Raw genomic sequence first — 124,132 nt, 5'->3', positions numbered from 1 at the left:
AAGACAAACACTAAGTAGACATGTTCTGTCTTCTCTCGGGCAGAGTCTGTAGTGATGCCTTTTCAAGTGAGGAGAGGGATTTAGGGGGAGCATACACTAGATTACTAAAATACTTAAAAGGTAACTATGAGTTTGAGGAAGGAGGTTAGTGAAGAAGGAAGGAGGAATGGATCCGAGTTGAGTAATTTGTTACGATGTCAGCAAAATATTATTCTTCCACAAATGCACATGTAATTACATATAGACTCCCAACACCACTCCTCTTATGATGGCAATAGGGAAGCCTAAATCTGATGTAAAGAATGATGGAGCACCACGGCAAACATTTAAACTTGAAAACGCACCACATGATAGCTTGTCTCGAGAGGCTAAGCTGGAAATGAAATGCCACAAAGTGTTTTTGCAAGTATCGAAATGCACGAGCGGCTAAAACATTAAACGCTTGAACCTCCAATACTTTGAATTCACTTCGGTTGAGAAGACTTTGCACAGCACATGCTCAGTTATGTGAACACGCACGCCCGTGCATTTCCTCCGTGGCGATTCTTAGGGAAGGGGTGAAAGCGGAAAACTGAGCGTTTATTAGACTTCACCCACCATCCCATACCCACAAACAGTTTTGTTTTTCCATAAAGCTGTTTTTCACAATTATAATCATTTATCTTTTATTTATCTTATACTAGCAGTATATATACTAGTAGTATATAGATAAAACTATCCCTTTATCATTGGCCAGTTTTTGATTCTAGGTGCACCACAAGGTTTTGTTGTTACATCCACCAGCGAATGTGGACAGAGGTTGTTATGTTCTCACTTCATTCTGTCTGTGAGCAGGATATCTAAAAAAAAGTTGTGGACGGATACAGCCGAAACTTTTTGGTGAAGATCTTGGTGAAGATCTGGATACTACAATTTATCAAGAGGTTCTTCACCATTGAGAGATAGGGCCAAAAATGATATGCAACATATCTTAAAAAGTTACGGACGGATTCAGACGAACTTGGTGGACAAGTTGGCAATGTGACAAGGAAGAATTGATACGATTTTAGTGAATATCAGAATCCGGATCCAAGAATTTTAAGTCATTTTTCACCATTGAGAGATTGGGCCAAAACTATATACAGTATATAGCATAATATCTCAAAAAGGTATGAACACATTAGGACGAAACTTTGTGGACAAGTTGGGTATGTGACAAGGATGTATTGATTCGATTTTGGTGAAGATCGGAATGCGGATGCGAATACGTGAATTTTTTAAGCGATTCTTCACCATTGAGAGATGAGGTCAAAATGATATATAAACAGGATATTATTATATGATAAATTATATATTATTATTATACGAGTTATGACAAAACTAGGTGGATGAGTTGGTTAGGTGATAAGACAAGCAGATTAGATTTTGGTTCGGGTCCGGATCCAGTTTTGTCCTATCAGTGGGATACAAAACGTAAACTGTTCAGCTGAGCAGAGAGAGGTATGTGCTCCACCGAGTTCCATTCTAGTTTTTACTTTATTTGTGCACAACTAACTACAAGTCACTGTTGAACCCTAAAGTATTTCCCGTAACATTTAAACTGCATTTGCACATGCACTCTTGAAATATTGCTTTCAAACACGTGCACAAAAAATGTGACTTTTTTTTTCAATGCCTCTCAATGCGTAAGATTTCAACAAATGTACACCACATTCATTTTATGTATGTCCCCCACTTAACAGCTGCTTATTTATCATGTGGAACTACAGTTTATTTCAATGCAGGGGTTTCAGCCTCACATCTATATTCGTAAACCGGCCTATTTTGATCCACTGCAATACGAAGGTGACTTGAGTTGAAGGGTGTTTGCCATACTCGCTAAGTTGAGTTTAGTGCAAGAGCAACAAAGTGAATCAAATGACCACCAGCCAGTGGAGAAACAAACTTTTAAGCAACTGAGCCACACACAATAACATTATTTGCATACATTTTGTACTTGTAAAAAGAGACTGTATTCAGGACAAATGCTATTCACCAATGATTGCTTTAATTGCTATCAAATGAACTGTACTGCTGTAGAGGTGTCGAGTCTGCCTTTGAGCCTTGAGGACAGCCATATTATAATTCCACTCCTCTCCTCCCTCTCCCCACGACGTTTGCATTAAAAAACAGCATTTCCTACAATTATGTACCTGTGATTTTGTTTGCTTATATCCATAAATCTGATGTCTCATACTCATATGCTCCTTAGCAACATGATCATTGCCCAATTATATTGTGCTATAAAGACTGTTCATAACTACAAGTTAGATTTTTAAGGAAATATGCTTGTTTCAGTGTCAGTAACAATAAATCAGCTCAATAGACAAAGAGAGCATTTTGTTATCAAGGCAAAATCATCAGACTATTATATATTTTTGGCAGCTCTACAGAAATTTGCACGAATAATCATGCCGAAGCAAGACATGGTTGAACAACCACAATAGGAAGGAAGATGTGAGAAAATTGGTCATTACAGTATCTAATGATAAATTTAAATAAAGCAAGGATAGAGTTTCTGCTACAAAGTCTCCTTGAGACAAACAGCCACTGAGCACTTCCTGAGGAACTAGGTAAGAGCGACACCACAGCAATGGCGCCACCTTTCTTACCGCACTCAGCGGTGAAATTTCCTCCTCCCCATGGAAAGGAACCTATACGGATTGTGCATGCTCTTGTCCTTTTAAATGGCAAGTGTAGTATGTAGTTTTAAGCTTTTGGTACGACTCGGCTGGGGTTTGAACTACCAACCTCCCAGACTCAGAGTGGATGCTCTAACCTTTTAGCAACCGAGTCTGGTAGTGGCAGACATATAAGGAAAAACAATTATAATGGAGTCAATAATCTTGCATACTGGATCATGAAGAAACAATAGGGGGATGGGGGAGACCAAGCTCCAAAGTATTAAGAAAAGTCAAGCAGTCTGAAATTAGTAAACCGAAAGAAAAATAATATAAAACAGTGCAAAAGTGCCAATATATATGGGAATAATTGGTGGAGGTTAAAGAGTCCACAGTGTCCCTTGCGAAGAGTATGCGGGCTATCGTCGGCACCATGGCCAAATTTCAAAATCCTGCCCTAACCTTCGTCGAATGTCAGGATTGGCCATCCGGTTCATTAAAGATTTGGGCAGGCTCCCGAAGGCCAATCCGACAAGAACATGGGAATAATTGTGGCCGTTGATGAAGAAGAACAGCAACAACAACAAGATGGAGAATTTCTTTGCAATACATGTCCCTACCGGTACCAATGAATATTATTTTTCCAAGCAAAAAGGGCACAACTCTGTGAAAAATTGGCGAAACAGCCCGAAACTTAATCGTGTTATGTACGTTATCATAACAAAGCCATTTTTGAAGTTTCAGTTGAATATGTTAAAGCGTATGGAAAAAAGTGCAGAAAAACACAGGTGGGACGGACAGATAGATGGAGAGCAAACCTATCGTCCTCTGTGGGTAGGGAACTAATAAGAGGAAGAAGAAGCATATGAAGTGCAAAAATGGAAACAATCTTTTTTTATTATAAAACAATTAATGTCAATGGATGAATGGTTTAATTGAAATTACACTTGGTAGCTGTTAGGCTAAAGTTACATGAAAAAACAGAATTACAGAATAAAAGAAAGGAGAAGCAAAACTAAACAGTAATAAACTAGAGCAAAGCGACTGTGTCGCCATTATGCCTCCGCATAGTCCCACAACGGGCAGATGCCTTCGTTCACTGTCCTAAAAATAAACAAGTTTGATTTAAATCCCTTCAGCTGTTTTCAAGTATCACATTTTCACCAGCCATGACCGGTTTCACATCGATCGGCGAAGCGGTTTCAGAGAAGGGATTTTTTTTTAAATATCGGCTTTCAAGCTAATATGGCTGCCATACAACATGACATGTGACCTTTAAAAATGTACATTCTGTATATGTACGTGTCGGAGATCACGTTTGTGAAGTTTTGTGTTGCTCGGATAAGGTTCGTTTTTCTATCCAATATGGCTGCCAAACCACGTGACCTACGACATCATCATTTTCAAACTATATGCGATAGTAGTGTTAGATGATATTTGTAAAATTTCGCATCGATAGGCTAAGCGGTTTCAGAGATATAATTATTTAATATATTCCTTCAATCCAATATGGCTGCCACACCATGTTACCAATTATGTTTTCGTGATCATATTTTAATCGCCAGACCTAGTCAATGACACACATAAAGTTTCGAGGCAATCGATTTGGTGGTTTGGGATAAGATGTTTCTTTTTTAGGTTAAATCCGATGTGGCTGCCAAGCCATGTGACCTATGATGTCATAAATTTAATATTTCAATACAAATGGGTTAGAGAACATGTGCATCCAATTTCAATTTTTTAGGATAAGGAATTTCATTATAACATGTTTGGCTGGTATACCACTTCACCTATGATGTCATCATTATCATGCTTTTGTTCTCCATTGCGAGTACTTGACAATGTGCCCCAAGTTTCAAAATTTTCCATTCAGCGGTTTCCGAGAAATATTTTTTTAATTATTTACGTTTAATCCAAGATGGCTGCCACACCACGTGACATATGACGTCTCAATTATCCTAAAAAAACATTCTGCATGGGTGTCTCAATTGAACATGTGGTTGCTGAGAAAAACGAGGTTTCGCCCTTACAGACGTACGGACGTACGGGATGTACAGACGGAAAATCCGAAAACATAATGCCTCCGGCCACCTTCATAAAAGAAAAATAGGAGGAGGAGGCATAAAAAGGAAGGACAGAAATGAACATGAAGCAGCAACATATACTGAAAGTTATTTTTGGTAGTTTTTTGGGGAGTGTTTTTGGTAGTTAATGCTGGAGGAAGAGCATGCATAAATATCACATTGGGATGGAGATTATGAGCATACCTTTCATGATTTACAAACGATTAGTAGAGAATGGACAAGTACTCGTATATATAATTTGAATCTCGGATAGTAAGCATCATGACCTATGCCCTCAGAGGAGAGCTTGGTCATTATATATTGCACAGATAACTTATCAGGTCTTTCATTGGAACAAGTCAGAAATGTATATAATGTGTCCAAGGTGAACCATTTATTGATAGGGATAGAATATGAAAGAATTGTTTTTACAGAGAATAAAAAAAGGGAACACCAGAAAGAGCACGAGATAAAATAGTGGAAGTAATACATTAAATAGCGCTTCAAATTTGTGAAAATTTGCCGAACAAACAGGTTGTCACGATGCTTATAATTTCACAATCGAGGTAGATCCAAATGAAAAAAAATGTAAAAAGAAACAAAATAATCGACTTTTTACACAAAGCATAGTTGTTTATTCCACTTTAGTAAGCCATTTTGTAATGGAAATCTTTACCACAAACCATACAGCTGCCATACTAGACCTACAACTTCTCAAAGTGAAACTGACACAACATCATGTGAAAAAATATAGCTTTTGGTCGTGACCAAGTAAGATATTTCTCATAATGCCAATGCTGTGCAGTAAAATCTCATATTGAGCAAATAGCTTTGAAGCCTTTGAAAACCTCTGACTTTAAAAAAGACTGACATTACTCTTTAATGATTTTACAGTAGTTCGGAAGTATTAATGAACGATTATCAGAACAAAAAAAGTTATAGGGGAAAGGGAAAGAACGTTTTGTTCTGAAACACATGTACATGTTTCCATGCTAAGTGCAAAATAACACAGACAAACATTTCGTAATCAATCACTGCAGTTTAAAGACATTCAATATTTATGAAGTGACACTGTTGGGGAACAAAGGCTCAAGAAAAAAAAAATACCAACCTTATTAACAGCGTTTATCCTCGATAGCTTCCTCGCACTATCTGGGAGGAAAAACACCCACTCCTCCAGTTTTTCTTCCATTGTGCTCCACCCACCTCCAACCCCACCCAAGTCCGCAAAAGTCACTTCCTAAAACAACCCTGCAACTAAGTGCAGCCTCAAACTTCTGCTTTGCATTAACGATCTTTACAACTAAAACTTCAATAGCATAGTCTGGTATAAAAAGTTTTTTTTCTGGTTCTTCTTGTTCGCAATTTATCTCAACATGTTAAAAAAAGTTGTCTTGTAAGTGAGGGGAATTGACAAGTGCACTAGGATCAGTACATGATATCAATAATATGTTGCCAATGTAAACAACCAAACAGCAGCACACAAAAATTGCATTGCAAACGTTCAAGACAAAAAAAATTGATTAACTGGTGATTAATATGTAGAATGTGATGAACACCATCTCCAAGCCCACTCGCACCACCGCAGACCACCTGCCTGCATGCTCCCAGTCTCCGTGTGACCCCAAACATTTATATCCAATTGTTTGTAAAAGCTTTTTCAGATCACTCTCTCACAATCTTGCAGTTGTAGAGGATTCTTGTCTTGTTATCTCTCGTCTCCAGTTGTACAGGCAACAGCAATTATATTGGTTTTCTCGTGTGCTTGGGTAGTGATCGATAGTAATGAGTATAAAACTCCTCCACCAATGCTTCGATGGGATAGGGGTAGAGAATGAGTTTCAAACAAAAAAGAAAGAAAAAGGAAAAAGTTGTAAACAAAATGTTTTTAAGAGTTCATATTTGCTTGAAGACTATACAATAGATGGACGGAAGGATGGAGGCATGCACACACAACTTAATCTGTTTTAATTTTCTAGAAAACGTAAAGGAAGGATATTTTTGCTTATTTATCCCAGCTGCACCCTTAGCTTCTGTTAACCACAAATGTGAGGAAGTCCTGAATTACCATGATGAAAAACGTTGTGCTGATTGAGGAATTTCAACAAAGTACAAGAGCAAACAAGAAAAAGAGCAATCAGAGATTGCAAACCCTCGCCAGGATGTGTTTGCAGTGCTTTTTAAGACGTTTGTGTTAAAACAAATATGGCGGCCGAACCATGTGACTGATGACGTCATCATTATTTTTTTCTCAATAAATTTATCAATTGGACCAAGAATTGCAGAGAATTTTTTTTTTAATACTGATCGAATCAAGCGTTGTACTTGTCGAATTATGACGTCATAATTAAAGTACCGATGACATCATCATTAACATATCTTATTCCCCAAGCGGAGTATTGAGCACTTTCGGAGATATAGAGGTGCAAAGCATTTAGGTTTTTCCAAGATGGCGGCCGAACCATGTGACTGATGACGTCATCATTTTTTTTTTTTCTCCACCAGTTTATGCCGACATGGCGCTCAAAAAATTTCATCTTCATAGGATGAAGTTTTGTACTTGTCGAATTATGATGTCATAATGGAGGCACCTATGACATCATCAATAACATATTTTATTCCCCATGGAGAGTTCTTTGAAATGAGCCATGTCTCAATTTTTTATATTCAGCGCTTTCAGGGATATAGAGGTTCAAAGTTTTTCGATTTATTCCAAGATGGCGGCCGAACCACGTGACCTATGACGTCATAATCATAAAAAAATTCTTCATGTAGAGTTGCATCTATGGTGAAAATTTCCTGTCAATCGGACCAACGGTTGCAGAGAAAATGATATTTATTCTGTGCGGACAAACAGACAAGCAAACAAATGAAAAATCACTCATAGAGTGACACTTGGCAAAAGAGAACAAAGCAGAATGGCACTCGATAGGGAATCCTTTTGACCTCACAAATAATTGGTGGTTGAATTCAGTTAGCCGATATGAAAATCCAATTCAAATTTCAAGTCAATCGGATGAAAATTGAGGCTTTTAGAAATTTCGAAAAAGTGGTTGACCTTTGGCCTATGCTGATCTCAAAATTAGTTGTTGGTTGAATTCAGTTAACTGATATGTAAATCCAATTCAAATTTCAAGTCAATCGGATGAAAATTGAGGCTTTTAGAAATTTCAAAAAAGTGGTTGACCTTTGGCCTATGTTAACCTTTTGGCCAAGGCTGATCTCAAAATTAGTTGTTGGTTGAATTCAGTTAACTGATATGTAAATCCAATTCAAATTTGTGTAATTTCAATTCAAACTGATATGTAAATCCAATTATAGTGCCTTTTTTCTACATTCCCTAAACTCTCCTGCACTCCATCCTCCATCCAGCGTCCTTAAACGTATTTTTGACTCGAAGGTCACAAGAAACTCATTTTGCAATAAATGTTCGTTTCCCATTAATCGTACACTTCCTAAAATCCAATCTCACCCCTCCCCTCCAAATCTTCCCCATAACCCCTCCCCTCCAAATCTTCCCCATCACCCCTCCCCTCCAAATCTTCCCCCTTTCCCCTCCCCTCCTAATCCTCCCCATCACCCATCCCTTTCAAATCTCCCCCCTTGCCCCCTCCCTCCTAAACTACCCCCTCACCCCTCCCCTCCAAGACTACCCCTCACCCCTCCCCTCCTAGACTCCTCCCTCACCCCTCCCCTCCAAATCTCCCCCATATCCCATCCCTTTCAAATCCCTCCCCTTGTCCCTTCCCTCCTAAACTCCCCCCTCGCCCCTCCCCTTCAAATCTCCCCACCCTCATTTCTTCTCAATTTCCCCCCTCTCACTCCCCCTCCTCAAAGCGTCCTCCCCGCTTCTTCCCCCTTCCAACTCTCACCTCCATCTCCCCCAACCTTCTGCCTCGCTCTTCCCCCTCCTCAAATAACACCTCATTGTGCCTCACCCAATCACCATCAAACCTTTTGTCCGCCCCATCCTTCCCTTTCTCCGAGCTATTCTGAAATCTCTGACACACCTTCAACAGCTCTCCCTACCTCTTCCACCTCTTCCACATCTTACCCTACCCCTCCTCCCCCCTGTTCTGTATCCGATGCTCCCCCTTCCTCTTCATTAACGGTATGGACCTCAAACATCCGGGGCCTTCGTTCAAACTTAACTGATCTCTCCATACAGGTTGCTTCTGTCAAACCAGACGTGATCTGCTTAACAGAAACTTTCCTCCTTCATGATGTCTCTGATTCCTTAGTATCTCTCCCGGGTTACTCCCTCCTCCGGTATGATAGACCTGAGCCTCGTCCTGGAGGTGGGGTTGCTATCTTTATCAAAAACTCTCTTCCTCACTCGCCCTGCACTGCACTCTCTCCACCTCACCCCCAGGAATACCTCTGGCTACGGCTTCCCCTTCGCTCCCACCTCTTGTTCATATGTGTGTTGTACCGTCAACCAAACAGTGATGACTCCATCTACATCTCGCTGTCTGATAATATGGACCAACTTCTATCTACTCATCCCATCTCTCTCTTCCTCATATGTGGTGATTTCAATTGTCACCATGCCAGTTGGCTGGGTGTGGATACCTCTCTCACCAGCCATGGCTCCTCAGCAAAGGACTTCTGCGACTCACTGGGACTGACACAATCTGTCAATTTCCCGACCCGGATCTCAGTCAACGGGGCATCTTCTCTTCTGGACTTGGTTATGACTAACTTCCCTGAAAATGTCTGCTGCTTTTCTTCTGCTCCAATCGGATCATCTGATCATGTGCTTGTTAAAGTGGACATCTCTCTGACCATTCTCAGGGAGCCTGCTCAGCGTCGACGAGTCTGGCATTTCACTCAGGCCAACTGGCACGGTCTTCAAGCAGCCATCAATCATCTGGACTGGTCTCCCATCTCTACCACCTCTGACATCAACTCATCCTGGGAATTCTTCCAAAGTAAATTGCTCTCTCTCATGCACAGATTTATCTCATCTCGTCTTCAGTTGTCATACCCTTCCTCCCGTCCATGGTACACGGAATCTTGTGGTGAGGCTGTTGCCCAGAAACAACTTGCCTTCGTCTCCTGGAAAGCAAATCCAACGGAAGGAAATCTCATTTCCTTTCACAAAGCCCGAAACAAGTGTGTGTCCACCCTCAGGAGAGCCAGGAAACAATATCTCTCCGTTCTCAAGACCGAACTCTCTTATCTGTCTCCCTCTTCCAAATCCTGGTGGCGTCTGGTCAAATCTGTTTCTGGTGTTTGTTCCCCCTCCATCCCCTCCCTTACCTCAAACGGCTACACAGCTGACTCCGCACATGAAAAAGCTGAATGCCTCAACTCTGTGTTTGCCTCTAAATCTTGTGTCCCAAACCTATCCCTCTCTGTACCCACCATACCCAGTCATACCCAGCTTCTCCTGGACTCCGTGTCCTTTCCTCCTGACAAGGTGGAAAAGTTTCTGTCAACCCTCGACTCTGATTCTGCAACTGGACCTGACGGCATCAGCCCACGGGTCATAAAATCCTGTTCTCCCGCTCTTTCACTCCCTCTCTCTGTTCTCTTCACCCTCTCTTTTGCTCAAGGTCAACTGCCATCTGCTTGGAAATCAGCCAACATCACCGCTTTGCACAAAAAAGGTGCAAAAACAGATCCTAGCAACTACAGACCAATCAGCCTTCTCCCAATTATCAGCAAAGTCATGGAATCCATCATTGCTTCGGATATGAAATCTTTCCTCTTCTCCAATGGCTTGATCTCTGATCATCAATTTTGTTTCAGACCAGGTCACTCTACTCTGGACATGCTGCTTCTGCTGTCTCAACAATGGATGGAGGTCCTCAATGCCAAACAGGAAGTTAGAGCTGTCTCCCTCGCCATATCTGGCGTCAGGAAGGGCATCCGGCCATAAAAAAAACATTGCCTCAAACAGGGAACCACGATTGTCATGGGGCCCGCAAGGCTAACCCCGACTCTAGCGGGGAAAAATGGCCTTAAAACGATCATTCATTTTTTTCATTATTCCCTCGCCATATCACGTGCCTTCGATACGGTCTGGCACCCCGCTCTGCTCACCAAACTCTCCTCCTTTGGTATAAATGGAAATCTCCACGCATGGCTGGCGGACTTCCTCTCTAGTCGTCGTCAACGTGTGGCCCTGAATGGGTTTCTCTCATCTCCTCTTCCTGTTCAGGCTGGAGTTCCCCAAGGCAGTGTTCTGGGCCCTGTGCTTTTTCTGGTCTACATCAATGATCTCTCTGACTCTCTTGAAAATCCTCTCTATCTCTTTGCTGTCTCCACTCTCTGCCGCTCCATTCCTCATCCCTCAGATTGGCAGTCTGCAGCCTCCTCACTCTCTGCAGACCTGGACAAAATCACAGACTGGGCAAACAAGTGGAACATGTCTTTCAATCCTGACAAATCTCACACTCTTACGATGTCTCTCCGAAAAGACCGACTGGACAACCCTCCCATCTACTTTCTGAATAATCCTCTCCAAGAAGTTCTGTCACTCAAGCTTTTGGGTCTCACTATCTGCCATGATCTTTCCTGGGAAAACCACATTTCCAAGCTGGCCTACAAAGCCAGTCGCCGACTGGGCATCCTCCGTCGTGTGAAGTCCTTCCTTGGCACACCTGAGCTCCTCACCACATACAAGGCTTTCATCCGCAGCTCAATGGAGTACTGCTCTCCCCTCTGGGCTGGTGCTCCTGCCTCACACCTAGCTCATCTTCACGCTGTTGAAACCAAAGCGTTCAGAATCATTGGAATCTCCCGCGATGACGCTATCTCCGAGGGCCTTTCACTTAATCACCGCAGGCAGGTTGGTGGTCTTTCCGTCTTCTACTGACTCCTCTCCGGCCTTGCTCCCCCAGCTCTCTCTGCGCTCTGTCCCCCAAATATTCCTGCAGGTCGCACAAGATCTGCCTGCAACCCTCTTATGGTTAAACTGCCAAAATCAAGACTTTCTGCTCACCTTCACTCCTTCATTCCTCTTTTCTTCCGCCTCTGGAACAAACTCCCTCACTCTCTTCAATCCCACTCCTCCATCCAGGTCTTTAAAACGGCTGTTCACCACCATCTCTTATCTTCCCCAATCCAAAACCTTGATCTTTTCTACCCCTGCTAATTTCACCCCAAATCCACTTTTTTGAGGTGACCTTTGACTTCTTTCCTGGAAGTCCTTGGTGTCCTTGCGTTTTATACCTATCCTGCCTCCCCCCAGGCCCTCTCCCTCCAAAAACATCTCCCGATGTCCCTGCTCTCAAATGTTGTGTTTGTGTGCTTCCTCCCCTTCTCTCCCCATCTTGTCGACCGCTCCCCTTTTTATATACTTTGTTTGCTTGTTTGTTTGATAAATGTTAGCTCTTTCACGAGGCTCGACTCTGTATACAAAAAAAAAAAAAAAAAAAAAAAATTCAAGTCAACCGGGTGAAAATTGAGGCTTTTAGAAATTTCAATAAAGTGGTTGACCTTTGGCCTATGTTAACCTTTTGGCCTATGCTGATCTCAAAATTAGTTGTTGGTTGAATTCAGTTAACTGATATGTAAATCCCATTCAAATTTCAAGTCAATCAGATGAAAATTGAGGGTTTTAGCAAATTGAAATTGTTCTTGACCTTTGGCCTATGTTGACCTTTTGGCCGATGCTGATCTCAAAAATAGTTGGTGGTTGAATTGAGTTTGCTGAAATGAAAATCCTATTCAAATTTCAAGTCAATCGGATTAATATTGAGGATTTTAGAAATTTGAAAAAAGTGGTTGACCTTTGGCCTATGTTGACCTTTTGGCCTACGCTGATCACAACAATTGTTCGTGGTTGAATTCAGTTAGCCGATATGAAAATCACATTCAAATTCAAAGGCAATCAGATGAAAATTGAGGATTTTAGAAATTTGAAATTGTTGTTGACCTTTGGCCCATGTTGACCTTTTGGTCGATGCTGATCTCAAAAATAGGTGGTGGTTGAAGTCAGTTAGCCGATATGTTAATCCTCTTCAAATTTCAAGTCAATCGGATGAAAATTGAGGATTTTAGAAATTTGAAAAAAAGTGGTTGACCTTAGGCCTATGTTGGTTGGTTGAAAAGTAGTTGATCTTTGAACAACATAGGCCAAAGGTGAACCACTTTTTTCAGATTTCTAAAATCCTCAATTTTAATCCGATTGACTTGAAATTTGAAAAGGATTTACATTTCGGCCAACTGAATTCAACCACGAACCTTTTGTCCTCCGCTGATTTCAAAAATAGTTTTTAGACCTTTTGACCTCAAAAATATATAGGATTTTGTCGGACCACGAACTCTACCATTTGGTGAAGTTTCGTGTAGATCGGTTTCCAATTTTGACCTGCAGGCAAGTATAAGTGAGCACACACACACACACACACACACACACACACACACACACACACACACACACACACACACACACACCCACACACACACACACACACACACACACACACACCGAAGTGATTAAGTAACAAACAGACAGACAGACAAACGGACTCAAATGCAATACCCTCTCCTCAGGCGAGGGTAACTAGAGCGAAGTCGATGGTGCACCATCGCAAATCCCCACACGTCCCACCTAAAGCATAGTTGAAAGATGGCAAAACGTTTCACTGGGAATGACCCGATATCAAATTGTGGAGTTAAAATTTTTCCTCCGTTTTTACATCTGTGAATGCAAGTCCCCACCCTCTGGGGCATGAACCCGGGGTGAAAAACAAACCGTTATGTGTTTCATACGTCTCCCAAGTTGATTGCATATACAAAATGTCATTTAAAAATGTTGAAATAATGTGCCCGTATTTGAATTTTTGGGGTTTTTGACCTTTCGACCTTGCCTTTGGGGGCCAATTTGTGAAGTTTTCTTGTTCTCAAAGTTTTGTTCCGGTGGCACTTTTAAGGATCATAACCGAACCTCAGACAGTTTCCAACTGCAGTTGGCTTGTTGTAATATTCCATGGGATGGTTTTTAAGATATCTGTAAGGTTCTTTCTTTATCATTCCCATGGCTCCAATTATCACTGGTACAATTTTGGAGCTCTTCAGCTTCCAGGACCTTTTCACTTCAGTTTTCAGATCTTGGCATTTGGTCATTTTCTTGATTTCTGCATTGCTTAGGCCAATATCACTGAGGACTGAGACCACAATGAGCAATGCCTTCTTTTTAGCCCCCATTGGACTTATATTAGTCCAAAACGGGGGCTTATGGATTGTGTCTCGTCTGTCCGTCCGCAACCATATCTTGGAGATGTATGGACCGATTTTGTTCATACTTGGCACGAAGGGATATACATTATGGTATACATATGCACATCATTTTGTTTCGCGATGCTATCAAAGATGGCTGACTGGCGACCATATTAGTTGTAAAAAAGAAAAAAAAAACCCCAGTATTGAACACGTCCTCAACCATTTCTCGGACATGCATTTACCGATCTTGTGCAAACTTGACACACAGATAATGAATGATGGCTTACACATGCACGTCATTTTCTTTCGAGATTAGATCCAAGATGACCAACTGGTTGCCATTTAATTACATACACATGTCCCCAACCATTTCTTGAACAAGCATGGATCGATTTTGTTCAACCTTGGCACAAGCACTGTACATGATGGCGTACACATGCCCCTCACTTTATCTTGCGATCTCATCAAAGATGGCCGACTGACCGTCTGGCGGCCATTTTAGTTGTAAAAAAAACCCGATATTGAAAATGTCCTCAACCATTTCTCAGACACGCATTTACCGATATTGTTCAAACTTGGCACAAAGACAATATATGAGAGTATACATATGCAGATTTTTCTTTGTAATCCGACCAAATATGGCCAATTGGTGGCATTTAACGATGTACAACAAAATTACTAAAACCACGGGGGGTGTGACATTTTTTTTTCTGCTTGTCTTTTTTGTACCGCAGCACTACATCTGGTCACAATGCTTTGTTTTCTATGTTCATGCTTGGTGGGATTATTAGGTCATATCTAAGCATTACTCCCTTGTTTTCAGTGATTGCTTTTGGTTCATGTTTCCACGAGTTTTCTAGAACTGGGATAGTGAGACTTTTGCAGACGTGCCAGTGGATTAATCGACATACTTTGTTGTGTCTTTGGGTGTACAGCTGCTCTGACATGAGCTTTTTTTACATCCCGATAGGAGGTGGCTGTTTCTACCTCACAAAACCTAAACCTGTCTGACAGATTGCCTCAGTCCCACCATTTTCTTAATTTTCCAGTTGTCAGTGTACATGTATATCTGTTTATATTATTTTCATGTTTTTCTTTTGTCTTTTTTGTAATTGCTGGGGCTGTTCTCATTGTTGTTTCAGTTTCTTGTGTGACGTCTTCCATTGGAAATTTTTGCTTGGTGGATTAGGGATACCCTTTTCTGGTTTGTTCTCTTCGTGTTTGTTTACGTAGTGCGAGTTAAATGTGCGGCAGTCTCCAACAAAACAAGGTTGCACAAGATTCGTCACCAATAATGTTGTTGTGTTGCATTGCATTGCTGATAATGATAATTAAACCTTCGTATTATAAATAATGATAATGTTGAACACCGGCTAATGTGTGGTGGCCATTAGATTAAGTTTCTTTCAAAATCTCACCATACAAACAACATAAACATTATATAATCAATTATTAGACCCATGATTATGCCAACACTCTTTGTGAAAGACACATATGGGCCAAAAATGACTTTTCATATTTATGGCACATATCTTTCATATACGCTAAGCACTCGTAGATTTATCATTCTCTGAAACAAAGTAAAGGCAAGTGTTATCTAATTTGTGTGCGGAATTTGTGTGACAGCTTTTCTATGAGCTTTCGATCCTGGAAAAACCCTGGTTTTGCATCTTAATTCTTTTTCAAACTTTCATTTTCATACTTTCAATTATTTTCAAAATAAAATTGAAAAGAAAAGAATAGTACCACAGCCAATTCAGTGTGATTCATAGAAAAACAATGTTGACGAGTACCACACAGCTGAATCCAAAGGAGCGACAACATGCGTTTAGTCAAAATGGGAAGAATAACAGTTACTCAATGGTGATGCATTATGGAGCATCCTGTCCTGATGTGATGTCAGGATCCATTATTAGACCCATGATTATGCCAACAATCTTACACCTGTCTGACACCCCTCCTCCAGTGTCCTCAAACGTATTTTTGACTCGAAGGTCTCAAACTCATTTTGCAAAAAATGTTCGTTTCCCATGAATCGTACACTTTTCAAAATCCAATCTCACCCCTCCCCTCCAAATCCTCCCCATCACCCATCCCTTTCAAATCTCCCCCCTTGCCCCTTCCCTCCCCTCCCTCCTAAACTCCCCCCACACCCCTCCCCTCCGAGACTCTCCCTCGCTCCTCCCCTCCTAGACTCCCCTCTCACCCCTCCTCCTCAAAGCATCCTCCCTGCTTCTTCCCCCTTCCAACTTTCACCTGCATCTCCCCAAACCTTCTGCCTCGCTCTTCCCCCTCCTCAAATAACACCTCACTGTGCCTCACCCAATCTCCATCAAACCTTTTGTCCGCCCAATTCTTCCCTTTCTCCAAGCTATTCTGAAATCTCTGAAATCTCTGACACACCTTCAACAGCTCTCCCTACCTCTTCCTCCTCTTCCACATCTTACCCTACCCCTCCCCCCCTGTTCTGGACCCGATGCTCCCCCTTCCTCTTCATTAACGGTATGGACCTCAAACATCCGGGGCCTTCGCTCAAACTTGACTGACCTCTCCATACAGGTTGCTTCTGACAAACCAGATGTGATCTGCTTAACAGAAACTTTCCTCCTTCATGATGTCTCTGATGCCTTGGTATCTCTCCCAGGTTACTCCCTCCTCCGGTATGATAGACCTGAGCCTCGTCCTGGAGGTGGGGTTGCTATCTTTATAAAAAACTCTCTTCCTCACTCGCCCTCCACTGCCCTCTCTCCACCTCACCCCCAGGAATACCTTTGGCTACGGCTTCCCCTTCGCTCCCACCTTTTGTTCATATGTGTGTTGTACCGTCCACCAAACAGCGATGACTCCATCTACATCTCACTGTCTGATAATATGGACCAACTTCTATCTACCCATCCTAACTCTCTCTTCCTCATATGTGGTGATTTCAATTGTCACCATGCCAGTTGGCTGGGTGTGGGTACCTCTCTCACCAGCCATGGCTCTTCAGCAAAGGACTTCTGCGACTCACTGGGACTGACACAATCTGTCAATTTCCCGACCCGGATCTCAGTCAACGGAGCATCTTCTCTTCTGGATTTGGTTATGACAAACTTCCCTGAAAATGTCTGCTGCTCTTCTTCTGCTCCAATCGGCTCATCTGATCATGTGCTTGTCAAAGTGGACATCACTCTGACCATTCTCAGAGAGCCTCCTCAGCGTCGACGAGTCTGGCATTTCACTCAGGCCAACTGGCACGGTCTTCAAGCAGCCATCAATCATCTGGACTGGTCTCCCATCTCTACCGCCTCTGACATCAACTCATCCTGGGAATTCTTTCAAAGTAAATTGCTCTCTCTCATGCACAGATTTATACCATCTCGTCTTCAGTTGTCATACCCTTCCTCCCGTCCATGGTACACGGAATCTTGTGGTGAGGCTGTTGCCCTGAAACAACTTGCTTTCGTCTCCTGGAAAGCAAATCCAACGGAAGGAAATCTCATTTCCTTTCACAAAGCCCGAAACAAGTGTGTGTCCACCCTCAGGAGAGCCAGGAAACAATATCTCACCATTCTCAAGACCGAACTCTCTTATCTGTCTCCCTCTTCCAAATCCTGGTGGCGTCTGGTCAAATCTGTTTCTGGTGTTTGTTCCCCCTCCATCCCCTCCCTCACCTCAAATGGCTTAACGGCTGACTCCGCACGTGAAAAAGCTGAATGCCTCAACTCTGTGTTTGCCTCTAAATCTTGTGTCCCAAACCCATCCCTCTCTGTACCCACCATACCCAGTCGTACCCAGCTGCTCCTGGACTCTGTGTCCTTTCCTCCTGACAAGGTGGAAAAGTTTCTGTCAACCCTCGACTCTGATTCTGCAACTGGTCCTGACGGCATCAGCCCACGGGTCCTAAAATCATGTTCTTCTGCTCTTTCACTCCCTCTTTCTGTTCTCTTCACCCTCTCTTTTGCTCAAGGTCATCTGCCATCTGCTTGGAAATCAGCCAACATCACCGGTTTGCACAAAAAAGGTGCAAAAACAGATCCCAGCAACTACAGACCAATCAGCCTTCTCCCAATTATCAGCAAAGTCATGGAATCCATCATTGCTTCAGATATTAAATCTTTCCTCTTCTCCAATGGCTTGATCTCTGATCATCAATTTGGTTTCAGACCTGGTCACTCTACTCTGGACATGCTGCTTCTGCTTTCTCAACAATGGATGGAGGTCCTCAACACCAAACAGGAAATTAGAGCTGTCTCCCTTGACATTTCACGTGCCTTCGATACGGTCTGGCACGCTGCTCTGCTCACCAAACTCTCCTCCTTTGGTATCCATGGAAATCTCCACGCATGGCTGGCGGACTTCCTCTCTGGTCGTAGTCAACGTGTGGCCCTGAATGGGTTTCTCTCATCTCCTCTTCCTGTTCAGGCTGGAGTTCCCCAAGGTAGTGTTCTGGGCCCTGTGCTTTTTCTGGTCTTCATCAATGATCTCTCTGACTCTCTTGAAAATCCTCTCTATCTCTTTGCTGACGACTCTACTCTCTGTCGCTCCATTCCTCATCCCTCAGATCGGCAGTCTGCAGCCTCCTCACTCTCTGCAGACCTGGACAAAATCACAGACTGGTCAAACAAGAGGAACATGTCTTTCAATCCTGACAAATCTCACACTCTTTCAATGTCTCTCCGAAAGGACCGACTGGACAACCCTCCCATCTACTTTCTCAACAATCCTCTCCAAGAAGTTCTGTCGCTCAAGCTTTTGGGTCTCACTATCTGCCATGATCTTTCTTGGGAAAACCACATTTCCAAGCTGGCCTCCAAAGCCAGTCGCCGACTGGGCATCCTCCGTCGTGCGAAGTCCTTCCTTGGCACACCTGAGCTCCTCACCACATACAAGGCTTTCATCCACAGCTCAATGGAATACTGTTCCCCCCTCTGGGCTGGTGCTCCTGCCTCACACCTTGCTCGGCTTCACGCTGTTGAGGCCAAAGCTTTCAGAATCATTGGAATCTCCTGCGATGTAGTCAACACCGAGGGCCTTTCACTCACTCACCACAGGCAGGTTGGTGGTCTTTCTGTCTTCTACCGACTCCTCTCCGGCCTTGCTCCCCCAGCTCTCTCTGTGCTCTGTCCCCCAATATTCCTTCAGGTCGCACAAGATCTGCCTGCAACCCTCTTATGGTTAAACTGCCAAAGTCTAGGCTCTCTGCTCACCTTCACTCTTTCATTCCCCTTTTCTCCCGCCTCTGGAACAAACTCCCCCACTCCCTTCAATCCCACTCCTCCCTCCAGGTCTTTAAAACAGCTGTTCACCACCATCTCTTATCTTCCCCCATCGAAAACCTTGATCTTTTCTACCCCCGGTAATTCACCCCAGAGTCCTTGCAGTGTTCATATGTTTTATTCCTCTCCCACCTCCCCCCAAGTCCTCCCGATGTCCCTGCTCTCAAATGTTGTGTTTGTGTCCTTCCCCCTCTTCCCCCTCTCTTTTGTGTCCTTCCCCCTCTCTCCCCATCTTGTCTGCCGCTCCCCTTGTTTTTTGTGTTTTGTGTGTCGGTTTGTCTTTTTGTGTGATTAATGTTAGCTCTTTCACGAGCCTCGATCTTGTATACAAAGAAAAAAAAAAAAAAAAAAAAAAAAAACACTCTGTGAAAGACACATATGGGCATCCTGTCCTGACGTGGTCAGTCTGAAGTCAGCAGGGCCTATCACTTTCACATCACAGAAAGCTTGGTGGTCTCTCCGTCTTCTACCTTTTTGGTTTTGTACCCTCCGCCCTCTCCGTGATCCTCTCCCCTCCCAGGTTTCTGCAGGTTGCAAACGGTCCACCATCAACCCCATTCCAGTAAAACTCCCAAAATCCAGAGTCACTGCTCACCTCCACTCATTTATTACCTTCGCAAAAGCGGAAGGTTATGTTTTGATCGCTGTGTATTTATTTGTATGTCTGTGTGTGTGTGTGTATGTTATTCGCATAACTCAAAAAGTATTCAACCGAATTGCATGAAATTTGGTGGGATGATTGGTTATTATACGGGACACATTTGATTAGATTTTGGGAGCAATCGGGTCAAAGGTCAAGGTCAAGGTCACGAAAAGGTCAAAATCGTATTTTTACCAAGTACAGAACAGTAGCTGCGGCGAAGGTATGCGCTCTACCGAGTGCCCGTTCTAGTTCCTCTTGTTCCCCATCTGTGGAACCAACTTCCACATTCTCTTCAATCTCATTCTTCCCTCCAGGTCTTAAAGACATCTATTCACCACCATCTCAGATATTTCATCCCCATCCAAAACCATCATCTTTTCTACCCCATTAATCTCCTACCCTCACCTCCAAGCACACATCCTTCCAAATTTCCAGTTTTTCCTTCCTAAGAGTTTCCTTCCTTATCCATCATGTCTACCCCATGCATTCTCCCATGCCCCTCATTCCTCCCCATACCCATTGCTTTTCCAAGTCTCCCTCTATTTTTTCTTTCAAGTCTGCTGTTGGCGATTCCCCCTCTCTCTGCTGTTCCTTTTGTTCTGTTGCATCCCGATTTGTTCAGTGTTTTAGCTCATAAAACGAGCCTTGACTCCATACAAAAAAAAAACTGTTCCTTTGAATTCATTGTGACCCAGGGCTCACCATCTCCTTTATCTGCTCGCCCGATGCCAGTTTTTAGCAGCTGCCATGTTGAATATATACTCTTAAGAAGAAGAAGAGGAAGAAGAAGAAAAAGAAAAAAAAGGTTCTCATTTCAGACATCTAGCGATCCCAAAAAGCCTATAGGATAATGAGACTGGTTCTCTCACCAATATGCATTCGTCTAGCATTCAATAGCAGTTTGGTAAGAAGAAAGGATGTCATTGGGAAAGCAAGAAAGGATGTCATGAGTGAAGAAGAAGAAGAATAAGAAAAAAAAGAAAAAAGGAAAGGTTGAAAAGTACATCCAAAAAAAGGAAAGGATGTCATTAGTGTGAGTGCTCATGGGCTAAGAGTCATAAAGACAATGCATTACTCCTCACCACACATTGAGACCAATGAAATTCATCCAAGAGAAGATATAATCTCCACCAATGATCATTCCCACATAGGTCACGAGCACATTCTGCAATACAAGGAATAACAACTGGGGAGATAGTCTCCACATCGTTCTCAAGCATCATTTACATGGAACTGCTTTCCTACCAACCACAAATATTGCAGACGCTGCCATTTTAAACGTCTCTCTCCAAATTCCCATATTTTCAAATGCTTCAACCATAGCCCTACAGTTTCTGCTATGATTGGTACCTTAAAGCAGCCGATAATGATAGTGGTGAGAGCAGAGTTCTGCTGTGTGCATGTGATGATAGCAGTAAGTAGTACGAAGCTGTGAAAGTAAGGTCAGGGCATATACAAAGGAAAACGGAGAAACACATTAGATAAAGAAAAACAAATGTGAATTGGGTAGCAAATAAAGAATCACGATTGGCCTTGCTGGCACAATGTGAATTTTACTTGCGATTACAACTTCTTTCAAAAAGTGGTGAATACAGTTCAATTTATGGAAGCTGTTGCATTTAAATAAAAAAAGGTGCAGCACACATTCAGCTTGTAATCGTGAACACAGTTGCCTTATGTAATACAGGCAGCTTTTCCTTGAACGAGGCTGCAATCAGCAATTCAGCAATTCAACCAACAGCAACAAATGAGGGGAAAAAGGTCAACAATTTATGGTAGGAATGAAATGAAAATCATTTAGGAGTTGTCAACAAGTTTACAGATGGTATCTTTGACTGCCCATTTATCCTCAAAAAGTGGTAAATTGTGATTCATTTTATAAAAACAATGTTCAAGTTTTAATCTTGTGCTCACAACACCTTTAAAAGTAAGTAATACATGATGAGAGGTAACAGCAACGTTCTCCATTTTTGCCCTCCTGCACTTGTAGATTGCAAACTTAGCTTGACCAATTATAAAATTTGCTAAAACTACTTTCTTAAAGGAAGTGGGGCCAGTAAGACCAAGGATAAAAAACATTGTCATTACCCAGAATGTCAAGTTTGCTAAAACTTTGTTGGAGGAGATGAAATAAGGTTTTCTGGCGTCTACATTCTCAATATATATATTGTTGCGGTTGTGCCATAAAGGCAAACTCCCTATAGTCAATTGCATGACAACATGTAGCCTGCAGTAGTCAGTTATGTCTTATTGAATGTAAAGATTAGCCCTTTCCCATTGAGTAGTAAAAAAATACCAAATATGTGTTGAGTTAGGCAGGATGTCAAACCTTAGTTGGTTAAGGGAAGCCATAACACCAGATGTGCAGAAAGGCGTGGCCAAAAGCACGGCCCACGTGACCAATGGCGAGCCGGGAACCCGTCGCCATGATGCGACAAGCCTCAGCCAATGGGAGGCTCTGGAACATTATGAAGGGCATGGCCAGTTCTGATAATAGCCCACGCACAGGCATTATCATCTCTCTTGCTTTTTGGGACTTCACGGAGGACACACCTGAGCAATTGCCCCTTTCGCCACGCCCATGACGAGGAGACCTCGCTTGCTTTTTCATATCTCCCACGACACGTGTTTGGCCTTTGTTCGACGCCCGACACCCATCGCGTCTGGGCCGATCTTTTGCACCATCCGGCTGACCCGCAAGCATTGGCATTTTCTACACGACTCACCTGCGCTGAAGTTCATCTACCTGTGCTAAGTTCGACCGTGCCAACTTCGAGGCGGCGGTTCGTCCGGCGGACCTGACCTCATCGAACTGCAAGCCGTGCACACCAGACCACATGGTCACCAGCGAGGAATCCCAGCACGTACATCGGTACGCCCTTTAACCAGAGTGTTATTCCCTGAGTGTGTGTCAGAGTGTGAAGGCGCCAGTGGGGTTTATTAGGATAGGTAAGAATGGTTAAGGCAAATCTTCGTCTCTGTTTCTCTGTGCCTTCCAAATAAAAGGCTGTACATTTTGTTCTTACTTCCAACCTGTTCGGTACGTCTTTTCTCCATTGGCCTAGCATCATCCGGGACCGAATTTGGCTAGACTCAGGTCCATAAATCTCATGGGGCTTTCCACACCATGCAAAACCGCTCGGCACGCAATTGAATAAGGAGTGTGAAAGTGAGGGTTTGATCGCCGTCTTCGGTGACGTGTGCACCTTGAAGGTATTCGTGATTTTCCGGTATTAACCGAGGGGAATCACGTAACAAAATTGTTGTGCAAGAAGGGGGTTTTGAACACAGCCCCCGCAACAATATATACATTGTCAACACATACATATACATATGTATATACATATACATATGTACATATGTATATTTTTCCCTCATCAATCTACACTCAATACCCCATAATGGCAAAGAGAAAACAGGATTTTAGAAAGTTTTGCAAATTTATTAAAAAGAAAAAATTGAAATATCACATTGACATAAGTATTCATACCCTTTGCTATGACACTTGAAATTTAGCTTAGGTGCCTCCCATTTCTCTTGATCATCTTTGAGTTGTTTCTACACCTTGTTTGGAGTCCACCTGTGGTAAATTCAATTGATTGGACATGATTTGGAGAGGCACACACCTGTCTATATAAGGTCTCACAGCTGACAATGCATATCAGAGCAAAAACCAAGCCATGAGGTCGAAGGAACTGCCTGCAGAGCTCAGAGACAGGATTGCATCGAGGCACAGATCTGGGGAAGCCTACAAAAAAAAATCTCTGCTGCATTGAAGGTTCCCAAGAGCACAGTGGCCTCCATAAGTCTTAAATGGAACAAGTTTGGAACAACCAGGACTCTTCATAAAGCTGGCCGCCCGGCCAAACTGAGCAATCGGGGGAGAAGGGCCTTGGTAAGAGAGGTGACCAAGAACCCGATGGTCACTCTGGTTGAGCTCCAGAGATCCTGTGTGGAGATGGGAGAAACTTCCAGAAGGACAACCATCACTGCAACACTCCACCGATCTGGGCTTTATGGCAGAGTGGCCAGACGGAAGCCAAACAGTTCAATCTTGGTTTCATCAGACCACATAATCTTGTTTCTCACAGTCTGAGAGTTTTTAGGTGCTTTTTTGCAAACTCCAAGCGGGCTTTCATGTGTCTTTCACTGAGGAGAGGCTTCCATCTGGCCACACCAAGCTTCACAATGCGTTTGAGTGCAATTATCCTCGTAGACCTGCCGTTGCCAAACATGGGCTGAAGCATGACCATGTTCCACTATGGGATAAATAAATAAAAAACCACCTGGAGGCCATTTTTCCCCGCAAGGCGGGGGTTGGCCTTTTTCGGGCACCGTGGTTGTTGTTTTTGTTGGTCCCCCTTTTTGAAGCAATGTTTTACGGCCGGATGCCCTTCCTGCCGCCAACCCTTTTTGCCACCTTTTACGACAAACAGGGAATTACCAGTGAACTGGTACTCAATTAGCCGACCTCGGAAGGATGACAGGCTGAGTCAACCCCCCTGGCGTTAATTCAGCGATCGACCAGGATTCGAACCCAGGATCCTAGGATCCTAAGCTAGCACCCTAGCCACTAGCGGGCGGCCGCTAACGGTCGCTAGCGGGTTATTTTCCACTATGGGATAGTGTCAGCATTTTAGGTGCAACCCCATGTGAAGCCAACGATATTGCATGATATCTCAAAAAGTTATGGACGGTTTCGGACGAAACTTAGTTGACAGGTTGTGTGTATAACAAGGACAAATTGATTCGATTTTGGTGAAGATTGAAATACGAGAATTTTAAATTTCTAAGCGATTCTTCACCATTGAACGATACGACCAAAAACGAGATATAGCATGATGTTTCAAAAGGTTGTGGATGAGTTATGATAAAAATTTGTTGGATGAATTGGTGACAAGGACAAGCCGATTAGATTTTTGTTCAGGTTCGGATCTGGCATATCAGTGGAATACAAAACGTAAACTGTTTGGCCTGGTGGAGGTATGCTCTCTACTGAGTGCGGTTCTAGTTTTTATTGTATCAAGCATCTTTAAAGGCTATCTATGTATCAAAAAAATGGTGCAATTTTTATACCATTTTGCTGATGCTCCTTCGGCAAACTCCTTTCTTCTCCCTTCAATTTGGAGTCCTTCCCATGCTTACTTAAAGGAGAACGGACACGACCAAAACAACTTTGCAGATTTCGAAACATAAACATATGTTAAACACTTCTATTGAGTTCATTTCACAAATATCTTCGCGGTGTTATTAGAATTTGTCATAATATCGCCGAACAAGCAAAATCAGTTTTGTCAAAACCGCAAACCGGAAATGACGTTTGCGAAGTAACCCAGTTTTTCGTTCTTAAAGCCTTGTTGGTTTCGTGACGATCAGAACATCGCTTTGTTTTCGTTACGATCAGTTGGAATCATGCCCAGTCGTTGTGTGGCTGCTGCTAGTGTGTGCCCGTACGTGTGGGGAGGTAAGTACGTGGACATACGTACGTTGACGTATGTACCAAAAATAAGGCCTCACTGTCCGGAAGTTCGCATATCGGAGTTACGATTAATCGCAAATTAGTTTTAATGGCCAAGTATTCAATTTTCAAACGGCGAGGCAGAAACAACAAACACACGCGGTTCCTTCGCTGTCGCTTGACCATACGTGCAAAGAAAAATTAAAACTTGCATCGTTCCTTCGGTCTTCGCTCTCGTCCTTCGCCGTTCCTTCGCTCTCGTCCTTCGCTGTTCCTTCGTTCACGTACAAAACGTATGTGTTTGCTAAATAAATGGCCATAACTTGGTAACCACTTGTCCGATTAATAGCAAACCTTGAAAAGGCACATCCCCAGGTCCCCAGCAATATACCTGGCAAGTTTCACTTAGATCGGACCAGTGGTTGTCGAGAAACAGCGGTCACAGACATACACACAGACAGACACACAGACACACAGAGATTGCTTGCATTATAGAGAGTGCTATAATGATACAATTACAACTGATACACCTGCAGTGCTGCACTAAGTCAATAAAGTCGTATTTCGTTTCTGTGTTTCTATCCATTTCTTGCCTTGCCTCAAAAAGAGAACCATGACAATTACAACTACATGTGGGCAGCGTACAGCCCGAAGTGGAGATCGGTTTCTGAGGTTTGGGTCATGGAATGTAGGGACAATGACAGGGAGATCAGGAGAAGTGGTGGAAATATTGGTCAGAAGAAGAGTGGACATATGTTGTGTGCAAGAGACGAGATGGAAGGGAAGTGGTGTGAGAATGGTGAAGGGTAGGCAGGGACAGAAATACAAGTTTGTGTGGCAAGGGTGCCTGGAGGGCGTGAATGGTGTTGGTGTCCTGTTTTCTGAGGAGTTTGTACACAGTGTGGTGAGTGTGACTAGAGTGAGTGATAGGTTGATGATGGTGAAAATGATGATTGGAAAGCTCTTGGTGAACGTCATCTCGGGATATGCTCTGCAGGTTGGTCGAAGCGATGAAGAGAAGGACAAGTTCTGGTGTGCGATAGAGAAGCTGATGGAAAACGTGAAAGATGAGGAAGTTGTTGTGGTGGGAGGAGACCGAAATGGACATGTGGGAAGGAGTATGGATGGTTTTGACGTTCATGGGGGTTACGGATATGGTGTGAGAAATGGAGAAGGTGAAAGGATTTTGGAGCTTGCTGATGGAGCTGATTTGTTGATTTGTAATACTCAGTTCCAGAAAGAGGATAATAAGCTTGTTACATACACGTCAGGTGGGTCGACGACAACCGTTGACTACCTGATGGTGCGTAGGCGAGATAGGGGGCACCTCCGGGACACAAAGGTGATCCCGGGGGAGGAGGCTGTTTCATAGCACCACTTGGTTGTCTGTGACGTAAGGGTGAAAGGTGCGAGGAGAGCTCGGCGGGTGAAGTACCAGCCGAGAATGAAGGTAGGGAGGCATTAAAAGAGAGGCTGAGTAGGGTCGAGGATGATGTGGTTGAGCTTGAAAGTGGTTGGATGTCAATGAAAGCTCGTCTGTTGGGAGCCGTTGGTGAGGTATGTGGATGGACAAAAGGACCTCCGAGGCACTCGGAAACATGGTGGTGGGATGATGAAGTTGGAAAGAGGATTGACGAGAAGAGGAAGAAGTTCAAGGAGTGGCAGAAGGCAAAGGGTACGGGAGCAGAAACAGCAGAGCATGAAAGTTATAAGGCAGCCAGGAAGGCTGCAAAGAAAGAGGTAGCAAAGGCGCAGGAGGCATGTAGGAAAATGTTCGGAGAACGCTTGGATTCGGAAGAGGGTCAGAAAGCAGTATTCAGGATTGCAAAGCAGATAGCGAAAGAGAGGTGTGATGTGATGGGGGTGAGTTGCTTGAAGGATGAAGTGGGACAAATCGTTGTCGACCCAGATGGAATTAAAGGAAGATGGAAAAGATATATGGAAATGCTGTTGAATACAGAGAATGAATGGGATGGCAACATAGAGAGTAACCCAGTTTTAGGACCGGCAGAGAAGATAACTGAGAAGGAAGTTGAGGAAGCGATAAAAGCAATGAAGGGTAGAAAAGCGGGAGGGCCGACGGGAGTTGTGGGAGATATGTTGAAGGCAGCAGGAAGTTGGGGTGTGAAGAGAATGACAGAGATCTGTAATCTGGTGGTGAAAGAAGGCCGCATTCCAGTGGATTGGGAACTGAGTACCCTCGTCCCTCTATACAAGGGGAAAGGTGACCCTCTGGAGTGTGGCTCGTACCGAGCGATAAAGTTATTGGAGCATGGAATGAAGGTATTGGAAAGGGTGTTGGAGAGGAGGATAAGGAAGAAAGTGAAGATCGACGAAATGCAGTTTGGATTCATGCCAGGAAGAGGAAAGACAGACGCGCTTTTCATTGTGAGGCAGTTGCAGGAGAAGTACATGGAGAAGAGGAAGAAGTTGTTTCTTGGGTTTGTTGATCTGGAGAAAGCATTCGATCGGATTCCACGCAAAGTATTGACATGGGCATTGAGGAAGTTAGGAGTGGAGGAATGGTTGATCAGAGTAGTGATGGCAATGTACAAAAGAGCGCGCACAGCTGTAAGGACGAAGGACGGGAACAGTGGTGAGTTTGAGGTGAAGGTGGGAGTGCATCAGGGGTCGGTACTAAGTCCACTACTATTTGTAGCTGTGATGGAGGTGCTGGCTCAGAACATAAAGGAGGGTTTACCGTGGGAGTTGTTGTATGCAGATGATCTGGTGTTGATTGCGGAAAGTATGGATGGACTGAAGGAAAAGATGAACACGTGGAAGGAATGTATGGAGACAAAAGGTCTGAAGGTGAATATCGGAAAGACGAAGGTGATGGCAAGTGGTAAAGCATGTGGCGAGGTGGAAAGAACTGGGAAGTGGCCCTGTGCTGTGTGTCGGAAGGGTGTCAGAGTGAACTCCATTCAGTGCACAATGTGCGCTGAGTGGGTTCACCAAAAATGTAGTGGTCTGAGAGGGTCATTAACCAGTGTGGCAGCTACATTCAAATGTAAGGTGTTCACAGAGGGAGCTGCAGATGGAGGAAATGTTGAGTTGGATCTTGGAGACGGCGTGAAGCTGGAAGGTGTGAAAACATTTTGCTACCTCGGAGACATGCTGAATGGAGAAGGTGGATCAGACTCGGCAACGGTTGCTCGAGTGAGATGTGCATGGAAGAAGTTTCGGGAATTGAGTGGCGTGCTGATGATGAGGGGAGTGTCGTTGAAGCTGAAGGGAAAGGTGTATGCTGCATGTGTGAGAAGTGTTATGATTTATGGGAGCGAGACATGGGTAATGAACGTAGAGCAGCAACGAAGGTTGGAAAGGGTGGAAATACGAATGGTTCGACGGATGTGCGGAGTATCGTTGAGAGAGAGGAAGACAAATGATGAATTGCGAAAGATGATGGGAATAGAGCCTGTGATTGATGCTGTGAAGAGAAACAGTTTGAGATGGTTTGGTCATGTGTTGAGGAAGGATGAAAGTGACTGGTTGAGAAGAGTGATGGAAATGAATGTAGAAGGAAGTAGAAGACGGGGAAGACCGAGAAAGACTTGGCTAAAGATGGTGGAAGAAGAAATGCGGGCAAGGGGGTTAAACAAGGAGAGATGCAGAAAATAGGGCAAAATGGAGAAGATTGTCATGGGGACCGCAAGGCTAACCCCCGCTCTAGCAGGGAAAATGGCCTTTAAAATGCATGTTGTTGTTGTGTATCCATTTCTTGCCTCACGGCACCGAACATTAATTAAATATTAGTTATGTATTCCATTGACCAGAAAAAGAAACTTTTTCAATTAAAAAAAGAGCCATAAAAATGAATACCATTCAGTATTTTGGAGGCGCCCGAGATCAAAATCGATCGCCATTGTGTCTGTGTCCGACGATTTCTCTTCTTCACTCTCTGGACGGTATGGTTCGAATCTGTATGGGAGAATCGAGTGAGATTCCCCAAGATTATTAACTTTCTCTTCATTTTCCGCATCAGATTGGTCAGAAATATCGCTGATATCCAGACTTACGCAACTATCGGAGTCGGTGTCTGCCATTGTTTACTATTGCGCAGTCACATCGGCTTCCTCCGATGACGTCACGATGATGATGATAGTCATCACCAGATGCTGGCCGGCGCGAGAGAAATCGTCTGCTATTGGCATTTTAAAACTCGGATACCTCACGATTCACGCATGCTAGAGGAACAATTTTTGCGCCAAACTTAATCTTTTTTGTTGCTACAATTAATTAATCTTAAGCATTTGATGTCTATACTCATGTCCGTTCCCCTTTAATACATAATAAATCCTTTTGATTTTACAGTTATTATAAAGATGACTTGCAGCAAAAACACTCACCCAGACATGCAGGAAGTGAAGAAGAGGAAAATGAATGAAGTATCCCTCCATCCTTCAAAATGTAGTGCCTGCAAAAAAAAAAAAAACAGAGGGAGAATTGTCATACAAGGATCATTCTTAACCAACATCCCATATGTTAAATGTGAAAAAACTTCGACTTAATAGCTTAGCAATATATATATATAATTATATATAAATAAATGAATGAATAAGAGACATAATATTATCATCTAACGATTTGAGAAACTTCAATCACAGATCTTCAGATTTGTAAAAATTGAAACATACATGCCATGTTCATTTTGTCCAAGTACAAGACTCCCAATAAGACGTTATTTACAGGCGGCAGGTGTTTGAGTTAAATGTTTTGATGCAACAAAGGTCATTCCTGCAGTATATCATCTATAGTCTAGTCTTGTGTAGGTTATTTTTTTCCTAAACTAGTCGAACCAAATAAATGACTGTAACTAACAAATACAGTCAGAACCCGACATTGGCTGAGGATACGTTTCTGGAAAATCCCACGAATGTCGAATCAGCGAATGTGGGGCATTGTTTGAATGGAAGAGAGGGAGGAGGGGGGGGGGGGGGAGGGGGGACATATTTTAATTTATTTTTTAACTGCATGGCCTAGGCTCGTAACAAATCGCTACGACACGTAGCTGCGACACGTAACAAATCAGGACACAACATAGCAAAGGGAACAGCAGGAAACAGGGGTAACGCCACCAGCAGGGCGGAGGGAGAAGATAGACGTAGACGGACAAACAAGGGATGCAGGCCACAATGAGGGGTAAGGGAGAATGCAAAGGGTGGACAAGATGGATACAAAAGCAACATTTTTGGGTGGGGTTACCAGGTGTAGAAAAGATCATGATTTTGGATGGGGGTTGACTTGAGATAGTGGTAAACAGCTGTGGACAAAGCACAGAGAGGGCAGAGGGTGCAAATCTTGACAAGGCACCACCAGGTTTTAGAAGAGGGAGACAAGTTTGAAAGCTCATTCTTGAGATTGGACAGATATTGTTTTCTGGCTCTCCATAGAGTAGACACACTTGTTGTCAGCTTTGTGGAATGATCTGAGATTGTCTTCAATTGAATTTGCCTTCCAGGAGGAGACTGCAATTTTTTTTTAAAGCAACTGCCTCAACACAGGATTCAGAGTACCAAGAGTGGGAGGATGGGTAAGATAATTGAAGAGATGGGATGAGTCTGTGCGCAAGAGACAGCAGGCTTCTGTGGAAGAGTTCCCAGGCTGAATTAATATCAGTGGTGGTGGATGTAGGAAAGCAGTCCTGATGTGTAAAGAAAGAAAGAAAAAAAATTAATATACTGTGTGTGTATACTACTGTGTTCAAAAAGTATCCGACCTTTATTTTTCGTGCGTAAAAAAAAAGAAGCTAGGGAGGCGTTGATTGGTGCACGTATGTAGGCGATCCTAATGCACATGCGTGAATTTTTTCACACCTGCAGAAGCTGTCATTCGACGGCAGACCGCCGATGAGTGAGGACATGTAAGCGAGCGCCGTCGGATTTTCGTTTTTGACAAAATGACGGAAAAACTTGAACAACGCTACTGCATCAAATTTTGTGTAAAGCTTGGCGATTCCCAAGTGGAAACGATCCGCAAGATTCAACACCGTTCATTCCATTATGAAGGAGGATTTGGGCTTCAGGAGAATCTCAGCGAAGTTCGTACCAAAGCTGCTAACGATTGAGCAGAAGCAACTCTGTTTGGAGATCGCACAGGACATGCTGGAGACTGTGAACAGCGATCCCAGCTTCCTCAACACAGTGATCACTGGCGATGAGTCCTGGGTTTATGGGTACGACCCAGAAACCAAGTTGCAGTTTTGATGCAAGTTTGATGAAACTCAAAATTTGATGCAGTAGCGTTGTTCAAGTTTTTCCATCATTTTGTCAAAAACGAAAATCCGACGGCGCTCGCTTACATGTCCTCACTCATCGGCGGTCTGCCGTCGAATGACAGCTTCTGCAGGTGTGAAAAAATTCACGCATGTGCATTAGGATCGCCTACATACGTGCACCAATCAACGCCTCCCTAGCTTCTTTTTTTTTACGCACAAAAAATAAAGGTCGGATACTTTTTGAACACACTACGTATATATTGTTGCAGATCTCGGTTTCGGCACTCCCTTTACCGAGGGGGGTTTAATCCCCTCGTCTTTTTCACTGGCCGTCCGAGTCCTAGAAGATATCGCGCTCCTTTGCGGGGTTGAGGTTGACCAGGGTGACTGGTCAATGGAGTCCCAGATACCTTCGCCAACCTCTCCGCAAAGCAGGACGATACTTCTGCTCGAACCGCGGATGTGATGGTAATTGCCGAGCGGTTTAGCAACCCACGATCCGAGCCGTTAGCAAATAGACAAACCCGATTCTGAGCGGTTCTAATCGTGCCACCGATATTCAATGGGGAAAAGACAAAGACGATCGGACGAGAGGAAGCAAAATAATGAGAAGGGTGAAGGAAGAACAAACAGATTTATTAACTATCTAAAAGAGGAAACGAAAGAAGGGAATATACAAGGAGAGGAAATAAAAGGACATAGGGCAACCTTATACACTCTTATATAACACGCCCCTGACAATACAAACAGACTCACACGAAAGGTAGCTGGTAGGGGAGGAAGGTCCAGGCGGAGGTTTCCAGGCGAGGGGATGGTCCAGGCTCCGTGTCCGCGGGTGAAGGACGGCTGGCAGCTTGACATCGTTGGCGTGCGACCAGACCTTACAAACGCGAGGGGCTGGGATGAATGCACGTATAGCATACCGAACGCTCTCAAAACCACGGCAGTTCGTATTGACAACGATCGTCCCAAACGATCGTCTGCGCAATGTTCTTAAGTTCGCCGCCTCTGCGCTATTCTCTCGCCTCTGCCGATCTCGTTCATCTCCCTCGGTCTCTGCTCTCTCCTCCTGTGAAAGCGCGTGTGCTCGCGCTTTTAATGGAAGCCTCGCGTATCAAGCCGCAACCGCTTTGCTCCGCCTACCCGTGAACACGCCTCGGCCCGGATTGGTCACAAGGGTTCATTCGTACCTCCCCTCGTGACGCGTCGATGGGGCCACGCCTACGTTCCTGGCCGCTCCTCCCTTTTTCTCCCACTCTGACCGTGTGCGTAATGGCGGCTTGGGGCCAGCAAACAAACCAAAAAGGCAGCGAACGCTGCAATACGGCTACTGGCACGTTGGAGAGAGAGAGAGATGATTGGGGATAATTGAAGGGGCCTATCTTATTTGATTAATACAATGCAGATTCAACTATTGGAAACAGATCCTTACCTGAAACACATACTAATGAAATAACTAAAGAAGATCCTATGGTACATGGCCTAACTAGGATGCAACCTTTACAAAGGGGGATATTTACAAGAATTATTATTTTACAAAGTGAAGGTTCTAAAAACCGTAACAATATATATATATATATATATATATATATATATATATATATATATATATATATATATATATATATAGTTACGTGAAAAAGTAAGTACACCCCATGTAAAGTTTTGACTTTTTTAACGTATTTCAACATACAGCTATTTGATCTTCATTTCAACAATATTGATAGATAAAGGTGATATAAAATAACAAATATCATGAAACATTTACATTTTGTAGACCATTGTATAATTTAAATAAACATAAATGCAAATTTCGCATGTGGAAAAAGTAAGTACACCCCTACATTTATCACTACTTCAAATACCTAAAATTAGAATCAGGTGCACCAGCTCAGGTGCAAATGGTTAGAACATCGTTAGAGAGGATCTTGGAGGAACCTGTCTTATTTAAACCTCAGACATTTAGTTTGGTTTGCTCTTTGTTGTTGAAGTGTGCGGCATCACCATGCCTAGTTCAAAAGAGCTCTCTGAGGCCTTCAGAAAGAAGGTTATAGATGCCTACGAGTCTGGGAAGGGATTTAAAAAGATCTCCAAACAATTTGAAATCAATCATTTGACTGTCCGGAAGATCATCTACAAGTGGAGAAGATTCTAAACAACTGCCAACTTGTTCAAGCCAGGCCACCCCAGCAAGTTCAGCCCGAGAGCAGACCGCAAGATGCTGAAAGAAGTCTCTAAGAACCCCAGAATGACATCACGGGACCTACAGGTAGCTCTTGCCACAGTTGATGTCAAAGTGCACGAGTCTACCATTAGAAAGAGGCTGCACAAATTTGATCTACATGGGAGGTGTGCCAGGAGGAAACCTTTGCTGTCCAGGAGGAACATCAGGGCAAGACTAAAGTTTGCCAATGTACACCTAGGCAAAGACCAGCACTTTTGGAACAATGTGCTCTGGACAGTTGAGTCACAGGTAGAGCTATTTGGCCACAGTTCCAGAAGACATGTTTGGTGAAAACCAAAGACAGCATTTGACCACAAGAACCTGATACCAACTGTAAAGCATGGTGGTGGAAAGATTATGGTTTGGGGCAGCTTTGCTGCATCAGGGCCTGGGAAGCTCACCATCATAGAATCCACTATGAATTCTTCATTGTACCAGAGGGTGCTTGAGGATAATGTGAGGCCATCTGTCGGAAAGGTGAAGCTCAACCGAAGGTGGACCTTGCAACATGACAATGACCCTAAACATACCAGTAAATCCACCAAGGAATGGCTGAAAAGAAAGAAATGGAGGGTTCTGGAATGGCCAAGTCAAAGCCCGGATGTAAATCCCATCGAGATGTTGTGGTGTGATTTGAAACGAGCTGTGCATGCAAGAAACCCCTCAAACATCGCACAGCTGAAAGAATTCTGCATGGAGGAGTGGGCAAAAATTTCTCCCAGTCGATGTCAGAGACTGGTAGACAGTTATAAGAAACGCCTACTTGAGGTTGTTTCTGCCAAAGGGGGCAATACCACCTATTAGAGCCAAGAGTGTACTTACTTTTTACACATGTGAAATTTGCATTTATGTTTATTTAAATTATACAATGGACTACAAAATGTAAATGTTTCATGATATTTGTTATATTATATCACCTTTATCTATCAATATTGTTGAAATGAAGATCAAATAGCTGTATATTGAAATATGTTGAAAAAGTAAAAACTTTACACAAGGTGTACTTACTTTTTCATGTGACTGTATACACAAAGTATATACAGACTTGGCATTTAATATGGAATATTTTTTTTTTCTTGACTTGGGTTTCCTTTCTGAGCTCAGTATATCAATCTGGTGAGTTTCTTTTACGCTTCGGTGATTTCTTTGTTAAAAGAACCATGTCACTGATTGTCTGTCGCAGCAAGAAGTCAATAACAGGATTATATCACAGGTGGTGTGACAAAATGTACGGACAGGTACATTTGACGATTGGCTTCACAATCGGGTATATAAGTGTTGTTGCGTTCTGTATTGGTGGAAAACAACTGCTGCACGTCTACAAAAATTATTGCCGCTTCCTCTGGAGATGGTCCGTCAACTCAACAATGCTGTTTGTCATGGAGTGGTGGCTTTATGAAATTCCGGCATGAAACAGCGTGCTATTGCTCGGTAGTATGGCATCACTCAAGGTCAGGTGTCAAAGATCCCGAAACGAAATGCTCAGAGGGGTGTCCCTACTCCAATATCGAGGCCAGGCCGTCCCCGCAAAACCACAAGGAGGAATGATCACCAGCTGCACCGGTTAGTCCGCAATGGCCGTACCAAGTCAGCAAATCGGCTTAGGGCTGAGTGGCAGCAACTGACAAATGTGCCTGTATCCAGAAGGCTAGTCAACCAACGACTGGTTCAAGCAGGCTATCGTGCCAGGCGTCCCCCGAGAAAGCCACGCCTGACCAGACAACACCGCCAGCGCCGATTGCAGTGGGCCAGAGAGCACCGTCAATGGCAGCCAGGACACTGGAATCACGTGATCTTCAGTGACGAGTCTAGATTTCTGGTCTATCGTCAAGATGGCCGCATCCGAGTGCGCAGACAAGTGCATGAAGCCCACAACAAAGATTGTATAGTGCCAAGAGTCCAAGCTGGAGGTGGTGGGGTGACCGTTTAGGCTGCTTTTCATGCAGGGGGCAAAACTGACCTGGTTGTTTTGAATGGAAACCTGAACCAGTTCAAGTACAGGGCCATTCTGGAAGAAACATTGCTTCCATTTGCTCGTGCAGCCTTTCGAGGAAACTTTGTCTTCTAAGATGACAATGCACGGCCTCATCATGCTCGCATGATCCAACACTTTCTTGCTGACCGTGGTGTCGAGCATATGGAGTGGCCTGCCATGTCCCCGGATATGAATCCGATAGAGAACTTGTGAGCAGAATTAACGCATCAAATCGACCACTTGGACCAGCAGCCGACCTCTGTGCGTGAATTGCAGCAGGCTATTGTCACTGCATGGCAAGCGATTCCTGTCCAAACCTTGGCAAATCTCGTGAACAGCATGCATCAACGTGTACCTGCTCTCCTGAATGCTCGTGGGGGTTACACGAAGTACTGAACTGTAATTTTACTGTCCGTAATCCCAGTGGTAATTTAACTTTTGTTTTTGTTAAAAAAGAATTTGGCTAATGTGCAAAATAAAGAGATACTTCTGGAAAACGTACAGAAGTTTAACACAGTACTGTCCATGAATTGAGTTCGATATCAGTTTCCATCACTTTCAAGGATCAATTTATTTGTTTCGAAATGTCAAATGTGGTTTTTGTTTCTTTTAAAGGTCACATTAACAAAATCTAGAATAATTTCAACATATTTCCAATGAATTTTTGGTTCTAAGACATCTTGAAAAGTAAGTTCACCCCCACAAAAAAAATATTCCATATTAAATGCCAAGTCTGTATATATATATATATATGTATATATATATATATATATATATATATATATATATATATATATATATATATATATATATATATATATATATGTACTATATATATATATATATATATATATATATATATATATATATATATATATATATATATATATTGTTACGGACCGGGGATTAGATGTTATTTTGACCGAGCGGTGGTGTAACCGCGGCCGTACAGTTATTCCATGACTAAAACCCGATTCAACCCAAACGTTGGCCGTATCGCGCCGCAGCTACTCAATCGGGAAAACTCTAAAGCGACCGAATGCAAAGAGGAAGAAGACGTACAGAAGAGTAACTGGGTTTATTATTATTTACACACATAAGCAAAAAGAAAGCAGTCACGTTTATTTACAGGGGACATGAGACGCAGGTGACACAGTGAAAATACTAGCTTATCTAACAGGCTTACTTACTACCCAGGACAGAACAAACAAAGACACTGACTCACGCGGGGAATTGCAGAGTGGATTGCTGGAAGGAGGTGTGTGGCTGGAGGGGGAGGACGGCACGGAGCTGGCTGGACCTCGACGGCCGCTGATGCCACCGAGCCTGTCGTGTGCGCGGAGTCACGGGTCGGAGCTGCTTGTCTCAGTAAAAGCGCATCTGCTCTGACGACCCAGCTCTTTCTTTGGACTCAGTAAAAGCGCAACTCTCTGACGACCCAGCTCTTTCTTTGGACTCAGTAAAGCGCAACTCTCTGACGACCCAGCTCTTTCTTTGGACTCAGTAAAGCGCAACTCTCTGATGACCCAGCTCTTTCTTTTGTACTCGTCTCTCCGTCTGTTTTAAAAGCTCATCTCCTTTGACCCAGCTCTTGTCTCCTCCCTCCTTGTCTCAACTGCTGGACTTATCTCTCGTCTCCTCCCTTGGTCTCAACTCCCTGGGGAACGCCCCGCCGGCGGGTTATATAGGCCCCGCCCCTCAACCTTTGCGAACCTCCCCGATCGCTCTTCCTCCGCCCTCTCTAACCAAACCACCCATTCATGGTTGGTCGAGTGGGGCCGGCTCACTCCTCCCCTCTATGACGAGGTGGAGACACGCCTTTCTTCTCCGACCCTGCCTCGTGGTCAATGGCGGCAATTGGAGGGGATGTAATTGCCAATCGACGAAAGGGGGAATGGAGGTTTTTGGGAATGGGAATTAAGGGAATCTATTTCTTTTTCACTCGGTGCAATGGAGTATTATTCTAATGGAAGACAAGGCCTTACTCTAAAACACATAATAAGATATAAGGTACTGAACAAGGGTTTTATCAGGTCCTGCAATGTGGTGTTTATGGAATTAACTACCGAGAAGCCCTTTTTATCTTTACACAACTCCGGAGGCAGGAGGGGCCATTATCCAAACAATGTTCATCACCATTTCCAATACAATACAATAAAAAAAATGCCATCCTCATATCCGCAACACTGCACCCTCCTCCTCTGAGGCACATCCCGGGCCTACAACTTTTATTTAGTGTGACACGTAGGTGTAGTTCCCTCTACTTTTAACCTGACCCTGAGTGCGACAGTTTTAAAACATAAATAAATGTGTCCCGCTGCTCCATTGCACCCTGCCTAACAGACTTACGCCCACAGTTAACGGAATTGCGGAATGGTCTTCAAACTATACATTGACGGTGGGGAGCATTATTTACAATTGACACTACTTTTATTTACAAGACTAACCCAGGACCTGTAATTCTTCTTTCTGGGGGGGGGGGGAGACAGTCTGCTCTGCATCGACGCACCATGAAAGCACCTATAACGCACCAAAACACCCTCAAGCACCAATCGGTGCAGTCACCACAGTTCATCAGTGTTCATGAATGTTCAATAATAAAAATAAATCAACAACCCCTAACCCTGCAGGTGATCTCTTGCTCTTCGGCTCCCTCTGCTGGCTATTATTATTTCTTCCAGTTGTTGTCTTTTCCTTCATTTTCTTACTGGCGGCCCATTTGCAATAAAGCTTGACCAAACGTGTCCATTTTATTTATCTTTATTTATGGCCCACAGGGCCGACTAGTGCGGTACACCTGTGGGGCATCGGTGCCCTGTGGCCAAGGCCCGCCAGCAAGATTTCGGGCCCTCATGGCCGGCTCCAGCAGAGGGGCCATGCCCCAACCCATGGGGTCCATAAGTGGTGCTCGGCCACAAACATGTGGTCCATAATGTGGTGCATCGATGCAGACAGCTGGTTCTGGGAATTTCGGGCGCACAATGGCCGACTCACGCACGCTCCCCTCGGCGCCCAATGGCGCACAGGTCATGTGGGAGACAAAAGGGGTAAGACAAATGAGCGAGGGGTAAGGTCACAAGGGTACACATCAATAAGGCAATGCAAGGCGAAATGCGTACGGAGGGCGAAGTGAGAAAGCTCGTCCCTACCGTACGTCACCCCCCCCCTGTCACCTACACTACCCTTGCCCTTACCCCATATGTACAAAAATCTACACATTTACCAATCCGTCGCTACCGTCACGTCTTCCCCATATTTCCCATACCAAATTCGTCACCACAATCCCTCTATCCAAAATTTGCCATCACCCAATTCATCATCAATCCTCATAAGGAGGAAGAGATGGAACACAAGCACAATGTCACACCCACGTCATGATGCGTCTCACAATCCAAACATTTGCACAAAAATAATAAAACATGGCATGGTGTGGAGTTACGTCACCTCAGGTGAGTGCATGTGGATGGTGCGAGGAGACTTCCTAATCCTAACTATCCTCTAAATGACTTTAACACACGTTACACTACCCGGGGTCTCTCCCTGCCAATCCATTGGCCAACTTACACTATGGGTTCTAAAAACCAATTCCCATTGACCAAACTGTGGTGCTTCTCAATTTGGGGTCTCACTCCCCCGATTCATCTCCCGGTGCCCTTGCACAATTTCTGGGCTGTGACGTGTAGCTCTCCCAGCAGGCCTACCCACCTGCACACCTCCACCACTGCACTGTAGTTGCCACCCGAGCTTACCTAGCTCCTCACCCTAACCTAACTAACTGGGGAAGGCCCCTCCTGGCTCTGTCACCCCTTGGTGCCCTCTGGCACTGGGCTACCCGGGTCCGTCCTCCGGATCCTCGGGCCCCATCCACAACTACCGGCTCCCAGAGCCCACCTGCGGCCTCACCTGGCCGACATCCTCACAGTGGTGGAGTGCCCAAACCAACTACACACACTAACAGGCTACACGCCCAGCCATTTCCACAACACTAATGCACCCATCCAAACATCATTCTTCCACCCGCACCACAGATGCCAATATCCAACCACAATTTACCTATACCCTCTACCTAACACTTACACTACCCGCCCCGGGCATTCGTGATGGGGGTCCACTCTTCCCCCATTCACACCTTCGCACCATCCACTCCACTCCATAGTTTCCACCATACTCACTCCACTACCATCCATTCCAATACTCCATATACTCCACACTACCATTTATTCCATACACCTGTTCCTCATACCTGTTGTTGCACACCTGTGCACTCACTCCTGGTGCCACCTGCACCCTCCTGCTCTTCCTGGACCAGTTGGTCAACACAATACACATCACTATCACTATCATTCTTACTCATACACTGCTCCACACACCTGTTCAGTTGCACACCTGTGCAATCACACCTGTTCAATCCTCAAACACACGGCATCATCTCAGCTAACTACTACCCTCTGAAACTTGCGCTTCCCAGTCGTCCCTTTAAACTATTGCGCTCCCACGTCATTATTATCCACACTAATCTACCTGCGTCCCCACTACAGGTATCATTGTCACTAACTAATCTTCACGTTACCTAATGTCATCTTCGCTAGATCCCTACACACGATATATCCTAACCCACCCAGGCTAGTTTTCACTGCCATCAACCCCATAAACTAGTGCTCCTTTGCCCCCCCCCCTTTGTGAGAGATGGCAAGGTTGCCATCCCACCACATCGGGGAGGTCCCACTATCAATTTTGCACACCAAATTTCAACCAATCAAAAATTTCCCAATTACTGCCAATTCTATTCACTATTCTAAATTTCGTATCAAATCACTACCATCATCATCACAGTCCGCTATATCCTAGCCTCGGTGCGTCATGACATCATTAAACTCGGCTTCGTAAAGCCGAGCAATGGATTCGGGTGGTTTGGTTGCCTGCAGGTTGAATCCGTCCGGCTTTTGGTTCAAGGGAGGTGGTTTGGTCGGGCCGAGATTCCACGCACCATCTCGGCGCGGTACCTTGCGGTCCCGGGCCCGATGGCTCAATCTCCCCCGGTCGGAACCCCGTCCCCGCGAGGGGGCACCGTTCCGCTTCCTCCCACTCGCCCTTGAACCGGACCGGTCGCCTCGCCCGCCAAGGCCCGGACTCGATCGTGCAGGGCGGGGCCAAGCCCGAATCGGCAACGACGCTTCGAGGAGAAGCGACGCAGCATCGATCCATGCCGGGCCTCGCACCCAACAAAGCACACCGCGCCCCGAGTGCTCGCATCGGCTATCCGTCGCCCTAACCGCTAACCCGGTTACCGTCGATGCTTCACCTGCATGCTCACACGCATACGCTACCCCTTTCACCCTCACCGAGCTCAGTGCTCCAACGCCGTCCGTACATTCCACCAACGCTCTCCCTGTTACACACCACACCTCTCGCGCACACTCTTGCGCACACTTCGGTCCACACCTCTCCTCCGTTACGTCCTCCGTAACACTCACCATGGGCGTGCACTCTTGCATCCACCCACTACCCCGCTCACATGGGCTCTCCCACACCCGCGCCATCACCAACTCAGGTGTGCTTCCTCGCACACGTTCCACCACCACCTTACTCTCCGTGTCACACTCCGTACACCCCGACGTGCATTCTCGCTCGCACTCGGTTTCACACTCGCACTCCGATGTGCCCTCTCGCACCTGCGCCATCACCAACTCACTCTCCGTGTCACACTCAGTACACCCCGACGTGCATTCTCGCTCGCACTCGGTTTCACTCCCACACGTTATAACACACCCACTCGCCGACGCACACTTTTTCCTCACACGCGTGCCATTTTTACTCACACGGGACCCTTCACCAACGCCCGGGTGCCATATCGATCCCAATCGCGCGACAATTCTTTTGTCGCGAAACATCCTTTTACAAAATCTCCCCGCACAATACACAGCACGTCTCACCTTCGGGGTTCTTCTTCCTCCCTGCACCAAAACCTGCAAACTTCCATTCGGGTTAAGCACAGCATCGTGATGTGAGCAGGGACTTTGCACATTTTCCATTTCTCCCTGCAATTCCCGGGCTACCTCCGTCATCTCTTCAATTTTAATTCCCAGCACTGCTTTGTCTTTGTTCCCCTCGACGACCATTGGCTTTAATAAAACACCCTCCTCTACCTCAGCGGTCGCCGGCTTTTCCAAACCCCGTGTTGCGATTTCTACCCCTGTCATTGTACCCGTGCTTTTCTCCGCTTCGCTCAACCAGCGCTTCTCGACCCGCGTTACCTCCTCGTGCACCCTTGGGACCCTTTCGCCCACCATGCGATCCATGGTCTCCCCACATTTTTGCATGCGGTCACCCATTCTGTTGGTTATTGCTTCAATTTGGTTTCCCAATCGCTCACTATCAGCCCTCCTTCTGTCTTCCATTTTTTCACTATCAGCCCTCCTTCTGTCTTCCATTTTTTCACTATTAGCCCTTATTCTGTTTTCCATTTGTTCCATACTGTCGTTTTTTTTCTGCATTTCCACCATGAATTGGGCCATGAAGGCTTGTATTTGGGCCGCGCTCATTGGTTCCGTGACCGTGGCCCCCTCAACCACGTGCGCGAGAGCGCCATTTTGTGCGTCTGAAACCTCCGCAACCACATTGCCATTGTTCTCCTCCTCCCTTTCCTCCACATACATTTCCCCGAGGTCCTGGGTCGATTCCACCCCGTCTATCTCTCCCACCGGCATCCCGTCGCCTTGACCAGCCATGGCGCGATTTCAAAATTCGGGTTTTGCTTTAAAACACAAATTTTCAGCAGCTCGTAATTTTGAGCGCGTTAAGCGCGCTTCGGGCCTCGTATCTCACTCCCCGACACCAATTTGTTACGGACCGCGGATTAGATGTTATTTTGACCGAACGGTGGTGTAACCGCGGCCGAACAGTTATTCCCTGACTAAAACCCGATTCAACCCAAACGTTGGCCGTATCGCGCCGCAGCTACTCAATCGGGAAAACTCTAAAGCGACCGAATGCAAAGAGGAAGAAGACGTACAGAAGAGTAACTGGGTTTATTATTATTTACACACATAAGCAAAAAGAAAGCAGTCACGTTTATTTACAGGGGACATGAGACGCAGGTGACACAGTGAAAATACTAGCTTATCTAACAGGCTTACTTACTACCCAGGACAGAACAAACAAAGACACTGACTCACGCGGGGAATTGCAGAGTGGATTGCTGGAAGGAGGTGTGTGGCTGGAGGGGGAGGACGGCACGGAGCTGGCTGGAGCTTGATCCCGCACGGGACGTCGGGCTGGACCTCGACGGCCGCTGATGCCACCGAGCCTGTCGTGTGCGCGGAGTCACGGGTCGGAGCTGCTTGTCTCAGTAAAAGCGCATCTGCTCTGACGACCCAGCTCTTTCTTTGGACTCAGTAAAAGCGCAACTCTCTGACGACCCAGCTCTTTCTTTGGACTCAGTAAAGCGCAACTCTCTGACGACCCAGCTCTTTCTTTGGACTCAGTAAAGCGCAACTCTCTGACGACCCAGCTCTTTCTTTTGTACTCGTCTCTCCGTCTGTTTTAAAAGCTCATCTCCTTTGACCCAGCTCTTGTCTCCTCCCTCCTTGTCTCAACTGCTGGACTTATCTCTCGTCTCCTCCCTTGGTCTCAACTCCCTGGGGAACGCCCCGCCGGCGGGTTATATAGGCCCCGCCCCTCAACCTTTGCGAACCTCCCCGATCGCTCTTCCTCCGCCCTCTCTAGCCAAACCACCCATTCATGGTTGGTCGAGTGGGGCCGGCTCACTCCTCCCCTCTATGACGAGGTGGAGACACGCCTTTCTTCTCCGACCCTGCCTCGTGGTCAATGGCGGCAATTGGAGGGGATGTAATTGCCAATCGACGAAAGGGGGAATGGAGGTTTTTGGGAATGGGAATGAAGGGAATCTATTTCTTTTTCACTCGGTGCAATGGAGTATTATTCTAACTAGGGCATGCCCGTACTATATATAAGCTAGGACGTGCCCGTACGTGGGTGCCCGTTCCTTGCCAAAAAAAAAAAAAAAAAAAAATTTGTGTAGGGGTGTGTGTGTGTAAACATCCTAGGGCGTGCCCGTACGTGGGTGCAAAAAAACATGCGTGCAAACAACAACAACAAAAAAAAACTTTGAAACCACGTGGCAGTAACGACCACAGAACCCCCCCCCCTCTATTTACATGAATGGTTTGGTCCATTCGCAACGACCACAGAACCCCCCCCTCTATTTACATGAATGGTTTGGTCCATTCGCAAAGCCAAAGCGAACGACCACAGAACCCCCCCCTCTATTTACATGAATGGTTTGGTCCATTCGCAAAGCCAAAGCGAACGACCACAGAACACCCCCCCCCCCCCCCCTCTATTTACATGAATGGTTTGGTCCATTCGCAAAGCCAAAGCGAACGGCGAACGGCTAAATCGCCATAGCTCGGTAAGTACTTGTCCGATTAATTTAAAACCTTGAAAAGGCACATCCTCGGGTCCCCAGCAATATACCTGGCAAGTTTCAAGTATATCGGACCGGTAGTTGTCGAGAAACAGCGGTCACAGACAAACAAACGTACAAACGTACAAACGTACAAACGTACAAACGTACAAACGTACAAACGTACAAACAAACAAACAGAGATTACTGGAATTATAGATAGATGGAAGACAAGGCCTTACTCTAAAACACATAATAAGATATAAGCTACTGAACAAGGGTTTTATCGGGTCCTGCAATGTGGTGTTTATGGAATTAACTACCGAGACGCCCTTTTTATCTTTACACAACTCCGGAGGCAGGAGGGGCCATTATCCAAACAATGTTCATCACCATTTCCAATACAATACAATTTTAAAAATGCCATCCTCATATCCGCAACAATATATATATATACATATACATATACAGACTTGGCATTTAATATGGAATATTTTTTTTGTGGGGGTGAGCTTACTTTTCAAGATGTCTTAGAACCAAAAGTTCATTGGAATTATGTTGAAATTATTCTAGATTTTGTTAATGTGACCTTTAAAAGAAACAAAAACCACATTTGACATTGCGAAACAAATAAATTGATCCTTGAAAGTGATGTAATCTGATATCGAACTCAATTCATGGACAGTTCTGTGTTAAACTTCTGTACGTTTTCCAGAAGTATCTCTTTATTTTGCACATTAGCCAAAAATTTTTTTGGACAAAAACAAAAGTTAAATTACGACTGGGATTACGGACAGTAAAATTAAATAACAGTAAAGTAAAATTACAGTTCAGTACTTGGTGTAACCCCCACGAGCATTCAAGAGAGCACGTACACGTTGAGGCATGCTGTTCACGAGATTTGCCAAGGTTTGGACAGGAATCGCTTGCCATGCAGTGACAATAGCCTGCTGCAATTCACGCACAGAGGTCGGCTGCTGGTCCAAGTGGTCGATTTGACGCGTTAATTCTGCCCACAAGTTCTCCGTCGGATTCATATCCGGGGACATGGCAGGCCACTCCATATGCTCGACACCACGGTCAGCAAGAAAGTGTTGGATCATGCGAGCACGATGAGGCCGTGCTTTGTCATCTTGGAAGACAAAGTTTCCTCGAAAGGCTGCACGAGCAAATGGAAGCAATGTTTCTTCCAGAATGACCCTGTACTTGAACTGGTTCTGGTTTCCATTCAGAACAACCAGGTCAGTTTTGCCCCCTGCATGAAAAGCAGCCCAAACGGTCACCCCACCACCTCCAGCTTGGACTCTTGGCACTATACAATCTTTGTTGTAGGCTTCATGCACTTGTCTGCGCACTCGGACACGGCCATCTTGACGATAGACCAGAAATCTAGACTCGTCACTGAAGATCACGTGATTCCAGTGTCCTGGCTGCCATTGACGGTGCTCTCTGGCCCACTGCAATCGGCGCTGGCTGTGTTGTCTGGTCAGGCGTGGCTTTCTCGGGGGACGCCTGGCACGATAGCCTGCTTGAACCAGTTGTTGGTTGACTAGCCTTCTGGATACAGGCACATTTGTCAGTTGCTGCCACTCAGCCCTAAGCCGATTAGCTGACTTGGTACGGCCATTGCGGATTAACCGGTGCAGCTGGCGATCATCCCTCCTTGTGGTTCTGCGGGGACGTCCTGGCCTCGGTATTGGATTAGGGACACCTCTCTGAGCATTTCGTTTCAGGATCTTTGACACCTGACCTTGAGTGATGCCATACTGCCGAGCAATAGCACGCTGTTTCATGCCGTAATTTCGTCAAGCCATCACTCCATGACAAACAGCATTGTCGAGTTGACGGACCATCTCCAGCGGAAGCGGCAATAACTTTTGGAGACGTGCAGCAGTTGTTTTCCACTAATACAGAACGCAACAACCCTTGTATACCCGACTGTGAAGCCAATCATCAAATGCACCTGTCCGTACATTTTGCCACGCCACCTGTGATATAATCCTGTTGTTGACTTCTTGCTGCGACAGACAATCAGTGACATGGTTCTTTTAACAAATAAATCACCAAAGTGTAAAAGAAACTCACCAGATTGATATACTGAGTTAAGAAAGTAAACCCAAGTCAAGAAAAATAAATATATTCCATATTAAATGCCAAGTCTGTATATATATATATATTGTTAATATATATAATATATATATATTTTATGTTATTTTATGTTAATATGTTAATATATATATATTGTTACGGACCGCGGATTAGATGTTATTTTGACCGAGCGGTGGTGTAACCGCGGCCGAACAGTTATTCCCCGACTAAAACCCGATTCAACCCAAACGTTGGCCGTATCGCGCCACCGCTATTCAATCGGGAAAAGACTAAGACGACAAATGCAAAGAGGAAAAGGAATTAAGACGAGAAAAGGGTTGAAAATATGACTAAATTTATTTACTATATACAGGCTCAAAATAACCAAGGAGAAGGAAAGATAATAAAATAATATACAGAAGCTTTTAGAGACACAGGGAAAATACTAGCTTATCTAACAGGCTTACTTACTACCCAGGAGAGAACAAACAAAGACACTGACTCACGCGGGGAATTGCAGAGTGGATTGCTGGAAGGAGGTGTGTGGCTGGAGAGGGGAGGATGGCACGGAGCTGGCTGGAGCTTGATCCCGCACGGGACGTCGGGCTGGACCTCGACGGCCGCTGATGCCACCGAGCCTGTCGTGTGCGCGGAGTCACGGGTCGGAGCTGCTTGTCTCAGTAAAAGCGCATCTGCTCTGGCGACCCAGCTCTTTCTTTGGACTCAGTAAAAGCGCAACTCTCTGACGACCCAGCTCTTTCTTTGGACTCAGTAAAAGCGCAACTCTCTGACGACCCAGCTCTTTCTTTGGACTCAGTAAAAGCGCAACTCTCTGACGACCCAGCTCTTGTCTCCTCCCTCCTTGTCTCAACTGCTTGGGGAACGCCCCGCCGGCGGGTTATATAGGCCCCGCCCCTCAACCTTTGCGAACCTCCCCCAAACGCTCTTCGTCCGCCCTCTCAAACCAAACCCCTCGTGCTCAGTTGGTTGTTCGGGGCTGGCTCACTCCTCCCCTCTATGACGAGGTGGAGACACGCCTTTCTTCCCCAACCCTGCCTCGTGGCCAATAGTGGTTGAAGAAAACCGCCCAAAATGCAGTTGGCCATTGAAATGAAATGAAAGGGGACCTATTCTTATTTCACTCGGTGCAATGGAGTATTTCAATTAATGGGAGACACAGCCTTACCCTAAGACACATAATAAGATATAAGCTACTGAACAAGGGTTTTATCGGGTCCTGCAATGTGGTGTTTATGGAATAACTACCGAGACGCCCTTTTTATCTTTACACAACTCCGGAGGCAGGAGGCGCAGAATAAACAATAATAATAATAAAGCACACAATAAAAAAAATACAGTCCTCATATCCGCAACACTGCACCCTCCTCCTCTTAGGCACGTCCCGGGCCTACAACTTTTATTTAGTGTGACACGTAGGTGTAGTTCCCTCTACTTTTAACCTGACCCTGAGTGCGACAGTTTTAAAACATAAATAAATGTGTCCCGCTGCTCCATTGCACCCTGCCTAACAGACTTACGCCCACAGCTAACCGAATTGCGGAATGGTCTTCAAACTACACACTGACGGTGGGGAGCATTATTTACAATTGACACTACTTTTATTTACAAGACTAACCCAGGACCTGTAATTGTTCTTTCTGTGGGGGAGACAGTCTGCTCTGCATCGACGCACCATGAAAGCACCTATAACGCACCAAAACACCCTCAAGCACCAATCGGTGCAGTCACCACAGTTCATCAGTGTTCATGAGTAAAAATAAAATCAACAACCCCTAACCCTGCAGGTGGTCTCTTGCTCTTCGGCTCCCTCTGCTGGCTATTATTATTTTCTTCCAGATGTTGTCTTTTTCCTTTGCTGGCGGCCTATTTGCAAAAAAGTAAAATGCACCCAACGTGTCCCTTTTATTTTCTTTATTTATGGCCCACAGGGCCGACTAGTGTGGTTCACCTGTGGGGCATCGGTGCCCTGTGGCCAAGGTCCGCCAGCAAGATTTCGGGCCCTCATGGCCGGTTCCAGCAGAGGGGCCATGCCCCATCCCATGGGGTCCAGAAGTGGTGCTCGGCCACAGACATGTGGTCCATCATGTGGTGCATCGATGCAGACAGCTGGTTCTGAGAGTTCCGGGCGCACAATGGCCGACTCACGCACGCTCCCCTCGGCGCCCAATGGCGCACAGGTCATGTGGGAGACAAAAGGGGAAAGACAATTGAGCGAGGGGTAAGGTCACAAGGGTACACATCAATAAGGCAATGCAAGGCGAAATGCGTACGGACAGCGAGATGAGAAAGCTCGTCCCTACCGTACGTCACCCCCCCCCCCCCCCTGTCACCGACATTACCCTGGCCCTTACCCCATATTTACTAAATCTACACATTTACAAATTTGTCGCTACTGTCACGTCTTCCCCACATTTCCCTTACACCAAATTCGTCACCACAATCCCTCTACTTCAAAATTTGCCATCACCCAATTCATCATCAATCCTCATAAGGAGGAAGAGATGGAACATCAAGCACAATGTCACACCCACGTCATGATGCGTCTCACAATCCAAACATTTGCATCATAAAAAATAATCAAAACATGGCATGGTGTGGAGTACCTGTCACCTCAGGTGAGTAGATGCAGATGGTGCAAGGAGATTCTTCATCCTAACTATCCTCTAAATGACTTTAACACACGTTACACTACCCGGGGTCTTTCCCTGCCAATCCATTGGCCACTTACACTATGGGTTCTAAAAACCAATTCCCATTGACCAAACTGTGGTGCTTCTCAATTTGGGGTCTCACTCCCCCGATTCATCTCCCGGTGCCCTTGCACAATTTCTGGGCTGTGACGTGTAGCTCTCCCAGCAGGTCCACCCACCTGCACACCTCCACCACTGTAGTTGCCACCCGAGCTTACCTAGCTCCTCACCCTAACCTAACTAACTGGGGAAGGCCCCTCCTGGCTCTGTCACCCCACTCGGTGCCCTCTGGCACTGGGCTACCCGGGTCCGTCCTCCGGATCCTCAGGCCCCATCCACAACTACTCTACCGGCTCCCAGAGCCCACCTGCGGCCTCACCTGGCTGACATCCTCACAGTGGTGGAGTGCCCAAACCAACTACACACACTAACAGGCTACACGCCCAGCCATTTCCACAACACTAATGCACCCATCCAAACATCATTCTTTCACCCGCACCACAGATGCCAATATCCAACCACAATTTACCTATACCCTCTACCTAACACTTACACTACCCGCCCCGGGTATTCGTGATGGGGGTCCACTCTTCCCCCATTCACACCTTCGCACCATCCACTCCACTCCATAGCTTCCACCATACTCAGTCCACGACCATCCATTCCAATACTCCATACTACCATTTATTCCATACACCTGTTCCTCATACCTGTAGTTGCACACCTGTGCAATCTTACCTGGTGCCACCTGCACCCTCCTCCTCTTCCTGAACCAGTTGGTCAACACAACACACATCATCATCACCATCACCATCACTCAAACACTGCTCCATCCACCTGTTCAGTTGCACACCTGTGCAATCACACCTGTTCAATCCTCACCTGTTCACCATACACTTCTCAATACACTTGAATACACCTCCAACACTCACACGGCATCATCTGCACTACCTGTTGCCCTCTGAAACTTGCGCTTCCCAGTCGTCCCTTTAAACTATTGCGCTCCCTCGTCATTATTATCCACACTAATCTACCTGCGTCCCCACTACAGGTATCAGTCACTAACTAACCTTAACGTTACCTAATGTCATCTTCGCTAGATCCCTACACACGATATATCCTAACCCTCCCGGGCTAGTTTTCACTGCCATCAACCCCATAAATCTAGTGCTCCTTTGCCCCCCCCCCCCCCTGTCACCTCCTCTGTGACAATCACAGGTGTGCTCTCACTCGCACACCCAACCACGTGCCTCACTACCAACACAAGTGTGCATTCCCACACACGCTCTACCATTCCAGGTGTGCATCCTTCCATTCCAGGTGTACATCCTCTCTCACCTGTCACAACCAACTCACGCTCCGTGTCACTCTTACTACTCTCACCTCCACTCTGGACAGCACACTCACCCTTACTCTCGACAGCGCACTCTTTCCTCATGCACCTGTCCGTTACACACCTTTCTCGCGCATCCTCTCGCGCACACTCTCCCGTTACATCCTCTGTAACACTCACCACAGGTGTACACTCTCTCGTTACATCCTCTGTAACACTCACCACACCGCGCTTCCATGTGCCCTCTCGCACACGCGCTACGACCGACTCACTCTTGACAGCACACTCACTCCTTGGCGCGCACTTTTTCCTCACACACCCCAGAGTCGGACATTCTCGCACACCTCCTCCTTCGCACACCGTACCTGTCGCACACTTCACCAACGGCCTTTCACGAACACCCGGATCCGAATCAACCCCCAAGCCGACTGAAGCTTTCCTCACATCATATACATTTCCACGTATATCGCCACTCACCTTGGCACCTCGTCTCCGCACCTCCTTCGCCACCTGCAAACTCTTTATATGGTTAGTGAGCACATCATTATGAGTTGAGCACCGACCTTGTACATATTCCATCACCTCCTCCTGTATTTCTCTCTTAGTTTCTGTCCGTCTCTTCTTAATTTCACTCACCTCTTCTTCCACTTCCTCTAATTTTTGCTTCACCTCTTTTATTTCCCGGTGCGTCTCCTCAAGTTCGTCCTCTAAGGCTACCTTGACCTTTTCTATGTGCGTCCTCACCTGCCGGTCCTTCATCTCCATTACCTCCGTCACCTCGTCCAACCTCATTGTCAGTCCCTCACGTACCATCTGACATTGCTTCTGTGTCTCTATTAAGTCATTTTTAATTTCTTTTTGTGTCGCCTTTAACCCTCCTAGTACCGCAGTGTTCCTTTGAACCTGCTCCGTCAGTTCTTTTTGTCCCTCCGTCAGCTGTTCCACCTCCTCCGTCAGATCTTCTATTCCCCCTTGTAACCTAACCGTTCCATTTCTCACCTCTTTCTCTATACGCTTTTCGCCTCGCTTTACCTCCTCGCGTACCCCCGAGACCTCCTCACTCACACCTCGTCGTATCTCCTCCTTCATCTCCTCCCTCTCTTTGGTAGATGCTGCCCTCATCTGTCCCAATGCATCCCTCTGAGCATCCAATTTGGTTTCTACCCCGATTTTTACCTCCTCTATCTGGTTCCCCATCTGTTCGATTTCCCGGGCGGATTGCTCCCCTATTTCCCGCAATTTGTCTTCCATCCTATTTTCTAACCCCATTAACCCATTTTTCACCACCTCTAACTGATTCTCCTGGGCAGCCATTCTATTTTCCACCCCCGTTAACCCATTCTTTACCTCTTTTATCCCGTTGTCTAACCCCTCAAATTTAGCTTCTAGCCGTTCCCCCATTTCTCCCATTTTGCCCCCCATTTTGCCCCCCATTTCACCCATCATTGCCCCCATTTGCTCACTCTGAGCCCTCATTTGCTCACGCTGAGCATCCATCCGGTTCCCCATTTGTCCCTCCAATCGCTCACTATTAGCCCTCATTTCGTCCCTCATTTTGTCCATAAGGGCCCCGATTTGTATCAACAAAAGGTCCGAATCCAACGGCGGCGCTGCTACGGTCGCGGGCGCGGTCGCCGTGGCCATGTGCGAGGCGCCATTTTGCGCGCCCGTAACCTCGTGTGCGAGAGCGCCATTTTGTGCGCTTGATACCCCCTCAATCACCTCCTCCATATACATTTCCCGAGGTCCTGGGTCGATTCCACCCCGTCTATCTCTCCCACCGGCATCCCGTCGCCTTGACCAGCCATGGCGCGATTTAAAAATTTGGGTTTTCCTTTAAAACAACACAAATTTCCAGCAGCTTGTAATTTTGAGCGCGTTAAGCGTGCTTCGGGCCTCGTATCCCACTCCTGACACCAATTTGTTACGGACCGCGGATTAGATGTTATTTTGACCGAGCGGTGGTGTAACCGCGGCCGAACAGTTATTCCCCGACTAAAACCCGATTCAACCCAAACGTTGGCCGTATCGCGCCACCGCTATTCAATCGGGAAAAGACTAAGATGACAAATGCAAAGAGGAAAAGGTATAAGACGAGAAAAGGGTTGAAAATACGACTAAATTTATTTACTATTTACAGGCTCAAAATAACCAAGGAGAAGGAAAGATAATAAAATAATATACAGAAGCTTTTAGAGACACAGGGAAAATAATAGCTTATCTAACAGGCTTACTTACTACCCAGGACAGAACAAACAAAGACACTGACTCACGCGGGGAATTGCAGAGTGGATTGCTGGAAGGAGGTGTGTGGCTGGAGGGGGGAGGACGGCACGGAGCTGGCTGGAGCTTGATCCCGCACGGGACGTCGGGCTGGACCTCGACGGCCGCTGATGCCACCGAGCCTGTCATGTGCGCGGAGTCACGGGTCGGAGCTGCTTGTCTCAGTAAAAGCGCATCTGCTCTGGCGACCCAGCTCTTTCTTTGGACTCAGTAAAAGCGCAACTCTCTGACGACCCAGCTCTTTCTTTGGACTCAGTAAAAGCGCAACTCTCTGACGACCCAGCTCTTTCTTTGGACTCAGTAAAAGCGCAACTCTCTGATGACCCAGCTCTCGTCTCCTCCCGCCTCGTCTCAACTGCTTGGGGAATGCCCCGCCGGCGGGTTATATAGGCCCCGCCACTCAACCTTTGCGAACCTCCCCCAAACGCTCTTCCTCCGCCCTCTCAAACCAAACCCCTCGTGCTCAGTTGGTTGTTCGGGGCTGGCTCACTCCTCCCCTCTATGACGAGGTGGAGACACGCCTTTCTTCCCCAACCCTGCCTCGTGGCCAATGGTGGTTGAAGAAAACCGCCCAAAATGCAGTTGGCCATCGAAATGAAATGAAAGGGGACCTATTCTTATTTCACTCGGTGCAATGGAGTATTTCAATTAATGGGAGACACAGCCTTACCCTAAGACACATAATAAGATATAAGCTACTGAACAAGGGTTTTATCGGGTCCTGCAATGTGGTGTTTATGGAATAACTACCGAGACGCCCTTTTTATCTTTACACAACTCCGGAGGCAGGAGGCGCAGAATAAACAATAATAATAATAAAGCACACAATAAAAAAAATACAGTCCTCATATCCACAACAATATATATATATATATTTTTTTTTTTTTTTTTTTTTTTTTTTTTTTTAATATATATATACAATGATCCCTCGTTTATCGCGGGGGTTACGTTCCAGAACCCCCCGCGATAGACGAAAATCCGCGAAGTAGCGACCATATTTTTATTTTATTATTTATTTATATTTTAAAGCTTTATGACCCTCCCCACACTCTTATTAACCTTTCCCATACTCTTATAAACACTTCCTATACTCTTAAACACTTTTTACACTCTTAAACATACGTAATTTTAACAACATATAAAATTCTAATGGGTACTCACCATTGAAGATACTGTAGCTACCCATGGGTTCCCCAAGCAAGACCAGCATCAGAATCTCCTTGCTCCAGCCGGTGACGTCACCGGCGGGGATCCCCGGCGCGAGAGTGGTTGGTCACGTGACCGCTAAAGCGTGCCGCGCTTTGCGGGTATAATCAGCTACACCTGTTGATCACGTGACCACCGAAGCACGCCACGCTTGAGAGGCGTGGCTTTCGGTTTCTGGTTGTGCTTTATAATGCAGCCCGATAAACGGGCTTATCAGTGTTCCCGAGTTGGTTTTGAGAATAAATATCTTCTCGGACGAGTTTGTGTCTTGCCCGTCATTTCGTCCGTATCAAGCAAGAGCCCCGGCTCTTCAATACTACAACTTGCGTGATGAAGATGATGATGAATTAGCTGTGCAGTACTGATGACGATGAAGGTGATGACGATGATGAATGTACTGCACAGCCAGAAAGAGCATTACAGTTACCCATTACGTGGGTAACTAGCGCGTGGAAGCTGCCGCATCTGCGTTTTCCATACGCACGACTCTTTGTCTACCGTTCTACTGTACACTATGTACAGTATTTTATTTCTTGTAATATGTTTTAAATACTGTACTTTTCTTATTTCTTTACGTTTTTTTATTTTTTAGGCTAGAAAATGCTTATTTTACCACAAAAAAATTTAAAATAATAGTATATAAAAATACATTTATACCGCAAAATCCCGCGATATAGCGAAAAATCGGCGATATAATTTTACATATACTAGCGAGAAAAACCCGCGATGTACCGAAGCCGCGAAAAGTGAACCGCGATATAGCGAGGGATGACTGTATATATATATTCCTTTTTTAACCGCAAATATGTGAAGCACGAATGTAGGTCACATTTTATGAACTGGAAATACATGGGGTCCGCGAATGTAGTTACTTACAAGGAGTGATCATTAAATTCATGATATGACAAGGGGGCTGGCAATTTAACTTAGGCCTTGGAGGTACGCACAATCGCCTCTGAGCTGTCTTTAGCCTGGGTTTTAATATCAGCCCAGCTATAAACTGCCATCTTGGTGTTTGACAGGTAGAACGAGGCATCAATGTGTATCCCGTTCATTGAATGTGCATTGACCTGGGTGTCCCATCTGCCAGCATGAGTTAGTGGATGTTAAGGATCCTATGGTGCACTTTGCACAGTAGGCGAGCTATCTCCGGCATCATGGCCAAATTCCAAATTCCTCGCCTGAGTGACTGTTGGGAAGGCAATGGCAAACCACCCAGCATAAGCTTTAAGAAACTGCTTCTGCAGTACCAACGCTCTACAGTACCAACGCTCTGCAGTACCAACGCTCTGCAACACCAACGCTCTGCAACGAGTATGGTACAGCCAACAATGACATAAAAAGTCAACCAATGCAACTATAATTATTCTACACATTGCTTTTACAATGTTAATCACATTATTTTTTTTTAGCATTACAAAAAGAAAGACGTTGGGGACGGTGTTACGGATTCGTAACTTCCGTTATTGTGGTTTTCACCCACTTGACGTAGTTCTGATCTTATGTACTATTATTATCTTCAAAAGGTTTATTATTCAGGAACGGTTATCTAAAGTTAAAAAGGCTAACTTTAAATGATACAGGAAACCGAACCGGAAGAGAGGAAGAGGAGGAAGCGGCGCGAGATCAGAGTCCTGACTCTGATCACATGCAGTGACGTCAGCGCTCCGTAACGAGCAAGGTCTACCGACAGTCGCGAGGGAATTTTGAGTTCCTTGAAAGGACATCCGGCGATAGGAAATATCGCTGGAGGGGGAGAAATCTGCGTAGTCAGATTTGGGCGCTGTGATTCTGATGAATCCTCGCCTCGTCGCATCGGCACAAGCAGGAGCCGTCAGCCATTTTGAACCCCGCGCTTCTGATACCAACGAAGGTTTTGCCTCGCGTCATCTTCACACCAACATCCTACCGTCTGTCGGGGATGTGTGTGTGCCACCGCTTCGTCTCCAATTACGTTGCGGGTTGCTGAGTGAGCGGTGAAGGTGCGCCTCTGGAGGGCGCCCTTGTACAGTTTGGCGGGGCGATCTCCAAGGCCAACTGTACACGCTTCGGATATTGACTGGAGAGCGAGATTCGGGCTTCGACCGGATTTCGTTCTATCGACCGCTGGAGCGAATCACATACGCCTTGGAAAAGGTTATAGAGACATTGAGGAGTGTCCTTTCACTCGCTGGCAGCGCAGTGAGTTACCTGACTTTATTAATGGTAAATAGAGTGCACTCTTAATGGCCATTTGTTGTACCGTGATCCCTGTGTATGATTTCTCATACAATTTTGTTCATTTGTAATCATTGGTGTGGTTTCACTATTGTTTTCAACACAGGGTAACATATTTTTCTGCCGGGGCTCCTCGCGGGGTTCGGAGGTTACCGCGACCAGGAGATTGTAGAGGACTCCGTAACAAAGGGAAGGGAAGGGTGAGAAGGAGGGGGTGGGCGCCACCATTGTGCACACTTAACATGCAAGCATCCCTTCAGTGCCAGGTTTAACATCACTATTTGAGTTATATTGAGCATGTGCAAATAAAATAATAAATAATTTAATAACAAATTTGATCTATTAAAGAAATTGACAAAGGTTTTGAATTTTGACCCAGTTGGGCCACAGACAGTGACAGGATAAACTGTATTTACACCAGGCAGCCTACACTTAGAATTAATTAAGTTGGGCCATCACATGTATCATATCCACAGCAATTAACTGATCTGATTTTACTAGTAAGCAAACCCAGAATCAAGCATGTCAGAGGCAAAAACGTTACCGATGAGCCATTTTTACCAGGTCCAAGTCTTCAGTGTAAATGCACAGCGCCGCACATGGTGCCACCACAAACAGGCAGTTATAATACAGGACTCCAAAGCGCCCCAAATCCTGGGAAGTACAACACAAATGTTAACGGAGCATCTATAAACTCTATTACATTGATGAAATGGTGGAAAAGATCAGTAGTGAAATGGGAAGGAGGGGAGGGGGAAATAGTAGGGTATTTCACACCAGTATCAACAACAACAACAACATGCATTTTAAAGGCCATTTTCCCTGCTAGAGCGGGGGTTAGCCTTGCGGTCCCCATGACAAACTTCTCCATTTTGCCCTATTTTCTGCATCTCTCCTTGTTAACCCCCTTGCCCGCATTTCTTCTTCCACCATCTTTAGCCAAGTCTTTCTCGGTCTTCCCCGTCTTCTACTTCCTTCTACATTCATTTCCATCACTCTTCTCAACCAGTCACTTTCATCCTTCCTCAACACATGACCAAACCATCTCAACCTGTTCCTCATCACAGCATCAATCACAGGCTCTATTCCCATCATCTTTCGCAATTCATCATTTGTCTTCCTCTCTCTCAACGATACTCCGCACATCTGTCGAACCATTCGCATTTCCACACTTTTTTTTTTTTTTTTTTTTTTTTGTATACTGAATCGAGGCTCTTGAAAGAGCTAACATTTATTTCACAAACAAATTTCCAACCTTCGTTGCTGCTCTACGTTGATTACCCATGTCTCGCTCCCATAAATCATAACACTTCTCACACATGCAGCATACACCTTTCCCTTCAGCTACAACGACACTCCCCTCATCATCAGCACGCCACTCAATTCCCGAAACTTCTTCCATGCACATCTCACTCGAGCAACCGTTGCCGAGTCTGATCCACCTTCTCCATTCAGCATGTCTCCGAGGTAGCAAAATGTTTTCACACCTTCCAGCTTCACGCCGTCTCCAAGATCCAACTCAACATTTCCTCCATCTGCAGCTCCCTCTGTGCACACCTTACATTTGAATGTAGCTGCCACACTGGTTAATGACCCTCTCAGACCACTACATTTTTGATGAACCCACTCAGCGCACATTGTACACTGAATGGAGTTCACTCCAACACCCTTCCTTCACACAGCACAGGGCCACTTCCCAGTTCTTTCCACCTCACCACATGCTTTACCACTTGCCATCACCTTCGTCTTTGCGATATTCACCTTCAGACCTATTGTCTCCATACATTCCTTCCACGTGTTCATCTTTTCCTTCAGTCCATCCATACTTTCCGCAATCAACACCAGATCATCTGCATACAACAACTCCCACGGTAAACCCTCCTTTACGTTCTGAGCCAGCACCTCCATCACAGCTACAAATAGTAGTGGACTTAGGACCGACCCCTGATGCACTCCCACCTTCACCTCAAACTCACCACTGTTCCCGTCCTTCGTCCTTACTGTGCGCGCTCTTTTGTACATTGCCATCAGTACTCTGATCAACCATTCCTCCACTCCTAACTTCCTCAATGCCCATGTCAATACTTTGCGTGGAACCTGATCGAATGCTTTCTCCAGATCAACAAACCCAAGAAACAACTTCTTCCTCTTCTCCATGTACTTCTCCTGCAACTGCCTCACAATGAAAAGCGCGTCTGTCGTTCCTCTTCCTGGCATGAATCCAAACTGCATTTCGTCGATCTTCACTTTCTTCCTTATCCTCCTCTCCAACACCCTTTCCAATACCTTCATTCCATGCTCCAATAACTTTATCGCTCGGTACGAGCCACACTCCAGAGGGTCACCTTTCCCCTTGTATAGAGGGACGAGGGTACTCAGTTCCCAATCACTGGAATGCGGCCTTCTTTCACCACCAGATTACAGATCTCTGTCATTCTCTTCACACCCCAACTTCCTGCTGCCTTCAACATATCTCCCACAACTCCCGTCGGCCCTCCCGCTTTTCTATCCTTCATTCCTGGTGTTGGGCTAGCGGCTAGGGTGCCGGCTTAGGATCCAAGGATCCTGGATTCGAATCCCGGTCGATCGCTGAATTAACGCCAGGGGGGTTGACTCAGCCTGTCATCCTTCCGAGGTCGGCTAATTGAGTACCAGTTCACTGGTAATTCCCTGTTTGTCGTTAAAGGCGGCAAAAAGGGTTGGCGTCAGGAAGGGCATCCGGCCGTAAAACATTGCTTCAAATAGGGGACCGAAAAACAACAACAACCACGGTTCCCGAAAAAGGCCAACCCCCGCTTTGCGGGGAAAAATGGCCTCTAAAGGTGGTTATATTTTTATATATATTGCTTTTATCGCTTCCTCAACTTCCTTCTCAGTTATCTTCTCTGCCGGTCCTAAAACTGGGTTACTCTCTATGTTGCCATCCCATTCATTCTCTGTATTCAACAGCATTTCCATATATCTTTTCCATCTTCCTTTAATTCCATCTGAGTCGACAACGATTTGTCCCACTTCATCCTTCAAGCAACTCACCCCCATCACATCACACCTCTCTTTCGCTATCTGCTTTGCAATCCTGAATACTGCTTTCTGACCCTCTTCCGAATCTAAGCGTTCTCCGAACATTTTCCTACATGCCTCCTGCGCCTTTGCTACCTCTTTCTTTGCAGCCTTCCTGGCTGCCTTATAACTTTCATGCTCTGCTGTTTCTGCTCCCGTACCCTTCGCCTTCTGCCACTCCTTGAACTTCTTCCTCTTCTCGTCAATCCTCTTTCCAACTTCATCATCCCACCACCATGTTTCCGAGTGCCTCGGTGGTCCTTTTGTCCATCCACATACCTCACCAACGGCTCCCAACAGACTAGCTTTCATTGACATCCAACCACTTTCAAGCTCAACCACATCATCCTCGACCCTACTTAGCCTCTCTTTTAATGCCTCCCTTACTGTCACCTCTTTCAACCTCCACACCTTCATTCTCGGTTGGTACTTCACCCGCCGAGCTCTCCTCGCACCTTTCACCCTTACGTCGCAGACAACCAAGTGGTGCTGTGAAACAGCCTCCTCCCCCGGGATCACCTTTGTGTCCCGGAGGTGCCCCCTATCTCGCCTACGCACCATCAGGTAGTCAACGGTTGTCGTCGACCCACCTGACATGTATGTAACAAGCTTATTATCCTCTTTCTGGAACTGAGTATTACAAATCAACAAATCAGCTCCATCAGCAAACTCCAAAATCCTTTCACCTTCTCCATTTCTCACACCATATCCGTAACCCCCATGAACTCCGTCAAAACCATCCATACTCCTTCCCACATGTCCATTTAGGTCTCCTCCTACCACAACAACTTCCTCGTCTTTCACGTTTTCCATCAGCTTCTCTATCGCACACCAGAACTTGTCCTTCTCTTCATCGCTTCGACCAACCTGCGGAGCATATCCCGAGATGACGTTCACCAAGAGCTTTCCAATCATCATTTTCACCATCATCAACCTATCACTCACTCTAGTCACACTCACCACACTGTCTACAAACTCCTCAGAAAACAGGACACCAACACCATTCACGCACTCCGGGCATCCTTGCCACACAAACTTGTATTTCTGTCCCTGCCTACCCTTCACTGTTCTCACACCACTTCCCTTCCATCTCGTCTCTTGCACACAACATATGTCCACTCTTCTTCTGACCAATACTTCCACCACTTCTCCTGATCTCCCGGTCATTGTCCCTACATTCCATGTCCCAAACCTCAGAAACCGATCTCCACTTCGGGCTGTACCCTGCCCACATGTAGTTGTAATTGTCATGGTTCACATTTCACATTCACATTCACACCAGTATCATGGTCATCAATATGAAAGAGCATTTTTAATCCTACTACTTTAAGTTTAAATGGCAATTTCAGCACCAATCGTACTCTTGCAAGCACAAATGGTAAACAAATCCAGAAAATCATTTCCGTATTTTTCGGAAGAAAGTTTCTCGCAGCCTTCAATCTCATGCACCACATGACAAGCTACACTACCAGAATAAGGATGACAAAAGCAAAAATGCATATGCCAGGAAGCTGTTGTCTCCAATTTTATTTTTTTCTCAAAACCTGCTTCTTTTTTTTTTTCCTTCAAAAACATTTCCACCTCAATATTAGACCAGACATTGACTGTTGATGCAAGGCATTCTCATACATCCATAACTTTTTGAGTTATCCTGCTCACAAAGAGACAGACAAACAGACAGGGGTGAAAACATAACCTCCGTCCACCTTTGGTGGTGAAGGGACCAAAGACTACTTGAGTGCTATAATAGATGGAATCACCAGAATGTTCAATAAATAATCTACAGAATGTTGATTGAGGGATGCTAAATGCTGTGGGAAGCAAAGAGAAGATGACATTTTGCATGTTAACTCTTCATCTGATCAAAAGAGTGAGTTCACCCAAAACATCAGCTTCTCCTTGATTCCCACGGTATTTGGCATCCCTCACTCAATGTTCCGGTGATTTCACCGATTGTTCGTCCTGTCTGCTGATGCAGTTTGATACTAGCCTTCAGGAGCAAGACTAGTTATTATTCATTCTACTTATGTGCTACACTACTTACTTACTTAGAATTACTACTACTAACTTACTACTTCCTTAGAGGTGAGTGGATCTGACATGAAATCTTACCACAGCGAGTTCCTTTTTCACCAATCCTTTCACTCAGAAAGTTTTAAACTTTTGACTATGTACAAGTTTTGAAATAATATGCACCCCTTTTGATGCTTTATTCAGCTTTAATGATTTTGCTTTAAATTTTAATTCTGACAACAGTGTAATAACTATTTTTTGCTTTGTTGAATGCTCCAGTCATGGACTATATAGTCCTCATTGAGGCCATGCCTTAAATAAAAGAACTGCATTGATATAAAAGTGAGTGGTGGGTGGTTCGTATGCAGCCACCCGTCTGCTGGTTGCATCATTTATGTGTGCGCGTCTGCCGCTGATGCAGTGCTTCTCTAAAAGCAGTTATCTGGTACTCATTTCGCCGACCTCGGAAGGATGACAGGCTGAGTCAATCCCACCTGGTGTTAATTCAAAGGGATTCGAACTCAGGACCTTAGGATCCCAAGTCCACCACCCTAACCATTGGGCCAACACCAGGTATGATAGAAAAGAGAAGAAAGAGAGAATAGTTTAAGAGTTTTTGGGGAAGTAAAAATCTGCTTTTTGAAAAGGGGAAGGTTGGAAGCAAGTGTTTGGAAATACATGGGAAGGTAAAGTGTTCCATAATTTGGCAGTAGAGGGGAAGAAACAAATATCATAATGGCCCACCCTTGAGTTACCAATGGCCACACAATAATCATGCAAAGTAGTGGCTTGTCGAGTATTCCATGGTCTTGCTAATGGTGGAGGTACACAAGCAGCAAGTTCTTGGGAGCAGAAACCGAAGAAATATATGTAGAAAAGAGAAAGAGAGCTAACTTTGCTGCGTAATTTGTCGAGTTTTGAGGTCAGACTGGGAGAGTTGATAAGTTGGATTACTTTGGACTCAATTTTGTCCAGTAAGTTTGTGGAGCTAGGACCTCCCCAGATGTGAGAGCAGTACTCTATACAAGGATAAATCAATCCTTTATATTGTTGAAGAAAATGTTCAAAGGAGAAGAATCTTCGACATCTGAACAAGACCCCTAGTTTCTTCGAGGCAAACTTAGCTATTTGTGTAATGTGTGAATTCCAGGATAAATTTGACGTTAGAGTAATACCTAGTAGGTTTATTGTATCACATGGTGTAATTGTGGAGTTTTCAAAGGAGATTGGAGAGCTGAGAGGAGTTTTTGAGAGAGATGGGAAGAAATTGAGTTTTAGAAGCATTAACCTTAACCTGATTACATTTTCCCCACTGGGAAATCTTGTCCAAATCCGAATTTAAAGAGGTGGTTGTAATAAAACGAGATGCAGATCGACTGAGGCAAGATGGGGGCAGATGGGAAAAGTATGGAGGGATGTAATGTTGAGTCATCAGCATACGAGTGCATTTTTTTTTTGTAGAACAAAGGTCATTGATAAAAAGAAGGAAGAGTGTTGGAGACGGGACAGAACCCTGAGGGACACCAATGTTGATAGGGAAGGAGGGAGATGTTGAACCATCAACAATTACAGAGATAGAGTGGTCGGAGAGAAAGCTCGATATGAGAGAGCAGAGTGAAGGAAGAAAGCCGAAAGAGGGAAGCTTGGATATGAGAGGCTCCAATGCCTCACTCTGCCAAAGGCTTTTGAGATATCAAGGCCGACAACAAAAGATTCCTCAAAGTCTCTCAGAGAGGCCCAGACATTCATAATGTAAGAAAAGATATCACCAGTCGATCTTGCCTTGCGAAAGCCATATTGATGGTCAGATAGAAGACTGTGAGACTGAGATTCAAGATGCTTGAGGAAATGGGAATTGAGAAGACATTCAAAGACTTTGTAAATAGTAGACTATTTATACATAGCTCATTTATATATAGCCTAAATATCTAGCATAGCATTTTATATCATCACAGCACTGTTTGCAAATGGCGAGCACACAAATGCTACATCATTAGCCTCTGCCAGATCCTTTGCTGTACATGTCCCATGCCACAGCTCAGGAGATATTCCATGGCCAAGGCCATGTTCACAGTCAAGGCCATGAATCTTCAGTGTATCCTCATCCCTAAATAGCTGAAAGTTCATTTACAAAGCCTGAATGCAGAAGACGGGTTAGTCACAAAAGACAATGGTTGCTCACTCACCTTCTACCTGTCTAATATTGGTTCAATTCCTGACCTGAGTATAAAAAATCCTGGTGTTTTGCAGGTTGAGTGTTGTATAAATGAATATACCATCCTTCACAGGATGTTAGACTGGTTTTGGTCTGCCAATATGTACAGTACTTGTTGACGTTCAAGATCCCATGATGACTTTCATAAGAGCAGGTCATTGTGTTTGCACCATAGCCGAATTCCAAATTTATTGCACTAATCTACAGTATGTTGTGAGTGAGTGGTGGCAATCGTATTGTTGGTCGTCATGTTCATGTTGGGACTGCGATTGGTACATATACAGGGTTCATTCTCAGGCACAGAAACATTAACCTGACTTGTTGTGGATTCCCCCAAATTCTCTCTGAAGGTTCTTGCGATGTACAAGACAAAAACTACATAATGACCTGTATTGAGGCAAGTGGGAGCATTGAAAAGGCAATAGCAATGCATGCTCGACATAGTTCTGAGTTGGGGAGAGTGGAGGAGGGGAAAGGGAGAAGTAAGGTGACAATGGCATTTTTCATATTTTGTCTGCACCAAATTGATGGACTGAATCACAGCAAAAAAAAAGTAATACATTACTGAAAGAAAAACGAGAACGTACAGTTTCGTTCAGCTTGTACTTGGTGCAGACACCATTGGCTGCAGTGAACACATTGTTTAAAAGCACACACAGGTAGCCAATGCCGTCGTATGACAAATCAGCACTGTAAACACAAAGGGGTCCCCGATCAACTCAAAAGGAAGATATTTTACCCAGTATTCAACAATGCTGATCAATACAATATCTGCCACTGTGCTATGGAAACCACCGAGAACTTTGGTGAGGACAAAATCGCCATGGTGTGGTGCAATTACCTGGCAGCTATGGCTGCACCAACAATCATCAGTACAACTGAAAACTGCACAGGTAGCGATGGCTTTCTCAAGCTGCGCAAAGAAAATAACAAAAATTTGGAGCAAATAACAACTCGTTTCTTACATTTACATGATAGCATTCAAAAGGTATACTGTTAGGATAAAAAATGCTGGGGGAAGTAAAGTGGGGTCAGATGCATCACAGTCTAAGAATAGCAAAACTTTTTTTGCATTGCATTGTGACTTTGGCAACACCAAAAGCCTAACTAATACTGGAGAGGTTCCAGGGAACCTGAACTCAACTGGTCTATATCAATATGGTTAGAATATGCACAATAGAACCACACACTATATAGTTTATATGTGCTAAAAACATATGACAAAAATTGGTTTTTCAATATGGCCGCCCTGCCGCGCCCATTTTGGGCGTGCAACGCCCAAATGCAATCCCAAACTAGTTTATGTCTTAAAGATGCTGCATAACAAGTTTCATCAAATTTAATCAATATTTGTGACTTTTAGAGCATAAACGTCGAATTGTTTACAGACGACAGACAGACAGACAGACACTGGGTGTCGACAAAAACTCAGCTGGACATAGTCCAGTTCAGTTAATAATGGACCATCCATGAGGAAAGAATGAATAAATACAATGCCACTCCACTAAACCCAATGTAAATGTAATGATTACCCCAGCAATGCAATTTCTGCAAACAGGGTGAAGATGATGGAGATCTTACGAAGAGCTGTGAACATGGGCAGGCTGAGGGGAGCAACAAATGGGCAAAGAGAGGAGAGAGAGAAATTGGGAAGAGTGATGAGAGAAATAAGGTAAACTAGAACTGAACTCAGTAGAGCGCACATCTTCACAAGGCTGGCCATTTTACATTTTCTATCACACTGAAAGGCCGGATCTTGTGCTATCTTTTATATATATATATATATATATATATATATATATATATATATATATATATATATATATATATATATATATATATATATATGTATATATATATGTATATATATATATATATATATATATATATATATATATATATATATATATATATATATATACATACATACATATATACATACATATATATATATATATATACATACATATATATATACATACATATATATATATATATATATATATATACATACATATATATATACATACATATATATATATATATATATATACATACATATATATATACATATATATATATATATACATACATATATATATACATATATATATATATATATATATATATATATATATATATATATATATATATATATATATATATATGGAGTTTGGTGGCAATATGCCTGCATCTGTGCGCATGTCTGGTCGTCGATGGGCCTTATATTATAGTACATTGTGAAATATCATGCAATTTATCATTTTTAGCGCAATTGTGAAGAATCACTTTAAAAAAAAAAACTTCGCGCGTATCGTTCAACTGCGAGCGGACCTTACATATAGCGGGGGGATTGGGATGCTCCGTATGTAATAAATGAATGGCTTTGCCAAACGCACCCTCTCCAAGGTTCTCTTATAACGCCTTTGCAATGAGCGCCGCCGTATAGTTCTTTCGCCACTGCCGTGTGCACGCGAGTCCTGTTCAAGAGCGCCGCCGTATAGTTCTTTCGCCAGAGACGTCTCCGCGCAGTTCTTTCAAAAGGAGCCCGTCGAAAGAAGTCCGTCAAAGGGCTCTTCGCGCGCTCTTTTATAACACGAGCCAAGATCACAACGCGCTCCTCCAAAACCACGCCCGCCACCGAGCTCATCTCAGCCCTGGTTGGCTCGCCAAAAGGGCCACACCTCGGTCTCGGCGCTCCACCCCCTTCTTCTCCGGGTTGACCGCGTGCGAAATGGCGGCTTGGTGCCAGCAAACAGCCCAAGGCAAACGGCAGTGAACGCTGCTGGCAAGCAAAGTACCACAATTTGGAGAGAGAGAGAGCAACATGGACGGAATGGGGCCTATCTTATTTGATTAATGCAACACAGATTCAACTATTGGGAACAGATCATTAACTGAAACACATAATAATGAAATAACTACAGAGAGGTCCTATGGTTCTCTACGTGTTGTAGATGGACTAACTAGGGTGCGATCTTTAATAAAGCCAATTGATGGGGATATTTACAGGGGATCATTTATAAGGGAAACATTAACTAAAATTTACTAGTGAAGGTTCTAAAAACCATGAGTATTATAACATAGCGTTAATAATGTACATTACTTAAAGTTAATGCATTTTTTTTTTTCAAAATCATCAGGATTTTAAGCTTTGTGTAGAACATAATTTACATCTACCTATATATATATATAACATAGGAACCATGACAATCACAAGTACATATGGGCAGGGTGCAGCCCGAAGTGGAGATCGGTTTCTGAGGTTTGGGACATGGAATGTAGGGACAATGACAGGGAGATCAGGAGAAGTGGTGGAAGTATTGGTCAGAAGAAGAGTGGACATATGTTGTGTGCAAGAGACGAGATGGAAGGGAAGTGGTGTGAGAATGGTGAAGGGTAGGCAGGGACAGAAATACAAGTTTGTGTGGCAAGGGTGCCCGGGGGGCGTGAATGGTGTTGGTGTCCTGTTTTCTGAGGAGTTTGTAGACAGTGTGGTGAGTGTGACTAGAGTGAGTGATAGGTTGATGATGGTGAAAATGATGATTGGAAAGCTCTTGGTGAACGTCATCTCGGGATATGCTCCGCAGGTTGGTCGAAGCGATGAAGAGAAGGACAAGTTCTGGTGTGCGATAGAGAAGCTGATGGAAAACGTGAAAGATGAGGAAGTTGTTGTGGTGGGAGGAGACCTAAATGGACATGTGGGAAGGAGTATGGACGGTTTTGAGGGAGTTCATGGGGGTTACGGCTATGGTGTAAGAAATGGAGAAGGAGAAAGGATTTTGGAGTTTGCTGATGGAGCTGATTTGTTGATTTGTAATACTCAGTTCCAGAAAGAGGACAATAAGCTTGTTACATACATGTCAGGTGGGTCGACGACAACCGTTGACTACCTGATGGTGCGTAGGCGAGATAGGGGGCACCTCCGGGACACAAAGGTGATCCCGGGGGAGGAGGCTGTTTCACAGCACCACTTGGTTGTCTGCGACATAAGGGTGAAAGGTGCGAGGAGAGCTCGGCGGGTGAAGTACCAACCGAGAATGAAGGTGTGGAGGTTGAAAGAGGTGACAGTAAGGGAGGCATTAAAAGAGAGGCTGAGTAGGGTAGAGGATGATGTGGTTGAGCTTGAAAGTGGTTGGATGTCAATGAAAGCTAGTCTGTTGGGATCCGTTGGTGAGGTATGTGGATGGACAAAAGGACCTCCGAGGCACTCGGAAACATGGTGGTGGGATGATGAAGTTGGAAAGAGGATTGACGAGAAGAGGAAGAAGTTCAAAGAGTAGCAGAAGGCGAAGGGTACGGGAGCAGAAACAGCAGAGCATGAAAGTTATAAGGCAGCCAGGAAGGCTGCAAAGAAAGAGGTAGCAACGGCACAGGAGGCATGTAGGAAAATGTTCGGAGAACGCTTGGATTCGGAAGAGGGTCAGAAAGCAGTATTCAGGATTGCAAAGCACACAGCGAAAGAGAGGTGTGATGTGATGGGGGTGAGTTGCTTGAAGGATGAAGTGGGACAAATCGTGGTCGACCCAGATGGAATTAAAGGAAGATGGAAAAGACATATGGAATGCTGTTGAATACAGAGAATGAATGGGATGGCAACATAGAGAGTAACCCAGTTTTAGGATCGGCAGAGAAGATAACTGAGAAGGAAGTTGAGGAAGCGATAAAAGCAATGAAGAGTGGAAAAGCGGGAGGGCCGACGGGAGTTGTGGGAGATATGTTGAAGGCAGCAGGAAGTTGGGGTGTGAAGAGAATGACAGAGATCTGTAATCTGGTGGTGAAAGAAGGCCGCATTCCAGTGGATTGGGAACTGAGTACCCTCGTCCCTCTATACAAGGGGAAAGGTGACCCTCTGGAGTGTGGCTCGTACCGAGCGATAAAGTTATTGGAGCATGGAATGAAGGTATTGGAAAGGGTGTTGGAGAGGAGGATAAGGAAGAAAGTGAAGATCGACGAAATGCAGTTTGGATTCATGCCAGGAAGAGGAACGACAGACGCGCTTTTCATTGTGAGGCAGTTGCAGGAGAAGTACATGGAGAAGAGGAAGAAGTTGTTTCTTGGGTTTGTTGATCTGGAGAAAGCATTCGATCGGGTTCCACGCAAAGTATTGACATGGGCATTGAGGAAGTTAGGAGTGGAGGAATGGTTGATCAGAGTAGTGATGGCAATGTACAAAAGAGCACGCACAGCTGTAAGGACGAAGGACGGGAACAGTGGTGAGTTTGAGGTGAAGGTGGGAGTGCATCAGGGGTCGGTACTGAGTCCACTACTATTTGTAGCTGTGATGGAGGTGCTGGCTCAGAACGTAAAGGAGGGTTTACCGTGGGAGTTGTTGTATGCAGATGATCTGGTGTTGATTGCGGAAAGTATGGATGGACTGAAGGAAAAGATGAACAAGTGGAAGGAATGTATGGAGACAAAAGGTCTGAAGGTGAATATCGGAAAGACAAAGGTGATGGCAAGTGGTAAAGCATGTGGTGAGGTGGAAAGAACTGGGAAGTGGCTAAGTGGCTGTGTGCTGTGTGCAGGAAGGGTGTCGGAGTGAACTCCATTCAATGTACAATGTGTGCTGAGTGGGTTCATCAAAAATGTAGTGGTCTGAGAGGGTCATTTACCAGTGTGGCAGCTACATTCAAATGTAAGGTGTGCGCAGAGGGAGCTGCAGATGGAGGAAATGTTGAGTTGGATCTTGGAGACGGCGTGAAGCTGGAAGGTGTGAAAACATTTTGCTACCTCGGAGACATGCTGAATGGAGAAGGTGGATCAGACTCGGCAACGGTTGCTCGAGTGAGATGTGCATGGAAGAAGTTTCGGGAACTGAGTGGCGTGCTGATGAGGAGGAGAGTGTCGCTGAAGCTGAAGGGAAAGGTGTATGCTGCATGTGTGAGAAGTGTTATGATTTATGGGAGCGAGACATGGGTAATGAACGTAGAGCAGCAACGAAGGCTGGAAAGGGTGGAAATGCGAATGGTTCGATGGATGTGCGGAGTATCGTTGAGAGAGAGGAAGACAAATGATGAATTGCGAAAGATGATGGGAATATTGCCTGTGATTGATGCTGTGAAGAGGAACAGGTTGAGATGGTTTGGTCATGTATTGAGGAAGGATGAAAGTGACTGGTTGAGAAGAGTGATGGAAGTTAATGTAGAAGGAAGTAGAGGACGGGGAAGACCGAGAAAGACTTGGCTAAAGATGGTGGAAGAAGAAATGCGGGCAAGGGGGTTAACAAGGAGAGATGCAGAAAATAGGCCAAAATTGAGAAGATTGTCATGGGGACCGCAAGGCTAACCCCCGCTCTAGCAGGGAAAATGGCCTTAAAATGCATGTTGTTGTTGTTGTTGTTGTATATATATATAAAACACAGTTTGTGTGTGTGTAATGTTGCCGATAGACTCCTAAACGGAGAGGCTGACGTGCTTGATATTTGGCATAGACATGGCCATTGAGCCTAGGACGAACATGGCCTACCTCAAAATATTTGACGAGATCCATATTTTTTTATTCATATTTACCTCAGCGCATTTCAGCGAGGAACAGTATACACGGAATCTCAGCCGGTGCCAGAGCAGCTCGCTGATTCGCTCAGAGCGATCACGTGATGTTCCATCCCCGCCGCCAGACCACTGAACTGAAAATATATAGAATGACCATTGCCATTCACACCACATAGGTGGAGATGCAGCTACCGGGCACCATCTTGGTTGGCACTCGATGCTGGGCGATGGTGATTTCCGTCACACGTTTGCACGTAATTCAGAGTGAAAAGCGATTGCGTTTTTTCACCTTTTATGCGATCGTGTTTTGTGTCGATTTTTGTCGATTTTGTGCGATATGAATTAAACGTCTTTGAAACAGCTGTGAAACGTCTTTCCACAACCCTTCCGTAACCGATTGGAGCAGTTTATTGCCGCACAAAATGGCATTTTAACAGTTGTCTGGCTTTTAAAATCTGGGATACGTTCAAAACAAACGAGATCCGCGAAGCGAGTTGGTCGAGTCGTGCTAACCAAGATGGCGACACGGCGGCTTCACTTTTCACAGAGTATGAGCGTTCTATATATTTTCAATTCAGTGCGCCCGACCCGCTCACGTACTTGATTTGTGGCATAGACATGGCCATTGGGCCTTCATGGTGTAATTTGTGCGAGGCTTTTGTCCGAGTGAGCTTGAGTCGAGAGGGCGAATGTACGGGTTGGGAATGTACGGGTCTCCCTTCCCCCACCCGGCAACGCCGGTACTGGAGAGCGTCACAGGATCGGTGAGTCTCCAAAATCTGCTTCATGCTGTTGTTGCGAAGATGCAGGACGATGTTGCGATTGTTGTGCTGCTCTCCTACCATGAGAACTGCAATGTCATTGTTGATTGGCCCTCCCCTTCCCTCCCCCTTCCCCTTCCCCCTCCGCCCTCCCCTCCCCCCTCCGTCCTCCCCTTCCCTCCGTCCTCCCCTTCCCTCCGTCCTCCCCTTCCCTCCTTCCCCTCCCCTTCTCCCCCTCCCCTCCCCCCTCCTTTTCCCCCTCCCCTTCCCCCCTTCCCCCTCCCTCCTACCCCTCCCTTTCCCCCCTAGCCCTTCCTTTCCCCTCTACCCCTCCCCCCTCCACCTCCCCCCACCCTCCCCCTCCCTTCCCCCTCCACCCTACCCTCTCCCCTTCCCCCCTCCCCTCTCCTCCCCCCCTCCCCCCTCTTCTCCCCTCCCCCCCTCTCCTCCCCTCCCCCCCCATTCCCCTCCCCTTTCCCCTCCCCTCCCCCGCCTGGCAATGCCAGGTACTTCTGCTAGTATAACATAATTTATGTTATATTTGATTTGTGGCATAGATTGTATTGTTATGCATTATGTTTTCCACTCTGTCAAAGCGCCTTTGGGCTTCTGGAAAAGCGCTATACAAAATAAATGAATTATTATTATTATTATTATTATAATTAAGCCTCGATATAACAACAAATCTTCCACATACCCTTTCTTTTCAATCCATTAATTAAAACCAACAGAACCTGTGCAATGACACACTTTTTGAGAACACATCAATACAAAAAGTAAAACCACATTGAGTGGGGTCATGTGACCACATGCTTAAAAGAATCAGCATGAGTTTCTAAGAAATGACATCACTTCTCCAAAGCTCAGCAGCTGTCTATATATCTGAAGTCATGCATTTGTCTACATCACATGTGAATGTGTGATTTGTATATGCAGCTCCACTATGAGCCTTGGGCCCTGTAAACAAAGAAAAATAAATAAAAGAAAGGTGCCATATTTGTGTTCAATTTGACTTCTTCATTGATTTGCCTCAACCGTGATTCATTGCAGTTTAAAATGCTTTCACCGTTTCTGGCTGTGTTGTGATGCATATTTCAACCTCAGCCAAGGCCTTTTCAGTGGAGGCACAGTGTCTTTCTATTTCGATTACCTGTGAAGTGGAAGAAATGTATTTCACATGGTGTCCATATTGGTTCAAACAAGCTCTGAATCACTAGTGCACCAGTCATATTCTGGCTCAGCAGTACATCAGTACCACAAGAACAGAATAATGACATTCTACTCTTTTGTTCTATTATAGAAGTCTAATACACCACCATATTTAACATGTCCAGGTGCTGCTAAATGGAAGGGTTTGGAAAGAGCAAATAAGGCGATTTGTGTTCCACAGTGTTCAAATATATACCGTAGTTAAATTTAAATAAAATAAAGATTGTAAAAGGCGTATTAATAAATAAATTCCGGAATTTACCGCCGTTGACACAGTGTCTATTACACCACCCTATTAAACGCCTTACATTAGTTATTTGTGCCTGTTGTTTGTGTCTTTTATGACATCCTTAAAAACAGTTTTCCTGTTTGAAATGTTTTTCAATTTTGTTTGACTGCCAGACAAGCAGACAGTGAAAGTATTATTTAACTAATCTCTGCGCGTGTGCGATCAGAACAAATTCAGAGACAAAGTACTGTTAAATGGCAGGTTTGTTTTCTGATTAATGTTCTGATTTGTTTTCAAAATATAACATTCAATTTAAACAAGTTGTTCCTTGATCATAAACTGACTTTTGTAGACAGAAAGACGGACAGACAGGAACAGTTACAGCCATGGGTTTTGGGTCTACTACAAGCGGGATCCTCAGTTTCCCTCTGACTTACCAGGATTGAGGACACCGAACACAAATAACTTCATGTCTCGGTAGGTTGTTAATCAACCGCGAGTGCCAATTGGTCTACCGGCGGGTTGGGGCTCTCTTAAATTGTTGTTGCTCAAGTTAAAAGTAGAACGACACAGAAAAGGATAAAAAGAATGTGTGAGATTAGCCTAATGTTTTAAAGTTTTAAAGAGTGACTGCGTGTGTCTTGGCTCGGCCCTAACGGCAGGAACATCAGTTTTACTTTACATGACCTTTAACCTCTTGATGCCGAAATCTAATCAGTTCATATTAGCATCATAATATATACATATACCAAGTTTGGTCAAAATCCCATCAATGGTTCACAAGTTTGTGCGGTAACATAATTTTTTACTTAACATGACCTTTGACCTCTTGACCACAAAATCTAATAAGTACATCCTTACACCATTGTACATACCTGTACCAAGTTCAGTTCAGAGAAATAACCTAAAAAATTGTACGTGTTGCTTCCGTGCTCGATGCTCAGCCTTTAAAGGATATAGGCTAGCATCCATGGGGAGAACAAAATTTCTCCTAGATTGTACGGTGGAGTGTGGAGAGAAAAGAGACGTCACAAAGATCGTGTCACTGGTATTACCCAGAATACCTCAGGAAGTTGTGTTACTTTCCCCAAGTTCAGCGTCTGTTTCTCTCAAGTCAAGTCCAGTGTTTGTCTCATGTATTTGCATGTGTGTGCGCACGCGATTTGTGTTGCAGCTCTTTCATGCGCTTTACGTGCTGTACAAATAAAAAATACTTTTGTGGTGCTTGGCTATATTTTCATGTGACATGATGATTACCGGTAAAAAAAGATTCTCGAACAGCTGCAGTGCTCTAGCCCCAAGCTGCTCAGGCATCACAAGTTACTTACCTGAGACGTTTAGTGCTAATCAGGCCGAATAGATGATTCCCCAGGTACAGCAGTGGCAAAGGTAACACCTGCAGTGAGGTGGCACTGGGTTACTTGGCAAACAGTGTTATTAAGGCTGTCATGATGGCCTGGTGAACACCTTATCTCCCAACTGAAATGAAAGGCTGCACACCTTCCTCGGGATGGTCAAGTCGAAGTTAGGGAAAGTAATAAAGCCAAGTGCTTTGCCCATCCACAGCAGTGAAACTGTAAAGAGCATCTGGGAACGATAAAACCACATGGAGATCCAATTCTCACAAGGAACTTTTCAAATCGCAAACAAGATAAAGCCATTTCTAGAAAAAATGATAAATTTTGTATTCCAGTCATGGTCTGAATGGGTTTGTCATCTGTATTTGTTTGAATTTGATTGGGATGTTTTGAGCCGCTCTTTCACCATACTTCCAGGTGATTCCAGGTATTCTGTACTGTGTTGTTTTGTGAAACCATTACCATATCCTGTACTGTGTTGTTTTGTGAAATGTACTCTCTATACATTCGATAGATACAATTGTAGAACTGAAACAATCAAACATTTGTTGCTCAACTTAGATCACAGAGCTTTCTACTAGGGTGAAATTAATGATGGAAACGAGTACAAAAGGAACGAAATTTGTATTCAATGGATGATTACCTTTAAAATTCAAATAATGAAAATTCTGGAACAACTTGACAAATAGAAAGTCGAATTGATAATCCAGAAACCTACCTGTCCAAGTCCCAAGAAAAGAGATGAAGGAAACCTGAAAAAACAACACACACCTATTATTTAATAAATCTGTTCCTCAGCAATTATAAGTTACTAGGGCATGCCCGTACTATATCTATATCTAAAATTATATCCCCCCCCCCCTCTATTTACATGAAATGGTTTGGTCCAAAGCGAACGGCTTGCGAGTGGTGACAATCCCCCCCCTCTATTTACATGCAATGGTTTGGTCCAAAGCGAACGGCTTCCGGAGTTTGGTAAAGAAATCGCCATCGCGTGCACAAACGCGCAGGAAAGCGAATGAATCGCAAATTCGTTTTTATTAGTTGTAAAACATAGTTTAACGCCAACATAGTTTGCAAACGTGAAATAAATGAATACGCTCTCAAATGTGCCATCCGAGGCAGAGTGTGCCCGCCACGTTCGGCACACGCGATCGTTCGCTGCTCTCTGATTGGTTGAATCGTTTTTTGGACATAGCTCGGTAAGTAATTGTCCGATTAATATGAAACCTTGAAAAGGCACATCCTCGGGTCCCCAGCAATATACCTGGCAAGTTAAAAGTATATCGGACCCGTGGTTGTCGAGAAACAGCGGTCACAGACAAACAAACAAACGTACAGACAGACAGACAGAGATTACTGGAACGAAAGTCTGACATTAACATTTAATAAATGGTGTTATAAATGATACTAATTCTACAATACCCTATACCTAACTTCGTTTTTCATCACAAGCCTCAAAAGTTTGATCCTTAAAATATGAACATCAGCTGGGCTCCATCCGATATGCAACGTACCGACCACTCTCGTCAATTGGCTGTGTGATGTCATGAGCTTTACCCAACCGACGGCCACGCCGCCACCCTCGAGGATTTCACTTCCTCACATCTACAGTCATGGTCAAAAATATTCACACCATTGCACTTTTTTCAAATAATGCACCATTTTTCCCAGAAAATTGTTGAAATTTAAAAATATTTTGGTATCCACATCTGTATTTCTTTGGTTTACAGTGGAACAAAACAAAAAAAACCTGAAAAAATTACTAAATCTTAGCTTATTCCACACAGAAATCCTAAAATGGCCCGGACAATATTATTGGCACCTTTTAGAAGTCGTTAGAATAATTAGATTTCAAGCAGGTGATTCTCCTTTACTTTGGCATTTAACTCACCTGTGGTGAGTTTCAGGTGGCTGCAATATAAAAAAAACATAGGAGCAATACCCCTGGCACTTACTTGGTGGAATAAACAGTATACTGCACTGACTAAAGGTATTTTTAACCAATTTCAATGGTTGCGAGAAGACAGGGCAGCATGTAGAATCATACTAACATAATCATAAGACTTTAAACAAACAAAAAAATACCTATTTTGGGGGCAACCTATCCCCTCCCTCTCCCCCCACCCCCCCCCCCCCCCCCCCACACTTCCTCGCCCAACCTCATATACCTCCTCAGACCGCAATTTTTGTAATGCCTTGAACAAACATTGGTACATCACAGGTGATGAAGGTTGTGGTGAAGTTTCATCGAAATTGCAGGTGTAGTTTCTGAGAAGAAAGCAAATACCTATTTTGGGGGTAAATATCCTGTAGACCTCAAAAGGGGCAGATTTTTTGAATGTCGTGAACAAACTATGGTACAGCACGGGTGTTGAAGGTTGTGGTCAAGTTTCATCGAAATAATGTGTGTAGTTTCAGAGGAAAAAGCAAGTACCTATTTTGGGCGGGTCAAACCTGGACCCACTTTGACCCCGATTTTTTTTAATGCCGTGAACAAACTTTAGTCACAACACAACAAATATAATTTGTGCCAAATTTGGACACAATCCCTTCAGCGGTTTTGGAGAAGAAGTTGCAGGTGTTTACGGAGGGACTGACGGACGGACGGACAACGCGCCATTCCATAAGCTCCCTGGAACTACGTTACAGGTGAGCAAAAAATGGGTCGTGATATCCGGATGTCTGTCCGTCCGTCCGTCCGTCCGTTCCCCTGTTAAGTTTTTGCTATTTTTGCTACTCCTCCCTTAACACCTGGCTGATTGTTCTGAAACTTGACACATGAATACAAGATAGCAGCCCGCACAATCGCTCGCGGTACGATTTTTCGACTTCGGATCATGGGGACTCACAAGGGGGGAGGGGGAATTACCCCCAAACTTCGGATCCCGATTCGTCCCTTATTTGACAACCGATTGCTCTGAAACCTGATACAGCCCTTCTACTCGATGGTCTGCAGGATCGCCCGGTCTTAGATTTTTCGATTTCATATCAGGGAACCTCCCAGGGGGTCAGGAAGGCTCCCAGGTGGCCTCCCAAAATCAACAGAACTACAACGTCAAGAGATGACCATCAACCAACTCTGGGTATTAATATTTATTAATTACGGTTTGAATTTTGAACTGTAATTTGTGGACAACCTATGCAATGCAAACTTCTGAATATGGTGTCACCCCCTGTCACCGAGTTGAAAACTTTTTTTTGGAAGTTTTATTACATGGAACGTCCTTATTACTCGTCAATAAACGACTATATCAGTATTCTGGTATAGGTTGTGACACTAACAACATCTCGAATATACTTATCACCACGTTTGGTAAATAAATAAATAAATCCGATTTCCATTCCCACCAACACCAGTTTTTTGACGCCTCCAACATGCCACGTATGACGTAAGCAGTGCACTGCACCAGTCTCTTTTAATAAATGAATGCACAATATAGCTTATGTCCACTTATGGTACATGACACCCCATTACCACATGCACCTGTACACTGTGAGTACTTCCTTGTTGATGATGAGCACAAGGAAAGAGACTCCTCCGAAGGTAGCCGCTGACAGAGCGCCAGGTGTTCTGCTGAAATCCATCGCGTACGCCATACTGTACGCTCAAGCCTCAAGCTCAACGGCAAGTCGGCAATAATAAATGTTGTTGTTGTTGTTTTGTTTTTTTACCAAGGTACAGTTCGCCAATTATAAATGTGCTGATGTTTTTGGGTTTTTTTACATGCGTACGACTCCTAAAATACGAATTACACCAAAATATTATAAGTGGTAAAAATATATATATGTATTAAATCAGGGAATTAAAAGACAACTTCGAGATAAAACCAAGAATCTTCAGAGCACTTCTGCCAAGTGAAAATAAAGTGACAGGAAGGAAAAGATGGAAGTGAAGTGAATGAAGACGACATTCCTAATCCACGAGTCTTAATTTCGTAAATAAAAAGACAAATATGTCCAATTCTCCATTTTAAGGGCCAGCACCAAGTTCCTCATCAGCCCTTTAATAATCATCACCTATATTCTAGTCCACAATGCACAAATGTGATAAATCCTGTCCTGTCGCACACGTGCACAACTAGTCAACTACCAAATAACCAATACGGAAATGGTGAAGGTTTGCAACGCAACAATCTCGAACTACACGTCTTTGTTTTAATTGCATGATCACATCGTCATGCACACACATTTTACTCACAATTTATATATTCAAAAGTTGCGTTAGAAATAGTTTTATTGGATCGGTTATTAAAAGCCAACAGCGGAAATGCTCGCCGATACACATACACCGCCTAATCCTCTGAGCACTATTTATATTCAACAAAAGCAACTACAAGGAAAGAATTAACACAACATAAATAAAAAATACATGGCATTTCATTAATGTGGCATTTGCACCTCTTATATACGTGTTGTTATTTTATTATAATGTGCACTCTTTTGATATGGACCCTTTTGAGCCTTATTAAAGTCCCTATATACTAGGATTGGAGTATAGCGACATGGCTCGACTCAGAAATTTCTGGTCACGTGGGTAATGGGCGCCATTTTGTCTCCATGGAAAGGTCATCATCCTTAAATGACAGGTTGCTGTGCTATTGGATGCACAAATCGATCAGAAAACGATTTAAATATGTATAAAGAGTCCCTGAAGATCCCGTAAGGAAAAAAATTGGTATAAATCATCATGGAAACATTTACCCGGTATAGATAATTATTCTTCAGGCCATAGCCACGTGGCGTGCTCTCGCGAGATCTCACACGCTCTCACACGATCTCACACGATCTCACCACGATCCCGTTCGAGTAGTGCGGGCATATGGTATTTCCCAAAACACGGAACCAACACACACATGGAGCAGGGACTGCATTATATTACATCTCCTCTCTTTCAGAATGAAAATCAATTTAAAGGTTAAAGATCGAAGATGTTGGCGATTCCTGCGGAACAAACGGTTGCCTGCTCGGAGCACATATGACCGAGGCGACTTGTGTTTTTGTACGATTTCACCAGGAACCCATGTGATGTGCTAGTGCCTGGTAGTTGTTCCATGCGGATCTGCAGACCCTGAACTAAGGCTGGCTGATGAATTCCATGAAAATCGTCACCCACGTGTGATTCCGTCACATTACCTGGTCTGCCACCTATAGTTTGCAGTTTCTGCATTGCATTACCAATAAGACTGCGTTCGGAAAGCAGTACTATTGTTGACGTCCGAATTTTTTTTTCTAGACCTTGTGTTCACTAACAGAGCAGAGTTTTTATATCAAATCTCATGTCTGTTTACCGTGTCCACATCGTGTGATTCCGTCACAAGACTATTCTGGGTAACAAATTTTATTAACCGGGGTAAGCCTCACTGAGAGTCGTACTCGTCTGTAGCCATGTGACAGTTCTGGTTCAATACGTATAATTGAATTCTCTCTGCTCTTCTTAGCATTGAAGATAATTACCTTATATGTTCAAAATTAGAGTGCACATGGTGATTCCGTCACGATGGAATTCATGGGCTACTCTCTCACTACCTGATATAATTTCCGTTTGGTCTTCTCCATGTGAAAATGTCATTTAACATCACCAGTACATCCGCTCACTACGGTAGCGGCAGGAAGGGTCATTCCTCTTTGGGGTATGTAGATTACAGTCAATCTATGGTCGGGTCTGAAGGACATTGGGTGTGTGTTCATTTACCAAGTTTCTTGTGGAGAGATCATCAAGTGGTTTAAGCATTCGAGCAAGCACTCCATTCAAACCCATTGAGGAACGGCTGGCTTGGCAAGCGCAAGCTAGCTGCTTGGTAAATGAGCACACACCTAATGTTGTTTTGGTAGTGTAACAAAGCCAGATGTTTGTCTTCCGCTTTCTTCCACAATTTGTGTTACAGTCTGCACTGCTTTTTCAACTTCATCGTTAGCACGAGCAGATTGAGGGCTGGAAGTAGTTTGGTTCATGCTGTAATCAATGCAGAACAATTTGAACTCTCTGGACCCTAACAAGGATACATTGTCACCTCTACCCTCAGGTATACCATGTCTACTAAAGATGGACTAGAGAGCATCAATCATTGCGTGGCTTCTCATATCCTTGAGCTCACATACCTCCACAAGTATCGAATAATAATCAACAACTAAAATGTGCAGTTTTGACTCAAACTTGAATAGGTCCATGGCTACCTGGTTGAAGGGTAAATCTGGAATCTGTGTCGGTATGAGCGGTTCCAGAGGTAGCTTATTCTGGTAATCCACACATGTAGTGCAGTTTTTTATGGCATCTTCTATCTACTGGCCAATACAGCACTTCCTGAGCCCACTACTTGTACTTTACAATACCAAGGTGAGAGGTCTGTTTGATGGAGAGCATGTGCTGATGGAGACTAGGTGGCACTATTATCCGCATACCTGTATAGATAATTCCATCGAACAAGCCTAACTCTCTCTCTCTGAGTCCCAGTATGGTCTCAATGGAATGACACTTCACTTCGAGAGCTGGGCCATGCAGTGTGGATCATGTCTAACAGGTGTTGCAACTCTAGTTGTGTCTGTTCCTGCAGCTGGGCATACCTCTCTTTGGGGATGGAGACCTGCTCCAGATTGACTTCTTGTTCCAACAACTGGTGGGTCATAGAAGCATGAGACAGTGTATTCGGGAGCTGCAAGTCCTTGCCTTTTTCTCTACACGACTACGAGATCGTACCACTGCAGACATAAAAACATCTTCTGCAAGTGCATGGGAGCAAACAGGAGTGTTTAAGATAAATATTCTCTTGAAGTGGCTTGTGATCCGTGAATACAGTCACTGTCTTGCCATATATGTAGTGGAGGATTGCACGCATTTATTTTTCAATCTGTGCATACCATTGTTCCACCTCCGAACGGGATCGTGAAGTGTATTCAACAGGCTTTCCCTCCTGTATTAAAAATTGTAGGACCCTGGTCATCACCAAAATCTAATCATTTTGTCCTTGTCACATACCCAATGTCGACACCAAATTTCGTCCAAATTCGTCCACGCCTTTTTGAGATATCCTGTTCCCAGACAAACAGACGGGTGAAAACATAACCTCCGCCCACCTTTAATGGCGGAGGTAACAATGGTAGCACCATGTTCATTCAAACTGGATGTAGAGGGCAAGTCTAGTCATTGCCTGCATGTTTACACTTCTACATTACGCTTTAATTAGACAGTTAGACCGGGCATACAGGGGACTAGATGTCACTACATCAAAATTCCATGCTTTGCAAAGGCTCGAAACTCAGCACCATCAAAATGTCCACGGTTATCACTCGTGAGGCCATCAGGTATGCCAAACTCAGAAGAAATACCCTGACTACTTACCAAATAACCATATGGCTCGGGCACGAATCAGGAAGTCGTCGAACACCAGGAAACCTTGAATAGTACTCACACAGAATTAACCACCAAGCACCGACAGATTGGTATAGATCAGCAAAGAGCTTACTCCATGGCCTTAACGGAATCTCATTTTAGAGCAATGGCTCTGAAACCTGGGACTTTTGGTACCTCTGGCATGGTTGGCAGCTACTGATAATGCAATCAATATCCCTATTGATGTTAGGTCTGCATACTAAGTCTTTCACGAGAAGTTTGCTCTTCACGTGACTGAAGTGCCCCAAGTGGAGCTTCTGTAGAATTTTGTGTTGTAAACATTTTAGAATACCAACAACTCGCTCTCCCTTGAGAATGATGCCATTTTAAACTGACAGTTCGGCACGACAGACCCAGAACCCTCTAAGGGTTGCTGGTGTGTCCTTCATGCACTCAGGCCAGCCGTTGATGAAGACCACACAAACTCGACTAAGATCTTAGTCACGGAGCGTTACTTGCCATAGAAATGGAAGCTTTTCTGAGAAAAAATTGGATGGGGTCCACACGTAAATTATTCAGTCAAGGTAGGCGAGAGAGTCCATCTGCGAGTCGATTGTCTGTGCCTTTGCGATCCTCGATGGTGAAGTTAAATCCCTGCAGGCGAACCAACATCCGTTGAAGATATGAAGGTGTCATGGCAAGTGGCTTCTCCACAATCATTAGCAAACGTTTTTAAGCTTCGTGTTGGCTTGATGATATGGTGGCTGGATGAAGATATTAGGGTCTTGAGTTTGAGCCCCCGTTTTACAACACCAGGTGGGTTGACTCAGCCTGTAATCCTTCGGAAGTTGGCAAAATGAGTACCAACTTACTGGCAACGGGTGGCACTGGACCAGTGCCACAGTCATTCTCTCAGCAATGATAGAGCCAGCAGACACAGGTGCCATACAAAATAATTTTTTTTAAAGCAGAGGTTTGTGGTCTGCTATGACATGGAAATTGCGACCATACAGTTAGGCATGAGTTTCTCAGTCATGGTGATTCATCAATGTGTGTACCATCCCTCTTATGGATGTAGCCATTTTGGTATCCCATCTGTTATCATTACTTGGTGGGTGCTAAAGATCCACACGTATCCTTCGCAAATGTGAGGTGAGTTATCGCCGGCATCCTGAAGAAGTTATAAATTCCTGCTAGTCGAACTTTAGGCCTAGCCAGATAGTTCCAGAAAGATTTTGACCAGAATCGTTGCCCCACCCTTGCCGACCCCACAAGGTGGGAATAGTTAGTTATAGGGCCATTTGGAAGAGACGAAGAAGAAGAGTGTTATTGTTTCCATAAAACTGCAAGCTCTAGAAAAGCATTTCTGAAAATATAATCAGCATGCAATAGATGTTTTTCAAAAACACACACAATATATTATTAAATGCCATATACACTACAAGACCAAAAGTATGTGGACATCCGAACATCGAACATCTCATTACAAAATCATGGGCATTAATATGGAGTTGGTCCCTCCTCTGCTGCTATAACAGCCTCCACTCTTCTGGGAAGGCTTTTTTTTTCTTCTTTTTTTTTGTATACAAGATCGAGGCTCGTGAAAGAGCGAAACCTCTAGATGTTGGAACATTGCTGCGGGGATTTGCTTCCATTCAGCCACAAGAGCATTAGTGACGTCGGGCACTGATGTTGGGCAATTAGGCCTGGCTCGCAGTCGGCATTCCAATTCATCCCAAAGGTGTTTGATGGGGTTGAGGCCAGGGATCTGTGCAGCCAAGTCAAGTTCTTCCACACCGATCTCGACAAACCGTTTTTGTATGGACCTCGCTTAGTGCATGGGGCCATTGTCATGCTGAAACAGGAAAGGGCCTTTCCCAAACTGTTTCCAAAAAGTTGGAAGCACACAATCGTCTAGAATGTCATTATGTGCTGTAGCATTAAAATTTCCCTTCACTGGAACTTAGGGCCTAGCCTGAACCATGAAAAACAGCCCAGACCATTATTCCTCCTCCACCAAACTTTACAGTTGGTACTATGCATTCGGGCAGGAAGCGTTCTCCTGGCATCTGCCAAACCCAGACCTGTCCATCGGACTGCCCGATTGTGAACCGTGATTCATCACTCCAGAGAACGCATTTCCACTGCTCAAAGAGTCCAATGGCGGCAAGCTTGGCATTGCGCATGGTGATCTTAGGCTTGTGTGTGGCTGCTCGGCTATGGAAACCCATTTCATGAAGCTCCCGACGAACAGTTGTTTTGCTGACGTTGCTTCCAGATGCAGTTTGGAACTTGGTAGTGAGTGTTGCAACTGAGAACAGACGATTTTTACATGCTACGCGCTTCAGCACTTGGCGGTCCCGTTCTGTGAGCTTGTGTGGCCTACCACTTCACTGCTGAGCTGTTGTTGCTCCTAGACGTTTCCACTTCACAATAACAGCATTTACAGTTGACCGGGGCAGCTCCAGCAGGGCAGAAATTTGACGAACTGACTGGTTGGAAAGGTGGAATCCTGTGACGGTGCCATGTTGAAAGTCACTGAGCTCTTCAGTACGGCCCATTCTACTGCCAATGTTTGTCCATGGAGATTGCATGGCTGTGTGCTTGATTATATATACCTGTCAGCAATGGGTGTGGCTGAAACAGCTGAATCCACTCATTATAAGGGGTGTCCACATACTTTTGGTCATGTAGTGTATATTTAGCAGAGAAGGCCAACTTTAAACACATTATTTTGTCTGTGTAATCAAGGGTTGTGGATCATGTAGAACTTTCAATTAAATCTCAATATTTCTCGTAGCCTTAACAATAGGATGTGGTGATACTTCACTGCAATTTTCTTTGTTGCTTTGAAAAACATTTGCTTTGACATGGGCAAGGAGAATCAAAGAGTGAAAATTCTGACTTTCTAAACTTTTAGGTACAAATTACTGTGACTTATTTGCTTCTGAAAGCTACAAATCCCTGTCGGCAGAAGCAATTATAGCACATTACAGAAAACTCTCAACACAAGTGGCAGACATTTTTTTAATGCCTCCGTCCCTGAAGGTGGCCGGAGGCATTATGTTATCGGGTTGTCCATCCATACGTACGTCCGTCCGTGAATTCGTACAGGCTAAATCTTGTTTATCTCACCAACCATATGTCCGAATGAGACAAACTTTTCAGGGTCGGAGCAAAACCCATGTAGAATGTTTTTATAATAATTTTGATGTCATAGCTTACGTGGTATGGCAGCCATCTTGGATTAAACGCAAATAATTTAAAATTATTTCTCAGAAACCGCTGAATGGAAAAATTTGAAACTCGGCACATTGTCATGTGCTCCCAAAGGGGAACAAAAGCATGATAATGATGACATCATCGGTGAAGTGGTATACCAGCCATAAACGCAAACGCATTGCTCTAGTTATTTTGTGTGTATACTAAGTCGAGGCCCACGTAAGAGATAAAAAATATTGTTATAATGCTGAAAGGCAACGATGTTTGGTTCTGAATCTCCATCAACCATAATTTTGTGGGACAAGGGAGCCGTGACCTTCCCGACACTGTCTGTTCTGGTAATAAAAATACACCCTGGTCCTCACACAGAAAATACATACCTGAACACACTAAGAAATTCTCAGCAAACAATCTTAAAAAATGTACAAAGACGAAGCTTTGCCGCCGTCGTGGCAGACTGTGTGCAGGGATGAAGCAAACAGCACACAACTGCACAGCAGCTGATGAATATTTTATGTCACTGCCGATAAATAAAAGATTAAGATTCCGGCTATATGGTGGAACTCCCACAGATTTACAAAAAGCTCCCCGGTTGTGCGCTGCCAGACCTCTCCGTCCCTTCATCCTCGTCTTTCTCTGTTCTCGTTTCAATAACCTATTTATGTATTTTCAAGCATTATGTCATAATGGTGGAGGGATTGGAGAGATGTCACCTGCGCTGCACGTCAGGTGAAAATAAGAGTGTTGGAATATCGAATGTAGGGGATATTGGCGAATGGACACGAAGGCTGGAGATATCATCTAAATTCGATCAAAATGTTTTTGTTTCTCATATGTGGCCGGGTGGCATCAGTATCAAACTATGGTATAGCTGTACAACTTGAAGCAATTTACTGTAAAGTCTCCAATTTTGATTGATGTTAAAATTAAAAATAATGATCGGACATGGACCTTAAACTGCGCAAACAAATTTTTAGTCGTTCCGACATTTTCAGTAATTAATCCGGTCAAAACAAATAGACAGTGATGTAAATATGTCATTGTATGACCACATATTTATTGATGGATGTTGATTTGAAGTAAAAACCAAATAGATTTAGTAGTTGCTGCATTCATTCGGAAAGAAAATGTACACTACAACTTCCATACAAGACAAATCTACATGTTTTTTTTTGTTTTAATCATTTTTGATTTTCTTCCCCCCATTTGTAAGGCCCGTAGTAGTAGAGTTGCCACAAATACACATGCTCATGCAGACGAACATACGTGGCACAATTCAAGAATATTAGATGAGACAAACACAGCCACTGCGCTCTGGGGGAAGTGATGTCACTTCCCAGGGCACTCTGGGTACCAGCGATGTCACAACAATGGCGCCGCCTTTCTCACCGCTCTCAGCGGGTCATTTCCAAATGAGGAATTTCCTCCTTTCCGTGGATGCCAACCGATGGGGATTGTCCATGTTCTCAACCTTTTAAATGCTGAACATCAAGCAAGGAATTTTTCAAGCTGAACGCCATTTTTTCATCATTTAGCTGAACGTCAATCCATGCCTCCCCCAGCAGTAGTTAGGAGCAGGAATTTGAAATTAGCCAGGGTGCTGGTGATGGCTCGCCCACTCTTTGTGAAGGACACTGTGGGATCTTTACCACCCACCAACGAATGTCAGCAGCCGGGATGCCCAGTTCAACGTTAATCTGAGGGACGGCACACACATTGATGAATCACCCTGCCTGTGAAACACCGGGATGACAGTTTATAGCTGGGTTGGGATTCAAACCCAGGCTGTATGGCTTAGAGGCTAGTGTGCATAAATGGCTTCAAGCCGAGTATTAAAACTTTGTGCTTAATCCAAAATGGCTGGGCGAGAAGAAGAAGAAGAAGAAGAACAACAACAACAACAACAACAACAACAGGAATCACGCTTCGAGGGGAAGTCAGTTCTTTCCTCTGATCATGAAGGAACTGTCCTGTGCCATTGAAACTTGGCAGAGATGTTGGTCCTCTTCTCTGTAGGTGCTTTTTCTTTCCCTTCAGTGTCACTTTTCCAGCAGTGGTTGAACTCCTTGATGCCATTGGTACAAAAGTCAAGTAGTTTTTTGTTTGTTTTAGCTCCGAAACGTTTTCAAAATTCAAAAAACGTCTTTTATTCCACTTTATAATTGTGGGAATAACAAGCAGAAAGACGTTAATTTCTCATTTTAACAGAAGCAGCTTGCACCAGAACAATTATCGTAAATCTTCTCAACTCCACCACCGAAGGTGGACAGATGTTAGGTATTCGCCCCTGTTTGTTTGTCTGTCTGCTTATGAGCAGGATATCTCAAAAATGTATGGAAGGATTCGGACAAAACTTGGTAGACAGGTTGGGTGTGTGGCAAGGACGAATTGATTCGATTTTGGTGAAGATCCGGATCCAGATACTAGAATCCTTTAAATGATTCTTCACCATTGAGTGAGCCAAAAATGATATATAGCACAATATCTCAAAACGTTTGGATGGACGATTCAGACGAAACCTGGTGGATGAGTTGAGTAAGTGACAAGAACAAGCAGATTAGATTTTTATTCAGGTCCGGATCCAGATACGACCTATCGGTGGGATACAGAACATAAACTGGTCATCCTGGTAGAGGTATGCACTCTGCCGAGTGTTATAGTTAGGGTGTGCAGACCACTTCCAAACTGTCCCCCTTTAGAATGTGTGGATCACCATGTACAGCTATCATAGTGATGTATTTACAATGCAGAGGACCTTTGTTTGATAATATCCTATTTTTGAATAATATCCTATGAATTATTGCAGAACCAGTGATTTTCCGTATCCAAAAAACCTAAATTCCGTTTCAAAAAAAAATTCCGTTTTGTGTTAGCAACGGAAAAAGAAGCATTTATTCGTGCACTTGCAATGGAAAATACTTTTTTTGCGCACATGTTTGATTCTCCACGGACTTAATTCCCACAGTGTAATTACGAAAAGGAGTAAAAGAAAAAGAATACACCTGCAATCCGATGCACAAGGAATACCACCGTGTATACCCAGAGAGTGAGCACAGCCAATGCTCCGCGTATGTCAATTACATGTGCTACGGACGAGCATCCCTGTGAATGTCGATCTCAATTGTTGGCACTAAATACTGAATAAAATTCAATCTAACAGTCTCTGGAGAGCCCAGTCAAAGTGAAATTCAACTTCTGACTTGCAGTGAATCGTAGCTTCATCTCATTTGGTGATGCAGGGAAGGCAATGTTACTCTTTCTTTTTTCCTGCAGACCCCTAGGGGTCCGCAGGACCACCACTAGAGGATACAAATACGGGTGGTTAATGCTTAATAATTTAATAAGCTTATTGTAAAATGATGTGCGGAGTCGTGGTTCAATAAGCGATCAAAGGGACGTGCTGAACATAAAACCGAGAATGGTGACCCATTGACCTAAGCAGTGGCTGTATAAGATTATCCACTATCTGTACGATCACAACAGACTTAGAGCAATTTTATATTGAAAATGTTCTGTGATTTGCTGTTTAAAGCAGGTGGCTGTGTGATTGAGGGACTGTAGAGTATTACACATTTTGCTGTTTAAAGGAGGGGATTTGTTACTGAAATTGGATATTGATCTCAAGTGTAAATGAGAGGATGAGAAGTTCAAAACTTTTAAATGATGTGACATGATTGCTCATGACAATTACTTTGTCTCTTTAAAATATCTCGTGGATACAAGACAAACAGGGCACATGTCATCCATGAATTTGCACAATAAGTTGAAACTGTTTATGTCATTGGTTGTGTGAATAATATCAAGTTTCATATTTACCATCAGGTGTTAATATAACCACTTAGGAAATGGAGTAAGATCACATCTGTTTATTACCGATGCCAACTTCTGACAACATCCCTTACCTGGCACCCCCAACCCACACTCTTGCAACAAATTTCCCATGCATGCTCTTCCTCAATCCCCTACCCTGTCTTTTTCTTCAGCTCTTCCATCCATTCCTTCCTTTTTCTCACTTTACACCAACTCTCCCCCATCCCTAAGAGACTTGCAGAGAAATGGGACACATGCTTTTCAAATAACATGGTTCTATGAGTACATTTACATATGCAAGGGAGGAAAAAAGGTGCTATGAGGAAATGGGAGGGATATTGAGGAGGTTGAAGGAGCTGCGCTCCAACGCGAGTCGAAAGAATTGACGCGACCAAAGACGGAATTCGTCCGAGTTGCTTTATTGAAACAAAACAGCTCAGGTATTCTGACAAGCCCGTTTTTCGGGCAGCAATATATATACACATTTATGCCGGGGCGTTTGCCCGGGAAAACCGAGACCGGGCATGCCCGGGTGTCAAGGGCGAGTCCTGGAAAGGCGAGTCTGGACATGCCCGGGCGCTCTGGGCGAGCCCTGGAAAGGCGAGAGCGGGCATGCCCGGGAAAGACGAGACCGGGCGTGCCCGGGAGGTTCGGGCGTGCCCGGGAACAGCGAGTCCGGGCATGCCCAGGAGAGGCGCGTCTGGGCCCGTCCGGACGAGCCCGGCATGGCGATCATGCCCTGGCCGCGTCCTGGCAGGTGCAAGGCGATTGTGTACCTTCAGCGGGAACCGCTACACATGCCCCTCCAGAATCGACCTGCACAGGCAGGGTCAATTTAAGGGGGGTCCGGATGACCCGGCCGAAGCGACCCCTGGAGGGTCGTGGGGGGGGGGGGTCCGATCCGGTGGTGGGTGGTCGAGCGGGGGGAACTGTGGACGGGGGGCGGCCTCGCCACGGAGGAAGGGCCAACCGTGGTGGTCGGTCGACGTCCACGTGCGACGGTTTGAGGCGGTCCACAGAGATCCGGTCCGACCGGCCGCCGACGTCGACGACGAAGGACTTGTCGCCCCGTCGCAGGACCCGGAAGGGCCCGTCGTACGGCGGCCGGAGTGGCCCCCGGTGCGCGTCATGACGCACAAAGACGTACTCCGCTGTGCGAAGCGCCGGGGGGACGTAGGACTGGGGGTCACCGTGGCGGGACGTTGGCACGGGGGCAAATCGTCGGGCGGCCTCCTGGAGGTCCGAGCGCTGGTGTGCGGCGGACCAGGGACTGGTAGCGTCGGGCACGAACTTGCCCGGGACGCGGAGCGGCTGGCCGTAGACGAGCTCGGCGGCGGACGCCCGGAGGTCCTCCTTGGGGGCCGTGCGGAGGCCCAAAAGGACCCATGGCAGCCGGTCGGTCCAACCGTCGTCCTGAAGGCCGGCCATGAGTGCGGCCTTCATGGAGCGGTGAAACCGCTCGCACAACCCGTTGGCTTGGGGGTGGTAGGCCATGGTGCGGTGCAGCATGACCCCCAACGAGCGGGTGACCGCGCCCCAAAGTTCGGACGTGAACTGTGGGCCGCGGTCGGACGAGATGTCCGCCGGTGCGCCGAAGCGCGCGACCCAGGTGGCGATGAACGCCTGCGCCACGTCGGCGGTGGAGGTGGAGGTGAGGGGCACGGCCTCCGGCCACCTGGTGGTCCTGTCCACCAAGGTGAGCAGATGGGTGTACCCCCGCGATGGGGGCAGGGGACCCACCAGGTCCACGTGGACGTGGTCGAAACGCTGTGCAGGCACGGTGAAAGGTGCTAGCGGGGCCTGGGTGTGGCGGTGGACCTTGGCCCGCTGGCAGGCCGTGCAGGCGTTGGCCCAGTCAAGGACGTTCCGTCGAAGGCCGTGCCAGACGAAACGCGCCGACACCAGCTTCTGAGAAGCTTTCCGGCCCGGGGAGAAAGGCCGTGGATGGAGGCGAAGATGCGGCACTGCCAGGAAACGGGCACGATGGGGCGAGGCTGGCCCTGGGAGACGTCGCAGAGCAGGACGGTGCCCGCGAAGGGGATGTCGGCCAGGCGGAGGCCCGTGTCCGCCGCCCGGAGGGCCTGCACCGAGGTGTCGGTGGTCTGGTCGGCCGCCATGAGCGCGAAGTCTACACCGAGGTGGACCGCGTTCGCGCTGGCCCGAGAAAGACAGTCGGCCACGGCGTTGTCTTTGCCGGCGACGTGCCGGATGTCCGTGGTGAATTCCGACACGGCGAAGAGGTGGCGCTGCTGGTGGGCCGACGACGGCTCCGTGACTTTGGCCATTGCGTAGACCAACGGCTTGTGGTCGACGAAAGCCGTGAATGGGCGGCCCTCCAGGAGGTGTCGGAAATGGCGAACGGCCAGGAATAGACTGAGCAGCTCGCGGTCGAACGTGCTGTATTTTAACTCGTTCGGCCGGAGCTGCCGGCTGAAAAAAGTGAGTGGCTGCCAAACCCCGTCCACCCATTGTTCATGGACGGCGCCCACCGCGTAGTTGGAGGCGTCCGTAGTGAGGGCGATGGGCGCGTTGAGCACCGGGTGAGCCAGCAGCGTTGCGTCGGCGAGGGCCCGTTTTGCGCTCACGAAGGCCGCGTCCATGGCCGCGGACCAAACGATGTCATGCTTGGCCGGCTTGCCCCGGAGGGCCTCGTAAAGGGGCCGCATGAGCTGAGCAGCGCGGGGCACGAATCGGTGATAAAAATTCACCATGCCGAGGAACTCTTGTAGGGCCTTGATGGAACGGGGACGCGGGAACGTGGTGATGGCCTCGACCTTGGTCGGCAGTGGCACGGCCCCGGTCTTGGTGATGCGGTGGCCCAAAAAGTCAACGGTCGTCGTGCCGAAGTGGCATTTGGCCGGGTTGACAATTAAGCCATGCTCGCTGAGGCAACCGAACAGTGTTCGGAGGTGGAGAAGGTGCTCGGCGCGGGACGTGCTGGCGACGAGGATGTCGTCCAGATAGACGAAAAGAAATGGCAGGTCACGCAGCACGCAGTCCATTAAGCGCTGGAACGCCTGGGCCGCATTCTTGAGGCCAAACGGCATCCTCAAAAATTCGAACAGGCCGAACGGCGTGATGACGGCCGTCTTCGGGACGTCGGCCGCCCGGACAGGTACCTGGTGGTATCCCCGTATCAGGTCAATTTTGGAAAATATGACCCGTCCCGCCAAACGGGCGGAAAAGTCCTGGATGTGCGGGATCGGGTACCTGTCGGGGGTGGTAGCGTCGTTGAGGCGGCGGTAGTCACCACACGGGCGCCATCCGCCCCCCGGCTTTGGCACGATGTGCAGTGGTGAGGCCCACGTGCTATTGGAGCGCCGCACGATGCCGAGGTGCTCCAACGCGTCGAACTCGGCCTTTGCCACGGCGAGCTTGGCCGGGTCGAGGTGGCGGGCCCTGGCGTAGACCGGCGGGCCCGTAGTGGGTATGTGGTGCTCCATCCCATGCCGCACTGCGACGGCCGAAAACGTCGGCCGCGTGAGGGCCGGGAATTCCGAGAGCAGGCGAGCGAACTCGTTCGCCGTCGGGAGGGCGCAAGCCAGTTCGGTCGGCGCGGAGCTGCTCATCGTGCACGCCAGGGAGCTGAAGGTCTCGGCGTTGACAAGGCAACGACGTTTGACGTCGACCAGCAGCCCGTGCGCGCAGAGGAAGTCAGCACCCAGCAAAGCCATGGGGACGCAGGCGGTCACAAAGGTCCACTGAAAGCGCTGGCTGCCGAAGCAGAGGGTGACATCGCGCGGGCCGAAAGTGCGTATGGCCGAGCCATTAGCAGCGACCAAAGAGGGGCCGCAAACGGCGTCCCGCCTGTCCTGCTCGGAGGCGGGTATTACGCTCAGTTGGGCGCCGGTGTCACAAAGGAAACGCCGCCCGGACGCTTTGTCCCGAATAAAAAGCAAGTTGCCCGAGTGGCCGGCGCTCATGGCTGGGAATGAACGCCGGCCCGGCCGTTTCCCGACTTGCCGAAAGTGCACGGGGGTCGGCACGTCCGAGCCTTGTGTCCGAACCTGGCATGGTAATAACACCACGCCTGGTCAGGTGGAGGCCCCGGCTGTCGTGTCGGAAGCGGTCGGCGCGGTGTGGCGGCCGCCAGTTGCACCGGCAATTCGGCCTCCAACCGCGCAGGGCGCTCGGGCGTCGTGGGCGTCGCCTCGGATGGCGGCAGGCTCCAGGTAGCCGCGCCGATGTGTTGGCCTGCAGAGGAGATCTTATCGGCTTCCCTGGCGAGGGCGTGGGGATCGGTGATCGACGTGCCAGCCAGGGCGAGGCGTACCGGGTGAGGCAGCTGGCGAAGGAACAGTTCGCGGAACAGAAAATCCGGAGAGTGCTCACCGAGCAACGAGAGCATATAGACCATGCGCTCGGAAGGGTGCGTGTCGCCGAGCTCGGGCAGGTCGAGCAGGCGCCGTGTGCGTGCCGCCGGTGAGAGGGCGAAAGCGTCGAGGAGGAGCGTCTTCAGCGCGTCATACTTGTCAGCAGCCGGCGGGTGCTCGAGGAGGCTCAGGGCGCGGGCCGCGGTGGCGGAACCGAGTGCTGCCACGACATGGTGGAATCGGGTGTCGGCCGCGGTGATGCCTCGCAGGGCGAACTGGGAGTCCGCCTGGGCGAACCAAACAGCTGCGTGAGCCTCCCAGAAGGTCGGCAGTTTAAGAGTCACTGCCGTGTCCATGTCGGTAGGTCACCAGTGAAGGAGCTGCGCTCCAATGCGAGTCGAAAGAATTGACGCGACCAAAGACGGAATTCGTCCGAGTTGCTTTATTGAAACCAAACAGCTCAGGTATTCTGACAAGCCCGTTTTTCAGGCAGCAATATATATACACATTTATGCCGGGGCGTTTGCCCGGGAAAACCGAGACCGGGCATGCCCGGGTGTCAAGGGCGAGTCCTGGAAAGGCGAGTCTGGATATGCCCGGGCGTCCTGGACGTGGCCTGGCAAGTCGAGGCTGGGCATGCCCGAGCGCTCTGGGCGAGCCCTGGAAAGACGAGAGCGGGCATGCCCGGACGCTCTGGGCGAGCCCTGGAAAGGCGAGTCTGGACATGCCCGGGCGTCCTGGACGCGGCCTGGCAAGTCGAGGCTGGGCGTGCCCGGGCGCTCTGGGCGAGCCCTGGAAAGGCGAGAGCGGGCATGCCCGGGAAAGACGAGACCGGGCGTGCCCGGGAGGTTCGGGCGTGCCCGGGAACAGAGAGTCCGGGCATGCCTAGGAGAGACGCGTCTGGGCCCGTCCGGACGAGCCTGGCATGGCGATCGCGCCCTGGCCGCGTCCTGGCAGGTGCAAGGCGATTGTGTACCTTCAGCGGGAACCGCTACAAGGTCATCTATATGAGGAGGGCTGGCAGGATGGCGGAGAGGTACACACACTCGCATCTAAAAGTTGTCTCGCCTGGGTTCAAATCCTGACCCTGCTATAAACTGTCATTCTGGTGTTTCACAGGCAGGGTGATTAATTAAGGGGTGTGCCACCCTCAGATGGACGTTTAACAGGCGTCCCATTGGCTAGCACTCGTTGGTGGATGTTGAAGACCCCATAGTGTCCTTTTTGAAGAGTAGGCAGTCGGGCTATCGCCGACTCCCTTAACATATTCCAAATTCCTGCCATAACTGCTGCTAGGAAGGCAATGGCATACCACTCAGCATAACCCTTGCTCAGGAAGCTACTTCGGTGGCACCAATGCTCTGCGAAGAGTATTATAGTACATCAGAGAGAGAGAGAGAGAGAGAGAGTATGTGGGGAAGGGAGAGGAGAAGTCACCGGAAATTCCATATTTTGTTGTTGGGAATATGTATTACAACCCTCAAACATATTTGGACATTAACATATATGGTAGTAGGATAAGGTTGAAGAATAACTGTATATTACCCCTCTCACCCCAACATAAGCTCCTTTGTTGTGGTTACATGTTCATTATATGAAAAATAAGAAACTTTTAGTGTAAATATTTATTTTATTTGCATATATAAAACCTCCCCTCCTGCTCCCCAATTAAATCAAACATATAGCCTGATGGATTTATTTAATTGGGTGTTACTGCAGCCCAGGAATGGTGGGCTGAATGGCCTCCTGCATCAAAGTTCCTTGTTATTCTTTGTTTTTGTCCATACAAAACACTGGCAGCCATCAATTTAAAATAAAATAATATTCAGGATACTGAAGAAAAGGAGTGAAGAGCATGTGTACGTATGTAGGAAGGGGTACATTTTACCCCAACTTAAGGGGTCTAGTATTCAAACATGGATCTGCATCCTCATGAGGCAAGTACTAAGATATAACAACAAGAAGTCTGTATTCATCGGTGAGCAAACCAACATCAGAGTAAGTACAGCAATGCATTGAGGCCTGTTTAGATTATCTGCTTAACAAGCATATATTGAGCATACAGTATGTCCTTTTCAGCTCACCCTCCAATGCCCCCTGTGCAATTCTACAATTCCTTCTGTTCAATAAACTTTGGATCAGTCGGTACAAGCCTGTCTTTCTGCCCTCAAGTTTTCTTTTTCATTGTTACCATGTGTGTCGTTCTTCTCATGTCACAGGTCTACAAGAGTTGTTGTTGTGGTTCTTGTTGGGGGTCGATTTTTGAAATGTGCACCCATTGGTCAGACATCTGCCGGACCCCACCCATAACTGTCGCTTGAATCCACCCACCATGGCACCCAGACAAAATAATATGGCCGCCATCTTGGTCTTCTGGTGGGCCTCAGACATCAGGCCTGTAGGCCTCTGCTGATTATACATTGCCCGGGCTTGTTGCGTCAGATTTCCATTGGCTTTGTTTGGGTCGAGTGTTGATTGGAAGGCGAAGTCTTCATGTGTTATGTAATATCTTTGGGTTAGGGGGTGGGAAACCAGACTCCGCTGTCCATCAGACTCGTAATTGATATATAACCAAACCATGAAGACCCTCGGAGATTAATTTTTATAATACCGTCAACAGCAAGGATGAGGGAGTGGAGTGGACAGAGGAGGTAAAAAAAAAATATATATATAATGTGTTACAGGTTGTGACCACAGTGCGATCATTCTTGTTCATCATTTCCATGTCTGTCTCAATTAATTTGTCTGTCCATATCCATATCCATATCAATGTCTCACTCTTTGCATTATTCCGTTTCAGCTCCATTTTCTGTGCAATGCACATTTTCCATAAACGATTGGGGAGGTGGAGCAATCGTTTGGTAAAAAAATAAATAAAAGGAAGAACGGAAGGGGTAGGGGTGGTCCAATAAAAGTATGGAAGTGGGGAAGAAGAGGAAGGAGGAAGAAGTCAGCAAACATTACTCCCATTCACAAGAGGGTGCAAAAGGAGATAATGTACACTCAAATACAGACTATAAGTTTTTTTGGGGAGGTTTTTTTGTATACAAGATCGAGGCTCGTGTAAGAGCTAACATTAATCACAAAAAAACAAACGGACACATGAAAAAAAAAATAAAGGGAGCGGGAGACAAGATGGGGAGAGAGGGAAGCACACAAGTACAACAGTAGAGAACAGGGACATCGGGAGATCTGTGGGAGAAGAGGGCTGGGAGGGAGAAGGCATGGGAAGGGGGGGGAGGGAAGAAGGGGGGTGGGAGAGGTATAAAGAAAATGGACACTGCCAGGACTTCAAAGGAAACCTACCACCTTTAGAGGCCATTTTTCTCCGCAAGGCGGGGGTTGGCCTTTTTCGGGAACCGGGGTCCCCTTTTTGAAGCAATGTTTTATGGCTGGATGCCCTTCCTGCCGCCAACCCTGTTAGTCGCCTTTTGCGACACAGGAAATTACCAGTGACCTGGTACTCAATTTGCCGACCTCGGAAGGATGAACAGGCTGAGTCAACCCACCTGGTCTTAATTGAGCAATCGACCGGGATTCAAACCCAGGATCCTCGGATCCCAAGCCGGCACCCTAACCGCTCAGGCAACACCAGGCAAATTATAAGCAAAGTCATGGAATCCCTCATGCTGACAAAAGGTCTTTCCACTTTTCAAATGTCCTGATCTCTGAAGATCAGTTTGGATTCTCTTTTGGTTATCTAATTCTCGACATGCTGCAGCTCCACTCTCTCTCCGCAATGGATATGGAGGTCCTATATCTAGAGAGGTCAGGACCGTCTCCCTGGACGAATCTCGGGCATTTGACACGGCCTGGCATCCTGCTTTGCTTGCCAAGCTCATTGCCTGTGGCAAGGCTGACCTTCATTCCTGGGTTTCTGACCCTCAATTTGCATAATCAACGCGTAGCTATCCATGGAACCCTCTCGTACCCCCAGTGGAGGCTGGAGTGCCCCAAGGCATCCTGGGCCATGCCATGTTCCTCATCAGAAATATCACTTTTGTTTACATATCTGTGCAGATGGCTCTATCCACTCTTTTTATGCTTTCACCCATTAGTGTGGGTAAAGTGGAAGTGCCATTCATGCAACTGCTTACTTCGTAAGTGATTAAGGTTGGTACACATATAGACATTTTATGTACAGCATTGCTTTGATTGGTGTTGTCTTTACTTTTCTCGAGGTCAACTAAATTTGTCGAAATGAAATAATCCCAGTGGCCTTTATTTAAGTAATTAATGGCAATCTTTTTTGACCGTCTCTCCGGGCGACAGAAGTTCTTGGCTTGCATTTCTAGTGGGATTATTCCCACTCATTTTCTGCCAACCGGACGTATCATTTTCCGAATGTTCACAGATGGTAGCAGGGTTGTCTTCAAAAGACCAGTCAATTCCTGCTGCTTTTTGAAGCAAGCACCTGCTTCTGCAAACACACAAGCCTAACCACAAGCTTGTCAGCTTGCCTCGACCCTCTTGGTGCACATATTGCCTAATCCCACGGTGAAGAAAGCCAATCCTGGAGATTTCAAATGATTTGGGAATTAAATTAACTGCTTTTGGAATCGATTGAGCTGTAAATCATGGCGATGCAGTTACATCAAAGGTCGTGTACCCATTCAATTAACGGGATTGGTTCATTTAATGGATGTCCTTCTAATCGCTTTGACACAAAAAAGCAGAATTGCCAAGTGGTTATTGATATTAATGTTGCTGTTGTGTTTGACAGGTTTTTTTTCGGTTCGTGAAACTAATTTAACAACTTTGACTTGTCATATGTTTTGCTCATTGACTCAGGATACCAGGCCACTGTTGTCTGCGAAATTTCTTGGCCCCACCTGTGAGGCTGGCCAGTAATGAGGAGCCGAGAAGAAAGGTGGCAGCAGTGTCCTTGTAGTGAGAGAGGTTAGAGGTTAATTCCAAAAAAAAACTTCTTCATTTCAAAATCTACACAGGTCGCACAAGATCTGCATGGAACCCTCCTCTGATGAAATTGCCAAAATCAAGACTCTCTGCTCACCTTCACTCCTTCATTCCTCTTTTCTCCCGCCTCTAGAACAAACTCCCTCACTCTCTTCAATCCCACTCCTCCCTCCAGGTCTTTAAAACAGCTGTTCACCACCATCTCTTATCTTCCCCCATCCAAAACCTTGATCTTTTCTACCCCCGTTAATTCACCCCAAATCCACTTTTTTTTTTTTTTTTTTTTAAATAGCGACATTTTTCTTTCCTGGAAGTTCCAGTAGTGTCCATGTGTTTTATACTTTCCCCCACTCCCCCTTCCCACGCCTCCTCCCCCAAGCCCTCTCCCTCCCACAGATCTTCCGATGTCCCTGCTCTCAAATGTTGTGCTTGTGTGCTTCCCTCTCTCTCCCCATCTTGTCTCCCGCTCCCTTTTTTGTATGTTTTGTGTGATCGTTTTTTTTTGTGATTGATGTTAGCTCTTACACGAGCCTCGATCTTGTATACAAAAATACTAATAATTATAATAATTGATAGTAATTGTCTTTTTGAGCTGCCAATCTTTTTTTTTTTTTTTTTTTTTAGAGCATTTTTTTGATTTTTGATTGACAGAAGATCCAAGGAAGTTGATGGAATGTTGTAGATGTCAAATTTAGTGTAAAAAACCTTTCATCTGTGTGCAGTGAAATGTGTATATTATTGCGCGCTTGCTGTTTCCGCGGCGTGTGCAAGGAGAGTACTCAGGTGAAAAGTTTGACTGCTTTCGCCCGCTATTTGGCGGTGATGTAATGCGCTTTGGTGGGAGGCAGAGAATCGATTTTTCATACTAAAGTTATTTTTGTAAGCTTGTCAAATCACGGCAAATGCCAGGTGGGAGAATGGAAGGCAGAGGGAAAGAAAGTGATATGCCAAATGCTAAAACCACTGGGCAACTCAACACTCTCAATGCGACTGGGCCTTCCAGTCATTTGGCAAAAGTTGTGATTGCTCATGAGAAAGAAAACATCAATCTATTGAATAAACAAAGCGTGCGGAACGTGCAAATGATTATTTATGCGGCTTGCATGTAAATGGAGCACTTTTTCTGTAATTCATCTGTCATAACAAACGTGTTTAATAAGGTTGATGAAACTTGAGTTCCAAAGCAGAAGGGCCCAAACAATTTCTTTGTCTCGTTTCATTCTTTTTTTTCTTCTCCTTTTTTTTCTCTCTGTCTACTTGTACTTTGCTTTATTCTGCTCTCTATTGTAATGAGTTGATGACCAGAATAGTTTAATTTGGTTGTTTTTCTGGTAGGTTATGCTTGTATTAACACTAATGTTTTGGGTTGCTTGTGTTCCCTTTGGAAGGTCTCCTTTTTGGACCGAGCTGTGACCCACCTCGTTCCTCCAGAACCTACCTAATCACAAACCAGCACGGACACAGGTACATTCCCATTGGCAGATCACCATCTTGGACAGAGCTGTGACCCACCTCGTTCCTCCAGAACCTGTCTAATCACAGACCAGCACTGACACAGGTACATTCCCTTTGGCAGATCACCATCTTGGACCTATATGTGACCCACCTCGTTCCTCCAGAACCTGTCTTTTATTTATTTATTTGTTTTTTTGTATACAAGATCGAGGCTCGTGAAAGAGCTAACATTAATCGCACAAAAAGTCAAACCGGACCTAGTCCTCCAGAACCTCAGTCCTCCAGAACCTGTCTAATCACAGACCAGCACTGACACAGGTACATTCCCTTTGGCAGGTCACAATCTTTGACCTAGCTGCGACCCACCTCGGTCTTCCAAAAACCTGTCTAATCAGAGACGGGCACTGATCCCGGTTCATTCCCTTTGGCAGGTCAATATTTTGGGCCTAACTACGACCCAATTTGGTCCTCCAGAACCTGTCTAATCACAGATCAGTACAGACCCAGGTACATTCCCTTTGGCAGGTCACCGTCTTGAACCTAGCTGTGACCCACCTCGTTCGTCCAGAACCTGTCTAATCACAGACCAGCACGGACCCAGGTACATTCCCTTTGGCAGGTCACCATCTTGGACCTGGCTGTGACCCACCTCATTCCTCCAGAACCTGTCTAATCACAGACCAGTACAGACCCAGGTACATTCCCTTTGGCAGGTCACCGCCTTGGACCTAGCTGTGACCCACCTCGTTCGTCCAGAACCTGTCTAATCACAGACCAGCACGGACCCAGGTTCATTCCCTTTGGCAGGTCCCCATCTTGAACCTAGCTGCGACCCACCACAGTCTTCCGGAACCTGTCTAATCACAGACCAGCACCGACCCAGGTTCATTCCCTTTGGCAGGTCACAATCTTTGACCTAGCTGCGACCCACCTCGGTCTTCCAAAACCTGTCTAATCAGAGACGGGCACTGACCCAGGTTCATTCCCATGGGCAGGTCACCATCTTTGACCTAGCTGCGACCCACCTCGGTCTTCCGAAACCTGTCTAATCACAGACCATCACTGACCCAGGTTAATGACCAGTACAACATATTTTGGTCTAACTAAACAGGTATTTGATAACCTCCATAAAATACTCATGGCTTTTGCTTCACTATTAGTTTATGGTTGATCAGCGATTCAGAATGACCCTTTTTGAAACAGATATATTTCCCTTGGTTTGGTTGAAGACCAGCATGGGCCTAGTTGCTTAGTTGTGGAAGGATTTGACAAACGCCGAGGTGGCCTGAGATGGTCACGAGTCAAGGATGGTCAGGCTCCAAAATGACCAACCGAATATTTATCAAGAATGTTTGCATTACTCTCGGCCCAACATCCTATTTCGGCCATAAAGATGGAAACCAACTGCAGGTATTTGGTCACGAGGGGGCGACATGGCCATAAAGTTGTGGTTAATTCATTTTGCGAGTAGCACGCGGAGCACGTCTTCCCGAGCAATCTGAATGCAGATTTCTTTTTTTTTGTAATATTGTCTACGCGAGCATATCGAATATTTCTGTCTGCCTCATTAAGGGGTTCCAGTACCTTTCAATACATCCCCAACCTCCTTTAGTCACACTACAATGCATAACATCTGAAAAGGAAAAACCCCATACTACTAGTATGCGTGTATGCTCGGTTCTCTCAGCTGCGGATGTGTGCACGCACCAAGGTCAATGCAAGTACATATTAAGCATGATTATATGTCAGGTAGTATCTCGTGGCACTGGATGCCAGCAGGACCTTTTAGTAAGATTGTCTGAGGTTTAAAATGCTAAAGTACATGTTTGCTTGCCGGCTTCACAGACATGTTGAAATGACTATGACCTTTTCAGAAGTCTTGAAGGAATTCTGATTTGCTTGCATGTGAAATGGGCCTCGTCGGCCTAGGCCTAGTAGAATAGTCAACCTGGCGAGATTAGGTAGTTTCCTTTTATTTATTTTTTAAAGCGTTTTGGTTGTTTTTAGGTGTATGGGCATTGTGGCAGATGGGCCGTTTGCGCTCCCTCGAAAATATCGAGGCGATTGAGGGAATCGGTGTTGGCGTCATGTGTCTATAACCAGAAAACCGAGCAGATGGTTTCGGAGCGGATGAACTGCACCCATTCAACAAAGCAAGACCGTCAAGATGGCGTGCCAGGATACTAAAGGACGCAGGTGCTTTTGCGTTTTGTATGCAGGTGTTGGTGCTTGTGATAAAGCTTGCGATTACGAGCGCGTTCATTTTGGATAATAAAGCAAACACAAACGTCAAATAGTATTGGGGTCGGGGTTTGCCAGATTGGACTGGTAAGTCGTTGGCTGGAGTCCGTCATTCGATTACACTCCTATTATACAATACATCAATCCTCTGACCAGGCCCACTCAGCATTTAGAAAGTATGGATGTTTATCCCTATAAATAGATAGCTCCGGTCAAATCGTATCCCTTGTCACTTTGATCGACTCCATTTTCAATTGTGGTAAAACTCTGGCAAGATTTGTATGCCGGTGCTGACAATCATAAACATTTATGAAACTTTCCCAGACTTCTGCACATTGGTTTTTTTGTTTTGTTGTGAAGATGTAATAGAATGCTGATTGGCCCAACAGTGTATTGTGCAATAGACTGCCATATTGCAGGGGATTATGCGAAAGACGCTTGTCTTGTGAACCAAGATGGAAACGACACTTTCTGCAACCGGCTCTGAATCCTTTGATTTACCCAGGTCACTGGTACTTCCTGTATTATCTACAGACGCCAAATAATGATTGCTCACACATAGAGGAGATGTAGTAATACAGTTAGGAGGATGATGATATTGAGCGGCCTGGTTGAGGGTCCAACTCCAACCAGTCCAGCTCGCACTTTAAACACACATTGTCCTCTAGTGGAGACGATAAGCTGGCTGTCCTGTCTATAATCACCAGTAAATATACCAGCTTCCCCAAAGAGCGAATACATTTTTTGGGTTGCACCACCCCTAGGCCCTCGTAATTATTATGGTTGCACCCTCCACCCCCCTTCCCACTCCCCCCTTCCCCCTTCCCTCCTACCCCCTCCCCCTTCCCCCTCCCCCCTCTTCCCCCCCCCCCCCTTGTAGCCTGGTGTTGGCTTAGCGGTTAGAGTGCCAGCTTGGGATCCTAGGATCCTGGGTTCGAATCCCGGTCGATCACTGAATTAACGCCAGGGTGGTTGACTCAGCCTGTCATCCTTCCAAGGTCGGCAAATTGAGTACCAGTCCCCTGTGTGTCGTAAGAGGCGACCAACAAGGTTGGCGGCAGGAAGGGCATCTGGCCATAAACCATTGCTTCAAAAAGGGGACCACGGTGCCCGAAAAAGGCCAACCCCTGATCTGCGGGGGAAAATGGCCTCTGAAGGTGGTTCCTCCTCCCCCTTGTAAGTATCTCCTCCTCCGGCTCAAACGTACCCCCGATATGTGGGAAAAATTTGGTGGACATTGGCCACACCGTTTTCGATAATAAAAGGTTTACATATAGAGGATTGGCCTATTTTAGCATGATGGTGTCTTCAACGAATAACAAGGAACTTTGACGCAGGAGGTCATTTGGCCCATCATGCCTGCGCTACACCAACACCAGACCGAACAAATCTGACTCATGCCACAGACCCATTGTTAATGGATGTAGGGGTGAGTTGCCATATCTGCAAACATAATAATATTTAAACTAAAGGTATTTTTTATTATTATTAGTACACCAGCCACTCCATAAGTCCTGACTTTAGCTAACAACCTACTATGCGGTACCTTATCAAATGCTAGCTGAAAATCTAGATGCACTACATCCAATGCACTTCCCTCATCCACCCAATCAGAAGCTGCTTCATAGAGCTCCAATACATTTGTTAAACATTACCTCCCTTTAGTAAATTCGTGCTGACTGCTTTGAATTAGTTTTAACTTATTTAAATGGTTCCCCATACCATCCCTAATTAACATCTCCAACATCCTTCCCACAATGGAAGTTAAACTAACAGGTCTATAGTTCCCAAATTCCTCTCTGGATCCTTTTTTAAAATAACGGTGTTACATTTGCTATTGTGCGCTTTTCTGGTACATGTCCTGACTCCAATGAGCTGTTAAACGGTGTCGGCTAACATCGCACTTCTCTGCTCTGCCACCTCCCTCAGAACTCTTGGATGCATATGTTATCTGGCTGAAGAGCCTTATTTTCTTTAAGCTTTCTTAGCTGCTTCCTTATTTCTTCCACTTCTTCCTGGAACTCCTCTTGAAAAGCCCTTTCTCATCACCTTGATAGATTCTCTCAGGTAATGGTAAACTCCCTGACTGTTCTTGTGGAAATATTGAAGCAAAATATTATGTTGGAGTTGGTACAAATTAGGAGGAATATTACTTGTTAGAGTGGTCTGTGTTCGTGTAGGTCAGAGCATTTTTTGTAATCAGGGACCTGTTAGAGTGAAGTTGTCCTGTTCTAATGTATGGCACGAGAGGTGCTTTCATTACCATAGGGATTAGACAGAAAAGTGTAATTTGTATGTGTCCTCTGGGCAAATCAGGCAAGGCACCAGCCATGGGGAGGATGTGGTGGGAACAGAATGGTTTTGGCTGTCTGCATCCGGTGTGTGGCTTTAAAACCCTTCCCGTGGCCGCAGTGGTTTGAGGGGCACTGTATTGCCAGCTGTGGTTTGAGGGGCACCTACAGTGCCGATAGAAAGTCTACACCCCTTTCAAAATGTTCACCTTTTGTTGCCATTATAGCCTGGAATTAAATCAGACTTTTTCCACCGTTATTCACACTTCGTAACCAACAACTTCCAAGTGAAAAATAAATTCTAAAAATTTCAGAAATGAATTAAAAATACAAAACTAGAATTTATTGGTTGGACAAGTGTCCACCCCTCTTAAAATAGAAATTGCAAATGATCTCAGGTGTAACCAATCATTTTCAAAATCACACAAAGTTAATTGGCCTCCACCTGTGTTAAATTGTAGTGATTCTGATGATTTAAGAATAAAATCAGCTGTGCCTATAGGTTTCCTCTGCTGGGTAGTGCATTTCACAGCAAAGACTCAACCATGAGCTCTCAAAAGTCCTCCGGGATAAAGTTGTGGAAAGGGGATGGGTATAAAAAATATTTCAAAGGCCTTGAATATCCCTTGGAGCACAGCCAAGACAATCATTAAGAAGTGGAAGACGTATGGTACCACCAAGACCCTGCCTAGATCAGGCCTTCGCTTCAAACTGGATGACCAAGCAAGGAGGAAACTGATCAGAGATGCCACCAAGAGGCCAATGGCAACTTTGAAAGAGCGACAGGCCTTTATTGCAAAGACTTGTCACTGTGTGCATGTGACAACAAGTCTGACCTGTACAGTAGGGTGGCAAGAAGGAAGCTATTACTTAATAAAGCCGACATTGAATCCCATTTGAGGTATGCATAAAAAACACTCCGGAGATTCTGAAGCCATGTGGCAAAAGGTTTTGCGGTCTGATGAAACTTTTTGGCCAAAATGCAAAATGTTATGTTTGGTGCAAACCCAACACAGCACATCACCCAAAAGACACCATCCCTATACAGTGCCGTACCAAACCGTACTATACAGTGCCGTACCGTACCGTTATGTGCAATGGAAAAGCGCCATTAGTGTGACTTATATTTTATGGCGCTTTTCCACCGCGGTACCATACCATAGTTTAACCAAAATCCGTTTTTTCGTTTTTCCATTGCCAAGCGAACCGTACCGTACCTAGGTACCCGTGCAAAATTTGGTTCCTGCTATGGATACCAAGGTACCAATCAAGCCGAACCCGGACCTATGGGTGGAGCTAGCAATACTGCAGACCGTTGATTGGTCAATCACAATCGTCACAGAACCATTGTTTGCGCCAACGAACAAGGCCCAAATCTTCGTTGTCGGTCTTCATAATTGTCTGGAAAAGTTTCTTTCTCTTTTTAGCTGTCCTCTTTCTGGCGACTTTCAGCTTCTTCTCAAACACTTCCTTCTCAAATATGTCCTCTCTCTCTTTTTGCATTTCGCTAAAAAAACTCATGTTCAGATAAAACCAAAACACGACGAAGAAGTAAAACAGCTTCAAGTTCCTCCATAGTTGCGGAGCTGTTTACAGTTTAGTGTCGCTTAAGAAATGACGTCACTACAGTACCGTGCCGAACAATACCATTATGTGCAATGGAAAAGCGCCATTAGTGTGACCCATTATGTAAACCCTTGTTCCAATTTCAAGTGAGTTGGATGGATATTGATGATTTTATGTGAACTCGACCTTTTGACTTCAAAAACAATAGGCTTCTAGCTATAGCCTAGTTTTGCCAGGTGGTTACATTTTGTGAAGATCTGTGTAGAATTGTGATCTGTAGGCAACAGACAGACAGACCGAATAATGAAAAATCACTCATAGAGCAACACTTGGCAAAAGAGAACAAAGTAGAATGGCACTCGGTAGAGCATTCTTTTGACCCCAAAAACAATTAGTGGTTGAATTCAGTAACCTGATATGCAAATCGTCTTCAAATTTTTATTTAATCGGAAGAAAATTGACAATTTTAGAAATTCGGCCTATGTTGACCTTTTTGCCGATGTTGACTTCAAAAATAGTTGGTGATTGGTTTCAGTAAGCTGACATGCAAATCCTATTCAGATTTCAAGTCAACCGGATGAAAGTTGAGGATTTTAGAACTTTGAGAATAGTGGTTTACCTTAGGCCTATGTTGACCTTTTGGCCAATGTTGATCTCAAAAATACTTGGTGGTTAAATTAATTTAGCTAATATGAAAATCCCATTCAAATTACAAGTCAATTGGATGAAAATTGAGGATTTTAGAAATTTGAAGAAAAGTGGTTGCCCTTTGGCCTATGTTGACCTTGTGACCTAAGTTTATCTCAAAAATAGTTGGTGGTTGGTTTCAGTAAGCTGATGTGCAAATAATATTCAGATTTCAAGTCAATCGGATGAGAATTGAGGATTTTAGTGATTTAAAAAAATGGTTGACCTTAGGCCTATGTTGACCTTTTGGCCTATGTTGATCTGAAAAATGGCTGGTGGTTGAATTCAGTTCGCTGATATGTAAATCCTATTCAAATTTCAAGTCAATCGGATGAAAATTGAGGATTTTAGAAATTTGAAAAAAGGGGTTGACCTTTTGGCCTATGTTGACCTTTTGGGCTATGTTTATCTCCAAAATAGTAGGTGGTGGAATTCATTTAGCCGATGTGTATATCCTATTCAAATTTCAAGTAAATCGGACGATAATTGAGGATTTTAGAAATTGGAAAAAAAGTGATTGACCTTTGGCCTATGTTCACCTTTTGACCTTTTGACTTCAAAAATATACAGGATTTTGTCAGATCACGAAATCTACCATTTGGTGAAGTTTAAGATCGGTTTAAAATTGTGACCTGTAAGCAAGTATAAGTGAGCGTACAGACAAAAACACACAAACAAACACACAAAGTGGTGATCAACATACTTGTCCAAAAAAATGTTTTTGCCAAGTAACAAAGTAGACCAAAAATATACTTGCAAATCGTCGATTTTGCTTGTAACAAACAGCTTCTCGAATTATAATATGATACTATATGGAACAAAGACACTGCTGACTTGGACAATAATGCTTCATATCAGGTTGTAGAAATTTTGTAATCTAGCTGGAGCACAGACGCACATGGACATTGACAAATGACATTGACGTTGACACATGACATTGACATTGACACATGACATGACATGCTCCACAAGCAATTTCTCTCAGATGAGACGGCCTGATTAATATTCCTTCTGAAAATGGCATGTTGTATGATTTGAAGCCATACCTAGAAAACACCAGTATGACATCTGTGTAGTTGCATCCTAATGCACCAGTGATTTAGCTCAGGGACAGGTATGCTGGGGGGTGAGTGCCCCCCCCCCCGACTCCCTCCCCTCAGTCAGATCATATGTGTTTGTGATCTTGCAATATTGACATTTCGTAATTTCCTACCTTTCAAAGGTTTAAATGCCCCATATTGATGTGAGAATCATGAAAAAGGTTCCATCACTCATTATCCCTAAGGTTTCTACCATATGCTGCCAATGAGGGTGCCAAAGGAAAGCGAAGAAAGAATTTGTCACAAGTTACAGACCAAGATGCTGGGTCAGCAAAGCTTCCCAAGAAGCACGCTCCCATGGATGTCGACAAAACAGGCTCCAGTGGATGCAGACATTTGGTGTTGAGGGTGGGGGTGATGGATGGATTCTATGTTGGCTTAAGAAAACCAAAAGAGTATTAGTTAGAAGGCAAATCACCTGGCTATTGGTTCAATAGATTATCCCCAGTATATTCTAGTGCATGTGGGGAGTGTGGAGAGGGGAGGGGGGCATCAACATATAGGTGGGATTCATAATCTCTTTGTATACAAAACGTGATGTCATATACAATGTGACTCAAAAAACAACTCATGCTATCTAGATACAGTTCCCTCCGTATGTATTGAAACAGTAAAGTCAAATTTGTTATTATTGATATATACTCAATAAATGTGGACTTGACCTCAAAAGACGAATATGAGGCAAGAGTACAGAAGGTCATGTTTTATTTATTGGTATTTCTATGGATATGTGTTCTACCATTTTAGAACAATAGCACTTCTTATGTTCAGTCCCTCCATTTTAGATAAGAATCAGTATTGGAACAGATGAACTCAAAGTAAATTAAAATGGTATCATGGTTAGCATTTGGTTGCACATCCCTTGCATGCAACAACTGCACGTCGACATCACCAAACTTTTGACATCTTCCTTTGAGATGCTTTTCATTGTTGAACCCCACGTTAGGAATACCCCCTTTGCTTTCTATGAACATTAAAAATTTGTACTTTTTCAAATGCCAATCAGAGACGGTTTATGTACATCCAAATGATGAGCGTACGTGTAAGAAACTAACATGAATGCAACAAAGCAATAGAACAAATAGAATAAGTGAGCAAGAATATGGGGGAAGCTTTGATGTGGGATACCTGAAGGCTTTGTGACCAATCTCCCAGTACTTTGCCATCACCTGATGTTGCTTACAGGCTGGAGAGAATGAATGCCCTTCGATGCAGTACAAACACGGCAGCTGACAGGCATCCAACTCAGCTTGCTAATCTACCATCTGTAATACTGTAGCCCATGTAGGAACAAACAAATTACCAGGGCTTAAAATGTCTTGGGGTTGCAAACTTAGAAATATGTTTCTGCCCTGATGCGGACGTTTTGAGCACTTTTATGTTTTTCACATTGAAAAACATAAAAGTTTCCGATTTTCATCACCAATTTCATCTCCAATATGCTTTGAGATGCCGAGCACCCACCTTGAGATGTGTTGTTGAGTCTTTCTGGGCCCTGAGGATACATGTCTAAACTTGTGCTCAAAGCATCAATTGGTGACAATTCTGCTCAAAATGTAAAAGCAGGAACTCATTTGAGGTATTCATTGATATTAACTGGTGATAGAATACTGGACAGATGAAAGGCATTGTAAAAAAGTGAAAGGAGGTTGTGGTTTGGAGCTTTGTTTTGTTTGTTGAGGCTTGTACAAGAGCAAAATAACAGAATGATCATTGCAGAAAAGAGGTGGAAACATAGGACTTACAAACTTCGAGAAACATACACACACACACCGCAGTCTCCGGTCCCTCGAGCAAGGAGGCGTGCTTCGATCTCTCCACGGCATCGAAGTTTGAGTATTTTCCCATTCTTGTCTTTGTCAAATTTCCACTGGTTATTTTATTGCGAATGTGTTATTGTACACCGCTCCTTTCCTATGCCACCTCCAGGCATTGCAAATCGTCATTGCCGGGCACCGAAGGGGGCTCGGCAGTGACGCACGCTGAAAGAGAGTACTCAGTTTTCACTCTGGTTTCTTGTTTGTTGTACACCGCTCCTTTCCTATGCCACCTCCAGGCATTGCAAATCGTCATTGCCGGGCACCGAAGGGGGCTCGGCAGTGACGCACGCTGAAAGAGAGTACTCAGTTTTCACTCTGGTTTCTTGTTGTACACCGCTCCTTTCCTATGCCATCTCCAGGCATTGCAAATCGTCATTGCCGGGCACCAAAGGGGGCTCGGCAGTGACGCACGCTGAAAGAGAGTACTCAGTTTTCACTCTGGTTTCTTGTTTGTTTGTTTGTTTTCTTGGTTGTCCGGGCGATATCTCAGCCATCCTTCAAGCTAAGAAGCTGAAATTTCGGCACAATAGTGAGCAAGTCCTTTGTCAAAAACGGTATTTTTTGTTTTTTGATTAATCAATTAATTGAGGAGTTATTTAATTATTAGCGTTTAATTAAGTACTTATTTAATTAATTAAATTTCCTTTCTCTTCTGACCATTAACTCAGGCACCTTTTGAGTTAGGAAGCTGATATTTGGACATGCCAATGACCAGGTGATTTGGCTGCAAATGCTATTTTTGATTTATTAATTAATCAATTAATCGATTAATTATTTAATTATTCGATTAATGACCAAAAAATCTTTTTTTTTATAGTTACAGATTCTGATGAAATAGTGGTAGTTTATGTGTTCTCTGACCAAATTGATTAATAATTTAATTTTTTTATGATTATTATTTATTTATTTTCATTATTAATCATTTATTTATTTTCTTTCTCATTTGGCCAATATCTCAGGCACCGTTTGAGCTGGGAAGCTAATATTTGGACATGAGTGACCAAGTGATGTGGCTATCAAGGATATTTTTGATTTATTGATTCATCATTTAATTGCTTAATTATTTATTGATTAATTGATTAATTATTTATTGATTAATCAATTAATTATTTAATTTTTATTAATGACATTTAATAAAATTTCTAAAAGATAGGTCTTCGGATGAAGCACTTCTGGTTTAGTTATGCTATTAGCCAATTGATTAAGAAAATATTTTGTGATAATCTTTTATTGATTTTAATTATACAATTAATCAATCAATTAGCGAACACCTCTTCCTCCCAATGCAGCCTCTATGAGGTGCACTGCGGTATTGCCGGGCGCCAGAGGCGCCCCGGCAATGCTGCGCTGTAGGATATTTCATTATTTGGCATGGGGGCGGTGTACTTTGAATGTATGTGTACTTGTTTGTTTGTTTGTTTTCTTGCTTTCTTGGTTGTCCGGGTGATATCTCAGCCATCCTTCAAGCTGAGAAGCTGAAATTTCGGCACAATAGTGAGCACGTCATTTGTCAAAAACGGTATTTTTTGTTTTTTGATTAATCAATTAATTGAGGAGTTATTTATTTATTAGCGTTTAATTAAGTACTTATTTAATTAATTAAATTTCCTTTCTCTTCTGACCATTAACTCAGGCACCTTTTGAGTTAGGAAGCTGATATTTGGACATGCCAATGACCAGGTGATTTGGCTGCAAATGCTATTTTTGATTTATTAATTAATCAATTAATCGATTAATTATTTAATTATTCGATTAATGACAAAAATTTTTTTTTTTTTAAAGTTACACATTCTGATGAAATGGTGGTGGTTTATGTGTTCTCTGACCGAATTGATTAATAATTAATTTTTTTATGATTATTATTTATTTATTTTCATTATTAATCATTCATTTATTTTCTTTCTCATTTGGCCAATATCTCAGGCACCTTTTGAGCTGGGAAGCTAATATTTGGACATGACAGTGACCAAGTGATGTGGCTATCAAGGATATTTTTGATTTATTGATTTATCATTTAATTGCTTAATTATTTATTGATTAATTGATTAATTATTTATTGATTAATCAATTAATTATTTAATTTTTTATTCATGACATTTAATAAAATTTCTAAAAGATACATCTTCGGATGAAGCACTACTGGTTTAGTTATGCTATTAGCCAATTGATTAAGAAAATATTTTGTGATAATCTTTTATTGATTTGAATTATACAATTAATCAACAATTAGCGAACACCTCTTCCTCCCAACGCAGCCTCTATGAGGTGCACTGCGGTATTGCCGGGTGCCGGAGGCGCCCCGGCAATGCCGCGCTGTAGGATATTTCATTATTTGGCATGGGGGCGGTGTACTTTGAATGTATGTGTACTTGTTGTACACCGCTACTTTCCTATGCCACCTCCAGGCATTGCAAATCGTCATTGCCGGGCACCGAAGGGGGCTCGGCAGTGACGCACGCTGAAAGAGAGTACTCAGTTTTCACTCTGGTTTCTTGTTGTACACCGCTCCTTTCCTATGCCATCTCCAGGCATTGCAAATCGTCATTGCCGGGCACCAAAGGGGGCTCGGCAGTGACGCACGCTGAAAGAGAGTACTCAGTTTTCACTCTGGTTTCTTGTTTGTTTGTTTTCTTGGTTGTCCGGGCGATATCTCAGCCATCCTTTGAGCTAGGAAGCTGAAATTTCGGCACAGTAGTGAGCAAGTCCTTTGTCAAATACGGTATTTTTTGTTTTTTGAATAATCAATTAATTGAGGAGTTATTTAATTATTAGCGTTTAATTAAGTACTTATTTAATTAATTAAATTTCATTTCTCTTCTGACCATTATTAACTCAGGCACCTTTTGAGTTAGGAAGCTGATATTTGGACATGCCAATGACCAGGTGATTTGGCTGCAAAGGATATTTTTGATTTATTAATTAATCAATTAATCGATTAATTATTTAATTATTCGATTAATGACAAAAAATTTTTTTTTTTTAAAGTTACAGATTCTGATGAAATAGTGGTAGTTTATGTGTTCTCTGACCAAATTGATTAATAATTTAATTTTTTTATGATTATTATTTATTTATTTTCATTATTAATCATTTATTTATTTTCTTTCTCATTTGGCCAATATCTCAGGCACCTTTTGAGCTGGGAAGCTAATATTTGGACATGAGTGACCAAGTGATGTGGCTATCAAGGATATTTTTGATTTATTGATTAATCATTTCATCTATTAAGTATTTATTGATTAATCGATTAATTATTTATTGAGTAATCAATTAATTATTTAATTTTTTATAAATGACTTCTTTAATTAAATTTCTAAAAGATACATCTTCGGATGAAGCACTACTGGTTTAGTTATGCGATTAGCCAATTGATTATGAAAATATTTTGTGATAATCTTTTATTGATTTTAATTATACAATTAATCAATCAATTAGTGTACACCTCTCCCTCCCAATGGAGCCTCAATGAGCTGTACTGCGGTATTGCCGGGCGCCAGAGGCGCCCCGGCAATGCCGCGCTGCAGCATATTTAATTATTTGGCATGGGGCGGTGTACTTTGAATGTATGTGTACTTGTTTGTTTTCTTGTTGTACACCGCACCTTTCCTATGCCATCTCCAGGCATTGCAAATCGTCATTGCTGGGCACCGAAGGGGGCTCGGCAGTGACGCACGCTGAAAGAGAGTACTCAGTTTTCACTCTGGTTGTTTTCTTGTTTTCTTTCTTTCTTGGTTGTCCGGACGATATCTCAGCCATCCTTTGAGCTAGGAAGCTGAAATTTCGGCACAGTAGTGAGCAAGTCCTTTGTCAAATACGGTATTTTTTGTTTTTTGAATAATCAATTAATTGAGGAGTTATTTAATTATTAGCGTTTAATTAAGTACTTATTTAATTAATTAAATTTCATTTATCTTCTGACCATTATTAACTCAGGCACCTTTTGAGTTAGGAAGCTGATATTTGGACATGCCAATGACCAGGTGATTTGGCTGCAAAGGATATTTTTGATTTATTAATTAATCAATTAATCGATTAATTATTTAATTATTCGATTAATGACAAAAAAAATTTTTTTTTTTAAGTTACAGATTCTGATGAAATAGTGGTAGTTTATGTGTTCTCTGACCAAATTGATTAATAATTTAATTTTTTTATGATTATTATTTATTTATTTTCATTATTAATCATTTATTTATTTTCTTTCTCATTTGGCCAATATCTCAGGCACCTTTTGAGCTGGGAAGCTAATATTTGGACATGAGTGACCAAGTGATGTGGCTATCAAGGATATTTTTGATTTATTGATTAATCATTTCATCTATTAAGTATTTATTGATTAATCGATTAATTATTTATTGAGTAATCAATTAATTATTTAATTTTTTATAAATGACTTATTTAATTAAATTTCTAAAAGATACATCTTCGGATGAAGCACTACTGGTTTAGTTATGCGATTAGCCAATTGATTATGAAAATATTTTGTGATAATCTTTTATTGATTTTAATTATACAATTAATCAATCAATTAGTGTACACCTCTCCCTCCCAATGCAGCCTCAATGAGCTGCACTGCGGTATTGCCGGGCGCCGGAGGCGCCCCGGCAATGCCGCGCTGCAGCATATTTAATTATTTGGCATGGGGCGGTGTACTTTGAATGTATGTGTACTTGTTTGTTTTCTTGTTTGTTTTCTTTCTTGTTTTCTTGGTTGTCCGGGCGATATCTCAGCCATCCTTTGAGCTAGGAAGCTGAAATTTCGGCACAGTAGTGAGCAAGTCCTTTGTCAAATACGGTATTTTTTGTTTTTTGAATAATCAATTAATTGAGGAGTTATTTAATTATTAGCGTTTAATTAAGTACTTATTTAATTAATTAAATTTCATTTCTCTTCTGACCATTATTAACTCAGGCACCTTTTGAGTTAGGAAGCTGATATTTGGACATGCCAATGACCAGGTGATTTGGCTGCAAAGGATATTTTTGATTTATTAATTAATCAATTAATCGATTAATTATTTAATTATTCGATTAATGACAAAAAATTTTTTTTTTTTAAAGTTACAGATTCTGATGAAATAGTGGTAGTTTATGTGTTCTCTGACCAAATTGATTAATAATTTAATTTTTTTATGATTATTATTTATTTATTTTCATTATTAATCATTTATTTATTTTCTTTCTCATTTGGCCAATATCTCAGGCACCTTTTGAGCTGGGAAGCTAATATTTGGACATGAGTGACCAAGTGATGTGGCTATCAAGGATATTTTTGATTTATTGATTAATCATTTCATCTATTAATTATTTATTGATTAATCGATTAATTATTTATTGAGTAATCAATTAATTATTTAATTTTTTATAAATGACTTATTTAATTAAATTTCTAAAAGATACATCTTCGGATGAAGCACTAGTGGTTTAGTTATGCGATTAGCCAATTGATTATGAAAATATTTTGTGATAATCTTTTATTGATTTTAATTATACAATTAATCAATCAATTAGTGTACACCTCTCCCTCCCAATGCAGCCTCAATGAGCTGCACTGCGGTATTGCCGGGCGCCAGAGGCGCCCCGGCAATGCCGCGCTGCAGCATATTTAATTATTTGGCATGGGGCGGTGTACTTTGAATGTATTTGTACTTGTTGTACACCGCTCCTTTCCTATGCCACCTCCAGGCATTGCAAATCGTCATTGCCGGGCACCGAAGGGGGCTCGGCAGTGACGCACGCTGAAAGAGAGTACTCAGTTTTCACTCTGGTTTCTTGTTTGTTTTCTTGGTTGTCCGGACGATATCTCAGCCATCCTTTGAGCTAGGAAGCTGAAATTTCGGCACAGTAGTGAGCAAGTCCTTTGTCAAATACGGTATTTTTTGTTTTTTGAATAATCAATTAATTGAGGAGTTATTTAATTATTAGCGTTTAATTAAGTACTTATTTAATTAATTAAATTTCATTTATCTTCTGACCATTATTAACTCAGGCACCTTTTGAGTTAGGAAGCTGATATTTGGACATGCCAATGACCAGGTGATTTGGCTGCAAAGGATATTTTTGATTTATTAATTAATCAATTAATCGATTAATTATTTAATTATTCGATTAATGACAAAAAAATTTTTTTTTTTTAAGTTACAGATTCTGATGAAATAGTGGTAGTTTATGTGTTCTCTGACCAAATTGATTAATAATTTAATTTTTTTATGATTATTATTTATTTATTTTCATTATTAATCATTTATTTATTTTCTTTCTCATTTGGCCAATATCTCAGGCACCTTTTGAGCTGGGAAGCTAATATTTGGACATGAGTGACCAAGTGATGTGGCTATCAAGGATATTTTTGATTTATTGATTAATCATTTCATCTATTAAGTATTTATTGATTAATCGATTAATTATTTATTGAGTAATCAATTAATTATTTAATTTTTTATAAATGACTTATTTAATTAAATTTCTAAAAGATACATCTTCGGATGAAGCACTACTGGTTTAGTTATGCGATTAGCCAATTGATTATGAAAATATTTTGTGATAATCTTTTATTGATTTTAATTATACAATTAATCAATCAATTAGTGTACACCTCTCCCTCCCAATGCAGCCTCAATGAGCTGCACTGCGGTATTGCCGGGCGCCGGAGGCGCCCCGGCAATGCCGCGCTGCAGCATATTTAATTATTTGGCATGGGGCGGTGTACTTTGAATGTATGTGTACTTGTTGTACACCGCTCCTTTCCTATGCCATCTCCAGGCATTGCAAATCGTCATTGCCGGGCACCAAAGGGGGCTCGGCAGTGACGCACGCTGAAAGAGAGTACTCAGTTTTCACTCTGGTTTCTTGTTTGTTTGTTTTCTTGGTTGTCCGGGCGATATCTCAGCCATCCTTTGAGCTAGGAAGCTGAAATTTCGGCACAGTAGTGAGCAAGTCCTTTGTCAAATACGGTATTTTTTGTTTTTTGAATAATCAATTAATTGAGGAGTTATTTAATTATTAGCGTTTAATTAAGTACTTATTTAATTAATTAAATTTCATTTCTCTTCTGACCATTATTAACTCAGGCACCTTTTGAGTTAGGAAGCTGATATTTGGACATGCCAATGACCAGGTGATTTGGCTGCAAAGGATATTTTTGATTTATTAATTAATCAATTAATCGATTAATTATTTAATTATTCGATTAATGACAAAAAAATTTTTTTTTTTAAAGTTACAGATTCTGATGAAATAGTGGTAGTTTATGTGTTCTCTGACCAAATTGATTAATAATTTAATTTTTTTATGATTATTATTTATTTATTTTCATTATTAATCATTTATTTATTTTCTTTCTCATTTGGCCAATATCTCAGGCACCTTTTGAGCTGGGAAGCTAATATTTGGACATGAGTGACCAAGTGATGTGGCTATCAAGGATATTTTTGATTTATTGATTAATCATTTCATCTATTAAGTATTTATTGATTAATCGATTAATTATTTATTGAGTAATCAATTAATTATTTAATTTTTTATAAATGACTTCTTTAATTAAATTTCTAAAAGATACATCTTCGGATGAAGCACTACTGGTTTAGTTATGCGATTAGCCAATTGATTATGAAAATATTTTGTGATAATCTTTTATTGATTTTAATTATACAATTAATCAATCAATTAGTGTACACCTCTCCCTCCCAATGCAGCCTCAATGAGCTGCACTGCGGTATTGCCGGGCGCCGGAGGCGCCCCGGCAATGCCGCGCTGCAGCATATTTAATTATTTGGCATGGGGCGGTGTACTTTGAATGTATGTGTACTTGTTTGTTTTCTTGTTTCCTTGGTTGTCCGGACGATATCTCAGCCATCCTTTGAGCTAGGAAGCTGAAATTTCGGCACAATAGTGAGCAAGTCCTTTGTCAAAAACAGTATTTTTTGTTTTTTGATTAATCAATAAATTGAGGAGTTATTTAATTATTAGCGATTAATTCAGTACTTATTTAATTAATCAAATTTCCTTTCTCTTCTGACCATTAACTCAGGCACCTTTTGAGTTAGGAAGCTGACATTTGGACATGCCAATGACCAGGTGATTTGGCTGCAAAGGATATTTTTGATTTATTAATTAATAAATTAATCGATTAATTATGTAATTATTTGATTAATGCCAAAAAAAAATTTAAATTTAAAGTTACAGATTCTGATGAAATAGTGGTAGTTTATGTGTTCTCTGACCAAATTGATTAATAATTTAATTTTTTAATGATTATTATTTATTTATTTTCATTATTAATCATTTATTTATTTTCTTTCTCATTTGGCCAATATCTCAGGCACCTTTTGAGCTGGGAAGCTAATATTTGGACATGAGTGACCAAGCGATGTGGCTATCAAGGATATTTTTGATTTATTGATTAATCATTTCATCTATTAATTATTTATTGATTAATCGATTAATTATTTATTGAGTAATCAATTAATTATTTAATTTTTTATAAATGACTTATTTAATTACATTTCTAAAAGATACATCTTCGGATGAAGCACTAGTGGTTTAGTTATGCGATTAGCCAATTGATTATGAAAATATTTTGTGATAATCTTTTATTGATTTTAATTATACAATTAATCAATCAATTAGTGTACACCTATCCCTCCCAATGCAGCCTCAATGAGCTGCACTGCGGTATTGCCGGGCGCCGGAGGCGCCCCGGCAATGCCGCGCTGCAGCATATTTAATTATTTGGCATGGGGCGGTGTACTTTGAATGTATGTGTACTTGTGTGTGTTTCTATTTAGTTTTGGTTTTGTAATTATTGCAAACTTGTGTGTAATTGGTCGTTTTTTGTTCGCACCTCGTGCGCAGCCTGGTCTATCTCGGCTCCCTCCCCCTCCCACCCTCCTCCAACCCCCGTTGGTATATTGTGAATATAAGTTCTTTCCTTCACTGTATTGGCTTGTTTCTTTGATATTCTTTTCTCCCCCTACCTCCCACGAACATCTTATCCTTTGTCAAACGTTTTAAATACAAAAAAAATAAAAATAAAACTTTATTCATTATTTCTCTCACCCCTCATCTCGCCTTGTGCCCCGCCCCCTTGTCTCACGTTGTGCCCCACCCCCTTTATCTCGTTTTTCTCCAGCCTTTCCAACTCTAGTTTCCTCCATACTCACTCAGCCCCTTCTCCTTCTTTCTCAAATCCACGTCCTCACTTAGGGACTTTTCCCAGATTGTTTTTCAAGATATTGTTTAAATATTGTTAAAATATGTTTAAACATTCCCCTGCAGTGTTTTATTCCGTGGTTTTTTTACAACATGCTGTTTTTCTTCCTATTTAAAAGGCTTTTTTTAATTTCCACTTCAATTCAAATCCACTTCAAAAAAAATTCAATCTATTTAAGAGTTCCTCCTCCATACATTCTCTAAACTCACCTTCATTCCACCCCTCCTCTATCGTTTTTAAACGGATCTCCCCAGTTTGTAATCACAATAAACCCAGTTTGTAATAAATGTTAGTTTTTCATAAATCATACACTTTCTAAATTCCCCCCTCACACCTCCCCTTCTAAACTCCCACCTCACCCCTCCCTTTCCATTCTCCCCCCTTCCTCCTCCCCTTCAAATCTCCCCCCTTGCCTCTCCCCTTAAAATCTCCTCCCTTTCCCCTCCCCTTCAAAACTCCCCCCTCCCTCCTCCCCTTCAAAACTCCCCCCAACACCTCCCCTTCAAATCTCCCCCCCCCCCATACCATCTTTCTCCAATTCTCCCCCCTCCCCCTCCTCCTCAAAGCTGCCTCCTCCTCACTTCGACTCCCTTCTATCTCATACCTCCACCTCCTCCAACCTTCGACTTTGCTATGCGCCCCCTGAAACAACACCTCACTGTGCCTCTTCCCATCACCATCAAACCTTTTGTCCTCCTCATCCTTCCCTTTCTCCCAACTCTTCTGCAATCTCTGACACAATATCAACAGTTCTCCCGACCTCCCCCTCTCACCCTTCATCTTACCCTCCTCCTCCCTTCCCCTGTTTTGCACCCGACACTTCCTCTTCCTCTTCCTCAACGGTATGGACCTCAAACATCCGGGGCCTTCGCTCAAACCTGATTGATCTCTCCATACAGGTTGCTTCTGACAAACCAGATGTAATCTGCTTCACTGAAACTTTCCTCCTTCAAGATGTCTCTGATTCCTTAATATCTCTTCCTGGTTACTCCCTCCTCCAGTATGATAGACCTGAGCCTCGTCCTGGTGGTGGGGTTGCTATCTTTATCAAAAACTATCTTCCTCACTCTCCTTGCACAGCCCTCTCTCCACCCCACCCCTATGAGTACCTCTGGCTACGGTCTCACAGTCTATGGTCTCCTCTCCGCTCCCACCTTTTGTTCATATGTATTTTGTACCATCCTCCAAACAGTGATGACTCCATTTACATTTCGCTGTCTGACAATATGGACCAACTTCTATCCACTCACCCCAAACTCTCTATTCCTCATATGTGTCGACTTCAATTGTCATCATGCCAGCTGGCTGAGTGTGGGTTCCTCTCTCACCAGCCATGGCACCTCAGCAAAGGACTTCTGCAACTCATTGGGACTGACACAATCTGTCAATTTCCCGACCCGGATCTCAGTCAACAGAGCATCTTCTCTTCTAGACTTGGTTATGACAAACTTCCCTGCAAATGTCTGCTGCTCTTATTTTGCTCCAATCGGTTCCTCTGATCATGTGCTTGTTAAAGTAGATATCTCTCAGAGAGCCTCCTCAGCATCGACAAGTCTGGCATTTCACTCAGGCTGACTGGCACGGTCTTCAAGTAGCCATCAATCATCTGGACTAGTCTCCCATCTCTTCTGCCTCTGACATCAACTCTTCCTGAGAATTCTTCCAAAGTAAACTGCTCTCTCTCATGCACAGATTTATCCCATCCCGTCTTCAGTTGTCATACCCTTCCTCCCGTCCATGGTACACTGAATCTTGTGGTGAGGCAGTTGTCCAGAAACAACTTGCCTTTGCCTCTTGGAAGGCTAATCCAACTGAAGGCAATCTTAATTCCTTCCACCAAGCTCGGAAAAAGTGCGGAAAAGCTAATGAGCTAAAAAGCTAAAAAAAACCTAAAAAGCTAAAAAGCTCGAAAAAGCTAATCCAAATGAAGGCAATCTTAGTTCCTTCCACCAAGCTCGGAAAAAGTGTGTGTCTACTCTCAGGTAAGCCAGGAAACAATATCTCTCTAATCTCAAGACTGAACTCTCAAACCTGTCTCCTTCCTCCAAATCCTGGTGGCGTCTGGTCAAATCTGTTTCTGGTGTTTGTTCCCCCTTCATCCCCTCCCTTACCTCAAATGGCTACACAGTTGACACCGCACGTGACAAAGCCGAATGCCTCAACTCTGTGTTTGCCTCAAAATCTTGTGTCCGGAACCCATCTCTCTCTGTGCCCACCTTACCCAGTCGAACCCAGCTGTTCCTGGCCTCTGTGTCCTTCTCTCCTGACAAGGTGGAGAAGTTTCTGTCAAACCTTGACTCTGATTCTGCAAAAGGACCAGATGGCATCAGCCCACGTGTCCTAAAATCCTGCTCTTCCGCTCTTTCACACCCTCTCTCTGTTATCTTCACCCTCTCTTTTGCTCAAGGTCATCTGCCATCAGTTTGGAAATTAGCCAACATTACCGCTTTACACAAAAAGGTGCAAAAACAGATCCTTGCAACTACAGACCAATCAGCCTTCTCCCTCACCTAATTATCAGCAAAGTCATGGAATCCATCATTGCTTCGGATATCAAATCCTACCTTTTCTCCAAAAGCTTGATCTCTGATCATCAATTTGGTTTCAGACCAGGTCACACCACTCTGGACATGCTGCTTCTGCTGTCTCAACAATGGATGGAGGTCCTAAATGCCAAAGAGGAAATCAGAGTTGTCTCCCTTGACATATCACGTGCCTTCGATACGGTCTGGCACCCCGCTGTGCTCACCAAACTCTCCTCCTAGGGTACCCATGGAAATCTACACGCATGGCTTGCGGACTTCCTCTCTGGTCGTAGTCAACGTGTGGCCCTGAATTGATTTCTCTCATCTCCTTTTCCTGTTCTGGCTGGAGTTCCCCAAGGCAGTGTTCTGGGCCATGTGCTTTTTCTGGTCTTCATCAATTATCTCTCTGACTCTCTGGAAAATCCTCTCTATCTCTTTGCTGATGACTCCACTCTCTGCCGCTCCATTAGTAATCCCTCAGATCGGCAGTCTACAGCTTCCTCACTCTCTGCAGACCTGGACAAAATCACAGACTGGTCAAACAAGTGGAACATGTCTTTCAATCCTGACAAATCTCACACTCTTACTATGTCTCTCCAAAAAGACAGACTGGGCAACCCTCCCATATACTTTCTCAACAATCCTCTCCAAGAAGATCTGTCACTCAAGCTTTTGCGTCTCACTATCTGCTATGATCTTTCCTGGGAAAACCACATTTCCAAGCTTGCCTCCAAAGCCAGTCGCCGACTGGGCATCCTCCGTCGTGCGAAGTCCTTCCTTGGCACACCTGAGCTCCTCACCGCATACAACGCTTTTATCCACAGCTCAATGGAATACTGCTCTCCCCTCTGGGCTTGTGCTCCTGCCTCACACCTAGCTCGGCTTCACGCTGTTGAAACCAAAGCTTTCAGAATCATTCGAATCTCCAGCGATGAAGCTGATTGTGAGGGCCTTTCACTCACTCACCGCAGGCAGGTAGGTGGTCTTTCTGTCTTCTACCGACTCCTATCCGGCCTACCTCCCCCAGCTCTGTCTGTGCTCTGTCCACCAAATATTCCTACATGTCGCACAAGATCTGCCAGCAACCATCCTCTGGTGAAATTGCCAAAATCAAGACTCTCTGCTCACCTTCACTCCTTCATTCCTCTTTACTCCCGACTCTGGAACAAACTCCCTCACCCTCTTCAATCCCACTCCTCCCTCAAGGTCTTTAAAACAGCTATTCACCACCATCTCTTATCTTCCCTCATCCAAAACCTTGATCTTTTCTACCCCTGTTAATTCACCCCAGATCCACTTTTTTGAAATACCGACTTCTTTCCTGGAAGTCCAAGCAGTGTTCATGTGTTTTATACCTCTAACCCCCCCCCCCACCCCTTTCCCCATGCCTCCTCCCCCCAAGCCGTCTCCCTCCCACAAATCTTCTGATGTTCCTGTTCTCTGCTGTTATACTTGTGTGCTTCCCTCTCTCTTCCCATCTTGTCTCCCGCCCCCTTTATTGTATGTTTTGTGTGTCCGTTTTTTCTTTGTTTTTTTGTTTGTGATAGATGTTAGCTTTTACACGACCCTCGATCTTGTATGCCAAAAAAAACCAAATAAACTAAACAAGTGCAGATACATTCAAAGTACACCATCCCCATGCCAAATAAATCAATATCCTCCAGCGCGGCATTGCCAGGGCGCTTCTGGCGCCCGGCAATACCGCCGTGCAGCTGCTCATAGAGACTGTATTTGGAGGGAGAGGTGCACAATATTTGATTGATTAATTCCATAATTAAAATCAAATAAAGATTATCATGTAATATTTTCTTAATCAATTGGCCAATAGCATAACTAAACCACTAGTGCTTCATCTGAAGATGTAACTTTTAGAAATGTAATTAAATAAGTGATTAATAAAAAAAATTAAATAATTAATTTATTAATCAACAAATAATTAATCGATTAAGGCAACGGCGGGGATCGAACCCCACATGGAACCAGGTTATTTTATAATGCAACTACCGTCTTAGACCACTCGACCACATCTCCACCGACTTCGATTGGGATATTTAACCCTTTAACCCCCAGGGGATGTGGGTTTGACTCCGGCATGGATTTTGATTGGGTTTTTAACTCCGGGGGGTGTGACTTTGACTCTGACGCAGATTTTTATTGGGTTTTTAACCCTTTAACCCCCAGGGAACGTGACTTTGACTCCGCCATGGATTGTGATTGGGTTTTTAACCCCAGGGGATGTGACTTTGACTCCGACATGGATTTTGATTGGGTTTTTAACCATTTGAACCCCCAGGGAACGTAGCTTTCACTCAAAACACTACTCTTCACGTCATTTAACCGCATATTTAATCCCCAGGGAGGATGGCTTTGACTCGTACACCACTCCTCACATCATTTAACCGCATATTTAACCCCTAGGGAGCATGGCTTTGACTCGGACACCACTCCTCACGTCATTTAACCGCATATTTAACCACCAGGGAGCATGGCTTTGACTCAGACACCACTCCTCACATCCTTTAACCGCATATTTAACCCCCAGGGAGCATGGCTTTGAGCTTTGAGTCGCCTTCGGCGCCCGGCAATACCACCATGCAGTGCATAGAGACTGTACTGAGAGGAAGAGGTGTACAATAATTGATTGGTTAATTGCATAATTAAAATCAATAAATGATAATCATAAAATATGTTCTTAATCAATTGGCTGATAGTATACCTAAACCACTAGTGCTTCATCTGAAGCTGTAAATTTTTGAAAATGAATTAAATAAGTCATTACTCATAAAAATTGAATAATTAATTTATTAATCAATAAAAAATTGATCGATTAATTGATCAATCAATAAATCAAAAATACCCTTTACAGCCAAATCACTTGGTCATTGTCATGTCCAAATATCAGCTTCCTAACTCAAAAGGTGCCTGAGATATTGCCCAGATGAGGAAGAAAATAAATAAATGATTAATAATTAAAATAAATAAATAATAATCATAAAAAATAAATAATTAATCTATTGGCTAATAGAACACATAAACCACCACCATTTCATCCGAATCTGTAACTTTAATTTTTTATTTTTTATTTAGTCATTAATTGAATAATTAAATAAATAAACGATTAATTGATTAATCAATAAATCAAAAATAGCCTTCACAGCCAAATTGGTCATTGGCATGTCCAAATATCAGTTTCCTAACTCAAAAGGTGCCTGAGATAATGCCCAGAAGAGAAAGGAAATAAATAAGTACTTAAATAATCGATAATAATTAAATAACTAATCAATTAATTGATTAATCAAAAAACAAAAAATACAATTTTTGACAAAGTACTTGCTCACTATTGTGCCAAAATTTCAGCTGCCCAGCTCAAAGGATGTTTGAGATATTGCCCGGACAACCAAGAAAACAAACAAGAAAGCAAGAAAACAAACAACCAGAGTGAAAACTGAGTACTCCCTTTCAGCGTGCGTCACTGCCGAGCCCCCTTCGGTGCCCAGCAATGACGTTATGCAGCGCCTGGAGATGGCATAGGAAAGGAGCGGTGTACAAAAAAATAAGTTAAAGAAAGGAAAGCACCAGTAGGTACGCGACCATTTATTCACTGCTTACTTGAGATGGCTCCGTTTAACCCCCGTCCTGTTGCCCAAAATACCTTTATCCTTTCTTCTCCCCATAATCCTCTCACCATATTTATGTATTCATTGTATTTTTATTTCCAAAATGGAAGATTATATAAGATTAAGCTGACAGAGGCAAAAAGGGCAAAATAGTGACAGTGTGGCCATAGTTGAACCGAACACACAAGGGAACTAGAAGGGCACTCGGTAGAGCGCATAACTCCAACAGGCTGAACAGTTTATGTGTTGTAACCCACTTATAGGCCAGATCTGGAGTCGGACCTGAACCATAATCTAATCGGCTTGTTCTTGTCACCTACAGTAACCAACTCATCCACCAAGTTTAGTGATAACTCATCTATAACTTTTTTTAACTCTTAGATGCAGGCGTCAAAAATCCTACATAAACACAGCCATTGGGCCTCGGAGGCCCGACGGATGTATAGATGTTATGTTTTTGGTTCACGAGTTATCAAACAGAGTTACCACTCTACCACTATACCACTATACAGAGTTACCACTATATTCGTCATGGGTGTGTGTCTGTCTGTGTCTGTCTGTCTGTCTGTGTCTGCAGCATAACTACCCGATGATATCATCTGATCTTGATGAAACTTGGGTGGGAGGTTGATATCATGATCTAGTTGTGTTCTGCCTAGTTGTGTTCGGAGCCACGCCCGAAAAATATGTCTTTTTAGGGGGTAATCGAGTTCAAGCTACATCTTCTCCGTGGGGTTTGGTGGAATCTGACAGGGGTTTCGGTATTTGGTTAGGC

At 44.3% G+C, this 124,132-nt stretch overlaps 1 protein-coding gene across 5 annotated transcripts; it reads right to left on the bottom strand.

Annotated features, from left to right (window-relative positions):
• Positions 1-5,081: 5,081 nt before the first annotated feature.
• Positions 5,082-76,907, bottom strand: LOC137412550 (nucleotide sugar transporter SLC35D1). Of its 5 annotated transcripts, none has more exons than XR_010981507.2 (12): positions 76,741-76,907; positions 73,972-74,005; positions 73,396-73,482; positions 73,224-73,291; positions 64,735-64,806; positions 64,044-64,115; positions 63,790-63,892; positions 56,459-56,568; positions 29,585-29,652; positions 21,128-21,206; positions 20,860-20,942; positions 5,082-6,513 (listed from the first exon to the last, which is right to left on the bottom strand). XR_010981507.2 is itself a non-coding variant. In XM_068097883.2 (12 exons), the coding sequence occupies exons 1-12, from the start codon at positions 76,851-76,853 to the stop codon at positions 6,411-6,413; spliced, it is 975 nt and encodes a 324-aa protein (XP_067953984.1). In that variant the 5' UTR covers positions 76,854-76,907; the 3' UTR covers positions 5,082-6,410. The 5 variants fall into 5 exon arrangements, 4 of the variants coding, with proteins under 4 accessions (XP_067953984.1, XP_067953983.1, XP_067953987.1 ...); XM_068097883.2 differs by having other exon boundaries at positions 56,476-56,568; XM_068097882.2 differs by lacking the exon at positions 63,790-63,892 and adding an exon at positions 32,209-32,332 and having other exon boundaries at positions 56,476-56,568; positions 76,741-76,888.
• Positions 76,908-124,132: the final 47,225 nt, after the last annotated feature.

This window comes from Myxine glutinosa, chromosome 2 (assembly GCF_964187855.1).
Source record: "Myxine glutinosa chromosome 2, kmMyxGlut1.1, whole genome shotgun sequence".
Lineage (NCBI taxonomy): Eukaryota > Metazoa > Chordata > Myxini > Myxiniformes > Myxinidae > Myxine > Myxine glutinosa.
This window is presented reverse-complemented; position numbering and strand designations above follow the sequence as displayed.

Bases quoted from the DNA above. Each gene is read 5' to 3' on its own strand.
- LOC137412550 (XM_068097882.2), bottom strand. From the start codon at position 76,853: ATGGCGTACGCGATGGATTTCAGCAGAACACCTGGCGCTCTGTCAGCG. The intron at 64,807-73,223 runs GTAAGTAACTTG...TGCTCCCCTCAG, and splicing joins ATTAGCACTAAACGTCTCAG to CCTGCCCATGTTCACAGCTC. The intron at 32,333-56,475 runs GTAAAAATGGCT...CGCGTTTGTAAG, and splicing joins ACACTGAAGACTTGGACCTG to GTCTGGTCGCACGCCAACGA.